This window comes from Ischnura elegans, chromosome 1, assembly GCF_921293095.1.
Source record: "Ischnura elegans chromosome 1, ioIscEleg1.1, whole genome shotgun sequence".
Classification (NCBI taxonomy): Eukaryota; Metazoa; Arthropoda; class Insecta; order Odonata; family Coenagrionidae; genus Ischnura; species Ischnura elegans.
Genome location: NC_060246.1, coordinates 134889469 through 135005792, shown reverse-complemented (window position 1 = coordinate 135005792; position 116324 = coordinate 134889469). Strand labels below are relative to the sequence as shown.

The 116324-nt window shown below is 39.3% G+C and overlaps 1 protein-coding gene across 1 annotated transcript; it reads right to left on the bottom strand.

The window, feature by feature from the left end:
• Positions 1 to 981: 981 nt before the first annotated feature.
• On the bottom strand, positions 982 to 111134 carry LOC124170515. Its single transcript, XM_046549288.1, has 19 exons — positions 111035 to 111134; positions 68538 to 68744; positions 65136 to 65357; positions 60722 to 60944; positions 55867 to 56075; positions 53926 to 54145; positions 49819 to 49984; positions 47847 to 48118; positions 45891 to 45972; positions 44588 to 44731; positions 34289 to 34532; positions 29378 to 29550; positions 27919 to 28182; positions 18367 to 18614; positions 9951 to 10384; positions 8865 to 9114; positions 5609 to 6681; positions 4704 to 4933; positions 982 to 3893 (listed from the first exon to the last, which is right to left on the bottom strand). The coding sequence occupies exons 2-19, from the start codon at positions 68549 to 68551 to the stop codon at positions 3664 to 3666; spliced, it is 4698 nt and encodes a 1565-aa protein (XP_046405244.1). The 5' UTR covers positions 68552 to 68744; positions 111035 to 111134; the 3' UTR covers positions 982 to 3663.
• Positions 111135 to 116324: the final 5190 nt, after the last annotated feature.

Here is a 116324-nt window from a genome sequence, read left to right as displayed (position 1 = left end):
TAAGATTTCATGAGGCTTTTGAGGAAAACTTTACAAAAGCCTCTTAATGGTCCATAATTTTTGTCAGGGTCCCTCCCCTCTATGTATTCCCATTCTACGGTTCGATTCCTGGTCAAGGGGAATTTTTTTCCATGGCAATTATTGTGAATTGATCCTTTCTTGGGTAGCCAGAATGCTGCATAAGGCTACCCTACCCCTCATAATACATGGGCTGTAGAACTTTGATCATCTGCCAGTATGGAGGGAATGCTTTTATGGGAAATATTATTTATAATGAGACAGATCATCCATTCATGATCATTTCCTACGAAATGTGTACTTTTGCTTCTGTATCATAATTTTTTCTGAATCTTCAGTGCCCTCTCCGTTGATAAATTTTTGTATTCTTTTTTATTTCTATGCTAATATATATTTTTTTTTTTTAACATTTTAGAGGGTAGGAAAGGGAGAGTGAGGTAGTGTTTGGAGGACTACCTACCTATAATATATATATGTATCGTATACGGTCAATGTTACCATATATGTATGGTGTGGATTATGCCTTGGTTCATCTTTTAGCCACTCCTAAAGGTGGCACAGGTCTTGGAAGCCTCCCTCCTATGGGATAGAGTGAGGGAAAGTGGAGGAACATGGAACAGCCATTAATTCGGTCCACGGATGAAGAGGACCCTTTATTGTGAAGCTCTCCAAGTACTATACCTTTAGAACGCATCACAACCCACCAGTGGGCTACACCACATATGTAGCAACAGTATGTACGTGGTATATCAAGTATTATGCCCCATATTTCATTTCATTAAATAGTTACATACATGAAATGAAGAAAAATTGTTGATTTGCCATTGAGTTAAGAGGAAGTCATGTGTGACCCACCACTACGTCAACCGGCAGTGAATATGCATTGACAATATTTTTGACAATGATACATGCAATAATCTAAATCTATATCAAATACTATGCCATGGGAAGAAAAAAATTCAGAACACTGAAATGCCCTTTATTATCCTTGAAGATATAAAACACTAAAAAAAATCATAGAGATACAAATGAGAACTTTATTTCCACATAAAAAAAACAAAAGAAAATTGGCATTGCACTTTGTAATGAAAAAATATTTTGTTCAACATTCTTCTCTTAGTATTTTCACATTTGGTCACATAGTACATACAATGCGTATCACAGAAACTTTGCACGATATTTCACGTACATGGCGGGATTTTACATCACCAATATGAGTATTGCCCTGCCATTAAAATTTTTCACATTTCTTGCCGGAGCATGCTTTAAAAAAAACAAAGCCTAAACGCAGTACTTTGCTTAAAAAAATGGATGGCTTGCTGGCAATGTTCATATTCTTATAAAAATTTGCAAGAATACGCTTTTCTCCGCACAACATTTAGAATATGGCATTTTCACAGGACTATTTTTGGAATTAATTGCATTTGTTGGAAATGTTTGGAAGAAAGAAAATTATTTTCACCATAGAGGGGTCAATGAGTCCTCTCCTGATTTATGTAGCATCTTTGTTAAAGTATCCAAATAAATCCATTTACTTCCATTATTTAGCACTGTGAATATGAACAATAAGGTTTGACACTTCTGGTTTCATGCATCATCAATATTTACTGTTCACTTTGGCCTCATTAAAACCAGTGCATCATGTCCGAAGTTGTGTTGAATAGACTTCTTCTTTCTAGTAGATGTTTCACTGTTTGTAATTTAGTGCTTCAGAAATGGATCTTGCAGTATTTCATATCAACTAATTTTCTTACTTAAAAGATTGCTAACTGTCTACCTTTTGTTATTTTCTCACTCTGAAATATATTTGTAATGAATTTCACTATTGAGATGCAAGCAGTTCTCATTTTATGTATTTTTGTTAATTTTTTAGAACTTAATGTTTTATCAAAAATGTTTTTGCAATTTTTGTATCATCCTATGTCTCATAATTCTGACATTTGTGTTACAATTAATTATTTAAATGGTCAATGAGCAGTTTGTTAGTTAATGTGGTCTTTCGATTTCAAATTTTTCATGATTTTATGGGGCATTATTGATGCACGATGTAGGTTTCTGGGAAAGTCACATAACTTACATTCCAAGTATCTCTATGTATTTAGAAGGACATTACCAAATTCAAATTTGAAGTGGACATTACATACATAGGATCTTCTATGAGGGTATAATGGTTGCCATTGTTTGTAGACGGGTCATTTAGGTGTTACTTTTTTAGCATCTCCGTGCTACAGCTCTCAAGTTCAACCTCTTTGAGAAAGGAGCAAGAAAATTTTGGGAAATGCTTCTATTTAATTATTTTTAACCAATAACATAGAACAGATTATTTTGCATTTAATTAAATAAAATGTTAATTGCTCAAATGCTATGGAATGAAAATTATTTAAAGCATGGCAGTGTGAATTATCTTCAATATGTAGTTCTGAAATTGCAATATTTTAATTTTGAATTTGAAGAGCAGATCCAAAACCTTGAAGAAATTTTCATGGTTAACAAGCATTTGCTAAGTTTTGTTATTCCTAAGAAATTATTGCAATGTTAAATCTTTTGCTACCGAAGTGAAACTAAGAGAAGGTGGATTATTAGAATTCATTAATAATTCAATGTGGTATACCATGACTTCCTGGGAGAGGCTTCTTTTAGAAAGCATAAATCATTTATATGATTATATTTATAGTTTGAAGATCTTTAATTCATTGTACCATGCAAACATCATTTGTAATTAATAAAAAAATTCAATAGTTGCAGTACCATGTAGTCTAAAGACAAAATAATAAGAGGCATTAAAAAAAAAACATTTGATTATAGCTCTTCAAGCAAAAAGTCAGATATGGAAAGCAAATTTAATTATTTATTTGATAGTTTTTAACTCAATGATTGACTTTTATATACAGGTAAAATATTTGTTAATCACAAAATAGTTCAATTTAACAATAGTTTGACCAGGTTTTTAGCAACGAAGTCACCCGGAAACCCTGTTATTCCCTTTAGAGTATCAATCTGAATCAAAATAAATATTTAGTCCATAGCAACAGCATATATGCAAGATATTTTTATAGATTCAGAAATATTCGGGATTTGCTTTGAAGTTGACAGTACATATTTCCAATTGGTAGTCAGTTCTTTGTCATGTAAATAGTTATTGAATAAGTTCAAGGGTTGAATTTTTTGCAGTCTTTGAAATTGTTTGAATTGAAGATGATAATGAAAAAAAAACATTTGTGAATGAAATATGACATATTTTGGTGATACACTGTTTGATGGCATTGGAAGCAATTTTGATACCCTGTGCCAATCTCATGCTTCAGATGTGTGTCACCCAATTAGAAAAGAAAAGCTTTAATGAGAGGTAAATAAGGTTTATAATTTCCATCTCCCTTCATAATCAGTCAAATATTTTTCTGAAAATACTCTGAACCAATAGGAAGGACATGTCAATACCCCAACTCACTCACTCAATGACCATTACTTTAAAAATTTAAAAATGCTCTTTAAAAAATTCTTCAGTCCTTGTAAAAAACTTTCGATGAAAAGGCCTTACTTTGAACATTTTTGTCATTTTCACAGAGTACAAGACATTTTACAAGTTTAACTCCATATTTATACGTACAATTAACATATATTTATTCCAAGAATATCTTACTAATCTCAGTCTCGTACAAGAGTCGTATCAGTTTGATTCCTTGACTTTTCCAATGGGTGAAGCGGAGTCAAGCCATTCCTCTTCATATTTGGGTTACCTTTGGGAGACCCTTCTTCTCTGCAACACCACTCTGATGCCATGGGTTGTAACATCATTATAAATCCTCCCAGAACCATACATGTGCCCATAAAGTAGAAGCATGCCTCATAACTTCCAGTAACATCACGCAAGAAACCTGTGAGGTAGTTAAAAAAAATAATGCTCAGTTTATACAAAGAAGTCCATACCCTTAATGCTTTTTAATACATATTGAATGCATTTCCTATAACACTGGTGTCGATCTTGTGGGGGATGCCTTCCCCCAAATATTAGTTATTTAGGATACGTCCCCAAGAGCATTTTGTGAGGTCATCATGAATACCTAAGCATAGTTAGCATTTTTTCTCCTGATGGGGTAAAAAATTAGATAAAAATTGGGTATAAAATGGGGTAAATATTGCTTTGACATCATAATTTCTATGGTGTTTTTAAAATTTCTGGGGGAGGGCTCCTGGGCTCCTCTTACACGGGAGGTATTCCGTACCCCCAGACCTCCGGGAAACCCGTCTCCCACAAAGTTTTACAGCAATTGATGCCAATGGCCCATAATGTACCCTAGCACCTCCTCACACTATAGTAGCCTATGCCATAAAGGGATGTAGCTGCATGTCATGCTGCATAGCCCCAAAAAATAATTTTTTGATGATATGTGTGTAGTTTCAGTTCAATATAGTTAATTTCGCCTTTACTTAATTTGGTATAGAATAAGTACTTCCCTCCAATTCATTTTCCCATTTTATAATATGTATTTCAAAAGAAAATGATGCTGCAAAAATTGTGTTCACAATAAGGCAGTCCACTGTGGGACCAATAACCAAACTGACCCCAATACGTTGCTAAAAGTGCTTGGTCTAATGAGATAAGTCTGAAGAATTTTCTGTGAAGTGAAATAAAAACTCTAAATGCCTTCATACAAAGAGAACTAAGGGTTTACCAACAGTCATACCTGCAAAAGGAGGCACTGATATAGCTGAAAAACTCTGGAACAACCTCACTAGTCCGTATGATGAGGAAATGTTGCGTGTGCCATGCTGATCAGCTAATAGTACTGGAACCAGGAGAAACCATGCTCCAAGGCAAAGACCATAAGCCCCTGACAACCATGCCGCTGCTCCAAAGCCTCCACTTGCAGTTGCCACCGGCAGCAGGAGAACAGACATCCCAGCACCAAAAATGCTGTAAATAGAAAATTTACAGTTTCAGAGAATGTCCTAAATGTAATTTACACCTTTTAAGATTATGGATAATATAAAGAAATTTTTTTATTCTTCGTGACAGATGTGATTGTCAAACTTGAAATATTAGAGATAAATATTGGCAATAGCAGACTATGAGGATAGGTTTGGGTTGGATAGATCACTACAGATTAATGGGCCACCTGTGGAGATATGTGATGCTTCTCAAGTGAACATGGGTTCGGAAGGTTCTCCCATAAAACATTAAAATAATCTGAAATGCATGCATGAGACCCATAAGCACTGAATATGTAATTGAACAAGTGAAATTTAGAACAATTTTTTCATTTTAGATCTATTCAGTTTGAAACCATTTTAGATACCTAATTTAGAACTTTACGCACTTAGTATATTTTTGTCTTTCTTCAGAGGAAGTAGGGATATCAAAAGGAGGATGAGATGAGTGGCCATTTGCTCTCACCTCTCTCTTATTCATCCCTGATGTAAATATCTGTACTTTTACTCTAAGCACTTAAAGCCCCCACAACTGCACTGACAAAGGCACACATACCAGTACATAAATTATAATACAATTCACTCACTTCAAGTTGCATAAGCACTTAATTTCCAGAGTTAGGTACCCTAAAGAGATCGAATTAGATTTCAAATCCCTCACCTTCCAATATATCCCTTCCTTCTTTCAAATAGGTGCAAGTCAGCCAGCACACCACAGCCCAATCTGCCCACGAGATCCAGCAGTGCCGAGATGGACACCAACCAGTTGCCCTCATTCCTTGACCTTCCCGAAGAGGCAGTGTGGGCCGGCAGGAAGTAGAGTGCGTACGGACATCCAGCGGACATGAGCGCCACCGACGTTCCCATGGCGAGGAACTTTGGGTCTCGCAGGAGAGTGAGGTCCAGGTATGCACAGCAACCATTCGTGGACTCGACTGAAGATGTGGCAGTCACCTCAGAAGAGGATGCGGTTGAAGAAGCCATGCTGACAAGGCTCTTCCTGCGGTAAATGTGATCAGCCCTCTGCTCCAGTTCTCGTATGCCTTCCTCGGCGACCCCTTGGGACTTCTGGGAAGCCTCCAAGGCTAACCCTGTGGCCTGGCTGGGTAGGAATCCATTGGGAGCACTGGTCTTCAAGGCGCTAGGGTCTGTGAAGCCCTTCTGATCCTTTTGTTTGCTGCCATCTTTTGAGCTATCCTCTTTCTCGGTCACTTTGAGTGGATGTGCTGCCACTTCCTGAGCCTGTCCCAAGGTTCCTGCATTAAGAATTTCTCTCCGAGCTATTTCTGGAACAGTTGACTGGTTATCAAGTGTTCCTGCCCTCCTTGCATTCGGCCTGTGGAAATCTATACTGATGACTGGCTCGCTCCCAAATTGTGTGAGGTAAGTGACCCCCTCCTTGATCTCCAATGCACCTGATGTTGTATCAGCAGCAGGCAGTTTTGGTTTGGTGGTATCTTGTGTGTTTGCGACCTCTCCTGCACCTTCCTTCATCGCCTCCTCTTTGCTTTCTTGGGGTTTGGTGGATGCTTTACAGGTTTGTTCCTCAGCCCCTCCTGCCTGACCATCCCCTTTGCTCTTCTTGACATGTTCCTCCTCATCCTCATCAGACCCTACCTCTTCTTCCTTAAGCTCATTGTCAATTGTGCTGTCCATGCTTTTTCTTGGGACTGTTGACTTCACTGGTTCCTCTGAGATAGATGTAATTGATGGTCTGCCTATTGACTTCTCTGCCTGTAATAAATAGTTGACAAAATTATCAAATTAGTAATTATGTAGTCAAATACTAATACAAAATCTGTTAATTTCTGTGCCATGAGATAATATAAAGTGTTGAACAAAGGTGTAGATTTAAGAGTTAAATTAAATAATTGTGTCTTGACTGTTAGGTAAATCAAGATTAATGGGTAAGACTTTTAAGTGGGACTATACCAAAGGAATAGAGTCAATTACGGAAATATTTTAAGAAAGAGTTTTATTCAAAGTTTGGCAAAGAGTATGATGGATATCGATACCTCCACTGCATAAACGCTCAACAATCACCCACCAAATCAAATTCGCTCTTCTAGATAGCCCTTATAGTGCTAGATGAGCAGATTCGATTTGGTGGGCAATTATTGAGCATTTATGCAATGGAGGTATCAATATGCATTCGTGATGGATGAAGCAAAAGTTCACATTGCCAAAGAAGAATAAGAGTAAAGAAGACATGCTTTGGGTGCGGGTATGAAGGTGGATGGAGAAAGTACAATCGACTGCAAGGAGAAAGAATCGTATAAAATTAAGAGTGGAAGAATGTTTATCGATCTCTAGGAAGAGATGTGAACTTGATTGATAGAATAGAGATCTATGGGAGTGAAGAGTGACAGAAGTGCCTCTGTGTGAAGCTATATTAGCTCTTGGTTTGTATTGTAACCGGTGCATTCTGCCCGCTTACATAGTGGCGCATGAGACGGGAGTGTGAGGTAAAGGAAGGCCGTTTTTTTTTTTCTTTTGATATGTGTCCATGTGAATATGTGCGTGAGTGTCATGAATCATTGAGTCCCCATTTGATGTTTCCCTATTTTCCTCCCCACAATGTGTAATGCTTCACCCCCCCCCCCTAAAGTGTGCAAGTCGAACTCTTAAGACGAAGAAGAGCGTGATTTCCCCCCCCCCCCCCCGTGTCCTTGGTGAAGTGACCGTCCAGCCCCAAGTGCATCATCCCTTTCTTTCCCCTGACCCCCCCCTCCCCGGTGTTTCCTCCCCTCAATGGCTATATAACGTGGTGCACCGGAGGAAAAAGGCTTCTATTTTTTTTTTTGGCGGTTCCAAGCAACAAAAAACGCTCCCAAGAGTAGGCGGAGTGTGGGGAGGCAGAGAAGACAAAGTTGGTGGAGAGATCCCGAGAGAGAGAGAGAGAGAGGGTGCCCAATGCGAGTAGGAGTTGCAAGGTAGACTCGTGGTGCCGATGAAAGGATCTCCCAACTGTCGCATAAGAGGCCATATCCCACTCGTGAACCTGCCGGAGTTGACGCAGAGCAGCCTACGCCGCGGAACCGAATCGCCACGATCAGCAGATCGAGAGCCCCGAAAATTCAACAAACTGTAAGAGAAAAAGCCACGAAATCCCATTCCCCCCCCCCTCTAGGAACAGAAGAAAATTCCCACTTCACCAAGTCAAGAAGAGAATTCATTAAAAACGTTTGTAAAATTTCCCCCCCCCCCCCGCACAAATAGAGAAGAGGACAGTACTTCCCCATTACCGTGTGAATTTCAGTGCAATATCTATTTCGTTGTTTCATATTTCCATTCCCCCGTTTCTTTTTGTTTTTTATTTATTGGTCCCCTTTTTTGTGGTTTTTGTATGGGTTATGAATGTGAAAACGTGTAGCGTGATTTTTTTTGGGTTTAGGTTAAGGACTGAAATTTTTCTGTTGTGCAGCATAGTGAATTATGCGTTGTATTTCATTGAATTCAAGGAGAAGAAGTTAATTGTTACTTTTGCCATTGATTTGCTTGTATTTGTAAATTATCATATTTAAACTCATTAAATTTATGTTGAGCGAACTACGCAGTCGAACGGCTTTCTTTATCCGAACGCTCCTGTCTCAGGTCTCATCACCCCTAAACTTCCCCCCCCCTACCCTTTCCCAAAATCCCATTCCCTCGCCCCAGGTGCACGGAATATCCCCGCTACACCTCTGCCCTCCCCTTTTGCCCTCCAATCTCCCCCTCCCCGAATGTGCCCCGCGCGGTGGGGGTTACAGTATTGATGTAATAACAACAGATTCAAAAAACCATTCATGCATAAAATTTGATGAATTGTGCATTAGATTTTGCTCACATTTAGAAATTAAGCTTGAGATGTTTTTGCAGAGGTGATATTTTCATTGCACAGAGGAAAGAAATTTGGGTTTTATCGTAGGCTTATTTACCTGTGATGTTCTCCTAGTTGGTGGTGCCCCATCATCAGTGCTGGTTTTCCTCGTGCCAGGTGCTGAGGCTGCAATTGCTCCATCTGCTGAGGTGTCTGCCTTTGTGGAGGAGGTGAGGACACAGTTGTCGGGCAGCGATACTCTTCCGTGGGCCCTGTCGCCCCTCTGTGCCTCCGCCCCTCCCCCCACACTGCCCACCCTGTCCGTGGGGTGGCCGGCCACTGTGCCATTTTGGAGTTGAGAGGTGCGACTGATGACGGGAGAGAAAAAGATAATGTCAGTGATAAATGATGGGAATTCAGAGAAGTAAATTCTCATAAATAAATATCTGAATAATAAATGGAAATGTCTGGACATGAAAAAATATGTAGTTTGCTCTTCATTGGGAGAAAATTTTCATGCTCATTTATGTAAATAGCTGTGAAGGCACAAAGGGAGTGAAGTAGAGCCCAAAGTCTTTCACAACCAGCCATGTTGATGCATAGCACCCAACTACTATCAAGCAGTGCTGGTCTGTAAGCAGGTTGATTGGGATGAGCTCTCATAGGTCTTGAAAAATTTTGAATGCAATTTTAGCCTAAATTTTGGTATATTTACACGCTAACATGGCTTTCAGCAATGTTTACATGGTAGCTAATTACCATAATTAATTATTAATTATTTACCATCAATACATGTTCATTGCAGAAAGCCCTGATGAAGGTGTATTAATGTACCAAAACGTTGGCAAGAATTGCACTTGAAATTTTTCAAGACCCATACTCCTAGATACAAATTTAACGTTAAATATACAGGACAAGATGGAGAGAAAAACTCCATTTATAGTATAGTATTTATGCCTCATATAAAAAACTGTAAAAAAACGAGGTACATCATAGTGAATCACTGAAATGCCTACTTCCGCAGTAAACACAGGGCTGAAGGCGGGAAAATGTACAAGTGGCTCCAGTGTTAGAAACAACGATCAAAGCGGACAAAAAGAGGATGTAGAGCCACTAATGAAGTGGTTGGAAGATTCTGGGGGGGCTGGTATAGGTCTAAGATATATCCCCCGTTCGCAAACTCCAGTTGACGTCTCCCGCTCACCTGGAGTCTCCCTCGGCGGCGGTCTGCTCTGCTCCCTTCTTGCCCCCGCCTCTGCTGCCGTGCAGTTTCCTCTTCTCGGGCAGCGCGGTGCGGAAGGAGCGCAGGATGGAGTCCCCTATGCCCCCGCCGCCGCCCGCCCCTTTCCGCCTCCAGCTGCCCCCTCTCTCGTGGAGGCCGTGGATGCTGCCCCGGCTGCTGTCCTTGTACACGCACGTCGAGTCCGTGGAGAGGTCCTCGACGGAGTGTAGCAGGGAGGAGGAGCGGACGGATGCGGGCCGCACCCGCCGCATCTCGCCGATGAAGTCGTCCCGCTCCCCTTCCTCGCCCTCCTCGCCCGGCGCCACCGCGCCCATCTCCTCGTCGTGCAAGCGGCGACGCTGGCGGTGGCCCTGGAACACGGCCGACAGGCTCAGCGCGGAGCTCACGGCCGTCCCCTGACGCACAGACAAAGAGGGAGGAAAACGTACGTGTTGAATAAAATCCTCACGAATTTGAAAATGTTATTCTCCTGTCGAACATCACCCACTGCACATTTGAAATTTTCACATAAAAGTTTTCGTATGCAAAGGTGAAAGAGAGGTGGTACTTAGCAGTCGTCGGGTCATACCTTGCATACGCGGCTATATTCCAGTGCAAAAAAACTTAGTGAAATACAAAGGAAAACTGCGCGATTGATCAAATAGTGCTGCGAGGGAACAGGATGCGTGACACAACTTTGACAGTAATTAAAGAAGGAGCTAGCCTTATAAGAATCGGAGGCTACATGCTAGACTTCGATTGCTTGAGCTGCTAAGAATAGATATCTTTCAGAGCGACGCAGATGACATCGCCTTGGAACCTCATCATATCTCCAGGTCCGGCAGATACGATAAATTAAGAGAGATCTTTTTCCGAGCGGAAGGGTATTCGTTTACCCCCCAAACAATTAAGGACTTTAATAAATGCTAGCTGGAACTCAGCATTCACCTATAGTCTCCATCATCCATATCTTTTCCTTTTCCCTCTTTTGTTTCGACGGCCGGTGTCCTAAAGAGGCATCTTGCGGGGCAGTACGTACGTTGGCACCACTTGGGGGGTAGGCTTTTAATTTCTCTACCTTTCCTATTTTGTAATTCCCTCTCTCTTCCTTTGGCGCAATCCGATCGTCTTTTGGTTATTTTGACAATGGAATTTCTCGGGATTTTTGGCTCTTCGGGACACATTTGTTTACGGTGAAGGAGAGACGAGTCTGAGTGCAATACGCCTTTGGCTGGGCAAGTCGTCCTCGGGCGAGCGCTTGCAGGCATCGCAACTGAAGTAAGGTAAGCGTCCATGTCCTTGTTTACCCTTACTGCCGTCATGAATTTTGCTCTCCCCATCACCTTACTTCCCGGTTTATTGCATTACGTACTTGACTTGTGTAGGCTTGTCTCCCATTTTATTTTTCGGTGTGTCAGTAAACGCCCCAAGTTCGCACAATGTAGGTGTAAATGAACTTACAAAAGTCGCCATTTGGCCCCGCTGACTGTAGAGCGATCAGAATTTTTTACGGGGAAATAAGCTATTAGTAGAACTGATAATAGAAGTTTATATCCGAGATGATATTATCTATCGGATTCATGACTTTTCTACGCTATTGGTCGAGAGTGTGTATGCTCGAATGGAAATATTAAGAGAATGGCTCTGTGCTTATGGCCTTGCTGAGGAGATTCTTGAAAGCCGATTGAAAAGCGAGCGATTGAACTTCTCCGGGACGGACTAAGGCCTTTATGTATTCCCATTGGCATTTCTATGAAAAATCTCCCAATTTCGCTCGCCCTAGCGATCCGGCAGATATGATGTAAGCCCACGAGTGTACTGGCCTACAGCCCTACGAATACCAAATATGGCTCTCCAGTGCCCAGACAAGAAATGAAGTGGAACAAGTACCCATTTATTCGCTAGAGTATTTGATTTACTACGCTATAAACTATTAACAGTTCTCGGGAAAGCTCCATAGATGGGCGGAATAAGGCAGAAAATGATTTGCGACATGGAGCCATGTTAGAGGAGGACTTTTTGTATGACGCGGCAATTTAATGTAGCCATGAGCTTTTAGGACACAAAAATAGTTTAAGATAGGTTGACTGCAATAGTCGTAATGAACTTAAAGTTTGAACTTTAGACTTTATAGTAATAGATGCCGAATGTAGGTACCAAAAAGTCGAAGGAACTCTCCTTAAAAACAAAATACGCCCACTTACGTAGATTAAGGTAAAATTTTATTCCGCGTAAACAGTGTGAATAAACGTAATTTCGTAAAGGTAATTTACTAATTAAGTCCATTGCATGCTACTTGGATTAATTATTTTGCCCAAATTTGACAAAAAAGCTGCCATAGCCAACGTTTCTATTTACTTGCATGTACTATATCGTCGTCTCAAAATATATCACACTGTCATTTTTATTTTGAGGTACTTTGAGGCTGATTTTCCTCTTTTAAAATAAACTCATAATGCAAAACAAAAACATCAATTCGGGCCAATACTCTTTCGCTCCGTCACCTCGGTTATTTTATCAGCAATATAACGTAGTTGAGGTAGTGTTTCGTTCATGCTATCTTCAGAGTGTTTACGCACACCACGCGAATCGGGTGGATTCCTATTTTTTTAATTGCCTAAATCGAAAGATTATAACTCCTGGAGTGTGTACTTCACGCTTTAAGATTTTTGAATAACAATATCTATTTTTCGAGATTAAATGAAAAGTGAAAATTTTCAAGCGCGCGAAAACGCGACGGCTAAGTATAAATGCTGGGAAAATCCCGATAGACGTCATTCTGGTTCCTGCTGTCGCCGTGTGAGGCCATTTTGGTTCGAGGCTATGAGCGCCGCTACGATGCAGGCCGTTCGCAGGTAGCAGAGTACCCTGCTAGCAGGTCGTGCTTGGCTTCAATAAGGATTATTAATACCCTATCAAGCGAAGGAAACTTTCCGACCATAGGCAATTTTAGTAGGTGATTATTAAGTTTCCCTGAACTCTGTGCCATATGCATGCATTGCTAATCTCAGACGATGTAATGCTCCTGACGAAAATTGGTAATCTCTTTTTCAAAAGAGATTAAAATTGACCATTAACATTCGTCTAAACTGGGATTTCTAAAAGCAAATAATTCATGGTATATTATGAATACACTAATGGTGGGTAACGAATCGCAATCGATGCCTTTCATTTTCTTTGACGATGGAAACGATCCTATTCTACAATTGACTTTTTAAAATGATCATTACTAGTAATGCGTAGAAGATCCACATTGTCATAATTTACAACTGGGAGCCAAAGCGTAATCCAAGAAGACATAGGCATATTGAACATTTTGTGCATATACATTGCATAGCCTCATTCGATGAGAGATCTCAGACAATTTGAGTGGCAAACATATAAGGTGTCATCATACTCTTGAATTAAATGTCCACTTGACATATCACCCCTGGTTGAGATGGTAAAAGTGCCACTATCATTGAAATCCTCCAGTAAAAATCCAAAATTAGTGTCACAGAGCAGACCTGGGTATCTATAAATATAAAGAAGGAGAGAATTGACCACCCAAGTGACGTTTGAACCCGTTCGGGTTACCTATGCCAACCCATAAGTATCCCGCGGATAGGCAAGGGGTGGAAACCGGGTAGAAACCTATGAAAATACTCAGGCTCTCTGATGGGGCGTTGAAATAGCGCATTTCACTGTCGCTCCAATTTTGAGAGAGCCTCACCCAGATTAGGAACCGCGTGACAAAGGAGGGCAGCGCCACGGTCGATGACTCCGTATCCCCCGTTCTAACTCCCTCCCACTCCTCTCCCGCTCCTTCCAATGCTTCGGTCAGATTCACACCCGGACCCATCGTCGATGGGAGCCTTTCGATCAATGAATTTTCTTCGCGTCCTCGATGTCGGGATGTCACTGCGAACCTTTCGAATCACCTCAGCTCAGCTCTTATTCCCAATCGCGGAAGTGTTTTCAAGTGAGTTTCCAAGGCAACTTCTTGACCTCGCGATGGAGTTGTCCACTTTCACCGAATTCAGTTGAAGATTCAGTTCTGCTTTCCTACATGAGAAAAAATCTAAACAGAAAAATCTCTTAAAGAGTCCATTTTTGGTTGTTTTAATGGGGTATCTAATATGAAAATGCCGCAATAAGAAGACAGATTTTCAAGGGGGACATGTATGTTTTTTATCTTCCTCAATTATAATAACTCCTTCTGAATACCATCACATGCCCAAGGATAAATATTTGCTTAGGTTATTTAGTAAAAAGCTATTTATTTTGCCAAATAAGCCATAATAATAAATTTTCTCATCTTGAGTGAGTAGCATGGGAGCGTTTATTGCGCAACGTTTTGTAAATTTATTAGTGAAGAATCTGTTTAGACTGTACCTGTGAAGAATCGAAGTTTAGACTTTACATCTGACAATAGTTTAATTTTTTATTTGAGCTGAAATTTTTTTCAAATATTGCAGAAAAAGACTCATTTATTTTGACGTGACCATGTAAATAGTTCTAATTATATTTGAAATTACTCAAAAATTGATATGAAATTTGCGTGAAGTTTCCCAATGCGAAATAATGACTCGAATGATTTTAGTTTGCGACAAAGGACACGCCAAATGTATTGATAGGCGTGAAATCCATTAGCTATCCTCTGCTTTTACCTCACACGAAAGTGGTATTTTTAGCTCAAAATATGTCAAAGCTAGTCCCGTCATTCCGAATAAAATCACCCCACACGCTTCCTACCTACCACTGCGCCATTCCACTGCGGAACATTTTGGATCCCAAATGATGAATGGAAATTTTCGAAGGGATGCAGCACTTATTGCAATTATCAAATTTATCAAGTCACGGAAGAATCTTATTTATCATTCGGACGACGTAAAATACAGCATTAAAAAATAATTGATAGGGCACCCGCTAACCCCAAACTTCAGAAATGAGCGCTTTCAAAATTTGATAAGGCCATTCCCTGAATCAATATTTGGTCAATATGTTCTTGATCAAGTATTCCATGAATGGTAGTTACCGCTCTCTTGGCAGCAATCATCGACTATTATAGCGGGAGAAAAGTTTCCGAGAAGTCCCCCGGTAATCATCGATTTTCCAAAAAGGGATGTGGTTGCTACAAATTTGAAGAAATAATGTTTTTGTCCTCTGGATAGTCTTGAAATTTTCAAAATTAGAAGTAGAAGCAATTTGTAATAATAGGTTTCTTTGCCTTTGTCATTGAAGCTGTCATTAGTATAAAAACACTTCCGAGTATTAGAATTATTTTTTAATTTCTCTTGCAATCGAAATTCACGGAAAAATATCTGGACGAGAGCTATCAGATGTTGTAAGTTGTCCGAAATTCATTGTGTTACACAATTTTAAATGTTAAAAGATTATACCTGGAAGTACTTTATTATCTTCTTCTATTATATTCTTCATCAGATTTTTTGGCTTTGTGCGCATTTTATTTCAACGACCTCTGTCATTGTGGACTAGGTTTCTGAACGCCCAGAAAAAGCGATATTATCCACAACTTTGGCGTACAAAATATGCATGCTTACATATGCTTACATGCTTACATGCTGATATAAATGGTTCAAATAGTGAGTTTTACGGCTTTCGGAGGGATATTTTATTAATCTTTACACTATTCTGTAGGTAATATTAATCCAATTAAGTAAAATGAATTTAAAAAACTATATGAAACCTAAATTTTCGTTAAGCTTAAAAAAACTTTCCGATGATTTGCAACAGTGACAAAGATAAAATCTAAAAATAATTTATTACGTAAAGAACAAAATAAATCTAAGGGAAATGGAGAAACAGCAAATGAAGAAAGACTCGGGGAAGAAGAGCATCAAAGGCAAATGAACAGTCTTGGGAAAGGAATAAACGGTCGGCTGTAGTATACCAATCTTAGGAACGAAATTCTATGAATGACTATGAGAAGGCTTCGGACATTTGGCTTGCCTCTCGTATATATCTTTTGGGGAGCGCTGCAGAGATACAATCGGCTGGGAGTACGTCGAGTTCGACCTGAAGAGAAAACACCGGGGCGTTTTATGTGGCTTCGCTCGGGACGTGGTAGATGAGGCAATCCCCTCGGGATGGGCTTTTATCGCTGTCCTCGGGCTTCCCTGGTGTCGAGAAAGTGTCGGGTCAAAGAGAACGGCCTGCAGAACCATGTGCATTTTGTAAGCGTCGATTTCAATTCTTTGAATTAGTGGGTCGCAGTGGGAAAATTGCCCACCGGACATTTTTGCCGTTCCTAATACAACTACACAGATTAAGACCCCAGTCAGTCCCGTAGAGGCTTGATTTATGCTCCATTTCACTCGTTTCTTAATCGGTTTTGCCCGCGTCGATGAGCGCAGGGCGATAAATTTATTCCTAATTTGTATAATAGATTAATTGATCTTGCGAGGAATAGCATTTAAGAGTTTAGATTTCGATAAGTAATATCGATTGAATTAAAATTAAACTATGTTTTTCCACATACAATTTCCACAATGATTTTATGTGGAAAAAAAACATAGTTTAATTTTCATACAACACGAATAAATTCCAAAAATTAACGCCATAAACCATCAATTTAAGTAATATCGAGTAGGACCTTGACGAGTATAAGGGGGGTTGCCTTATGGTTTAGGGAATCATCATTAACTTGTTTTCTGCCCAATGGCGAGTCCCAAATATCAGGGGCGCAGCTAGGAATAAAGGCTAGGTGGGGGGATTCAGGCGCAACTAATACTGGGAGGTCCGAAGTGTATGGAATAACCGCTATGGTAAGCGCGAGGTGGGGGGCCCTTCTTCAGAAAAATTTAAGATAAATGGTTCAAATAGTGCGTTTTACGGCTTTCGGAGGGATATTTTATTAACCTTTACACTATTCTGTAGGTAATATTAATCCAATTAAGTAAAATGAATTAAACTTAAAAATTTCTCTGAGCTCTGGGGGGGGGGGGGGGGGGGGGGGGGGGAGGGTTTCTCCCCCAAAACCACTGCGCCGCTGCCAAAAACCAGTTGTATCCGCCTCCTCCGGTCCCGCGCCTCCTCCTTGGTTTCCTTACATCTTCTTTCCGACCTCAAGCGTCTGGCATCTTCAGCCTTCTTCTTCCTCTCCTTTTTTCTTCTTCTTCAACTGTGCCCTCGACTGCAGTATCTAAAATCCCCTTCCCTCTTTAATTATGCCCGATCTAATTCCCCTTTCTCTTTCTTCTACTTCCTCCCCAACTCCCTCCAGCAGCTCCTCATTCCTCACTTTATCCACCCACTTCATTCTCTCTAGCCTTCTCCGCACCCACATCTCAAAAGCGTTGATCCCATCCCCATTTGGGAATGTTAACAGAAATTAAATCTTTTAGCCTTGATTAATTTAAGGAATCATGCGCGAGAGAATGACCGCGGAATTCAGTGATGCCTCTTCCTATTTTAAGTTAACAGCATCCATTTATATAAACTATTACGAGGCGAATGTAAGGGAGCTCCTCCTTCCAAAGGGATCGGGCGGGTGATGAGGCTAGTTTTTTGGCTTTCCACCATTAAGGTCCGCGTTCAAAGTCCTGGACTGGCGGAAATATTTCAAAGACTACCATAATTGAGTGACTGTGGACATCTTGATGCTGATTCGCGTCAATGGCAAAGTCCTCCTCACACCCTCTCAATTCAACCACGAGAGTTTAGCGTTTGCTTGCATCATCTTTCATTTACTGATTTCAAGATGGTATTATCTAATTACGAGGTTGTATACCGGATCATGTGCTAAATCAAGTATCGCTTAAAGTAAGATTATGGGGACGGGACACTCTATTTTGGCCGATCGCATTTTTAACGTCTTTATGACTAATCTCTCGTTTAAGACCTGCGTAGTCATCTTGAAAATTTCAGGGACACTTTGGAATCTGTCAACCTTTGCACGTATCTCAAGTATAAATACTTTACATCTGAGAACATACAGAAGTGAAATTTTCATACGTGAGATTCTTGCAAACGTTGACCGAGGCTCGCTTTGGATATACGGAAAATGTCTAGATGATAGCATAAAATTTAAACGAGTGATGCGCCAGCAAAAAAATAAAGGTCAAGTAGAAGTGATACGTCCTCCTAAATTTTGTGCCAGAGTACTTCGACTCGCGTTGGTTTGAAATGATATGGAGAAGGGACCCTTCCATCCACTAGGCTGCTGACATCCCAATTGTTATTTTAGCATTAATAAATTGGGTAACAAACTGGATGGTGGGTCAAAAGGACGACGAACATAATGACTTATAGCCGCTACGTCTGCTAATTACTTAACCGCCTTTTTCTTAATTTAACTTAACGAGATTAATAGGGTGGTACTAAGTTCTTTAGTTGTCAACTTGCTCCGAAGAAAAAAAGCTGTGTTGGGAGGGAGAGAGGATATTAGCGCTCTCACCTTGTTGGCTTTCCTCTTGAGCAGCACCACGGTGCTGGGATCCACGACGCCGTTCCTCGCGACGGAGCGGTGCAGGTTCCGGTGTCGGTGGTGGTGCTTGTGGTGGTGATGGTGGTGGTGGTGATGGTGGTGGTGATGGTGCTTCCGGTGGCTGTCGCCGGAAGTGGGCCGCGAGATGGAGTTGCCCACGTGCGGAGGCAGAGAGGAGGACAGCTGCCGGCTCGAGTCGCCCATCAGCTCGAGGCTCGCTTCAAGGCAGGTGCAAAAGTGGGAACAGAACAGCAAAGGTGAGGAGGCAGCTAATAAAAGCTTTGTAAAAACGAAACAATTTCCGCACACAACCACACCAGTCTCTCCAATGCAGTAGCTAAATATTATGGGGGTTCATTTGAAGCGGGGCCTTTATTTTGAGAATTTAAATCATAATATGCATTAATGAACTGCAAAATGTAACAAAATTAAATCAATTTCACTGCACCTATTGTTTGATAAAGGCAAGTATTCAACTTTCATTAAAACTGGCTGAAACAAGTACAGAAACACATTTCATTGCTCCCTTAAGTAAATATTGGCTATTTGCGATCATCAGGTTGCGTACATGATATGTAGTTCATCTAGGCTCAGTGCTGTAGTTGGGAAAAAATTTAAGCGGTACTCACCGAAAATTGCCAACAGCTGAACATATTTTATACATCCATCCACGATTGAAATTTCAAACTCAAACTCTTAGATTAGTTCCAAGTTGTGCCACGAGATAACTCTGAATAAGTAAATATTCATTTCCGATTTTTCTTTCTGAAATCCATTGGACAGTATACAGTAGAGCTATTTTTTTACAGATTTAAAAAGGGTAGTTTAACCAGTACGCTTATAACGTGTTTGGATTTTGGGGGATACACCGTACCGGCTTATACCGGCCCAACTACAGCACTGCCTGGGCTGATATCCATTACACTCGCGAATTAAATTAAAAACTGATTTACAATCAATTTACGAGTAGCTTGGATGCCTGTCTTCATAAATAAGCCACATTATACCATCATAGTAAATTGGACGTCAAGCACATTTAGGTGTGGAGTCAATTGAGGCGGGCTTCATTTGGGGGCTTCTGTGGAGGAAACTGATTTGCGGGGCACACAGATAGGGTACACGCCTGATTCATATTAATTTCAATGGAAAAATCTCGCATGGATAGGGAATCAAACCATGGACGCATGGGAAGGAATGATTTTCGGATTTAGTCAGATTCATTATCTCTCCCAACCAATGGCGTGACTATGGGGGGTTGAGGGGATATATCCTCCCCCCCCCCCAAGCCTCAGAGAAATAAAAAAAAATATTATAACTATTGTCTAGTTTTGAAATTCAATTACTGCATCTGCTTAAAGTTAAATTTTTAGTGCCAAAATGATGTAAAATGTATTCCCAGGCATTTCATTTTTCAAAAATTTCCCGGATGTTGCCTTTGGGGCGTGAGTCACCACTCCAGGCAATTCGGTCCCCAAAGGATAATCCTAGTTACGCCACCGCTGCCAAGATATATTAGAATGTTTGTGTTTTCCATTGCCGTCTGTCCGGCCGTGTGGTGCATGTTTGGCCTCTTGCAATTACACCAATTTTGGACGGTTGATCATGAAAACCAAGCAAGTGACCGCTTGACCGGTTAAAATTCATAAGTCAATCCGGATGTGCCAGCAGCGCTTCACCAGTAAAAATCGGCCAATGTTTTACTGGCCGTCCAAGATCGGTGTGTATCTATGCGATGAGCCTACTCTGATGACAGTAGTTCCCATTCGACGACACGGCTATCGAAACGTCGCGACGTTTCGATAGCCGTGTCGTCGAATTGTCGCCGTCGCCAGAAACGCCGGTGAGTTACCCGAAAAGCATTCCTCAACATAAATAAGCCGCGAAAGCCTCAGCTCTTTCTTTACACGGACTTTTCCCTTGTCGGCCCCTGCTCAAACTATTACGCCATCCAAGTTCCAGCAATCCTCTGACAATTTTACCTATGTTTATGTTGCTAGGCACTCGCTAGGCTCCCTAACGTTGGATGGACATATTGGATGGACCTCGAGGGCCTTAATTAAATTACCGAAGAAATCAAAGAACCTCGGGGTGGTATCTTTCAACGATCGTTCGAGATGTATACTCCTGAACGTAACCAAAGACCCACCTGAAAATGAATCAATACACGTTTGGGGTCATTCCATATGGGAATAAATCTCAAAAAAAAGTCAAGCGTAGTCCTCCCTGAATAGCACCTGGTATGCGAAGTGACCCGGAAAGTAGAAGTCCCTCGGTTCGATTTCCGGAATTATAGAATTTTTTCTCATTGCGACTCAGTTTTGAAGTATATCGTTTATACTCCTGTTTATATTCGTATATCAATTATACTCCTGTTTGACTTAACTTTAATTTTGTAGGAATTCGTAACTTTTGTCTTGTAATGAAATAAAGAATTTGTAAAATAGGCGGCTTGTAATAAAAAAATGAAAAAGTAGAAACCATGTTATATTTGTAGAATTCAGAGAAAAAACTATGCTTTTGCTTAAAACTCAGTTTTAAGAGCAAAAATTATGCAAAAACGACTCACTTTCATAACATTAGATAAATTTGTTTACCAGACATATTCGTGATTTATTGGCAGCATAATTAATTGCTCTGCGAATTCATTTAATAAGTAATAGGGAGTCTTTTTGCTTGAAAAACTTCATTAATGAACCGTAAAATGTAATTTAATTAAATTGATTTTAGTTCTATGGTTGTTTGCTGAACGCAAGTATTCAATTTTTCATTAAAAACTCGCTGAGGGAACAATAGAAACATATTTCATCACTCTCTTGAGTGAATATTGGACATTCGCGTTCATCAAGTTAGGCTTTCATGATATCTAATTCACCGGGCAGGAAATCTATTACATTTTCGGAATTAAATTTAAAATTGATTGACAATCAATAAACGAGTAGCTTGAATGCTCTGGCTTCATAATTAGGCCACATTATATCACCGCAGTGAATTGGACGTCAATCAATTTTCTCCTTCCCGAGATAATCAGAATTAAAGCTCAGGAGTCTATTGTCTCGGTGTCAGAGAAATAAAACCAACTAAATTATAAATAAATGCGTTAATAGGAAAAATAAAGAAGTATTCATTAAGTACTTTTGCAAAAAATACTATCCTCCAATAATTTTTCATTTTATAACTGTAGGGGAAATTTTGGTGCTAGCGTTTTTATTATGCTATCATAATTTTTGTAAATTTATTATGGAGATAATGGGTCAAACAAATTAGAATTAGTTTAAAACTAATCTCATTAAAAATCACTGAAATAATGCAGCCTAAAATAATGAAATAATTTAACATTAAGCTCAAACAAGCATAAATATTTCTAAAATCAATACTAAAACAACTTTTTCAATCACCTAATCCATTCATTTTCATTAAAATTATCAAGCGTTCAGTCGGTAACTCAAAATTTTCCTGCACAACAGCATGATTAAATAAATTTGCTCGCTAGTTATTTCTTAATGATTCTTTTTTAAATAAATATAAAAATGATATATTAACCATATCCGCCGATACCAAAAATGATACGAAATAGTGCCACGGAAAGCTATTGTTTTATAAAAAATGAGTTACGAACAGAATCAAGTCTTAACATCGAAGGTGATGACCAATAATCATTAAAATTATTCGGAATCGTCAAAATGGAATATTTGACTTCTTCATTAAAAAATGCTTAACACATGAATTAATCAGAAATGTAATCTTATTAAGAATGAGGCATGAACGGAATCAATCCTTAACATCGAAGGTGATGAGCAATAATCAGCTAAATTATTCGGAATCGACGGAACGGAATACTTGACTTATTCATTGAAAAAATCTTAACACACGAACTTCTCAAAAAATTAGGAATTTTAAGAACGTGAGAATGAAGGCTTTCAAAGGGCCTGTATGCTAACTCCATATTTCCAGGTTTTCTCCCAATTCGATTTTTTTCAGGTGACAACAGTTTTGCAAATATCTGAGTTAGGTAAATCAGCGTATTGCTCCTCAAGTAACGATTTTACCGCTAATAAATTGTTATACCAGTACATATATCCATTTATTTCATCAAAAGAAAAGGGTCAAGTTTCAAAACACATGTTCGTGACCACACCAAAACACAATTTTCTCTGTCCTTCGTTTTTCCAGCGAGCGAGTTAATCATCCTAACAGCGAGGACGGTCTCCTCCATTCAAACCAAATGACCTCGGTATCATACCCCACCTCAATATCGCTCATTGATCGATCGCCTAATGATTAATGAATAGAGGCATGGAGCATTCATGGGGACGTCAGTCCAATGAGAGGATTCCGGTGGAAGACATCGGAAAATGTATTTCGGAGTTCCATCTCCGGGAAATCAATACGTCCCCCGACCGTGGTTTATACCCTACGTCCTCTCACGCAGTGCTTCCTCCGTTAATTGGCTGCCGGTTTTGAGTGAATCGAGAATGACTCTGCTAGTTAGCTTCTGTGCTGCTTCGGTAATTGGCTCGGACAATGTAGAAAGAATCGAGGTCTAATCGGATAAAAAAATCACCGAAGGAAAATGTAGAGAGATAACCATATTTCAGATTTTTTTATTGATTGCTGCCGGATACAGGTCACTAGATTTTCATCGCGTCACTGTTTTTTTTTTCTTAAAGATGTTCGTTTCCTATAATTGAACGAATATTGGGAGTTTTTTTTTAACTCTTACAATAAATGTGTATCCTCTCTCCTATTCAGTACAATGCCAAATGAAATGATAATATCTCAAAGCCCTCATATTTTATTCGAATGTGAAGATTAGAGGAAAATGCATACATATTAGTAAGATGAGAGTTAGAATTGCATTGCGGGTACAAAAATAAGTGTTCTTACCTTAGTAATTTTCTTCACTTTATGAAAAGGATTATAATTTGGAGACTATGCTGTCGGAATTTTATAATCGAATTTTTGAAATGCGATGATAGCATGACGTATTCACTGCGCAATTACGGGATAAATAGAAAACTACTAGTACTTTAACTTGGAGTATAGTCTTTTGTCTAATACTGATTTAGCAAGTGATTTGATGTGCTTAGATGGTTTTGATGCTTTTAATCAACTTTCAAAACATTTGAAGAAACGATTAAGTTGATTTGATTAAAGCGTCCTGATATGCATTATTTTTATATATTTGAGTTGAAAATGAATCCTTAACGTAAACCACTCTTGGAGAATTACTTTTTTGACGAATTTCCGGCGCTTTTGAGTTATTATCAAGGCAATTTATTCAACCATGATGGTTTGTCATATTATAGATTTTTCTGCGAGGGTACTGCGTTCGCGAGGACGCACATACCTCCCTTTCGACTGGGCGTTTTTGCTGATGAATTATTAGCTTACAACTTGTGCTATCGTTCTGAAATTTTCAGTGCAAGCAGAGTAGGCCCTGTTAAAAATTTACATATATCTCAGATATTTAAAAAATGACACCTGAGAAAAAAATTAAAAGTCAGAATGAAAGTACATGAGATTATCAGGAAAATGTTTACAATGGTCAACTTTATACATCTTGAATATTTAGAGATTATAGCATGAGCTTTGAGAAAGTAATCCGTCAATTAATAGACCGGTCTGGTAGGAAGAGTACGTCCACATAGTAGAATGATAGTCTATTGACGCTACATGCTGGTATTATATTTTTTCAAAATATATTCAGCTGAATTCCGTTTCAATACTTGAAATCCTTGAGGGGATCTTCGAGTGCAAATAATCTTCCATGCACGACCTCTAGAACAAAAATGCTTATTCCCGAATCCGGAATGTAATTCAAAATTACATTAAAATGCTATCAAAACTTTTCTTCTACTCTTCATACTTAAATTGTCAAGGGAGACTTGATGCATTAAAACTGCGTTTGCCATTTGACATATTCGGAGCGGGGCAATACATTTATAATCTAACCTCTCGCTGCTTCTCTACGCGGAAAAATCTATTCTAGCCATGACCCTTTTATTCCATTTGCTTTGTACGTGTAGACAACCTTTCCTAAAGCATTCCTCAGCAGGACAAGTGAACACGGTCAACACAAACAACATGTTTGCGCAGGCTTCCGCGGTGTAGTGAAGATTCAGCGCAGAGGTTTACGGGAAATTTAGTCTTATTTATGAACTTCTTTTCATTGACCTGAAGAAGCCAACTGCATTGCAGGTGAAACTGTTGCCTGCAAAGGAGGAGGACAGACGTGGACAAAATCTCTCCGCTGAACAGACAATCTGCTGCGCTGCCAGCATCAGATACCGCTTGGCCATTGGACTCATCGATGTAAAGAACTAAGGTTTTGAGCTAGATTCCCTCACTTTCATTGAAAGCTATTGGCTCTATCTACAAGTGACAGACGATCGTCAAAATGACTTCGGCACGTAAACTATCTTAGGAGGACCCATTACTCCCGCTCGACCGCTCATATTTCGTCTTTTAACGTGGTGTACTACTTATTTTAAGCTTAAGCTGTTGTCTAAGAATTTTCAAGTTTAGTAGAGTCTAACATTTGCCTTTGACTTAATTATAAAAAAACATTCTCAGTCATTTCCACGTAGATTACATTCTGATGCTTGAGTTACATGAAAATGCAGACTAGGGCTTACTAGATATATCAGAAAATTAAAAAGTATTAGCTTAAGTTTTATGGAAGTAATACGTAACGGTGATAGACAAAATACGATCGGAATTGTTGCGTTCTCTTAGCCTTGAGTAAATCAGAAATTATAAGTGTTACGAAAAGTGCCCATGCCCATACACCAAATCTATTACTATGTTCAACCCTTTCGCTAAATGTAAATGTTCAACCCCTTCGCAAAATCACGCGACTACGATGACCAGCTACATACTCCTAATGGGTTATGTGTGCGACGACATACTCGACAGATTCAGTATGACACTTCAAATATAATGCTTAGTGAAGAATGAACCATAAATGCTGTGAGTTGCCATATTTAAAGCAATATAGTCATACATTTTCTCATGATATAATTTTTATGAGAAAGGTTAACTCCCGAGCACCCAAATGAAGGCAAATTCACGATAATTCCAATAAATTATCGCAGAACTTTGTGACGTATACCTTGATTTGACTTATTAGGACCTATCGGTTTCAACATATGATTTAGGTACCCAGGATCGATGATATATCATAACATGGGTATTGGCAACATCATGAGAGGTCGTAGTCAATTTGAAAAGGTATAACAATGGTGAATTATCTCTATCATCTCAGGCTCAACATTGCGAAAGTTGAAGGAAAATTTTTACATATAGGGCAAAAGTTAGTGCGAATTGAAGTGGGCGCCAAAGAGATATGCACCTAATAGATAAAGACACATATATACCTTCACTGCAAAAACGCTCAACAATGGCCCACCGAATCAAATCCGCTCATCTAGTCGCACAACAATACGAATCCGCTCAGCTGGCAGCAGCCGGAGCATAAACGCTCATCTCTTATTCTCCAAGCTTAGGAGGTGAGCGTGTATGCTCCGGATACTACCAGCTGAGCAGCATCGTATTGGGTGCTTTCCATTCATGCGATTCACGCGTCGACTAGTGTCGACTCACGGAAACTGTTTATAACTCTCCAATAGGGTAGTTTCCTTCATCAAAGAAAGCGAAAGGTATTGATTGCGATTCGTTACCCACCATTAGTATATTCATAAAATACAAATTATTTGGTTGTAGAAATCCCAGTTTAGACGAATGTTAATGGTTAATTTTAACCTCATTTGAAAAAGGCCAGATAGGCGGCCATACGATGCCACTCCACGTGACGTCACAAGGACCTAGATGCTATACGAGTAGTTTTTTTAAGGAGTTTTACGTCGTCTGAGATTACCATTGCATGCATGTGGCACAGAGTTCAGGGAAACATCTCTTAATAATCACCTACTGAAATTGCCTATGGTCGGAAAGTTTCCTTCGTTAGATAGGGTATCAATAATCCTTATTAAAGCCAAACTCTACCTGCTAGCAGCCTGCATCGTAGCGGCGCTCATAGCTTCGCACCAAGATAGCTTCACACGGCGGCAGCGGGAACCAGAATGACGTCACACGGGCTTTTCCCAGCATTCATACATAGTCGTCGCGTTTTTGCACGCTTGAAATTTTTCACTTTTCATTTAATCGCGAAAAATAGATATCGTCATTTAAAAATCTAAAAGAGCGAAATACGTACTCCAGGAGTTATCTTTCGATTTAGGCAATAAAAAAATAGGAAACCACCCTATTCCCGTGCGTAATCGGTGACAGTCACAACAGTCGGCGACACACACAGAATGGAACACGAAAACCGAGACACAAGTCGACTTGTGTCGACGTGTGTCGATGAATGGAGAGCACCCAGGTTGGGCAACTGTAGGAGCGGATTTGATTCGGTGGGCGATTGTTGAGCGTTTTTGCAGTGGAGGTATCGACATGTGCACTAGGGTGGGCCGAAAAAAGGTTTTTTCCCTAATCAAATTTGCCGTATGCCGGAAAGTTGCAAAATGATATAAGGATCTCGCACATAAAATTTTTTTCAAATCGGATGATATAAACCACTGCCCCCGAGCTCTAAAGTTTAAAATTTTGCGAAAAATCAGGCCGATTTCAGAATCAGACGGCTATGAAGACGAATTTTATGAAAATATGGGATAATGGATAATATTAAAGATTAGTGTTTATATTTTATAAAGATGAAATTTGAAGTTTATTTGATAAAATCTATGGTTCAAACAATGTCTATGAATTAACAACAAAATTAGAGTATAGACCACCCGCTAAAACACAACTTATTTTTGCCTACGTTTCTAAAATTCCATTTTGGGGGCAAAATTGCAGATAAAATAAGATGTATTTCGATTGAATTTAAGTTTTTAGCAAATAATTCATCATATGGTGGTAAATAATCCCACAAAAAGTAATAAAAAGTTAAATTATTTTAAATTAACATCAAACATAATCACGAATAACGTACCTGTGGAGCTATTTTCAACAAGAAATTCAGCCAAGGCTGAGAAAGAATGGAACGTGAACACCAAGCATTTCACTACTAGTTTCGTGAAGAAACTACCCAGAACTCACCACGAGGAAGTGGCTACCATCGAGTTCCACCCTTGTCCCCCCAGCCAACCTTACAAAGGACTCGATTGTGTAAGCACATCAATTACTCTGAAAATATTATATTATAGAGAAAATCTTACCAGGTGTGGAGTGAAGTGCGTGATATTTGTTGCACCCGAAAAGTTCAGGGGTAATGATTTGCCCACTTATGAAGAGATGATGAAAATGTTTTTGTAATCTCGGTACATTGAAGAAGAAAGTTAAAATACCATTATTTCTGTGCCGGGAATCGCGGAGACAGTGGCCTATGCCATTGAAGACATTTGGCATAGATCCTCTATCCCAGTGCACATCGTGTGCACCTCTTTACAGATTGGTAAGCACACTATCGGATTAAGCTCATGCCATTCGCCCCAATTGCATGGTGGGGTTCTGACTCACCGGTGACCTCGGCGAGGCTCTGCAGGTCCTTTTTGCCGTCGGAGGCGCCGAAGGGGTGCAGTCGGTGGGCGTCTGCGGCCGCGGACTCCGAGACGCTCCTCTTGGCGTCCGCCCTCCGCGCGATCGCCTTGGCTATCTCGCTCGCGCTGATGCTCTGCGGCGCGCTCCTCCTCAGCTCCACGAGCACGGGCGGCAGCGGACGATGCGGCGGCTGCGTCGAGGACGGCGGCGGGGCGGGTCGGATCCCCGCGGCTTCGAGCGGTCCTGCGTTTATATGACGCTCCCTTTAGCCAAGACAACTGACCCTTGCATTGCAACACACAAACCGAGTCGTCTCAAAGACATCGCCTCCGACTCTCCGCGGTAGAATCTTTTAGTTTTTCTTTTTTTTTTATTAATCCACATGTTATCCACGGGCTAAGCCAGCGTTTTTAAGTCACTCGGCGATCGGCTATTCGCTGAATCTGGACCTTACTTTCGTGCATCTGGCATGCTATTTTTTTCTCATATAGATTGGATTATCTTGTCCACGAATCTATTGGTAATTTTAATGTTCTGATAAATCGAGCATTTATGTGAAAAGAACTTTTTATCTCTCTCTCTTTATGAAGTCTAAAACTGGCAAGTTTCTAGGAACAGGCACGATTCTATCAACTTTTTTTTATCGGATAGCTCAAGTCACGAGTAAGGCAAAACCTGCTGCATGGGTGCTTTTTTAGACGAGATTTACAAAAGTTTGTCGTCCACTGATTGAGTTTATTTTAAATTCTCCAAAAGGAGATTTGTTGAAGATGTAAATTATGTAATACCATCAAGACTACTTTTTTGCGTAGCAGAATGGTCTAGGTACTAATAGACTGGAAGTGGCTAATGGCTTAATTTTTGGATTATTAACTAATCCATCCACTTGGGCGTCTTAGGTTGGGGGTGATAAGAGGCTTATCTTTACTCTTTCCTCTCAGGACGAGGTATCAACTTTCAAACAGAGGTAACATGAAAAAATAAAGCGAAATGTATGTCTCTGGTTCAGTCTCATCGTTCTACCTCTTCCCGGGATCTGCTGATTATAACCCTCTTCCACCCACCGGTAACCCTCCTCAGTCTCTCGCGAGTTTATCTCTCCACATTTGACAGAAACAAAAATCCCAAGAGAAAAAGGAAGGTTGGGCGCCATTCTCAAACAATGAGCCTGCTGTTTACGAGATCAAGTCATTTAAAAAAATATACTCTCGTATATTTTTTTTCGTCCTCTCAACGTCTCAGCATCCCCATGCAATCAAGTCCTTCCTCGGTCGCAGAGAATGAAAGATTTTGACGAGCACGGGCTGCATGGTTTTTTCGCGAATGAGACAGCCGTCCAACCCGCGCCTACTACCGCGCAGAGCTCCGCGGTCGGCGATGGTCTTTGTCGCGTGGGGAGGAGGCATGCTGGGTCTCCGTATGAGTGGGGGTGACGTGCCTTCCGAGTTCGCTGTGGCGCCGCCCATCATGAGCATCTCCGTCTTGGACGAGGTCCTTCGCAGGCTCTCGTCCAGGGCCGCCGCCGCAGCAGCCGCTTCCTCCGACCGCCGCGTCGCCTCCGCCGCGACCATCAGGGCTCGGTCTTTGGCATCCTTGGCTGCTTGGATTCGCCTTATGGTGGAGAAATTAAAAGATATCGTGAGGAAAATTATTTATTAACTCGAGGCCAACCAGAGGGATCGGCCGAAGCTCAAATTGATAGTACTATGAGTACCAACGTCGTAAATCCGTTAGGGAAATTATTTAGCAATCGTATTTAAATAAATAAAAGATCGTGGCACTTTTCCAAAACAATTTGTGGAAAAGTGCCACGATATTTTATTTATTTGAATATGTCTAACGTCCACCAATTGAAGCCTGAATCTGTTGACATTATTTAGCAATCAAGTGATAAGCTAATAAATCATGTCCATATGAAACGAAGAAAATTTTAAAATGAGTAATCTAAAAAATGTTCATAATCTAGGCTATGAGTATAAGCAATTGCAAGTTTTTATTTTGATTTAAAATATATAAAAGGGCATGAATTGATGATTGATTGGGACCCTTGATGTAGAATTTACCTTTATTCTATTTTACATTAAACCTTAGCATACATTTTACCTTATTTCTCGTTGCCCAGTCGTTTTCTGGATATGCAATTGAAATGCATGCAAGCAATGATGCGATGGTGAAATGATACAGCCAAATTTTTTAAATTAAATTTTTTAACCTTCATAGTTAGGAATTATATCAAACACAAAACGTTTATTCGCAATCATGCTGTGGGAAAATCTGCAATTTCTGTGTAGGTTTTGAGATTGGAGCTGCCTTTCTGGTTGATTACTTAATTTATTAAAAATTTTATGCAACAAGTTTTATTTATAGATAACACGTGCCATATATTTTATACGTAGAGTTCAAATTAATAATCTCTGATACCAACAAACCAACCCCAAGCATATATAGGCATGTGTACAAAATGGAAGTGAAAATTAGATTTGTTTTCTACTCGACATACGTCAAGCTTTATCTTCATTTTATGAGCACCATTAAAATATTTGATATTAAAATTTTACACTTGGACGAAATCTGTATTTCATTTCTCGCTTGCCAACCTATTAATTGAGGCATCGACCATGGGCGAGCAGGTTCATCATTCAGTCTCTTCAAGCAGCTCACGTATGTTCCATTTTCTAAAAATTATATTATCATATTGATAAAATAAAAGTCAAGTCTGGCGAATATCATTAATTACTACTGTCATCAATTACGTTGCAAAGTTAATCTGAAAAATTGTAAAATACGTTTCCCAGGAATGGAATCTCTTTTTTACAAAAACTTGATGATATGTGCTCATTAAAATCTATCGTCACTGATTGCTATTGATCCTCGAACCATAATTTTAGAGGTATCGTCAGGCAATATTTTTTAATATTTTCAGCTTTTGAATAGGTGCCAAGTATAATAAAGTCCAATCAATACATCCTTTTGCCATAGAATTTTGTTTCCACGCCACTGGAATCTAATTACGACGGAAAATTCTCACGGAAATATGCATCATGGGCCCAGGCAATACCTTGAGTGCTCTTTCAAGTAGTTCAATGCTGGTTGAATCCGTATTCCGTTATTTCTTCCAAAAGAAAGAGGAAAGAAAAATAAAAAGTGATTCCAACGACTCCGTTTCCACGTGTCACAACTTTTGTTTACGTCGAGATCAATATCAATACATTCGGGCACCATCGCACCATCCCCGTACACATATATGTACGCCTCGAATCTCTTGGGATCCATACAGTGGAGAGAAAGAGGATATAGGTATGGACGTTTGAACGGGCACTCCGTGGTGGAGGGAGTCATGTGAAGGATTCCAAACCGCACATAGAAGTAGAGGTGGGAAAAAATCAATCCAGGATCGCCTCGAATCGAATAATGGCGAACTATCTCTCGTCCACGTGTCACAAGGAATGACCACCGAAAAGAAAAAAATTCTTCTCGATGGACATCCGTCTTTTACCTTGGAGTGAGCATTTGTTATCTGTGAAATGTTTTCAAACGCATCCTGTTATGAGAAAACCTCCCTGGAGGGAAAGGGTGGCTCGATATCATGAGAGTGCTCGCTGAGATTTGGCAGGCGTCAGGGAGAACAATGGATGAGTTTGTGAACGTGGAAGCCGTGAGAGAAAAGTCTGCAACGTGAGGCGTTTTAAATGGAATGGAATCCTAGATTTTTGCCGAAAAACCGTTACAGACTCACGGGACCTGAAATAGTTCGATGGAAACAAAAGTATTTCTGAGTTGCGAACGGAGCATGAATCATTTTGCATGCCCTAAAAGGATATGTCACGTTCAGTTAATTATATAATACCAAAGTTTGAATTGATGGCACGACAAGTGCTAATATTATAATAATAATAGTTCTAATGTTAATCAATAAAGGAAAAAACTGTACAATCAGGGGCCTCACGGAAATGATGGTCTTTCATGAATCCGCTAAAGCAAAGCTTTTGCTATGAAGGCTAAGGGGTAAAAGTGCTATCTTGATTAACTGGACAGTAGAGTGTCGAAGGAGTAGCGTATTGTAATAATAGAAAACAAAGAATGACCATGAGAATGGTGAATGTAATCAGGGAGCATCTGAGGTGAATTACATTGAGCCCACGAAGGCCATGACGTCCACGACTTCTTTTCTCCCATTTGCGATCACGACGTCCCTCGACGTCATAGCCTTCGCAAATGGGAGAGAAGGAGAGTGCATATTGCGGATGGATTCCACCGCAACTGCTTTGTACGCAGGCACCCTGCCAGTCAAACGAGACAGTCTTAAGGGGCTAGCCTTTTGGGGCTAGATATAAAAGGGTCCCACGACCCTGCCCCCGAGCTGATTTGGAACAGACTAACAGTTGCCATAAATATAAAAGACGGAGTGGTCTCTTAAAATTTAGGCAAGCGTACCTAATAAGGGGTAAAAAGAAGTTTGACATTGTGAAAAATCGAATGTAACATCGATAAGCGCAAATAAAATCTGCTTGCAACACCGTCATATCCTTGGGCTGGACGTACTCCTTGTGTTAGGATGACGTGGAATCCGTTAAGAGAGAGAGAGAGAGAGAGACGGTTCGACGCTAGTTTCAGCAGACCTCGGGCCATTCGCTCAGGTACATCCCACACCTTCCCCAACCTTCCTAGTCATTTTCTCTTCTCCTTGGTCTCGATCGCCCGCATTATTTTCCTTTGATTATTCTTGAATAAAACTGGTGTCTTTTTCTTAGGAATTACTTTTTGATAAGTTTCTACCGACGACCCATATCCCCTAGCGCGTCTCAACATTCCTGAACATTTGCATAGTTGGAGAGATTAAAAGGAAAATATTTATCCCAGATTTTCCATCTCAAGGTCTTACGAACAAAGAAAAAGGTTTTCTGGGCGCCAGGTCACCACTTCTTTCAACCAGCTTCTATCAGTATTTGAAGTCAAATTTGTTCGAAGCGAATGCAGAGAGACGCAGGAGATATGCTGTGGGTATGAATTTTTCAATCCAAATAACTTTATCATCAGTGATTTCTCTTGGATGAGCCATTTTATGTAGGTATTTTAGGATTGTATGACAAAATAGGATAAAAATACCAGTTTTTTTTTCTTTTGCCGTCCCATTTTCTTGCTTGAAGATATTGCAGAATCATTTTGTTTTGTCGTTAATATGGTATTCAAGACAGGCTGTAATGAAAGCAGGTTCACTGGACGAAAAATGTTGATATAGCAGATCAAATTATATGAATAGAAATGTGGCATATCTCCCTTGTAAAACCATGAAAAACCCTGACGTAGTAAATAGTAATTTATAGTCTTCCACTGTGAGCCAAGGAAATTGAACTTCCAGACAGGGGACGCGAGCACCTAGATTTAAGTAGCTATGGATGGTAACCCATAGAAACTTAGTTCAAGCCGAGCAGTGCGTAAATTCGGTGACTTAGCGAGAATCGGTGTATCTGTTATGCCCTTGCTCACAAATTACTACCACTTGTAACACGAACGTAAATGTACGTAGTTCGAGGGAATATTTGAAAGGTGTTTAATGTTTACTATAGTAATCACTTTGTTTGCTTTTTTACTTGCAAGAGGACTCCATTAAAGGAGGCCCAAGAACATATCCGTTAACCGCTGACTCTGTTGCCGTTTCGCACGCATTTTATTCGACGGCGCCATTAGGCCATTAAATGTGTGGTTTATATGATTTATTGGCACAGTTACATATTACTGCCGCGTATTCACTCGTGAAAAGTGGGTGTAGAAGACTGGTAGCGCCACGAGTGGCGATTTTGAAATCTGATTTTAATGCGCGCCGAGCGACAACAGTTGTAGTGGTGGACTACGGAGTAGGTACTCGGATATGGTGTTCGTGGTTACTTGAATACTTGTTAATTTGGTAGTTATTTAAATACTCCAACGGATGAAGTTCGCCATGAAAAAATATTTGACTTGACCGGGATTCGAACCCGGTTCTCCTGATTGCCGATGATTGATCAGATATTCACCAGTTCCACCACCAAGCCATTTTTGGTGGTGGAACTGGTTAACACACCTGAACGGCAATCAGGAGATCCGGGCTCGAATCCCGGCTAAGTCAAATATTTTTTCATGGCGAACTTCATCCGTTGGAGTATTAAAATTTGCAATCGTTCGCGTGACTGCGTACAAAGTCACTTGTTCCTAAAGCGCTTTGGTAGTTATTGATTTGTTCTTCTGTTTATGGTCGAAGTGTGGTAAAAAATGGTGATATAATAGATCGGATATCGAGGGTATAGCGGTGGAGGGGTAATAATTATAAAAGGACGATTTCCTGAAAAAAAGAGGGCGTGTATGTACTCACATGTGCACGGAGAGGGGTCTGTAGAGTGCGGCGCCGACGCAGACGTGGAGCGTGCAGGCGCCGAGCAGGAGGAAGGCGCCCTGGAAGCCGTGCGCGTACACCAGGTGGTCGATGATCCAGGGGAAGAGGAGGCCGCCCGCCGCCGTGCCGCTCACCGTGATGCCGTTTGCGATGGCGCGGTGCCGGTCGAAGTAGCGGGACACCAGGATCACGCCCGGGGTCGTCGACAAACCGCCGCCGATGCCTGTAGAAAATAGTCGAGAGTTATTGCATTACTACCCCTTACCCCTTATACTACCACTTATTTAAATATACCGTAGTTACTCCCGGTATACTTTAATTAGTCAAGAGCGAACACCTCTAAGGGTACTCGCATGGTGAGGAGTTAGAGGTGGAGGTGGAGATAGAGGTAGAAGTAGTATCGCATAGTAAAGAGGTTTACGCTCGCAGACTTCCCTCAGCCTCGACCACGAGCAAGTCCCCCACTGTGTGGCGTCAAGTATAAAGGTTATTTGGTTAGTTGTGACATTTTTACAATGTTAAGCGATAGTAGTGATGATAGTGACGACATGCCGTCAGCATGTAAATGGTGGCTGATTGGTACATTAATTAATGGAAAATTCAGTGCTCATACCAAAACTCAAGTGCGACAGAAACTGGGAGAATATCAACATCTGTAATTACAACTAAAGGAATACCCAGACAAATTTCAAGAACACTTGAGGATGTCACCTGAAACGGGCCCTGAACGCACCAATTACGGAGTAGCCTCCCGACACACCTCGTGACGCAGCGTTCGAAAAGACAAACTCGTTTGTCTTTGAAAGCGGTCTCGCGCGACCTCCTGGTGAACCTTGAGGTAAACCTCTACCTCAACCTGCTCAATATGCGCGAGCCCATAACACACAATGCATTTGTGTTACCTCGAATTACCGCGACCTACACCTCCACCTCTATCTCCTCACTTAGCAACTACACTAAGTGTTCAAAGTTCGGGGCAAGGGGACTGCATAGAGGAGGTCCAAATCCATCCCATAAAAGGCTGACTTCTGTCGTCACTTCGGTCGCAATGTAATCGATTTCAAAAATGTCCTTAATTTGGCGATGAGAGCAATGTCCTTTTTGTTTTCCGATATTTTACAATATAATGTTTTTAATTGCGAGGCATAGCATTGAAAAGTTATGAATTTTATAAATCATATCGTCATACGTATAAATTTCGGTCAATATCCCTAATTATACCTCATTTCCCCGCGAAACTCGGATCACTTTGTTCGTCAGCGACGCGAGTGGCGACTTTTTTTTAAACCCATTTAAGTGCGTGGACGGTGACGACACATTAATAGGTCGACTTGAGGTTCCTCTTCTTATAGTATTCGTGGTTCTGGCTTCGCTCTCCGGCTATGGCGCATTGCGCATGACATGGACTGCTAGTCGTATAAAATTCTTAGCAGTCCACACCATCTAGTCCGTTATAGTACATATATTTCCTGGGAGGGGAATGATGCCTCGGTAGCTTAAATAGCTAAAGCAGTCCACCGGATGCGTGGGATGCGGGTTCGAATCTTGGCCAAGGCAAGTGATTTTTTTATCTATAGAATTGTCGTACATAAAACCCGTTAATAAACCTCAATAGACGTATGGCGGGAGGTGTTAGGACACAAACAAACTTGATTGAAGCTTTCGCGGCTCATGATGATTAAAAATAACTCACATTCGGGTGTATGCCGCGTGTCGTAGTGGAGATTGCCGCGACGTTTCGCGACCGACTGCTGGTCACCAGCAGTCGGTCGCGAAACGTCGGGGCAATCACCACTACGACACGCGGCATACACCCGAATGTGAGTTATTTTTAATCACAAACAAACTGCATGAGAACACAAAGATATTTAAGGGATCGTTAATGAGATTGATTGTTCGAGTTCGACCTTGATATTTTAAAAGAGCATTACCGCTTGGGGAAAAAACAAATTCCTATACCTAACCGGTTGGCAAAGTATCTATAATAGCTAATGGTTTCTATCGGACCTGTGTCGGATCATGTTATTGTTCCAGTGGTACTAAAAAGAGGATTTTATTGGGTTAATCCATGGTCATTTAAATTATTTTTCCCGTTTAAGGGAAAATATTTACTCTTCTCGACCCGATTCCGGTATCTTTATTTCTCATACTTTTTACAAATCCCTCTTCTTGTGGATGGAGAGTAATGGGGAACAGGGGCATTGGAGCGTCAGAGGTTTTAGGGGGTGCTAAATTGGTCAATGTCGCTCCAGTTCGTAGGGGAGATTCGTTCGGAGGTAAAATTGGAGTGCGATGGGATGGAAGAGGGTTCATCTACATCTACATAATACCCCGCAAGCCGCCTAAAAGGCGTGTGGCAGGGGTTGTTAGGACACCAGCCGTTTACAGCAAAAAAAAAAAAAAAAAAAATGAATGAAGTGCTCTAACGAGGTTGGGACTAGCGTTTATTAAAGTCCTTTATGGTTCGGGGGAAAAACGAATTCCCATATCTATCCGTTCGGTAAAACATCTCTCTTAATTTATCGCTTCTATCGGACCTGAAAATATAGTGTGGCTCTAATATTATGTTCTCTGTGTCGCTCTTAAAGATATCCATTCTCAATTGTTCAAACAATCTAAGCCTAGCGCGCAGCCTCCGAGTCTCCAATGGCTCCCAGCCTAACTCGCTTAACATCTGGGTAACACTGTCTGTACGCCCGTAGCCGTCTTTGACGAAACGCGCAGCCTTCCTTTGCATTTTATTCAGTTCGCGGATTAAGTCTTTCTGCGCCGGATCCCATACACTCGCTGCATATTCAAGGTGCGGTCGGACGAGAGCGAAATAGCACCTTCCTTTTACTTTCTCATCCGAAAATCTTCCCACAATACGCTTGACGAATCCTAATTTCTTCAGGGCTATGCCGCAAATATTCTTTATATGTCTTCACCACGTAGAGATGGTTCAAGGGAATGAGTCCTTTTTTTGGTATCAAGGTGACGGAGGTTTCGGGGTGTAGTGAGGGTTTCAGGATTAAGGAGAGATGAAAGGGTTAGAAATTGAGTAGGAGTCCCTAAAGTTCCCTCCTTTACCCTTATCCGGATCTTATTTCCCCCGCACTGTCCGACAAACGCAAGGGACGGCTAAAAAAAATCTTACAGAAAAGAGCTCAGTCTCAGAATTAGGTCACGCAAACTGGGTAATGCTCTAGAAAATCGGATTAGGAAAGTATCCCTTAAGATGACTCAAGCAGAGTTTATATCATGTTCTGGGTATGAAAAACGACCCATTTTATTCGTTTAAAATACATTCCATTTTTTCTAATTTGTTTTCATTGATCCGCACTCCACCTATTAGTAAATGGTACTCATAAAAAGTAACTATTTAAGTACTGGAGTAAATTCCGTTAAAAATTGGAGATAACAAGAAAATATTTGGTTCAAAAATTATATATATGTATATATCATATCCATTGGAATATATTTTTAAGAATTTATTTTGATTTGCTACGGTAACTGAAGTCTTATCGGAACGTATTATTTCAATGAAATGCTATGAAGACATACTGACTTTCTTTTTCAATAAATAAAAGCTCCGGAATTCCTGTGTGATTACCATCGCATTCGTGGTGTATTCCATGGTAATTTAAATTAGTACATATTTTAAAATTTTCCCATAATTGCTGGAGAAATATTCGTTGGCAAAGGGAATCTCAAATTTCAATAATCTCTTACGGAAATTTGGAATATTCTACTTCAATGTGAGTGTATGATTCCACCGATATATTTTTTATAGCAAATACGATACCAAATATGAATTTAATAATTTTTTCGCTGAAATGAGCTTAAGCTAGTTGGTTTTTAAATATAGATGAGCATCGAATTTCGAAAAATATGTCAAAATTCAAAACACACAGGAAGCCGTTGGGCAATATACCTATTTCGTGGCTTTTCCAGCTAACTGCATTAATCAAATCTAATGTATTTGAAATTTTTTTCTCTTGTGCATCTTATTAAGATGTGCTATTGAACTTTTGTATTCCAAATAATTTTTAATCCGCTCTGGAATATGCTAGAGGTATTTAGGATAAAATCTAATGGTAACATTATGCGTATGGCATCATTATCATTATTTATTATGTTTGTCCTTTTACACATTCAGAAGTATATATATTTTTTGTTTTGAATGTGACATAAGAAGCCCTTCCCTCTCGATATTTCGAACAATTTCACGTTAAAATACGGCTTTGGTGACATAGTAAGCATTGTCACTCATCTGTCGTGTGTCTATCACGAAATCTGGATGCGTGTCCAATATGGCAACCTGTTGCGCATTAGTAGCAGATAGCAGAGATTCTTTTGTGTATATAATGGTTAAATAGCTTAATAGACACAGAAGATAATTTAAAATCTGGGGTTTGGTTCTTCACAGAAAAAATATAAAGGCACAAGAGTGTTTTTCGAAGTTGATCTATGTTGTGGCAAGTCAGTTGCTACCATCTGTGGGAGGCAATTATTGTTTCAGAGTATATTAGGAACATAAACAAATATTTCAGGAGTGAAAATTATTTATTATGTTGGTATCTTACGAATTTCTGCAATGAAATTTTTGTAGATGGCCATGTTTTAAGTATGATTTATACGTATAATAAGAAGGCATAATGCATTTTCTGAAGGTGGAAGGCCACTTATCTCAGATTACGAAAAAACAGATACATTTCTTTTGTTTTAGTTGGACATTTTTTAAAAGAACATTTGGCATGGACAAATTTAGATCGATGCTATCGATAATTAGAACAGTTGAAGTGTTCGATATTGACCTCAGTAAATCCAGGTTCAGCGGTTCCGAGGTTAACACCGGATCTCGTGTTCCAACCTTGTTCGTGCTATCTTAATTCTATATCCAGACAGACACTTTTTTGTTACCCATTCTAAAAATATTATAAAAATATTTTATGTATCAGTTAAAGTTCTTTGAAGGTGTGCCGGTGAAACAGCAGAAGAATTCCAAATCCCGTCAATCGATTCTCGGGAAAAATATAGGTCATATATTGAAATGTATTCTATGCCGCTACATATCACCGAGGAGTGAACTTTTGTATTCAAAATGCTGAAGAGTCGGAGTATTTTTTTAGCCCCTATGCATAAGTGCTCCTGACCATTTTGGGTTAAGTTTCGTGCTTGTTTTTCCTCATATTTAGTAAAAATAATGTAACCGCATTGTATCATGTTGTAAAGTAAGTAAAGTTTTCACCATCCAAATCGTTTTCACATTTTATGTTTACTTCACGTCTCAGATATCTTTAAATTTTTAGATGAATATTCTTATGAACCCCTGTTCAAACACATAGCAAACTCCTCTGGTTCCAAAATTCCTCCTGTCCAAAATTCCTGTAATTCCTCCCCCACAAAAAACCGTAATCTGCAATTGGTTGATAATGTAGATGACCAGTGCATTATTTAAATATTTCCGCTTCCTAAGATTTAAGGGTAAGTATACATTAATTTAGGCGCGAGAACGGACAGGAGAAAAAAGTGAGAGAATAAAAGTCAGATTGAATATTTTAGCATTTAGTGAGAGTTGCAAAGGAATTGACTGTTAACGCCATTGTATCCGCCTAGGTGTTTAGCTGAGGCATTCATTGAAGGCATTCGAAAATTGCGAGCGTTGGAACACGACGCTATCCTTATTCTCGCATCTACTGGTTTGCAGAAAATATAACCTTTTTACTTCCAAAATGTTTTAACTGCACAGTGATTTTAGATTTTGGTAGACCTATAGAAACGAGAAAGGTTCTTAAGTGGTGAGAAACGCTAGGTTGACCTAACTGCGTTGCAAGGGACCGATGCATTAACAGTTTCCATTCAATGGGCAGAATTCTTGAAATGAATTGAATCGAAACTCGAATTGACCTCTCAATCCAAGTTATGACCCAGAAGACCTTCAACGTCTTCCTTTATTGATTTCCGTCCATTCGCAGTGAAAATCGGCTGCATTATTTTCACACTCCGTCTAATCTCTCTATTCCTGTAAAAAAATCTTATGGGAAAGAACCTCGCGTGCATCCGAGGGTTTTAGAGTGCTTGGGAATCACGCCATCCTAGGCGAAAGGCTTTTGTAGCCCAGGGTACGTTTTTTCTCCGAAAAGGTCGAATAAAGTGCTCGGTAAACTTGTTTCAGGGAAGCATGAATTGAATTTGCGAAACAAAAGTATACTCAAATATAGGCTATAGTATATACTTTTAACTTTTGATATATTCCAATTGTTTTTACAAATTTTCCACTTAGATCTGTCATTTAAAATTAATTTTATTCTAAATCAAATTACCATACTCAATAATGCAAGACTCTACTTGGTGGAAATCCATTTCCATTTACATAATAAATTACACCAATATTAATTACGCTGGCCGAGGCATCATTTCCAAAAGGGTTATATTCAAGGAAAACGACCTTGAATGTGACCTTGACAACCGGAGTCGATGATATTAATATTTTGCGGGAAATACTGGCTGAATTAATGTCATACGCATGACAAATATTTACGCGGAAATAATAGCTTAGATTTTATTGCGCAATGCATGCAATGATCGGTCATAAGAGTGCAATGGATGTACACAGTGTAATTCCAGATTTTTACGAAAGGTTTCGCATGAATGAGTATTGGAAATACTAACGGAATAACACACAAAAAGACTCAATAATAAGTGTTCAGTTTTTGGGTGGTCCTTGTATTTGGAGTACCCGCTGGCCCTCGCAAGTAGGGTTAAGAAATATTCTGCTCATTCCCAATGGTAGTCTAATAGTTTCTGATTGTTCAGAACTCGATGAAAAATTGCAAGCAGCCCAACTAAAAGAACAGAGACCTTTATCCTGCATAAGATTCCTTTACTCGGTAGGGAGTTAATCAGGAGTAAGTTATAGTGTCACTTTTCAAAACCAATATTCGGATTGATACCCGGAGCGAATCTTGCGTAACCATGGCCGTTCTGATATTCGAAAATACATATTAAATCGCGAAAAGTATTTTTTTCCCCCAAGTTTCGGATCCGAAGTGCCTTCAATTGTTTCGCCAATCTCTCCGATCTCCCTGTCACTCGGCGTGACTTCTTGAGAGGGCTCAGCAATTCTCCACGAAGTCCCAATGCCGCGCAGGAGAGATCACATCCTTTTCGCCCGCCCGAGCGAAGTTTGACGTGATCTTCAGAGGGAGAAGGCTCCATCAGAGATCGCGAGAAAATAAAAAGAGAGAGAGAGAGAGAGACTGCTTACTGCTCTTTCTTTCTCCAGCGTACAGGCCGAAAAGAAGATCGGAATGCGCTCCTCAATTTTTTTTTCGGTGAGGATCACTGAGCGAGCGAGAAGTAGGATGGAATTTGTGGATGCTTTCACGAAGCCTCCTTCCGTGAGCGGAGAGAACTACACAACATCTTCTTTCTTTCGAGATTGGCTCCGTGCCAAAAGCAGCAGCCGCGTGATCTTCCCCCTCTCTTTCCCTTCAGGCGACGTGGAGCCTCTCTCTTTACGGGGGCCACTACACCGCGCCTTCGTACATCCCATTCAGTTTCTCTCCCCACCCTTGTAGCTCCAGAGTCCTATCTCCTTCTTTTTCCCTCCCGCCCTGAAAAGCGGTTTTACAGCCAGCCTTTCCATTGTGACTCGCTCGCAGTTCAACCCCCTTTCCCCTCCGACTGACTGACTATGTAACTCCTCCCTCCTTACCTTCCCTCCCTCCCTCCCTCTCTTTCCCCCCCCCTTTTTTGACTTACCCCTCCCTTAGCCACAATGCCAAACCACCCCATTTTCCACACGCATAAGCCCATTCTAGGAATCGAACGTCGATAATCGCGACTGACGGTCGGGAGCACTTCTGAGAGGCCTCGGATCTGCGAAGCCGAATTCGAATCCTCCGTGTATTTTTTTTTGTGTTGCGGTGGCGTTTTTCGGTGAAGATTAATATGTGGGTCTTTTATCCTCGGCCCAGCCTTAGTTTTGTCAATAATACACTCTACCCAAAAGCACAGTGCGAGATGATGTTTCAGGACTGTAGTGAGAAAAAAATCATTTTCTTGCTCAAGCAAAATTTAAAATTTTCTGGGAGTTTTTAGTTTCATATTTCACGTATTCAGTAAGCTTATCAAAAGGCAATGCGAAATTTAGCCTCTTGATAGGTTAAATTAAGGGAGTAAATGTATGCTAACTACATTATTCGAATGTTAGACGATAGTACTCAGATAAGTGAACTGAGAGAAATTCTCATTGAATTCCAGTATTCCCTGTAACTTCTTCTTGGTCAGGATCGAAAGACATCTGTGAATGCATTATATGTGCAATTCTTTTGATCACTGGTGTGTAAAATTCAGTTAAAATCTGGAGTGAGAATATACTCATCAATTGCTTCTAAATTATTACCAATATTTCTTCAGAGAGAAATGAATGATGAATATCTCCATTCCCAATACAATTTTAAATGCATGTAAAATTCAAAAAAGCAATGTATATAAATGATTCTACCAGTTTTTTGCTTCCTTCAAAAAAAATAATTTAGCAGTAGTCATACATTTACGATAATTATGGAAAATTAGCTCCCGGAATGTGATCCCGGAACTGAAGTTTTCTTAAATATCTAATCTTTTGTTGTGATAAACTTGCAACTCCCTCTCTCTTGGATAATTTTGTTAACTCCCTTTCTGTAATGGTATTCCTCCCACGTACACACTCACCATCATGGCTATGACAGTTCGATACACAAAGTTGATCCGAGGCTCTAACCCTTCATTCTATACTTTGTGAGCGTGAAGGTGCTCGGAAGTTTCGAGAATGATCCTGGTCCGTCGCGTCTACTTCCCCTCGACACCCGACGTCCTGTCCGCCCATTCTACGCCTCCGTCGCCCGTCTCAATTTCCGAGCTATTTTTTGCATCGCGAAAGATGAATGGAGTTCACAAAGTGACACGCCACCCCCGGAGAAATGCTCACAGTACCTACTGATTCCACAGTCACATGAGACGTATTTTCCGAAATCATTTCGATTGAGACGGCTGTATCATCGAATAATGCTTCCTAATGGTAGCAAAAAATTGGTCACGTTTTTCTTTAGTTCAAGTTTGCTTTAGATAGAATACTCACAGGACGCTGTTATATCGGTTTTGTAGCAATGTAGCACGCTCATGTGCTTGGCTTTTGGAATACCGAAAGTCATCTTGTGTATAAGTAATCACATGGTAAATCTATGCCACACGTGTAGTAGGTCAACTCCGGTTTACGACTTTCGAAGTACGCTATTGATTTATTGGGTATTTATCAAAAATGTATACATTATTTCTCGTGGTTTCATATGCCAAAATTTCATATTTCTTAGATCATATTCACAGCTTGAAATTTTGTGGATCATTCTGAGGAGGTTAGCAGATCGGTACTGACGTATATATCATCATAAATGCTAATGATAAACGAGAAAACGGTAGATATACAGCTGATAAATGTTCTTTAATAATTTGAAGATTGAAAAAAGTATTGAATTTAAATTATAAGCGATCGGCAGTGGTGTGAATACACCGGATCAGCTATCCTCCGTCAAGTTGGAAAACAACCATGAAAGACAAAAATAACAAATTTCCATGAGTATTAGAATGATAATAAGCGGTGCCGGTCTCACCGTAGTGATTTTGTATCCTAATCTAATCTAGTTTGCCAAATTAAAGTATCCAAATGTTTCTTTTTTTACATCGTTACTTACGTTTTTGTAATTGTCTGCGAAAGTCTATATATTTATATAAATACGTTTTTTATACATCTTATACGTTGCCATTGCCAACCTGATCAACGAAAAGAATGTGGGAATGTTACCAAAGACTCACCTTTCTAATTACCTTGAGTTAGACGCAGAATTGTCAAACTCACAGCCAGAAATCATTATGGATTGAGCTAAAGAACTCATAACGCCGAGGCATTTTCGAGAAGGAGGTCTATTTCACGATTTAATTCTCTTTGATTGACGAGTTTGTGACTAAGTGTAGATTTATTCAGCGAGAAATGTTTTTCTCGTCCATATTTTGAATATATGAAATTAGCATGTATTTAGGAACGATATGAGCAATCCCATTCATGGATAAAACACTAGCGTTGGAGTCTATCCACACAAAATGCAAAGATGCATTTACTCTAAATATATCTGACAACCACGAGGGAGAGTACGAGGCTCACTTTGGTCATCTGCCTCGCGGCCCCTAGAAGAATAGCTGGGCAGTACGAGGTTGCAAATCCTCGATTGCGAAATGGAAAAGAGATGGAGTACTTACCAGTGAGGACCCCGAAGGAGAAGAGGAGGTGTAGAAGCGAGGTGGCGAAGTAGGATAGGATGAGGCCGGCGGAGCAGAAGAGGCCTCCGACGAAGACAACGCTGCGACACGTGAAGCGCTGACACAGGATACTCGTGAGTGGAGCTGCGTAGGGATAAAATAATATGCGCTTCAGTTATGAGGGACACTTTATAGCGAATTTTTCTGGAAATCATACTAATAAGGTAATGTTTCACTGCTTAGTGATAGCATAGATAGTATGGAGTATCCACTATGGCCTTGAGACCTTTAACTTAGGCACGTATATGACTCCCCCCACCGTGACTCTCGCGCCGACTAATCATAGACAATGCAGTGCAGAACTAATGGGACAAAACAGTTAAAGGCTTTTACTGAGCGTTTTATGTGTACTGCGTTGTCTGTTGAGTATGGAAGAGTTATGTTCATCAATTCTGCCCAGAGGGGAACGCACTCATAGGATGGAAATAATTAAGATGTCATTCATTCAAGGATATTTCCTTGATTTCAAACATCTTGAGTTTCTCCCAATTTGAATAAATGATTTTCTTTATCTTCGTCGCAGAAATCCTAATTTCATCTTCACTTTGCAAATATTTATTCCCTTTGATCCAGTTTATTTTTTTCATTCCGATTATTTTCGGGACTAACATGTTTTCTTTTAGTTTTGTAAAATTAGTAATGAGGGAGATGAATAATAATGTCTCTGAGTTGTGAGTAGCTACTCTGAGGCAAGGTTTATTATTTTGTAATTAACGTTCGTTTTCTGGAATTGATATGTGGAGCCGAGAAGCTTTCTAGTCCATTGGAAAAATGAAATTAGAGGATATATTTTTACCAGTAATTTTCTTCATTATTTTCCCCATTATTAACTCTTCCGCGAAATGCCCAATTATTTAAACTCAGTAGGAGTAGTCTCCCTCATGGGTACCAACTACAAAAACGTAGTTCATTCTTCATTGTTCTGATAACAGTTAATAGTGGCAAATGTTGGCTATGGTCCTCATGAAGAAATTCTCTCTTTTAACTTGATATATATTCTATAGTTTCATTAATGAATTCTTCTCGGGTTCTCATCAGGGTTAATTCTTTCGTATTGTATCGAATTAATCTGGCTGAGAACCCTGGAAGAGTTCATTAATAGAATTCATCAGGGGAAATTAAAATCGTTTATCATATTACGGAGGCTTATCATAGTTTATAATAATATAATCGTTTATCATAGTTTCATTATTTTACACAATAGCATTGCTATAAAATATGTAAATAAAATGGAATATCTTACCCAATGCGAGGCAAAGTGTAGAAAGTATTGCTGGAATCCAGGAAGCGAATGCTGCCGATGAATCTTTGAAAGCTGCCATGACCTGAAAACAAATGAAAAACGGGCATAATAAAATATATTTTTTCCAATTATTATTGGCAGATGAGCGTTTGAATATTATAGTAAAGTTGCTGATGGGGTTTTCATTGGTTCCTTTTATTTTCATTTACCATGTTTCTTTACGTGTTTTTTTTACTGCGGTGATGCAAATTGTTCATCATATTTAAAATTTTTGCATTAAATAGCTTCTCTTTATAGCTACATGTAGCTACATGGCTAAATGTAGCTATGAAGAGATTAGCGGATAGGAGAGAGAAATGGAGAGCTGCGTCAAACCAATCTTAGGATTGTTGACTAATGATGATGATGATGATGCATTAAATATTTTAATTCCGTTTAATCGAACCTGCACAGCTAATAAAAATATTCATTTATTACATATTATATCAAAATAGTTTTGCTTTCATGGATGACGTTGATTATTGCTGATGCAAAAACACAGAGTATGGGTACATAGAACGTGGAAAATACAATGCATAACTTTTGCAATGATGCTTTCTTAACCGACATGAACCCACTATAGCGTCGTTTTTCATGTAAATGGCATGATTTTAGTTACAGAATTTATTAGCTAATTACTAAATTTAGCACAGTGACGTACCGATGTCTTATTTTGATCGTAAATCTCATGGTATAGCAAAATTTAAATCACTATTCATAAAACATTACATTGTAACTGTAATAAACATAACTATTGTCTATCCTTCACGTGTTACTCCAGAGAAATCATGTTTTTATTAAAGTAATAAATCACTTCATTTCACTATTTTCTGAAGTTCGTGGTAAAGTAAAGTTATTGGAACAAATTCGATTTAAAATCGAACGTAATATCAGATTTTGACCTAAATATGAGGCAAAATTGCTAACTTTGAGGACGCCACACCGCTGAGTATTATAACGCAAATATTTATGAGCGTAGATGGTAAAAATTATGATGTCGACGCTATGAAAGGTCCCAGGTGGACCCATTGGGAAATAATAGGTTGGTAGAGATATATACCTGGGAAAATGTACGATAAAGACCCCAGGAGAAAAGGTAACGGCTTTGTGGAGACTAAGTGGAGGGTAGAGAGAATTCATAGTTTATGAGGAGTTTGATGGCTACTGAAACAACCATCGGAGAAGAAAGCAATGGCTACTTCCATGTTGACGAAATAATAAAATAGTGGCGACAATGATAGAACATAAAATTGATTTTTCGTTTTCCCGTATACAATTTATCCTATCCAGTTTATAGCTTCATTTTGAAGCGCAAATTGCTGCATGAATTTATATTTTTCCGCCATTGGGTGGTTTCTCGAGGTGAGCTGATTCAATTTGGAAGCTAGAAATAGTTGTTTTAGGCATCCAAATATCACCTAATTATGCAGGCTACTTATGTTGATGCTATTGGCGTTGTTAAATGAGGGATTAGGGAAGAAAATAAGCTAGGATTTACACATATTGGTATGGACTTTAAGGCAGGAGTAAAAAAAAATCACTAGCAGCTTTTATGGCTCATTAATAATTTCTTCGGTCACTTGAACGTTTTTCGTTAATCGCACACAAATGTTACCTATTGACTATTTTAAAGAATTAAGCTATGGGAACGCTTGTGCACAAAGTTCATTGCTTGTATTTATTATTGCACTTATGTATTTAAAAATATTTCGTATTTACACGCGTTTTTACGTCGATTTGGGGTCTACACAGCTATGACAAAAGTGGCCTGCATGGTAGGATTCCGACCACTGCATTAAGCTAGCATTGCCAAGTAATACCAGGGATTTGATCATTTTATAGTAGGTAGTTTTGGATTTTTTTCAAAGGGTATATCTCTTTCTTCCTCACTTGATTTACAAAATCAGTGCGTCTCACCTCGACGAAGAGCACTCCGTAGGATTTGAAGAGGCCGGCGACCCAGAACTGGACGAGGAAAGCGCCGAGCACGACGGCCCATCCGTATCCGCCGTCGGGCGCTTGGAATCCGTCCCAGTCGAGGTCCTCCTCCTCCTCCGCCTCCTCCTTCTTCCTCTTCTTCCGCTTCTTCTTCTTCCGCTTCCTCTTCATCTGCTGATTCGAACCCTTGCCCTCCCCGCCGCTCCCACCGCCCTCACCGCCATCCGCCTTCCGACGGAACCGCGCGAAAGCTACACCAATTGACGAAAATGAATTACCTGAGTTTTGTATGCATTACAGTCAATGTTGACGCACGTGCGTAAATTATAAATCAAATAGAAAACCCTCAATAACTTTCAGCATAAAAGTTGCCATGGAAAGAAACAATGGGTTGTTGTTGATTTTGACGAAAAATGGAGACCACGGAAGTTTCAGAACTATTGTGCGTCAAAAGATGAAGAGGAAAAATAAAGAAAGAAAGTAAATAAACCGTTAGTAGTGGTCAGAAAATTAATTCTATCGCTGCATTATGATAATGTTGATTAGTGACTGTGAGTGTAGATCTTTAAGAATTATGTGGACAATTTTGGCCAACGTTTCGATATATTTTTATGCCTTTACCAGGGCTTTCTTTTCAGTGAATATGATTTATAATGAACTCACCCCAATGATATGCAAATATGAGTAATAGTCAGCAAGTAATTTCCTTTGAACTTATGCATCGTGGAATATTTCATTGTAGGCCAATTGAAGACCTCAGAGATAATTTTTCAAGGTGCTGGCATCGCACAACCTACAGCGATAGACGAGGGGAATATGATTTAAATAAACAATAAACAAATCATATCATCGCAAAAAAGTCCCAAACGAAAGTATAAAAGTATACAAAAACGCTGGCCAAAACTTTTACACTTAATTCTTAAAGACGTACACTCCAAGACACTAGAAAACGTGAAAAATTGAGGTCAAGGGAAAGGAAATAAAAACTCAATTACAGTTAATATGAAAAACTATCTCATTCGTGAACCTTTTTTATGTATGGCTAACGTGATATATTCACGCTTGAATAATTAAGAGGACGTATCATCCTCTTTCAGCTAGTCTTCTTTCGCGACGTTTCACTTGTTTAAAAATTATACTATCATCTTTAAATTTTATGGGTATTTGCAACGAAGTCAATTATCCACTCTTGATTGTGTTTCAAATTTTAATCTTTTTTCAACACTTTCTATATTAAAAAGTTTTATGCTAACGATAAATTCATTTTAGATAGAAATTAAAAAAAAAGAATGTGTATTTATCCTGAAATAATAGCCTATGCATCATGAAATAAAAGCTTTGACGCGAAAAAAGACTAAAAAGACCAATGAAGAGGGGTAATTCGTCGTGTTAGGGAGCTCACTCCAGCGATCGGCGAATATCAATAATATTTCCCGTGAGCCAGTATTTCGTGGAGTTTTTCTCTGAACCGTAAATTCAAGGCTTAAGAGATTATTTGTCAACTTACTAGCATCGCACAGTCTAAGGTGATAGACGAGGGAAAAAAATATTTCACCCATATTCTAGGCGTGTAGGAATCAATATTGCCTGCTAGAACTTTCCTTTTTTTATGGTTTTGCAAAGGTTTTCGTGCTCGAATGTTAAAGGAGATTAGAAAGTGATCTGCGATGAATTTTACCTATGAATGAATTTATTTTAGCTGGATGTATTTCAGTAAAGTACGTCACACATGTCACGTGTCACGATTTTTGGAATAAAGTTCACATTTAGTACTATGAGGTATACCTTGTGAATTAATTGCAGCTGATCTGATATGAATTATACCTATGAATGAATTTATTTTAGCTGGATGTATTTCAGTAAAGTACGTCGCTTTTGTCACGCGTCACGATATTCGGAATAAAGTACACATTTAGTGCTATGGGGTAATATTCTCTGATGTAGTACAGACCTTTCATTTCCTTTTTCTTCTCTTTCCTCAGTTCCGCTGCTTTGGCGATCAGTGGCCGAGCCGTTACGCTGGAGAGTGTGAGCAGGTTGTCTTCGTCCTCCGGTGTCGTAGAACCTGCTTCGGGACTCACGCGCGGTCTAACATCCAGTTCGTCGCGGCCACTTTCCTGTGAAAGGCAAAGGTAAGAGTATCTTTTCCGTCCCTCAGAAGTGCTTTTGTGCCACCCACAATTCTAAATGTACTGCGTTGTTGAGAAGCGTTAATGTTTATAGAGTCATTAACGCTTTCAATTTGTTTCGCCTGTAACTTTATTTAATTTTTTAATATTTGTAATGAGCTCTGGAGCCCTTTCCAGTAACTACGTCTCCTCGTAATTTCTCGTTTTCGAAATTTCGGAATGGAACTTGCCGTTTCTGTCTCCGATTCCATTTCCGTCACTCGGAAGCGCTTTTATGTCATCCGTAATTCTAAATGTACTGCTTTGTTAATAAGCGTTAATGTTTATAAAATTAGTTACACTTTCAACTAGTTTCGCCGGTAACTTTAATTAATTCCCAACTCCGTGCATAATCATCCATTTTCCATACTTTTCAGTACACATAGCGCGACAGTATTGCAAATTACTTGTGAATTCTTACCAGCTTTTCCAGTAGAACTTTCGTGTTAAAAATATTCCATAACTAACCAGCTGGCATATCACTTTCCGATTCCGAGAAACGGAATGTCATTTTCAGAGTTCCTCCGTAATTTTGGCCGCTCTCGGACGAGTTTCCGTGACGGAAAGTTCGGATAAACCATAGTGGATAGCTACTTCCGAAATTATAACGCCTTTCCGAGAACCAACCACGAACTATCCGAGAGATTGTCTTTGAGGATAGGGCCCCCGAAGTTGTCGAAGGCTCTACATTTCTTCTATGAAGGACAGAAGTGTTGTTTTCCTATTGGAGTATTATTACAATATAATGTTTCCCGCGGCCCACAGCTCTTGTGCCATCCAAAAAACATTCAAAGTTAAGTCAATTGACTTTACTTCAAGCAAAATATTTTTTGTGCTATCTTCAAACATAGTATCAGGGAAAATATAAATAAGGCTTATTGAGTTTGTAAGGATCTTAACATAGTTTATTTATGACTTGACACCTGAAAAACCGTGGATAATGTTAACCCGAAGAAACATTCTCAGCTAATCTCCGCTTACCTCCCCATAATTTTCCACCCATTGTTTCAAATACTACATGATTCAAAATAGCAAGTTAAGTAATATTGCAGTCGAATTTATCTGAATAAATGATCATAAAAAAATCATTCCATTTTTATTTTTACTGTTTGCTAAGAAAAAGTCCTTATTAGTCGCTGGTTTTCTTTCAATTTACATACATAAAATAAATAAACGCTGGTATGCGGTCACTTTGTGACACATATCACTGAAAAAGATGATGTAAAACGAGTATAACAAGTACTTACTGTTGACAACTATTAATCAACGATTGACCGAAGTATAAGTTAGCCTTTTTTATTTTTGGACGAATTGGATTATTTTCGTTACCAATTGACATTATATGATTTCATATTAGAAAAATCATGTAGATAACATCAGGTCATCTCAAGAAACAAACCAGAATGACTTATATACCTATCGCCATTTTATTTATGAATGAGTTATTTTTAATGTGTATACAATAATGAGTATCAAGAATAGGTCGTGAAATTCTAGAAGAATAAAGTGAATTATCAAGAGCAACTTCAGCGTGGGCAAATTAATCTACTATCGCCATAGCCAGCTCGAAAACGAATATCGTCCTTTTTTAACTGTTTTTTTTTCTTGTTCCTCTGTTCCAACAGCATTTCCCACATCATCCTTTGCTAAGTCCCAACTTAATAACTTAACTGTCGAATTTACTTCTTAGGCTTTACTTGAACATTAGAAAACGGTGGGATACACGAAGCGCCTGGGTTATCTCTTAGCGCCTTACGTATATACAAAGTGTACGGCACTCCTGTAGAACAATACACCTTACTTTCAGGGGCTAAGGGTATTTATATCTCATTCGTAGACAGCAACTATCAAAATTCATTTCTCAGGAACACATCTAATTTTTTCCGTTAATACTTGCTCCTCAAAAATGGACGGCGTGAGACGTCATGTTCCAGGGAGATCACAACTTGGGATTAATACCGATGAATTGCCGGGTTTGTTGTCTTGACGGATTGTTGCCGACGTTTCGATGGTCGAATCGTTCATCGTCCTGAGGGACCAATCACAGGCCATTTGAGCTGACATTAGCCAGTATATACACCGGAAAATTCCAAGACATGACATTCCAGCCCTGAGAACGATGGACGACTCGGCCTCGACTTCGGCGAGGATGAAAATTCTAATCTAATCGACTCTAACGGGTAATTTGCATTCCCTTATCATTAAGGCTGTTTTAAACGGGACATTGCACAATGGGCTCCTTCACCATCTTTATAAAAATAATTTGGGTTGCGGTAGAGTTTGAAAAATATTTCACCAGTATTTTTCCGTATTTTGATCAGTCGCTTACTTCTTGATCTATTTTAGGCGAAAAACCAACGGGATACCTTACCCTGAAAAGTTTATGACGTCACTGACTCTTATCGAGCGGCTCACCGTTTCTTCGCTCTTTCTCACACTTGCGCATGCGACTCATGCTCCGTGATTTGTTGTCATAAACACTAATGAACGATTCTTTCCGTCATAGATTAGGTCTCTGCGAACGACTCAATGAACCAGAACTTTAATTACATCACAAACTCATGAGAAGTAGGGGGTGAACTTTAGCATATTTTCATTTTCATGTAATGAGAAAATGGTTGCATGAGGAAGATTTGTTATTTTTATAATTAATCTTTCCCAAGGATCCACCAAATCATCTTATGAAATCGGGAATTGGGTCTGAGTGAACGGCCTCATTTGGAACTGTATTTTTCTCAATCTGTCGTGTATCAGCGCGAATACCTGAATGAAATTAGAACAGAGGGCATTTTGCTATCTCGCGTTCATGAATTCGCCCTTTTTTCCATTATTATAATCACCTAGGGCTAATGAAAGGTAATTGATTTTTATTTTTTCACAACTCGTTATTAATCATGTTTGGCGAGCAAGATTGTTCTCCTCTAATTGATGAGTAAGGAATGTGAAGGATGAATTTGCATTTTTTTGTTGTTTGTTCAAATTTAAGCTTGTACACACCCAATTGTATCGTGAATATCTTCTCATTCGTTCCTCATTTGGCAAATGATTCGACTCTAATATACGTGATGTGCGGTGATATACCTCCATGAAATGTTGAGAGAGACATTCATTTATCGCTTACAGAATTTTGATGCTCGCATTACCTCACGGCAGAAGTTTTACTGCAGGCCATCGAAAGGGCATAGGGACCATTAACTGTGGTCCCTCATGCGGTATGAATCAATTTAATTTGTAGATGTGATTCCGAAGGTCAAGGATATACGGGATCAAAAATGGCCAGATAGATAGAAATATGTAATTACCTGTCACCTTGATTGCGCTATCACGGCGAAAGTAAACGTTTCGAAAGTACGTTTTGCCGTCCATCCGAATTATTTTGATGCATAAGGTATACATATTTCTCTTTTTTTATGAGCCTGTGATCCGTCTATTTTTCTTTTATTGGCCTTGACCTTTTCCTGAGCTCATCGTTTCCTTTCCCTCATGATCATTTTGGGATCACATTGGGCTTTTTCATTCTTTCCACTGGGTGAATAAGCAAAGGCAGAAAGCTATTAGGAACATAACAAAGTATGAACCTTTCGAAAAAGCTGGCATTGTGATGGAAAATGGAAGCATTTGGCAAATTTAAGCTTTAAAAGTAGATATTCTCGATTTCAAGTACCTCTCCTTATTTTTAGTTTTAAATATGATATAATACAAATTAAATATTCAATCCAAATAAAGAACACGTAAATATACTCTCCACTGATAGTAAATTAGCGATTTTCCTTGTTAAGGAAATATCGGAGGAAGTAGTTTTGAGTGGTTGGAGATCGAGTACATTTTTCGCTTTGAATGTGCGGAGGCCGAAAATCACTCAATCGAATCCTTTAGAAGTGAGATCTCACCTTGACCTTGAGGCTGTTTCCCAGGGGACCGTCCTTTAGGGAGATGGTTCTGATGTCGTGCTTGAAGCCCCTTGGCAGGGACTCCGTGTTGGAGAGGGCGAATCGCGCGCCTCTGTTATTTCCCAGGAGCAGCGCCCTCCCGCCCATGCTCGTCACCGTCAACTGGTTCTCTTCCTCGTCGTCCTCATCATCGTCCTCATCTTCCTCCTCGTCCGTTGGTCTAACAATTTACGAAAGACGGGCAATTTGAAGGAAGTCAAGAATTTCGACTGACATAATTGAATTTTCATATAAAATTTTCATCTTTATTCGTTCAGTTTGAAATTATCAATGGTAATTTGAACAAAATATAATGGATTATCATTGCTCAATTTCGAGCTAAGGATCAGGTATAGGTTGTTAAATGTATGGAGTGAGCAACTGATAGCTTTGGTTAATTTAAGAGTGAGGAAGGGTAGGGAAGGAATGGCGGATAGAAAACCGTCAAATTAAGTCCATGCCTCTTGCAAAACATCTGCCATAGCATTTCCTGACTATTGCTATCCAAGGTTAAACTTATAATCATCTGCTTTCATTGTCTTATTTTACTGAAGTATTTATATTTGCAAGTACTTTAATATATCAGCTTAATTTACGTTATTTATCATCAAGCTATCGTCGACTTGGCAAGTTGACTTAAGATAAATTTTGATTCGTCGCTCTCTTTCAGCTGACCAGATGGAAAAGTCAAATGGAAAGTTACGCAATTTATTGGATATATTTGATTAGAATTAATAGTATGGAATTAAATAAAAAAAATTTCCCGGAAAATATCAAAGGGTTGATTGGATTTTAATTCTCTGAATACATTTAGGGGATATATTTACAATCCTCATGCAAAGTGTTTTTCATCGTCAGAATTAACGAAAAGACAGTATCACGTTACATTGCGTGCGCCAGGCTATGCTATCAAATTAGAAAAAAAGCTTCCTTTCCGGATAATTACATTTCATCAGCGGAATTTTGCTTCCCAGCTACAAACATATTTGATAACTGGACCCGCCCCTATGCGTGCTTGTTGGTAAGCATAACATCAGGTGGATCTCATTTTCTCTTCCAGGAAACAACTGACAATAGATTTCTTTGACCACATAACTGCCTCGAAAATGGAAGTAATAACTGGGTCCAAAGAAACAATGGAATAGCTAAGCGCATTGTTTTCCTTTCCAGCTTAAGAGGACGCATGCCTCACACGAAAAATGGAATGGCACCTCAAGAAATCCCCTAGGAAGAGAACAGTCACAGCCAATAGCGGCATTTTATTGGGTCTACGCGTTAAGGGCATTTCGCTCCCGAATGATCCTCTATGAAAGCGAGGCTTGGACATTGATAGCAGAAGAGAAGTCAAGAATAGAAGCATTAGGAATGTGGTGCTAACGAAGAACGATGAAGATAAAATGGATTGACCGTGTAAGTAACGAGGAAGTGCTAAGAAGAGTTGGAGAAAAGAGAAGCGTCCTAAAATCCTTAAGCAGAAGACGGGACAACTTAGTTGGCCACATTTTGAGGCACGATGGCCTGATGAAGGACAAGTTGAAGGGAAAAAGGGCAAGGGACGGCCCCGAATGAGTTACATAGGATAGGTTATAAAGGATGTAAAAGAGAAGAAATGTGTAACTATGAAAAGGTTAGCAGATAGGAGAGAGAAATTTTTTTTGCGCTTCTGAAACTTTGCTATTTTTTAGATACGTGTTGTTAGAACTTAGCCATCGATATCCCAGTCTAAGATTCGCCTTGACGAAGAGGGTGACTTGGTGGGTAACTGTTAGCATACCTGACCGTAAATCGGGAGATCTGGGCTTCGAATCTCGGTTAAGTCGAATGACTTTTTCGTGGCGACTTTCATCTTTAGTGCAAACTCTAACAGTTTTTCTATCCATCCAGTCCGAGTGTACGACTCACCCGCTGTTTCCTCTGGCGTCCGTCACGATGGCCGACGCGGGCCTCCGCTGCAGTCCCTTGAGGCTAGAGGCCCCTGATAGGCCTCCGACGGCCACCGCCCTCGCCTCATTCGTATCGTGGAACATTGATAGGATGTCCAGCGCCACCGACTCCGAGCCGATCTTGAACACGTCCAGGTTGGTCAGAATGTCCGATTCCGACTCTGGGTTCTGAAAATAAAAGAGAATAGTTATTTTATCAGTTGTGAGTTGTGATAATCTACTGTGTTGTACACTACGGCCAAAAGACATGAGATTCACGTTTTCAGCGCCTTGATTTTTATATCATACCATAGTCACTCAATGGCATTATCTAACTAATCTATCGATCTAATTCAAATTAATTAACTTCCTTTTTTTAGCTGGGGAGTTATAAACTTCTATGCGCGTGCGTATTTCGCGTTTTCAAGCCAATTTACGTGCGAAAACTAAGCTTTTTTATTTCGAGACTCTCGGAGAAATATTGATCTCTTTCTTCTTTTTTTCTGAAAAATATTCATTTTTATTGCTTGAAGAAAAGTTTTATTTATTTCTTGTAATTTGGGTTTGTTTTCACCTGAGTTTTTTTTAACAAGTATAAATGGTAAGTTTTGAGGAAATGTTGCAGTATTTCCCTAAAAATGCTTGCCAATCAGAAAAACCTTTCATATCAACCCTTTGCGTCCAGCATCGAGGCTGGCTCAACAGGCCTAGTGAGAGACATCACGTCCAATGTCGAGTTGCGCTCGACATCACAAGGCACTGCCATTATACGGTGGCAATTTTTCAGGAGATGTCGCAAATTGAAAAATTTCAGAGTAGGCTCTATGATCGACACACATAATTTTACAACCAATATATTCTTAGTTTAAACAATAGAATGAGAGCATTTTAAGGATCAGCAATAAACCCTGTCAATTATTTCGTTTTTCTTAAAAATTAATTTGGACCACACTACCTGAATAAAAAAAATCGACCGCAAATGGCTTAGAGATGAATGATAGAGATCATCTCTAAAGCATTGCAGCGAGTCGTTCATCAAAAGCATTAAGGCACGAAGTTAGGAGAGCATTTCGGCAGATTTTCGATGAATTGCTCCGTAATGAAGCTTGAATGCGAACTCTTGAAGGGCAGAGTCTTTTTGGCGAAAAAAAAAATACGGGTAATCTTCCGCAAAGGGATAATGTGGTGTTCGATATCACGAGGCTTGGCTTTTGAAATATAGCTTCAGGGACATCACGTACTGGTCTAGAATCATCTGAAATGGGCCGCTCCCTACCTTCCCCAATCCTTCTTCAGAGGGAAAGATAAAAATGAGATTTTTAGAAGGAATTGCGACGAAAAATCAATATAGAAAATGACAAATAATGGTAGGAGTCTTAATATGTGTCACCAATTTGATCCAATCGCAAATAATTCAAAACTTACTATAGGCTGTTTTTCTTGATGAATTACGTGTTCGTTTATCTAAAGAAAATCTATTTTATTCATTTCCTAACTCTCCATGAAACGGAATGTCCATATTTTCACAGTGATTTGCAATTAAAGTAAAGTTTTCTCTGACTTGCCACATAACCTCAAATTGCCATCCAATTTGAAAAAATTACACATGTGTACAACTGTAACAATTGAAAACAAATTTTTATAAATAAATGGCCAGGACTTATTTGCATCGATATTCATAATATAGAACACGTCAAAAAAGGAAAGAGTTGTCTCTTGTGAATTTGAGGTGGATCAAACCTCACTGATATCAAAGAGAGCGAAAAAAAACCCTGACAAGAAAAAAATGTACGTGGTTTCCCCTGCTGTGACGGTCTCAAGTTTTGTATCTTCAATGATTTCATCAATTTTTCGCTACCATATCCAAATGGTGCTTCTTTTGCCAGCATATTCTTTAGCAAATGTGGCAAAACCTATGCAAACCTTCTGACAGCTAATTAAAACAGAAACTTCCAACTAGCCGTTTATAAAGTTGCCATAATCAACGCCCTTTACAGAAGTCTCGTTAAAGCAGCAATAAATAATATGCAAGCCAAGATTTTAGCTACATGCAAATTCTTCGAATTCCTTAAGCCTACATTTTTTTGGATCTTTATTCTCGAATTACATGTCAAAATTGCTCCGCTAATGTAAAAACTCTTCTCGGGATGCCGCGCGGGTAAGATTATATGAGAGCGCCAATGCATTGATGCATTACGCTCCGCTAATGCATTCAACCATTCGCTCTGGAACTTTGGAAGGGTTCAGATATCGATTTAATTCGCGACCATTATTCAACTGGGTTTTTCAGGTGGGATGTTTTTGTTTTCCCACCAATTTCCGCAGGGAAATGAGAATCCTCAATCCAATACCTATTTTTTTCAGCCAAACCGATTTTTATTCGAATCGAAACCACCATTCATTAATCAACGTCTCGTATCACTGGTTTCCATTCGCACACGTATTCGTGCGAGAGACATTCCATTCGTCAAGCATACGACGGATAGTCGTCAATTTTTTCTCCTCCGTCGCCTAGCACTCAACTGCCCTCTGCTGTTGCTGGTACAACTACTACTACTACTGCAGGGGCTTTCATCCCACTACTCTCCCCTCCAAAACCCCCATCCCTATCCTATGACTCTTCCCCTCCACGATCGTGAGTAATCAGCAGCGATGTGTCTGACGTGAGAGCCTGGAGTGGGGATAAAATGGATGACATGCGTCTCCTGTTCGCTTTTTATTCGGATCGCCGTCCGGTGCTCCGATAACTTATCACATTAGGGGACCCAATAAAGATGCGACCTTTCGTAAGTCTTTGCCCACGTGTGGGTACATTTTCGCTGCAATTCATGTCTCGATGCACGCATCGGAAATGTATTTCAAGGTCGAATGCAAAATAAAAAAGAAAAGCTTGGTCGGTGGGTTTTTTGCATAGGCAACCTATGTCTTGGGTTTTTTTTTGCCATTTGGAATGGTGGGGAAGCGTCGGTATTAGCAAGGTGGCGACCCCGGTTTAACATCACATCCGATATGCTGACCTTCTAATACTCTCCGCAGCTCAAGCAGGGGTCGGGTAGTATCTGAATTATCTCCACCTCCCCCAGGATTGAAACTCGGGCCAAGAGGGTGGGAAGTCAACGGTCTTGTTACCACGACAGCCCGATTCCCCAGCAAAGCTTTCAGGTGTTCGTAGCATCGTAAATTTTACTTTGCGTAATTTAGCTGTAAATTTAGCTCAATATAAATTCATAAGGAAAGCGTTGAAATTATGCTTGACTATCATGTTGCGTGACCCAATGTCTTCGAATGTCGAATGGAGGACCAAATTAAAAACAAAATTTGCTCCTTTAGGATATTAGTCAATTTTTTCTTTAGCACCATTGGCAAGATGGCCACTCCACACCATATTTTAAAACTGTTTTTTTCGTTCGTCTCATATTAGTACATAATTTTTCAACCCTAAATTATGCTGACTTTAAATATAAATAATAGCTTATAAATCACAAGCCTGGCGGCGCAAGGGGCTCATAGCACAAAAAATCTCCCTACTCAGGTCGTGAGTTCAATTTCACGTTTTTAGAAGCCTATAAGCTACTCATCCTTAAGACTAGATCTTGCTTCAATGATCAATTTCATTCTTTCTTTCAATGATGCCTGCTTTATTTCATACGAAAGTTATGAAGCATACATATGAATGATATGATTCATTGATTCATTTTTGCGATTCGTTTCGCCGGTTGACGGGGGACGTTTCGTGAGGTCATACACTTAAACTGGGATTTTTTTCAAGCAAAATAGGGCTTAGAGAAGCTACAGTTGCGATAAAGAAACCTTAGAGCTAAAATTTCACTTTTATTCTTAACAAAATGTGAAATTGAACGATTTTATACATTTGAGACGTTGAACAATGAAGAATCAATAATTAGCCAACTTGAAGTATAAAATTATCATAATATTTTCATATTTCAGGCAAAAACAAGATACAGGATACCAAAACTATTAACCTAATAATAAATTATATAAGTTGGGGGGAGGGTTAGAGGTTAAATCATCTTTCTTCATCTTCAATCATAAGGTTAGAGAGAAACTCTGCCGTCATTTCGAGCTCCGACTTGAAGATCATCCTCAGGGCAGCTGAATGTTGTTTCAACGATCGTGGAGTTATTTGTTTTTTGGTTTTATATGTCTCACTCTCACAATCAATTTGGTGAATCACCCTATAGTAAATTTACTAAAATGCATTATATCAGTTCCATTATCGCAGTTATTTGTGTTTTTGAAATTATCTATTCCTAAGCATAACCTTCTTGTTTCTTCGTCAACACTATGTATTGTTATAGTGATTATCTCAATTGTTTCTCTCAATGTTTTCATTCATAAGTAAGTTATGAAGCATACATATGAAATACATTTATTTATTAGGGAAAATGTCCACCATATCACCAAATGTGTTTTTACGGTTGACGGCAGTGGCGTAGCCAGGAATTTCGTTTCGAAGGGGGGTGCAAAACCAGGGGGGGGAATACAAAAAAACAGGGTACTAAGTAGAGGGTTTTAAACTAATTTTTAACACTTTTCATAATCGAAACAACTTAATTTGTCAAAAAAATCTTTTGTAATTCTTCATCATTTTTCAATATTTTGTTTTCTTTTATGAAGGAAAGTAATTGTGCTTTTACATTTCGGGGGGGTAGAGGGGTGCGGACCCCCCCGACGCCACTGGTTGACGGCAGGGGGAGGATTAAGTTTGTTGAGGTCAAAAACTTAAAAGGAGATTTTTTTCAGACAAAGTAAATATGTCAAAAACATTTTTCTAATCATGACCCCCGTGGATAGGGTTTGCCGGTGGTACTCACCTCTGCTTCGCCGGCTTCGTCGGGTGCGGGCGCGGGTGGTGCGGACTGCACGGAGAATCGGGATCCGTCGAGCATGGGGAACGGGAATGTGGCGGAGGAGACGGAGGAGGAGGAGGAGGCCACGTTGAGCGTCGAGGAGGACGAGTTGGTGGAGGAGGATGCGGACGAGAAGGACGAGTAGCAGGAGCCCTCCGCCGAGAACTCTAGCGGCAAGTCGGACGATCTGCGAAAAAGAAAAGAATGAAGGATAGGGATTTGAAAAGGAATTGATGCAGTGAATCAAGGAACACTATAACTCTCCATTCAGAAAATTATTTATCTATGTTACTCCATGTGACATCCATTCGTAGAAAAGAAATCAAAGTAGCGGCTTTAGTTACCCAAAAGATACGCACCAAAAAAATGTAATCAAAGTGGAATTATTTTGTTTTGGAATCCATGGATTTGATTATTGGTCTCGGCTTTTGGGCGTTTCTCCGCGTTGAGTTGTCCATAAGTGACGACAATTTCTCCAGCCATCCTGCCATCCTGGAGAAACTGTTGTCACCTATGGACAACTCAACGCGAAGGAACGCCCGAAAGCCGAGATCAATATGGAGAAACGCCGCAAACCTCATATCAGACATGGATTTGATTGTTTTTTTTTTGTTCTAAGCCAAAACGTCAGCCAAAGAGGGGTGGAAAAACGCTTTGAAAGAGAAGCGTGGGACGAGTTGGAAGCTGGAGAGAAAGTGGGAGGAATGATGTTTGAATCGGTAAGGTTCGCGAATGATCAGGCGCTGATTAGGCAGTCAGCGCGGGGACTGCAGGCTCTAGTGGAAGCGTTAGACGAGCGGTGCGAGGAGTGTGGGATGAGGATTAATCACAAGAAGACCAAGGTAATGCGGTTTTGTAAAGCCTCACGAGCGAGGAATGTTAGACTTAAGATAAAGGTGGGTGGTGAAAAACTTGAGCAGGTTTAGCAGTTCAACTATTTAGGCAGCACATTAAAGGAAAACGGACACAGTAGCAAAGGGGGCGCTCATGAACATAAAGGAGCTTCTGAGAGGATAGTTATGTAAGAGCTTAAAGAAAAGGTTGGTGAAGAGTTTGATCTGGAGTGTAGCTCTCTATGGTGCGGAAACTAGGACACTGAGGAAAGAAGACGAGAGAAGATTGAAGACATTCGAGATGTGGGTGTGGGGAAGAATGGAGAAGGTGAAATGGACGGAGAGGAAAAGGATCGACGTAGCGCTGGATATGGGTGGCCAGGAGAGGCAGCTTTTAGATGAGATACGGAGGAGTCAGAGGGTATGGATGGGAGGAATACTCAGCGGGGAGGGGATGTTGAAAACAGTGTTAGAGGGAAGAATTTTAGGTAAACGAGGGAGGGAAGGAAAAGAATAAAATTTTTAGATAGACTGAAAGGGAGTTGGCCTTACAGTGAATTGAATAAGGCAGTGCTGGAAGGAAAGGGAGGCTCCCAGATCACTTCTTTAGTCCTCCATGGAAACCTACCTTAATCGGTAGAATACTATAATAATAATAGCTATTTTCTTGTAATAATATGGATATTCTCTCCTATTGATCTCTGCATTTCTCCAGGGTTTTCTTCCGCGTCAGGTTGTTGGTTGATTGACAACAGTTTCGCTGGCTGTCCTGCCAGCGTCTTCAGGTCAAATGTCGACCTGAAGACGCTGGCAGGACAGCCAGCGAAACTGTTGTCAATCAACCAACAACCTGACGCGGAAGAAAACCCTGGAGAAATGCAGAGATCAGACCATCGCCGCGGAAACCTACGCACTAACATTCTCTCCTATTCTCCGCACACTCCGGGGCTCAAAGGAACAAACGTGAAGTGGATACCCTCAATCAGTCCGGTACCCTGGTATTGTGGCATTTTTCAAATGAACCAGGATATGAGGATAATGGCTGCTGAGCGGATGAAACTTAGGATTACTAATTATAGGATGCTATGATCCTATACCAATGAAGCTTTGCAATTCCCCAATCGATTACAGATCCTCAGAGTGAGAGGTGATCAAGAGGAAGAGATAAGAGATAACATATATGTCTGAGAAATTTCTCCCCATGAAAATGACCAAAGAAAAAAATAATAATTTCTCCCTTCTTTATGAGTTAAGTGCCAGGAATACCGTTTCTTTTCAATATTTGAATATGTTCAGGAATTATCTGTAAGCAGTTGCCGTAGAATGTATTTCAAGCAAATATTAGTCTTCAGACTATCGCATGGTTGGCGATATCATATCTTAGTTCTTTATGGTGAAAAACCTCGAAATTTTTCCTTATGTGAATGATATTGCTCAACCGAAGTTTTGAAGGTAAGATTATCAAGGAAATATCCTGACGCATATTCTCATTGGGCTCTATTCCTCTGGTCCTTCACATATGCGTTTGTGAGTACGATTCAATTCTTGAAATATGAGGAAACATACGAATTTCCAAATCTCATATGTTTATCAAGCTTACTGTTTCTTACAAGAATCAAGCACTTGTTATCGTTATTAATAGAAATGAAAGAATCAAATTCAGACGAAGTTCTTCGTAATAAGGAGAAAATCTACGCTGTATTTTTTTTGGATCTTTTAAATTATTCAATGATGTAATGTCATTATTTTGTTTGGAAATATCTCCTCGTGTCTAAGTGGAAACCTCTCTTCCTTTGGAATCTTTCGTTCACCTGTTGCTTTTCTCTTATCAGACCGTCTAGTTATCGCACGGAAAGGCGTGATTAAAAAATCATAAAAAATAGGTTTCCGTACAAATTCATTTGCCTTGTACCAAAGAACCGTAATTGATGATGAAAGTTGTGGATAATGAACGGGGATGAAGTTGAAATATCACGTAGCCTTGACAACATGCGAGGACCTCGTTAATGATGTAATGCATTCAAGGCGTGGCAAAGGGGAGTCCCTCCAAATACTCGCTTCTTAATAACAACGCCAGAATGAAGACGATCGATAAGACTTCCATTCAATCGATTTCCAATCATTTCTGCCGTGGTGAATGCTTTGCTCAAGAGAAGAACTTCCAAGGGTGAAGTTAAAATGATGCTGCGAGCACTTTTTTCTCCTATTTTTTTACTTTTACACGGAACTGGATACCTCGATTTGGCTAGAATTGACGCAAGCCACTCTCACCTCGATATATAAGGAATAATGAGTTGCAGAATTCCGATACGTGGCGTCAATTTCAGATAAATGCTCAACTTTGAAATTTATTTATATACATTGAAAGGCCAATGCGATGGAAATATTTAAATAAACACGCATATTTATGTGTCCCCTCGTTTATTGAAACTGTATTACTCCGTATTTAGGTACTTTTCCCGAATAATTTACCCATATTGCTCAATTCTCATTGTAATTGAATAATATAATAGCATAAATTATAAGGGGTAATGCCACACTAACCTCTATGGTGTGATTGTTATAATATGCATCCACTTATGCTTGCAACTAATGCATTTAAATGTAATTGATGCATACTTTTCCTAAAAATATTATGAGTAGGTATAGTTTTTTCTTTCTCCTATGAAAATTAAAAATTGGTCGGTAATATGCGTTATTAGGTGCATTGAGTTGTCAACAACCAGGTTGTACCATTACCAGAATGGAACAGCACAACATAGATCGAGCGTCGCAAGGCTCCATCCACGATGGGATTCATGAGAAAAAGTCCGGTATTATTTTCTCAGAGCGTAATATTGCATAATAGTTAACAGTATTGAAACATATTCATATACACTGTTTCACTTGAAGAAATACGTATTCGGATCATAGGGAAAACAAAACAGGAAAGAAGGGAGGCTTCAGAGATCAACTATTGGAAGAGGATACTGAAGATCAAATGTGCGGATACAGTGAGAAACCAGGAAATACAGAAATGCAGAAGAATAGGAAAAGAAAGGACACTGTTTTTACCTGTAACGTTTAACTTTTAAATACTCTTACTTCCTGTTATCAGAGAGGCCTTAGGAAAAAGGATGGGGGGATCGTTGGAAAGAAAGGGAAGGGAGAAAGTTGCTTGAAGAAGTGAGACAATAAAAAGCTGTAATTTGGATAAAATAAAGAGTTTTTTGGGAAAAACAATCATTTTACGTTACAATACTGTAGTCTTAAGAAGAACGCAGTAAAATGGGTATATCACGAAGTACAGCAATAATGCAATTATCCATTGAAGGAAAAATCCGTGAGGATGGTGAAATGGGTATGTTATTACATGCAGTAACGGGAACACACGGGAGACATAATTGAAAGATAAATTGAATTAAAAATCCTAGGAAATGAGCAAGAGATAAGCATCAGGGGAAGGGGAAAAAATGAGGAAAAGAACCACAGGGAAAGAAAGGAACTGGTTATGAATAGTGAGAAATCTTTCGAATAAGTTGGGGTGGCATACTATATGTACTCACCCTATGTGAGCACTACCGCTCCGACGGTGAACGAACGGCTTGTTCATGTTCTCGTCGAGGTGCGAGGACTGCGAGCCAGGCGCCGGAGTCCGGAGGCCGGCGGGCGCCGCTGGGAACGGAGATCCCCCCGCGACGCCCGCGAAGGAAGACTTGGCGGCCACCACAGGCGCCGAGCCGGCGACGGACGTCGCGGCCGACGAGGAGTAGTTGGGCGTCCACTCCCTAGATGGTGGAACGCAAAGCAAGTGCGTGAGAAAGCGTAGAGATCGATCCCTTATCCTTCGAATCGTCTGCGTCAGCCGTTTAAATATTTAAAACAATTCCCCCTTCGACGGAAATAATCGTTCATCGGCCACATTTCCGCTATGTCCACGGTTGCTATTCAAACCTTTTTGACATCAAAATGAGTACCTTTTGAGATGTTTTTGGGTGTGGCGCGAATCGTTCGATTGGTTGCATGAATAATGCAATTGAATCGTCAGAATCTTCTCGACTAAGATAGACCATGTAGTTTATGCCTCCTCAAGGATGAAGGGGCGGGGCTTTGTGTTGAGTAGCATACGGTAACCAAGCAAGTATTTAACAAATTTTTCTAAGAATTTTACTCACATCATGTTCATTGTAGTAATATTTTACTCATTTTCAACATATTTTAGGAATAATGCAAGACCATTTCATGCCGATTACAGGTTAACCCGTTAACGCCTAGCGGTACCAAATGGTACCAAGTGGTAGTGCAGTGTTAAACGTAACTTTTTTAATTATTTATCGTAATTGTTTAGGGTTTTTGAGAGTTTTAAATTGCTGAGAACATTTTTAATTACATTTTCCGAAAATTTTGCTATTTTGAAGCCGTAATTGACGCATTTAGAGCCGTTTGAAATTTGAGAATTATCAACTAGCCCAAAAAAAAACGGAATTTTTTAGAGCAAGCATTTCATTTTCTTTACTTACGCCCTATGTATTGCTAATTCAAAGGTTTTATTATGTAATTATGATTTTTGTAGCCTGTATATCTCGTATTAAGTATGATTATTTGATGTGAGCCTAATATTTGGGATGTTTAAATGCAAAATATGTTGGTGACACCATATGGTACCGCTAGGCGCTAGGCTAGGCTCTTAGTGGTAAAAGAATAAATTTTGCACCTAATGGCTCAGAGTTTCATTGACATTTAGATAAATGATTTCCACAAAAATCGCAGAAACTTTTTAATTCAGGCGTTACCGGGTTAAACCATTCCCGATAGACAGATATAACGGTCCTCGCCCTCATCCTATTCACGTTCTGAGGAGAATAATGAAATCAAGTATTCTAACCCCGAGATGATAACTATTTCAGAATTGTATGCTGTGAAATCATTCAAATAGATGCTTGAAAGATACGATCAACTCGTCCAAATATTTTTTACATAGATAAGCCATATACTAGAAGTAGTAATTTGCGCAAGGCTAGATTGCGACGCATGAAAATGGGAAAAAAGTTCCTGTGGGCGTTATAATTGATTATATCACTGTTATTAGGATTGGACGTTGGTATGGTCCAATTAAATAAAGGTGGTGATAAATTATACCAATTAAACATTACAACATTCCCCTTCGGCGAAAATGTTCCTCAGTCACATTTCCACCTCATGCCTGGGCAAATGTCATATTGCTCGGGAATTCTGACACCAAAGTAGATTTTAGTAGATGAATTTGTGGTGAAAATGGTTCAGTTGGAAACATGAAATATGTAGGCAACTCGTCCCAACCTTTTCGATGAAGGTAGACCGTACAGATACGGCCCAGTGTCAGTCGCTAAAGCCTTTACTGCCGAGGGTTTGCGTGAAATGCCTTTCAGAGCCTGAGATTAGGAAAAGGAGCGCCCCTTTGATGCTTCCGCATATATATTATTCGCATGCATAATATTTCAGCATTTTCTAGGTCTGCTGGTGATAAGGAAATTCTATCTCATGCTCAAAACGTATTGTAGATGACGAATTGCATACTTTTTCGCACTGGGTGAATTATTCTTTTCTAAAAATACTCTTAGTATTCAATTTTATGAAAACTAATTAATAACTCCAATATCCATTCCGTATATCAACTGTGAATTTGAATAAAAAGTAATTTAAGATAACTTATTGTACCCAGCTTGCATGTCCTTACTGATTCCGTGAGTTGCTTTTGAGTACCTCTATTGCGTTCACAAAAAGTAATGGACCCAAAAGCAATAACTGTCAATTATCATGTATCATCCGGGGTAACCGTTTCAAGTGATTTTTATCCATGATGAGGAAATTCATTAAAATAAGTGTGAAAAAGTGAGGGAGGAGGGGAAAACGACATCATTTTCGGTCAGTTTTAAGTATTTATGTCACTAGTGATGTTTTCAAAAGAACTCTGTGAAATATCCGCATCTATATTGCAGTGGATTTCAAAGAAATTAATTAACTTCAGTATTATTACCCAATTTTGCCTGTGGAAGTTATTATAAAAATAATCCATCATTTTAATTTTAAATGCACTTATAACTATCTATTTTGTTTTAAAGTGCACTATGAAGTATAGAGTTATAGATATTATATTCAGATAAATAATGCCTAATTAATAATTTGACGTGATTAAATTTGTCGGAATTGCCTCTGAGCTTTAAGCAGAATAATTTTAATTAATTCTCTTCCACTGCTATCGCTAAACATTTTTTGATATTGTTAAATATGCTGCTGTGATTGTAAAATAAATGGCTCTGGGGAATTTTGATTTTTGGGAGACTTGTTTGGGCCAAACTAACTTGAATGGGAAGAAACTTGTGAGAATACTGCAGCTTCAGCTTTACGGAGCTATGTTTGAAATAACATTGGAGATTTAAATAGTGGCCAAACGCCAAACTGCAAAAAATGAAGCTCGTTGAGTGAGTTTGCTATTACACCTCGAGTCCATCGTCAGCAAATTGACTAATGGCGGATAAGTAAGGCATCTTCCTTACTACCTCACTTAAGTTGTTCACTATGAATACCATTTTTGTCGCAATAGAAAAGGGTCACTGCCGGGTCAAACATTTTCCCTCCATAATGGATATCCAAAATGTAGGATTGTAATTTTATCCAAATACGTACTTACACGTTATCTAGTACAGGCGTCAAATCCCTTCATTTGTAAATAATTTATCAATTGGAAGTAACAAAACTGCAACAATGACAGCTTATGATATTACTAGTTTTCTCAGTAGCTATTGTAAATGATCTTAGTCAGGGAATAAATGACATTTATCTCACCATAAACTCCCTGCTTAGCGCTAGGGAATATATAATACTTTTTTATTTATGAATTAGTGTGTTTTGAAACAAACTCTTTTGATTCGGTTAATTAAATATTTCTTCTGCTGGTGGAAAAAAGCAATATACTCCGAGTGACTTACCTTGGCAAAGACATGGTGGTGGGTGGGCCTCCTCGTGGTCCCTATCGTAATTTCTTCTGTGCTCCGTGGTCGCTGTTATATCTGGCGGAGGTGGCAAAACCCCGGGTGACGTCCGGCAACGAGGTGTCGGAGCCAGTTTGGTGCTGATTAGCTGAGATTTAGTTGATTTTTCTTTCCAAAGGCCTGGTTATGAGGCAAATAAAACGGCTGAAAAAGATGAAGAAATTGGAATTAGCTAAACTGCTTTCGTTTTGCGATTGACTTAGAAAGAGAAAAGTAACTACATGCTCTACGTATTTCAAGTTGTTTTTGTAGGTATTGCTTGTCCTCGCAATTCATCATTTGCAAATATTCTTCGTTTTGGCACTGGAGGACATGCACTTTGAATGAAACTCATTGATATTTTCATTCAAATTTCAGTGTTTTTTGTCAGGCATGGAATTCTTCTTTTGATATGTCTGATGTGGGTAATACATACAGCTTTATGGGAGAAACTTAAAGCCGCAGCTAGCGGGTGCAGTTTACTTCGTGAGCCGTCTTGCACTCAGCAATTCGTCTTCGATGCCCAGCCTTCCCAACATCCCAGCTCTTGACCCAACATCAGTGCCCTCTGTAACACCAAGTCCATCACAACATACATGACGATCTTGCACTGTGCAAATCAATGGCCGTGCTTATGATGAATAATGAAATATGGATGGAGTGTGGATGGTGCAAATGAAAGACAGATGAAATAAAAGCCAAGTGATGCTCAAGTGAAGCTCAACTCAGTTTATTCCATAAAAATTGTGCATTTACAGCTGAAGCAAGTGTCTTTTCCTATGGATATTTATGGTGTGAGGTATGGACAATGGTCTCTTGGTAAAAAAATGAAGTAGAAAAGTCACATTATCATGTCAAAATATCCATTTTCTGCACTACTTCTTCATTGCGTATTGTTCAATTTTAAGTAAATCGTCACACAAGATAGGACACGGCATTATTTTCTTTTAATGTTCTCCCTCAGTTCAAGCCTTATTATCGGTGCACAAGTGTTTTTGATGACTTTCATGCTGTTTCCAAAAAAATTCACTTAAAATCAATGAACTGGAATCACCAACCAGGAGCGTCGCACAAAATTTTTGTCAGGAAAGAAAAAGGCAGAGTCACTTCCAGCGGAGCATGTTCGCCATGCACATTATAATTCTTACTAACGCAGTTGTGGAACCGAAAACATCTGTGATTTTTTCTTCCGCGTTTCTCTACAGTTTTTATACGAATTCCCTTAAAAAAATATTTCGTGGAGCGGAAAAACAAAATCCGCAGCTTCAATTTCCAAGGCCATAATTTTTTTTGCATCAAGTCTCCCTCCCATCGAAAAAAAAATGATTCTGACCTTCGCGATATTCCCCAAAACTTTTCTTCATTTTTTTCATCCCAGAGTTGGAGCAGATTTCTTTTTTTCCCTCTCTCCGTACTTGAAAATCCTCCACTCAACGCTCTCTATAACGTTGGGCGCTGTGCTAATTACATTCTCGCGCCCTCCCGTGGGTTTCTCGGCGCTGAAGATGAGGTGAGGGAGTTTCGCGACTGAGTATAATGGTGAAGTGTCGGTCGGCGGAACTGGGATTGGGAAAGAATTGCATTTGTAATTATTTTTCTCGTGAGAAGAGAGAGAGAGAACGAGCAGGGATATGAGGGATAAGAGCATGAATATACGGAGGGGCAGTGAGGATTTCCTCTTTTGCCTGGAGCTTAGAGAGAAGAACGCTTCGATCTTTCCCAGTTCTACGCCGCAACTTAAAGATATTTTCCCCTTCCTGCAAAGAAAAAATCTTGAGCAGAACAGAAAATATGAAAACCCAAGTCAATATCGCATGTGCCCTTTTCCTTATCTTATGAAGGAGGTTTCATCCTAGACCAAATTAAATGTCACCTTTGTATGATTCCTAGATATTCACCCCTATCTATGCTCATTCGATAAAAATTGGCCTATAATCTAAACATTTTATTTAATTGCATTTAAAAATCATTCAACCTCTGTGGGCTTTTATAATTATCCTTTTTGTCACTGCTAATTAGTAATGTAGTTTACAACTTTTATGAAACTGTTGTCTCGGTAGTTGAACTATTGCAAGAAATACTCTAGCATAAGGACCATCATGTGCATTAAGTATAGGGACAGTATAAGTCGAATGGAAGTCGTGCCGTAGTTGATGCAAAAAGGGTGAACTGAAAAATGTACTCATTGTATAACCTTTCTAAGTAATCTAACTTTGGATTTTAGAGACAAAGGGTGTTGAATATGAATATATACTTTTATTGAGAAATTCATTGAGTTGAAAACGATATTCATAAGATGCCCCTTGAATATGATGCATTGTGGTTGATATCAATTCGAGTAGTTGTAAAGCTGTGCGAAAAGAATAAAGAAGTCAAATGTAACATATTTAACGAACAGAAATTCCACTAAGTATCGACTTCATACATTAATTCGATATTCATGAAGTTTAGAAAAAGTGAGACACTTGTTTTGACGTGTAAATCACAGAAGAACCTCCTTGACCTCAAATTCACCTGATGTCTCCGAATATTTCTTTCCGAGCATCCAATGGCGTCTGGTCCTCGCTTTGCATGCTCTCCCACTCAAACACGCGTGTGAATTCGGATCCTTTAAAAGACCCGTGAAGGAAAGGGAAAAGCCTCGTTCTGTCTCCACCGGCGGCTTCCCCTACACTCCTCCCACCCCAGTCTCTCTCTCCTGCCCTATTTCGACCCTCCACGTGTGCTAATGACAAAGAAAGGTCGTCGTGGTAATAAAAAAAATTGCCATCTCCTATTACTCATTCTTAGTATGAGATTTTAAGAAAATCGGCTCATCACTTTTCTCCATTTTTTTGCCATCAAAAAATTCCTCTCAGTAAACATTACATCAAATTCTACCCCATCTATGGTATCCACCTTTAGGTTAATAATATAAATTACCCAACAGAGTAATAATTACCCCAGCTCAACACCTTGCTCCTTTAGTTAATGATTTAGCCTATTAAAATTTCGTTGCGGTAACTTATGATTTCAAAAGATTGTCAAAATTTATCACGCATTGGAGCTCGCAGATATGATGTGCTGTTCCAATAAGAATTAATGCATTGCCGCTGAAATATAATTTTCGCTAAGGTAATTAAAGTACATGAGAAAATTATCTGGGAGTGTTAACGTTGGATTCGCCGCCGGTATTACACTTTTGCCTCTCATAAAAATTTTGCACGTCCGTTTTATATCGTTTATGATTATTTGGAATCTTCTGAGAGCTGTGAGGAAGTCTTCTTCGCGGCCGCGTAAAGAATGGATATAGTGGGATCCCTTGGGTCGTAATGATCTAAATGATTAAGATTACCGCGGTGACCTTTCAATGCGCAACTTTTAATAAGTCTCTCGCACATCTTCAGCCATAATAGAAATATGAGGGGGCGTGGGAGAAGGGAGATGGTTGTAAGACGGGAGAAAATGGCGCTGCAAGGCGCGGGCGAGTAGCGCACTCAATCCTCTCATCTCGGTCTTTTTCTCGCACGAAAAGAGGCTCCTCAAACTGTAATTGCCCCATTATTCTCTCCCGTTACGTGAGCTAAGTACGCGCGAAGTTCCATCGCCTCAGAAAGCACCTCGCCTCACGCGTTGTATTTTTTCTCTCCTCTCTATGAGCAAGGAAACTAAGCAATTTACCTCCCTGACGAGCGATTTATTTGGCCCTTATTCTGCGCATACTATAAAGATAAATAATAGTTCTTATTTTTCACGATAACTTTGTGGACTTTTAGTTTTGAATGCATTACTTTGCTATTGTACTGAAAATTCTATTGATTGTGAATTTCGATAGTTATAGAATTTTAGACGTTTAGTGTTCCGTCATTCATATAATAAAAATTTGAATTTTGATTCGCTTTTTCTTTTAATGACTTGAAACAACATATTATCAGCTCAGCATATTTTTTAAATGTCAGAATTCTATCAGTATTTTTATGAAAATGCAGATAATATTTCCACGTCCTCTTTTAGGTTTTGGTCTCTTTATTCAGGAAAATGTTGTCAATTCTAAGTGATATTTCTTTTGAATGATAATACTTCCTTAAGGTGAAGTGAATTGAATTACGGGATTAGAGATTAATATCATGAATTCGTAGAAAACTAAACTGCTTTGATTACCATGGCTGAAAATTTACTTAAAATCATGAAAATAAGAATGAATAAGCTTTATGTGACTTACTTGAGTTTTATTCGCTTGGAGCTAATTCAGAAATTTTTTCCATTGTTCTGCTTAATTGAAATCCCACACTCTCTCAGAGCAAGCATTCGACGAATCTATTTGTGAGAGTGACACAGGACTCCATACTTAACTGTACCAAAGGATTGCGTGGGTTGATAAAGGGCTTACTTAGGAAGGAAACAGGACTTTTGACGACCAAAAATGGAGTAATTTTTAATTAATCGGATCAAAAACTTCTCACAATGCTATTTAAACACTTGATGTTTGAGGAAGCAAAGGCGTCATATCGACTTCGTGTCCAATTTCAGTCTACAAAAACGCTTAGGGTGTTGTTAAGACGACTCTGGGGCTGGAAGATCTGTTTTGCAAAAACGTTAAGTAGAGGCTGGATGGGTAGCACCAGTGAGTTAACGTTTACGATTTTCGCTACAAACCAAAATAATTAGTCGTTTATCCCGAATAAATTTGTTCACTCCGAGCTGTTCACCGCAGTGAATTATAGAAAGGGGAGTTTTTCCCTTACTTGAAGGATTTGGGCAAGAAAAATGGTGGGTTGAATTGCCCTTTATGGGTAAATAATCCGTTTCTACGCTTAGGGAAGGATAAACAAGGATGCAATGGAGGACATCAGAGGACATCTAAAGGAACTAGCTTTGGAAAGGGAGAAATGGAAGGCTGTAGTATACGAATTAGGATAGTAGCATTCAGTACGTGCGCATGCTAAAAATATAAGTTTTCTGTTCTACCTGTCATGAACTCACTTTCCTTTTCGCTCGTTCCACATTTTTACTTCGCCTCTTCTGCGCATCTAGAGGACGAAAGTTTCCACGAGGAGTTTATCTGCCATGATGAGATTCTCCTTTATATTATTGATGGTACTCTCAAGGTTTTTCATGCTTTATTTTTTCGAGCACATCAATTCTCCCTCTGCTTCTTTTTGCATGTCCTTCCTCGCCTCATAGTGTCGCTCCATCTCGACTCGCGACTCTAGAAACTACTCTCTCCGCTCACATAACAACGCGTTCAACTACTCAATCAAAGATTCCCTCTATCTCTATATTCCTTGAAACCTTGGAAAACTAAGCTAAATAATGCGTGAAGAGTTCTCGGGATCGCCGACTGGTCAAGAACTGCATTACTGCCGACGTTTCGATGTCCGACTCGGCCAACGTCTTCAGGGCTGTGGGTGAGTAGGACATCGAAACGTCGGCAGTAACGCAGTTCCTGACCAGGTCGCGATCTCGAGAACTCTACACGCAATCAATTCGCTGGGAAAGCGCTAAATCTTTCTTAAGCTAAATGATATTCCTTCACTAAAATACCTAAGGCCGTGAAAATTAGAAACATACGCTTTCTAGGCTACTATGGAGTTATAAATTGCTCGGATCTTACTCATATTAAGCAAGTTTTTCCTCAGAAGTCATCTTCTCAAACCAATTCAAATCCTCCATTTAGCTCCACCTCAGCAATAGCTTCCTCGTTAGATTTATTTCCACGGATGTCCCAAAATTTTCATTGCATTGATGCGAAATCGGTAGTGTGCTGGTGAAATCAGGCTTCACTGTAAGAAGCGATGGAAGTTTTGAGCCCCAAAAACGACCTAATTTTGAGCGATGACACAAAAAGTTCTAATGAAGTGATTTAAAAATTTGTGATGTTTTTAGAAGTGAAGACTTCATATTGACTAAACTTCCGAGTATATTCCACGTTGACATTCTTACGTAACGTCTCTCTTTCTCCCTCTCTTGACGATTCAATGCCATTTTTATATTTTTTCAAATGCATCCCACATGCCTTTTTGACGGTCGCTACCTCCTCAATGTGACTCCGTCTCGACATCCACGAAAATCTCAACCGCTCGCTCACTCGACCCACTCATCTACACGATCATGCACGGACGAAACATGAACTCCCCCTCATTTCTCGCCCGAATCTCCAGGAAAACCCCTTTTGCTTCCTCCACTCTCCTTGCTTTGCACGTCCGGGCCATTTCCGCGCGGTCAACTCCGGATTAAATGTCACCCTTTCTTTTACTTCCATGCAAGAGTGCCCCACATTCAGAGAAACCCGGGGGGTTATCTCTTTTATTTTTCTCTCCGCGATGAAACAAGATAGAAAAATAACACGTGAAGCGGAGAAAAAGTGTCTTCCACTTCTCCCCTCTCTCGTTTCGTTCGCTCCCTCCGTAGCTCCTGACTCCCTTATTCTTTAAAAAACATTCCTTCGCGTCTCACTTTTTTTGGTTCTCACGTCTCCTGCCATCTTCTTCTTCCTTGAGAAGAGTAAAAGAGAAAGTAAAAAGGAAGATGGGAGGGTAAAGAGAAAGGGAATGAAAGAGAGCGGAGGGTGAGAGAGACTGAAAGAGATTTTCTTCATTCTATCAGAACGTCATCCCTCAGAAAACGAGTAAATTTTTTTCCTTTCTCTCGTGTGATCGTGTCATGTAGTTGGAAGATGGAGATGAGAAAGTTAGAGATGAGAGAGAAAGGAAGGAAGGAAAGAGGGCAGTAGAGAGGGCAAAAAGAAAGAAAGATTGAAAAAGAACCAAAAGGGGGAATAATCTAAAAGAAAATTTTCTTTGGTAACTCCGTCTTCCCTCCAAACCCGGCTGGCTTGTCATGGAAATATAATATAACCATGACATTCCATTTATCTTCGTAAAAAATGTTAATTTAATGCTACTGTTCGATGGCGTTTTCGTCTTCGCACGCTGGTAGTTTAATGACGCTGTAGAAGGCTAGCTGTCTAAATGAAAGGTTTTCATATTTTTTCCTGTGCTTTCTCCCGTGAATATTTTATCGACGGCTATTTAAAATGGCGACTTGCAAAAAAGAAACGGAAGAACCAAGGTATGGTAGTTTTATTGATATCAATGGTTTTCATATTTTTTCCTGTGCTTTCTCCCGTGAATATTTTATCGACGGCTATTTAAAATGGCGACTTGCAAAAAAGAAACGGAAGAACCAAGGTATGGTAGTTTTATTGATATCAATGGTACGTTATTGCCTGTTGTACCTTTGCCATAATATTGAAAGAAATAGCCTCCATCTTCTTTGTACCTATGCTTGAAACCTTGAAATATAGAAAAACTAAGCTAAATAATGTTCCATCACGGGAGTACTTAATTCCGTGAAAATTAGATAAATAGGATTTCTAGTTTATCATGGAGTTCTTACTGACTGGGATCTTACTTGTATTTTGCAAGTATTTTCTTACGATCATCTCTTCTTCTTTTCTTCGATTTCACTTTTCTTCTTCTCTTCTTTGTAACTAATTGATAAAGTAAAAGATTTTACTATAGACTGACCTAAAACCCTGATAATTAATTAATCTTTAAGTTTTTCTGATATTAGCGGTAAAAAATTTATTGAATAGAGTTATCAAAATGATGAAAGAACTGTAACAGAACCGTAACCGTGACAGAAAAATGATAATTTTTCTCTAACAGACGAAAAATCTGAAACCGGAGAAATTCATTAGCTACCACTTCTTCAGTGAGTTGCATGAGAGAGAGGGTGGGTGGGCTGCCCACATCTTCCTTTCTTCGCCGAGAGTTGTAGCGTAGGCGATTTTGAGGGTTTGCAGCGGTGGAAAGGGGTTAGGGGAGGATGTGAGTGAAAGAGGGGAAGTGGAGGGTTAAGGGGGGGAGGTGGGGCTGGTTGGTTGTATGAAAGGGGTGAAAGGGATTCCTGCCTCTTAAAGGGGAGAGAGTCCTCTCTGGCGAGTGTGTCTCTCTCTCTGTATATATACATCCACGTGCAGGCGGATCCGCCTATGCGTTGAGGCAGAAGCTGCAGAATGAAATTTTCCTCTAAGGAGGAAGTCCTGAGCTTTTCCTCGCGTGTGAAAATTACGTGTGCACGTGTACCATGATAAAAACATTCTCACGGCAAAGCTTGTTACCTTGGATCACCACAGTTGAGCAAAAGGTCCAGTCGTCCACAAAGTGGCTAGTTTATTCAAGGTCCTCATTAACGTGCTATGCATAAGTCCAATTTTTTCAGGGGAGTAACAAACAATTTACTTCCAATATTTCATTAAAAAACCTCTTATATATATTTACTGGTATTAAACATGTTTGGCTATTATGCCCAGCTATTTATATTTACTTCAAATGACTGAATAAACTTTTAGCAGGCACATATATAGTTTATTCTGTGAGTTAATTTATAAAAAATTACGCCAAATATTTACGAATTGTGAACTTTATCCTTTCTTCTGAAATTGACTCGCGCACGCAATTATGAAAGGGAAGAGTGACCATTTGCTCTTGCAGTCTCCTCATACTTGCTCAGAATGCAATGATACTCCTACCTCACTGACGTTGCATTTCTTTTCATATCATTTTAATTGTATAGCTTCCATCAACCAACTATTTGTAACATATGCAAAAATACCTCACTGTCATGAAGTACGAAATTCCTCATTCTCCTCCCTACCCCTGACTAAGAGTTATTATTAACACAGATCCTTAAATTTGAGTTCCTCCTCAAGTCCAATTATAAACGAATGAGAATTTCACATGATAACTTCACTACATTTTCTATCCTAGCTTCTATGGTTATTTGCTCAGAAACAATGATGAGTAATACAATTTAAAAATCAAGTACCGTCATTTTAGAAGTTGAAATATCATAGTGCGTATATGTGCGCGAATACTCGGTAACTAAAACGACAGCAAATGATGATGACAGAAGTGATTCCTTGAAAATTTCTCGACTTTACGTGTAAAATGATTTGATTTCCCATCTGAAATTCAACATGAGGTATTAAATTCCTATATTTAATTTATTGAGGGAGCTAAAATTTAATCTTCTGTATGTTTTAAAGAGAAATAAATGAAGCTGTTGGCCGTTTGTCGAAATGTTCTTGAGAATCTATATAAATTTGCAATGCATCCAATCGGAACGAGAAGACTCGCACCCCATCACACCACACGTATTTTGACTGCACGAAAAATGTGAGCGAAACGTTTTTATGCCACCGAGTCATTTGATTAGGGATTTTTTCTCATCCTCGTGTATCCTATGAGGAAGTGTTGAGATTTTTCAATTTTTTTCCGTGCTTATTTTTCGCAGAACCTGAGTGATGTTGACATTCCCATTGTTGTCGTTGTTGCTCATTGGTGGCCTTTACTTCCTCCTCGCCCGCATTGAAATTCAGGTCTCTCTCCCTCAATGCCCACATCTCCACCATTTCTCTCTTTCTCTCTACGGAGATGTTTTTATTTTATTTTGAAGGTCTTCTCCCCCTCTCTACTCCCACCCTCCCTCTCGTCCCTCATTCCACCCTCAACTTCACACCCCTTTCCCACTCCTCTCATATTGATTCCCTCGACGCCCCACCGACTTACGCCACTCGCAAACTCCCCCCCCTCTCCTCCACACACCATCAGCGCTCTTCACCGGCAGTCCGAAACATCTTCATTTCTCTGCCTCTCACTCACAATCCCTTCCAGATTACTCCGCTCGGCGAAAAGAAGCCGGCCTACCCTACGCTACAATTCTTCCTCCCTCCCACTCCGAAGACCGATTTTACTTCTACGCACAGATCTTCTTTGGACCCTTTCTGTGCGAGTTCCTTCATTATATGTTAGTATATATAGTATAATAGTTTGTATATGTAATGTAGGTTTATTAAATTTTACTTCGCTGGCGTTATAAGTGAGAAATAATATAAATGTATTGGGATACTCGTATGAGGAAGTCCTGGGCTTATTCTCACGTAAGAAAATCACTTGTGCACGTGCATGATGATTCAACAAGCATTCTACAGCAAAGCTTATGCGTGTGGCTCGCCACATTTGAGCAAAAGGCCCAGTAGTCTACAAAGTGACTAATTAAACCAAGTACCTCATCAACGTGTTTTGCGTCAGTCCTGTTTTTTTGGGCGAGTAAAAAATAATTAACTTCCAATATTTACAAAAAATTCATATGTCTTTCTTTACTTTCACTTAACGGGTGTGGCTATCATGGCTATGTTATTATGTATTACTATTCTTTTATTCCTTCTCGTAGCCAAGGGGCTACGGCGTTTTGGCTTCCGTCTTTGACTCAAATACCGGGAAAAGACCTTGCAACATACCAACTAAAATATTCGCTGCGCGAGGTAGCCAAGGCAAAGGAATTGGCCCCTAGACCTGAATACGTGATATTCACACGCTCTTTGGTTAGCCCAACATGAGATCCCATAACCTAGCTATACCAATCCTCGGGTTGAAACTCTTGAGTAAAAACCCTAATAATTACTGACAAGGATGTTACCCGTGAAATGTACTCGAATGAAGTTAAAATGTGATACAAGAATAGATACAAGGATATTTAATATAGTTGAGCATATAATCTGGACATCAACATAACGTAGGCCCAAAATTTGTGAATATATGGGTACATATGATTTGTACGAGATTATACGAAACCATTATAGCCTCACTTCTAAAATTTAGTGAGAATAGTTAAATCAATACGATTTGCTAATTGGGGGTATACATAGTGGTGGAATGTCATTCACAAAAGACAAATGTTCATTCCGAAAGAATTTAAACAAAATTCTTTTGTTAAGATTCATGGGCTGAATAATGCGGGTTTCTGCCACAGCTGTAAACATTAAACAATTTTAACCTTAGAGGGAATGGCCCATAATATCCATTATTACTCAATGTCTTTGAGGTTGAGAAAGATGTCAACACTCTCTCTAATTCACTTCACATTTAGACGATTTTTTTAAACAAATACTCGTCGCCTTTCAGTTGAACATCAGCGCGAACTACTCTCAAGTACCTGGGCTGGCAAGAAATCATATGGTCATGATAGAAAATTGATACGAACATAGTCATATGCACCTCTGGTTTTTCTTTTTCATCTCAAACCCACTCTTGCTACAACCAAATTTATATTATAACCTTAGTCTTCATCCACAAACATTACCATGAAATATTTTTAAGAATATTTAAAAAGTTTTATACAAATTTCCAAGAGAAATTAAACTTGAAAAGTCCATTATTTAACGTCAAGTGACATTTTTAGAGCAACAGGAAATCTTTTTCTTAAAAATAATCATGACAGCAACGTGGAGACAGTGAGAGGCAGATAAGACGTTTATCTACTGCGTTCTGATGGTTAGGTCATAAAGCGAAACGGAAAAGGCGCAATTCGTTTCCTTTTTTTTCCACTCGCTCAAGAAAGAACCTTTCTCTTCTGGTCTATTTACGTCGCAACGGAATCCCCACTTTTCTACGCAAACGTCGTCACAAATCCCATCCAGAGGTGCCTTTGGATTTGTAGTGAGATTGGGTGTCACCTTGTATAGAGAGATCCCTTGTTATTGTTAAAAAACGTGAAAGCGTGCTGTTTTCGAATAAAAATCAGATTGGAAGTCTATATTACATTTGGAAACAAATAATTAAGTTGTTGCTAATTGTTCCGAATTGCTTTTATGGTATTTACTTTAAAAAATAAGGAAACAGTTTTATAAACGCGTATTCACACCTAAAAAATATTAAAATTTTTACGAGCGATGCGTTTTTATTCCTTAGCTTCCCACGTTCGTGCAAGCTACTAACCAATCGAGAGAATTAAAACGGTCTTTCCAAGCATGATAATCATCAAATAACAGTGGTATCCACGCGTATTATATGTTATGAAAATTTGAACATGGGCACACTATTCCTGTAGCTTGACAAAGGTCTGACGAATCTAGCAGCATCGACAGCGAAATTTTGTTATTCGCGGCCAATCGGAACGCGTTTCCGTAGTTTTAAAATGGTTCGTTTTCGAACTAAATATCATTGTTAATTTTTATTTATCGAGGGTAAAAATTTCGTGACACAATTTCTCTCCGCCACGCATAAAAATACTCGGGATAGACCCCGCAAATGAGAGCGTTTGAGTCCACCTGAAATATGCTTACGTCACTCCCTCAGTCTCGCTTGGCCTTTCGCCTTTTGTGAGTGAGTGGGATACGCTGGTGACTGAGTGCTCGCCCGGAGTGACCTCAAGCCCGTGAAAAATTCACGGATCCATCTCTCGCATGCTCCGACTCCCTTGCCCCCCTCTTTCTTTCGACTAACGACCGCGCCGAGTAACACTTGGTCCCCTCGTTTACCCCCCAGCTTCTGCATTATATTTCGTGAATGCCGAAGCAGGACAGAGAGGAATGCCTTCCCCTGAAGATGAACACCAGCCTCCTCTTGTAAATTACTCTCGTAGCCTCCTAAAATCCTCCCAACAATAGGCGATGTAATGAACGTTATTAAAACGGGATGGTATTCAAGGCCGAAGCCAGGACATAATTGAGGTGAATTTTAAGTGAGGGCTTTTTTTTGGAGGGGTACAATTAAAAACTTTTCTCCAAAATTTTTTGGCGGAGGTGGGGTGCCTTGACCCACCCGCTCGCTTCGGTCTTGATTGCGTAGGGTTGGTGTATACAAAAAAAATCTCAAACTAAATTTACGGTGGATGTATACCACACTATCTAATCGTGGAGGTTAACTTTAGCTGGATTTGTCAATTTAGAGTACTGATATTTTAAAAATAAACTTCTCAAACTCAATTTCTGGAGTAGGTACCAGCATGATTTGATAGCCTGAATGAATGAATAACTTGGTCTCTTTAAGGGTTTTATTTTAAGGCATAATTAATGCCAAAGCAAGCGTGCTCTTCACTTTGTCTTCCTTTTAAAAAAATCATCTCGCACTCACCTGCCTGAGGGTCCTCAGTGGTGCAAATTATCTCTGTTGCTGGAGGCCTTAAAGAAAAGACGCACTGCGTAACTCAAAAAATTCTGACGCCTGTTCTTATTGAGCTTCCCGTCAGGCAGCGCTATTACGCGTGCAGATACCTCGATCAATATTGCGGTAGACGATCGTAAGGGAGGTAATGATCACTGCCAATGATTTTGAGCTTAGATAAAGACTATCTCTGTAAAATTCTTTACTATCGCTATAAATTCTCTCGTGAAAACTTATTAGAATATTAAACAACGGGCATCTTTGCTTATCCCTCAAATTTGTCTTTGGAAGACAAATAATATCGGTTGAGAAAGTCGCAACGTAAATTTTAGGCAATGAATATTTGCATCAGCCTTCGGTCAAGATATAGAAGCATACTTAAAGCATTATTACGGCGGTTATTAATTAATAGTATTTCTTTCAGTAAAACTACAGATGGTAATCGTTAATAGCAGCGTGAAAAATTAAACCAAGAGAAATATTTTTTGTGCACAGTATGTAGTTTTTATTTACACTATTGCACGTTGAATTACTACGTCGTCACTCGCTAAAAAAACAAGCATCAGTAGAATTGTATCTTTTTTGTGGAACCCTCTTTGGTCTAGAAATGCTGGTTTCTGAGACCATTAAGATGAAAAATGACGAGCACCCCTACCGCTTCTTACCGTTCCTTTACGGCATCGCTCTTTGCGTGATGGGGAGAGATGGAGGGAGAGAGATAAAAAGAGGGGCGTAGAGGGAAAAAGCTCTCACTTAAAATTAGAGGAGTCCAAAATCGCCGGGGGAGGCGGAGAGGAAAATGTCGAACTGTAATGCCTACTTCCCTCTCTGGAAATGGTCTTTGCGCGTGGAATAGGTCCGTTCACATGGTGAGTTGCGCAATAAATAATTCTCGTTTGGACAGGAAGAAATTCTCCGAATAAGCTCACAATCCTGAGAAGGAGAACGTTCTTCTTTCCCTTGAACTCGACCTAAAATGCTCTTTAGGAACGGAAGAAAAAAAAACTTGACATGTAGGGTTTCTCGACGACTTGGAACATGCTTTCGGGATTTTCTCATGATAATATGACTGTCTCATTTGAAGAACGCCTGTTATGGCAATTTTTGAAATGCAGGAATTTGCTCGTATGTATTCATTCCTTAGAAATATGTCGAAAGCCTCTCTTTTGAAATCCTGAGTAATGGTACAAGCATTGCTGTGTCATACTTCAAAACATTCCTCTGCATCGTGTATATACATCTTAATGGAAGGGCTTGAGGAGTGGTGGAATTCTGTGATACAAGATAAATTTCTACTTCGAGGGGCATAGGTTTATATGTATTGGAATTGCAAAATTTGAAACTTTCAAAGAAGTTGCTAAAAATATTTTGAATGCATAAAAACATATTTATAGAAAAAAGAAAACATTTTTTTAAACTTCCATTTAATTTGCAGCATTCTAAGATCAAGTAAACTATCAAAATGATGAAATCAATTCAGTTTAAATGGACCAATTTTTACATATTCTTCCAATATGCGATTATATTTATGAAAATGTAAGCAGGTGAAATTAGGGAAAAGAACCATGATCTATGATAAATATTCATAAGTATACCGTCCTGATACAACTGTTCATGTTAAGTAAAATTAAATAGAACAAAATTATTATAAGAAATCAATAAACCGTATTTTTTCAAATAATATGTTGATTTTTAAGATAATATGTCCTTCTATTTTGCACGCTAATTAGGAAAAAATATTGAGGTAGAAAAAACTGGTCGAAATATGGTATTTTGAACAAAAAACTCATATGCCAAGGGAACAGAGATAGAGCTTTATATATAATACACGGTGACTACAAGTGTTGATAAAATTCGAGTATTATTGATGCGCTAATTAATGCAGTGCATACGTAAACAATAGTATGCCAAACTCTGAATATGAAAAATACGTATTGGGAGGTCTACCTTGATTTTCACTACGGCCTCATTGAAATGGTGAGAGATGATTATTGGTTTTGAAAGTTTCCTCCGCTCCATGTGCATCTAAAGCCCTCTCCACGACCGCTATTGCATTTGTTCATTCCCGGGTTTATTTCCCCGATGCGGACTCAATGAGGGATAGGAATGAGCTCCGAGAGTGGACGAATGTGCTGAAGGCACTTGTTCTTCCGTTGAGTCATCATAACGGCCGCCCATTCATATCCACATGCAAGTTTTGAGAGCGGGATCATCGTGCTGCCTGAAAATCTCAAAATTTTGGGCTTTATTTAATCCTGAATGCATTTCATATATACCAACTGAGCGGTCGGATATTGGTACAAATCATTCATAGGTTATTGTTGTGAGAATGATAACTCTCTCAGTTATTTTCAATTGAATAATTTCATTCAATTTAACTTAATATGCAGGACAAACTGAGGTATTTAATTTAAGAATTAGCGAGATAGTTATGAGTAGAAAAGTTTTCAGGAAGTTCGAATGACTCACTTAGAATTTTATTCCCACATCCAATAATAAGTATCACACTTACAATTATTTCGAAGACAGATTGCTCCAAGAATGTCAAGTATCCATATATTCCTTAATATTTTCCATGAATACGACAAATGCTGTCACACGTGGCTCATAAATGCTCAGTAAGATAAACTATATTCAAACTTTTTAAATATGATATAAAATTATCTTTATGAGTGAAAATGTTTTCTCTGGTTGTAGCTACACCTATACACTTTGAGGACCTAATCTAATTGTTAAGTTATCTTAAATTACTATCAAATGCATAGTAACACTCAATCCAAGCTATGAACTTGCGATTAATGATTTTAATTTTAAAAAAGACAAGCTTTGATCGTATTAAAATATTATAAAATGTTTAAAATTCATCCTGAGGCGTTCTCTCTCGTAAATATTTCCGCCTTTAGACATAAACGTCCACCATTTATCAGGTAAGAAATATTTTAACAGATTAAAAAAAATCATTCTGAGGCAGTACACGTGGCCCCTCGTAAAGATTTCCTCCTTAAGACATACATATCCGCTGGGTACTTCGCTCCCACATCCCGCCGCATCTATTTCCTAGTCTTGCGCGTACTATTTTTAAACCCGGCGGCTTACGTCTAGGTCAGCAATGAACAACTCAGGTCACGGTGTGTGCCAGGCCGAGATGTACTTCGTAGACACGGATCAATAGCCCGAGCGGACGAAGGTTGAAGGAGGAGCATGGGAGGGAAGGGTAGGGAGGCGACCACCTTAGGAGGTCCGCCAGGTAGCGGCGGAATTAATCATACAGCTTCCTTCTAGTCCCCTTCATCCCTCTTTGGCGTAGAGCGACGTTAAACTAATGGAATCCGGCGCAGGATAAGCTCTCGTATAAACTCAGCGCGCATTCTTGCCTCCGTGATAGCTGCCTTCGTCGCTGGAATCCTCTTACGGAAATGTTTCGGGAAATAAGTTCAAGGAAGTTTTCTGCCTGGGTCTTCTCTTTTATTGAATGAGCTTATCCGGCTATCAAGCATGGAAAAACAGGGATTTATTGCAGAATATCTGAGACATTCTTGACGGTTTCTTTTTTTTTATCTTATCAGAGTATTTCAGGTCGATTCGTTCCTCTAGATCTGCCGAAAAAATTACATTTCAATGAAAAACCTCAAGTCCTGTCACTTGAGTGATTAATGTCAGTAACGATTACACGATGAATTTATAAAGCACGAAATACGCTCTAGGTAGTATTCATATATCGTGGCAGCTTGGGTATCCGACGGACAGATAGGTGGAAAAAGTGATCTCAAGGGAAGAGGAACCTTTGAGACCTCGCACAGGAAGAGGATGGTGATTCCTACGGTCGGATGAAGTTGTACGCATGGGCGTATGCAGAAGAATAGGAGAAGAACTTTTAGTCTTTGGCACCTTACGTTGATAAGAACACCATGGGCTGGACACGCCATGAGGAAGCAGGAATGTGAGAACCATAATAGAGGGAGAACTTGAGAAAAAGTTCCCCTAGGAAGGAAAATAGAGACGTCATTTGGGAAAAGTAAATAAGAATGCTAGGAAAAAAATGTCGGGGAATAAAGGAACTCACATGAGATTGGGAGGAAGGAGGGGCTGCAATAATGCAATCCTAGGATCATAATAAATTGCATGTACAAAATAGCACTGGAGAATTGAAATCGCCATTTTCGCGCACATGTTTCCTCAAATATCATTAAAATCCACGTATTTTCCTAAAATATCAATATATATAGGCTGTGTATTAAGTTATATCAGTTTGGAATAGGTATTTACTATCTAAGTATTTTCCAAATCAATGACCTCGCTTTTTCTCCTCCAACGTATACCATTTCGTAGTATTTCAAAGCTCACACTCTTCATCATATACCAAATAGGTAAATTTGGGGATAATTTGTATCTTTCTTATAATGTTAATCTTTTTAATTCCTACAATCCTATTTCAAATATTTAACAATGATGCCAATGTAAATGTATTATTAGAAAACTTGCTTGTTCATCTCTTTGTTAGAGCTCACTTTAAAAGAATGAATATGTAATTTTATGAGAATCTTATTACTCAGAAAAGAAAAGTACTCTATGTTTAAAGTTGAGAAGTGAAGAACAAAGTCTATCGAATGCTTTTAAATGATAATATAATTATTAAATCCAACGCAGTGCAGCATGATAAAAAAATTAAATTCGATTGTAAAACTTGTCGCCTCATAAAATTTACTGTGTTATAATTAAAGACAAACTAGAAGAAAAATGGCATACTTTTAAGCTTTTTAATAAATAAAGGGAAGAAATGCTGTTAACACTGTTAATTAAGTACTTATATGAAACTCCTATGATGAAGTAGTATTTGCGATGTATTGGTCTTCAGAACGGAATGAACGGAGAAGCTTATGCTAGAAAAGTGGATAATTTCTGCATTGAGTTCTACGTTATTATTGCCAAATATTCCAAAATTCATCTTACAATTGACGGGATGGAAGTTTGAAACTGCTCTGGGGTGAATTTGTTTGGAAATTTGTAAACGTAATACTCTTTTGTAACTTAACACGGGTAAGTATTTTTGCCAATGAAAACGCGGATATATTTTAGACACATATTTATTTGATATAAAAATAATTTTAGAAAAAGCATAAGGCTATATTTCAAAGTAAAATTCCAACGATACATGGAGCTCGCTCTTTGGTATGTACGGAGCCATGCTAGCAGTGAAAATACTTTAATTCGTATCATTTAAACAGAAGAGAAGAAACGCATGATTAAAAAAAAATAGATCGTTCGAAAAATATAGCTTAATTCTCACTCCTTACTATATCAAACTTTTTCTTTACGGATTCCAAATTTCTCCCTTGGTGTGATGCAATGAAAAGATGCCCGCAATTTCGGAAAACCTATATGGCTTTCTCGATCGGATTCACACAAATCCGCTCACTTCTCTTTTGATGACAGCTGAGGAGAGATAATATTACGTTTTTCTATAGCTCCATGAAAATGGTAGAGTGAAGCCACGAAATTCTGTCCATCCCATTAGGACATCATTGCTGCTGAAAATGCTGCTAATTTCTTTCCAAGATATGAGGTGATCGGTAAGAAATATAATATTATAGCATTCGGAACATGCACTCTTTATACATTCTCTTCACTCTTTATACATTTCTCATCAAATTTGAAGGACTGTCGTAAAAAATAATGGATGCCTTTTTCAGCTCTATCAACGGAATGTCTGAACTAAGAGTTATATTTTGTCGTAAAATTGAACGGTCAAATAAGAGGTGCCGCGATATTTATGATTGAGTTGAATAAGCGCACGTTTTGAAATTTTAAACCTTAAATTTTTATTTTTATCTGAAGAAATTCTGGGTTATTCAGTGTTTCAATACCAATTTAAATGCTCCCATGGTCTGTGTAATCTCCATTGGCCGGGAATCAAAGCACGCGCCTTTGTCTTTCATTTGAAAAATTTATTTTGCAACTGAAGAATCTGGCGTAGCGTAGTGGTCTGCAAGGTGACCCGGAAATACCATGGTCCGTGTTTTGATTCCAAGTTCAGGAGAAATTTTATCCCGTCTTCTACCAAGTTTTAGAGTGCTCTTTCACCAAATATCGCCCTAGTCGATTGATTTTGGTCGTAATTGGAGTTCAATCAGAGCTTTGACGCCGTCTCCCTCCCTCTCAATTTCCTCCACTGGCACTCCCGGCTGCCTGCGTAAGAGTGTCCCCTTTCACCCGACACTGGCTGGTCTCGGTTTCTGTGAGCATGACCTATTTTCTCGCCCGCAGCATAAAAGTCGATTCTTGAAAGTTTACCAAGCTCAAATCCCACTCCTACCGTATGCATTTCTTCCCCGTCTTCATGTAGAAAAAAAGCCTTTTTTAATATTATTTTTTGCTAGGACAAGGGCCTTCGCTTGAAACTTGGAAAGCTTCCAAGTTACGCTTTTCCACTGCAAACTAAAAAAAGAAAAGCGTTGAAAAAAAAAGATATTTTCCGGGGTGTGTTGACCCCGTTGCAAATCAGGCCTCCATCTCTCTCTCTCCCTCCCGCCTCTTTTCGAGGCATCGTCATCCGGGTGAAGGATGACGCTCTCGTGGATGAGTGATTCGACGTCCTACGTGCATCGCGAGCACTTCCGTATCAGGGTCAGGGTACAACATTGATGGGAGTCTCATATCCCTGGCTCCCACGCTTCAGATGCTAGGGAAATATATTACTTTGACGGCGGTTACTCATTCGGATACATTGGTAAAAATGGAGCACTAGACTGCGAAAGCAATTGCTCGAGGAGAAATATCCCGAATATTTTTTTCTTCAAAGCTTTAGTGTAATCGTGTGTAAATGCAAACTAATCTTCCGTATTCTATAAAATATACACCGAAACTCATTCAGCTGTGCAATAAGAAAAAAATTGTTATCATATTTACTTGAAACTATGATGACCCTGAATCTTTCGCAAAGGAATATTAACCCTTAGTTATACGCTAAGCGGGGATTTTGCCGCATTTTTCGTAAATTCGGAATAGCGCGTTTAGTGCGTATGGATCACTGGTTGCACACTTTGGTAATTATTACTGTACTTTTTCCTTGACCAAGAACATTATATTCTGCAATTCCTTATTTCCTTATTAAAATTTAGGAAAATTATTCAAAGTATTTATCAAGAAATTTGCTTATTAATATGCTTTATTTTTGCTAATAAATGTAAGATAAAAATATCTAAAATGCTTTTAATTATTAGAAGGTATCCAAATGCGTTAAAATACCCAGAAATTTTAATGTATATTTAGGAAAAACAAAAATATTAAAGTGTGTCAAAAAAGCCACAAGCGTGCACTAATGCTGTCATCGCTGGCGTGTGTAGCTAAGAGTTAAAGGAAAAATACTTATTGGAGTAAGCATATTTATATGCGTGCCTGAAATCAAGCAGATATGCGTCCAAAATGAACTCGCAAAATTCATATAGTACTTTTGCTCTAAGTATGAGTTTTATTTTTATTTAGATATGCATCGATTTTCCATATTTAAGCGGAAATTTTATTAAATAGGTATCGTGACATTTTTCAATAAATAAGAAGTTTTTCCGAAGGCACGTTACGATTTCACTTCATGGGTAAACAGTTCGGCATGAACTGTATGGTCTTTGGTTGGAAGTCGGATGTTGCCTTTGGATGTCGCCGTCATAAACATGGTGATGCTTTTTCTACTTATGAGAATTACGCCTTCAATCATTAGTGGGCTCGGGAAACGAACTGGCCACTTTATCTTGACAGTGCGTTATTACTCACTAACGTATTTGTTCGTGGTGTGACCTTATTGTTCAAAGCAGACTCATGGCAAAGTTACAAATCAGAAATTCAAAATGTATGAGAGACGTTGGGACGCTTTCCACCTCCAGTTACTGTAGAGAGATTAACAGAATCTTAGATTTTTTTATTTATTTCTCGAAAATTTATCATTCTCTATGACTATCTACGCCAATATTATTTGAATTATCGCTCAGTTAATGAAATAAGGGGTGAATGGAGGAAAAATATTCGTTTTCGTAGTTTGAATAGGTTCCATTGCATTTTTTAATTGTACTAGTATTTCAATTATTCTGTACTCCGATATTTTATTTCATAATGGAACTTACGTGACCCTGACCTATATTGAAAGAATAATGAATGAAGAGAACAACGAGATATCACTTTATAAAATAGAGATAAAAAACAGAGAAATGGAACTCGTATAAAATGTCTGTGCCTAGCCGTACCACTCACATCACGTGCCTACATTATCCATATCGTCCTCAGTTTGCAGCTTATCTTACTTATCCATTCTTCATGTGGTGAGATAGTGATTGCTGTGAAATATTTCATCAGCAATGACACTCTACTATGATTTAATTTTTTCGCAAATATTTCTTTTCGTACGTATTTTTGTCACACATGTTGGTTTCAATGTCGTCGTACTTGATTTATTTTTCGAAGTTAATCCTCATAACATTTCATAGTGGCTATTAATGTGTTTATATATGCATATTACTGGAAAGAGACAATGGTATGGAAAATTTTAGCTTCATGTACTGACTACATTTCGTTACTCACACATATAACCGACAACGACGAATAAGGAAAATGGCAATGTTTGATTGCCTCATCCAAGAAATTATTGTGATGTTAATAAGTTAGTAAATACAATGAACTGTAATTTATGGTGCTAGAGAAGAATGTGCATTTAGAAAACTTTAGCGCCGACTTTTAATGTATGCGTATTGGTAAATATTTGTCGTATTTTAATTGTATTAAATGCCATTATGCCTCTGGGAAACATTAAAGTATTGAGAAATATTTTTAAAATGTATTAGGCGCAACAAAAGTGAATTAAGGCTGGTAAAATAAGTCAAGCCTTGGAATAAGCAAGTCTATACAAATATGGTTGAATAATACAATTCTAAGTCCAATTTCTTCTCTCTGATTGGGAGGATGACAGTAATTTTTTACTTCATTGGTTCAACCATTCTAAAAGTACCTAATTTACTACTTTATTATTTTTTATTGCCGCAAAAAGACACCTCTGTGAAATGTAAAAATGTGAAACGAGCTTAGAACGATAAATAAATTTGTCTTAAATTGAATGTTTTTGTTATCAAGAATAATTAGGAATCTTTGACTTGCGTTTTATTATTTTAAATGTTATTTAAGTTTTCAGTACATGTACTTTTTTTAACTGCTCTTAATGTGTAGATTATTTTTGTAATCTGCGCCAGGCATATGTTTTTAAATAGTTTTTCGTCTTACATTTTCTTCGAATGCTGAGAAAATATTTTGTATATTTTACTGCCATACAATGCAGAGAATGATTTTTTTCTATTTATTTGAGTGGGAAACTCTTTCGTATTAAAAAATCCTATTACTTATCGCTGAAAATGGAGATTTGACCCTTTCTTCTGGTATTTTGAATGTAAAATAAATACACATGGAAAATTAGAAAGATGCAACACTACATATTGACCTAACATTATCTGATAGAAATGTATTTGATTTAAACTATTAAGGTCCTCATTTGTTCAAGGTGCTACGTGATTTTTGTTTTGGCTATTTACCTAACGATCATTATTACGAACCATGTAGTGCTAATCCACCCTCGTGAGTTTTATTCCTGACAAGTATTCAAAACTATCCTAATCCCCCCAATTCTGCCATCCATAACGGGAGCAGGAAGTGTGGAGGATCATAAATTTGATTCCTTGAAGTGTTTTGCTCGGCACGAGAGAGTTTTCCACCTCAAATCGATACTGTTTACTCCGGAAGGGCAATCCGATTTGCAGCGGGGAAACCCTCAGAAACGTGCTCGAGCAATCAGACACCGCGAGGGTGTGCCTTCTCAACGCCACTGCTCACTTGACAACGGCACGACGACTGTTCGCTCCTTAGCATTTCCTCGATGCCGCCTGCCAGCACCAGCGCCAACGCTCCATGCTCAAGCAGAACCAAACCTTGAGAAACATCACTCAGCTGATTCTTATGCACTCAAACAATTTTGTCAGAGTGTATAAAATTTAGCTACTTTTGCCGTTTTTTTCCTGGGCTTAGATTTTGTTTATTTGTGATGTATGAAACCGACTAGAATGAAGTTAAGCATGATAAAAGTACTTGTCTACTTCCACAAAATGCCATTTTCAGAGCCTTGAAAACGGCGTTATGTGCCGGAACTTGGCTTGGTTGAAATAAATAAGTCGGGGATAGACAAATTCTCTCATTTTGTTAAATATCAAAGATTTCTACCGTATTACGCCAGAAACTGCATTTTATCCAACGAATTAACTGGTTCGTCGAAGAGGCTGAATATTAATTATGCGGATGTATTTTGCGCAAACGAAGTAGTTATGGTAATGCGATATTTATTTCCAGGAAACAGAAAAAAATATTCAGGGAGATATCATATGAAATTTGATATCATTTTCGAACAATTATTAGAAATTAGTAAAAATTTCCTTTATGTCCAAATTATTAAATTCCTTTGCATCAAACTTGCTTTCTGATTGAAAAACGTTGACAAACTCAACTGCTCACCCAGCATCATCGAATTTAGTTTTGACAATAATATATTGGTAAAGTCAATCAAATATTAAATGTTATTTCAAACAAATTTGTATTTTGCGTGAACACGATGACCCAAATTACTGGACTAGCCCGGGCAACTTGCCTGCAGGCTTCGATGAACCGTCTCCATGGGTCTCTTCGCTTTGAGAGGAACCGAGATTGAGGCGAGGCATAACCAGAAATTGTTTCCATGCATCGCTCCTCGAAAAGTAGCTGGTAGAAATGTTGGCAGGTCGCTTCATTACATCGAGCTACGTGATCTCAACTGTAATAACCACAACGAATAACTATAGCGGCCACGAGAAAGATCCCTCTTTCCTAAATACCATTGTCGACAATTGCAATCTGTAGAATTTTGAAGTTATATGAAGGTAATAAAATGAATTACTTCGTGATTTTCCACAGCTAGGTACTCATGATTCCCTATTAATATCAACTAAACGTTATTTCCGATCGGGAGCAGCTGCCGCACCGGGGCGGATTTTTGGGGGGGGGGGCGTTACAGGGTTCATTACCCCAATCCAGATTTCATCAAAACTTTTTAATTTTTTTACTTAGTTTAATAGTTTTTGTCTCTTTTAAATGAGTAGAGGAAGTTTTTTTTTCTATAAGACACGGTCTCAGGCGTTACTTTGTGGAACTGCTTCACCATAAAATAAATTAAAATAAATTACTTGGTTCTATTCCACGCTTCATTTCAAATAGCACGACCCGGGTTTCATCATCTTGATCTCTCACCTGATGATAGCACAAGATGCTGAAACCCGGGTCGTGCTATCATCAGGTGAGAGATCAAGATGCTGAAACCCGGGTCGTGCTATTTGAAATGAAGTGTAGAATAGAACCAAGTAATTTATTTTATGAGTAAAGGGAGTGTATATTCAAAGACATTGCTACGAGTCCCAAATGTGAGAGAAGTTTGAGTTGCATTTATCCTAGAGCACAGCACTCCCAACGGTCAAAACCCTTTCCAACGGGTATTCCATACTCTCCGGACCCAGGTCATGATCCTCCTCCGCCAATTTGATGCTGAATCCGCCCCTGCTGCCTCACCAGGTAACTTTATTCCAACAGTTTATAGTGATCGAAAGAGGTAGCGTAAGAACTAACTAAAAATAGGATTTATGCATCGGCGTGAGCAGGGGTTTTTTCTTCAAGAGTAGCTCAATTTTATGGAAGCCGCATATTGGGCGTAAAAATAATCAATTTGTTTCTATATTTTTGGATGGGTACCTACCTAAAGAAATTGTTACCATCGAATCCGAACATAAAGCGTGATATCAAAATACTATCCTCTAGGTCTCTCCAATCTCATCCCGTTTTAATGCTAGAAAATTTTAAGTGTAGCATTCTAATTCTGAGCCTCTCTGCAAGGGGGTTGCTCTCTACATCTAAGGTTAATATGGATTTTCGAACACTTCTCTTTTTTATTCGCCGTTAGTTTGATACTCCAAAATTTATTATCGGAAGGTAATCATCCACTAAAGGTATTTTTTCATTTCCGCCTATTTCCAGAGATCTATCTTCTTTTTCATCTTGTTAGAGAACTGATCGACCTTATTCTCAGACCCCGTTCATAAAATTTTGGTCCGTAGCAGCCGGGAAAAAAAAACTTATTTAGTAGTTGATTTCAATTTGAATGACCTAAACTTATTTTTATACTCTGCTCTCCTGTCCTGCTACATTTGATTGTCAAATTTCTATGTCTTATTATGTGCCTTTTTATATGTAATCGAGTTCATTCAAAATCCCATCTCGGCTTGTGCATCCGCGGTGCTATTTTAAAAATGAACTGTCACCTACGTCCTATTATTTATTTTACTCTAGTTTTCTTTATATAATCGTTATGGATGTAATTACACTTAACTACTATTATTAAACAAATTTTTATGGGAATCCTATCCACGCCATAGTAATTCATGAGTAGTTTTGTGTTAGATGTTTATTTCTTTACCTCTTGATATTTTCTTTTTATGTGGTCCAATTTCTATCCCTAATTGTTGCATTTTCAGAATCAGAAAATAATAACCAATTCGGTGAGGGTGAAAAATTGAAATTTTATTTAGTGATTTGACCACCACTTTGACCTCAGTCGCATCACGTGGCAGCTTCCCTCTGGAATTATCTTTCATGCGGGAGAACTACGGATGAGTAAAACTTTCACAGAGGAAAACAGTTGAGATCACAGAGTGCGCCGGGTATGGTTGACGCCAATTACTGCGGCTTCCAAGCGTTACCTCGCACGAACTGATCACGTGCTCTTGTCACGCCCTACCACCTCACGCGATGTCACTACAGGTCACGCCGGTTAGTGTTTAGTGGCAAGGAAAATCTTCACACGGGGGGCTCTTTCACGAGATCCAGATAAAATCGCTTTCATCAATGAACCCCACCGATCATGTCGAGCGAGCGTACTAATTAACAAAATGTTCCCATAAAACGTATAAAAATAATGTATCAGAGGTTCTTGACCCTTTTAGAGAAATGAGGTCACCAAAAGAAGATTCTTTTTCATCTGTAGTGCATTATTTTATCTTGCTTTATTCTCATTTAGTGAATTTTTTGCTAGCTATGAATTTTTTCTTGAATCCAAACCTTTTCCTGGGAAACTATTTCTTTCACATTAGTTAAGAGTGACTGTTAGAAAGCTCAATTTTACAAAATTGATCTTATTAATTATCCACTAGCTGTTTTTCGCATTCTTCGTTAAGGATTTCGTTCAAGGAAAGGATATCTAGAAGCAGTAAACACATCTTCGACGCTGGAGTATACTCGAGGAAACCAACTAGAACGCTGACGGTAAATTGTCCACAAATGTATACGGACTTTGAGGAACGCCCGTTAAATAAAATTGGCGGAATCTACGTTCTTTATTGTCAATAAATAGGTCTATTTAATCGAAATTTAGATGCCTCTATCTCCTTTTTTGCCTCCGTAATAATGACTGCCTGAATTGACAATTATGGTCCATGGTATTTGCAGGAGGCTACCAACACCTGAGGTCATTTTCGTTGACGGGGAAGGGTAAGGCAGAGAAGTATGTGTAGGGAAAGAAGGGTGTAGAGAAACTCGGCGTCGGCATTAGCCTACTCTTATGGAAAGGCGCAAAGTAGACCACGGCTTAACGTCCCATCCGACGGACGGAGTGCTGAACTTGAATTGCCTCCCACGAAGCACCCAAGTAGGGATCAGGCAGTCTCTGAAAGACCTCTGTCACCGCCGGTATTTGAACCCGGACCCACTATGTGGGAGGCTAACACTCTAACCACCACACCAAGATTAAAATCATGAATAGCATATGCTTGAGCGTCAACTCCGCTCTGGTGCCGAAACGTTTGGTCTATCACGGTCGACCATTATGCGATCACGTTACTTGAAGCAACTCCTTTCTTTTGAGGAGCTTAAATGACTCTTGCAGTTCTGACAGCTACATATTAAACTAGTAAAATGCTTTCTTTACCAGAAAAAGTGGTAATTTCATTTAAAAAATAGTTGCCACCATCATTTGATTTTTGGTCCATCACCACGATAATTATGAGGGTAAGAAATCGCTATGGAAGTTATAAATTAATGAATAAATAATACTTATCATTTATGAATATCCATTGTATTTACTAGGGATTACAATGGAATTGAGTTTTATATTCCATTTATACTTATATCGGACTCTTCATTCACTAATGCGTTCTGAACCACAATTGTAACTTATTTACATCATAAGATGGCCTATTCTTGTATATGAGTATAATTAGTTTAAATGAAACTTTCTTAAAAATTGCATGCGATTCCTTTATCATTCATTCTCTAATTTCCTCTGTATCCTAATGCATCATCGGCTAAAATTTATTCCTGATATTGCCCTAATCATCATCGTTATCATAGGTCAATAATCTCAAGATTGGTTTGACGATGCTCTACCCTTAAATCTCCTATCAGCTAACCTTACGTTATGTTTACGAACCTCTACTCTTATGCACCCTTGGTAGCTTGTCTATTCGGGGCTCTCCATTGCAGTTCTTTCCGTTCCCTTATCGTTCAACAATTGTTTTCATTGAACCATGTCGTCTCATAATGGGACCGAAAAAGTTAACAGAAGTTGTTGCTGTTGTCCCTAAAAAGTTGAGTAAATGAGAGCTATTTCGGGTGAGGTCATAAATGAGAGAAAAATGATTTCATCTGCTTATAAGTAGGTAACCAGTGGCGAATACAAATGGGGGGCGCGCGCCCCTCCTTACGGGGACCCCCGCATTGCCTAACGTTGAAGAACCACAATAGTAAGTTTTTATATCTTAAGATGGTATATGAGTATAATAAGTTCAAATAAAACTTTCTTAAAAATTGCATTCGACTTATTTTTCATTACGATAAAAGTAAAGATAGCGCAAGATATATTTTGCAACCCCCCTTGAGTTTTTCCTATATCAGCTAGTGTAAGTCACACGAAGGAACTCTGATGAGTTAGTACTGCGAACTTGTCCAGTATGCCAGCATTACTTTCGATCCACACCAAGTTTTGCTCGAAAGTATTCCGTGAGCGAAGTTACTGAGTTCATAAGGTGAAGCGTCGCGACACTGCGGCGTCTAAACGTTTCGTCCACCACGCCGGTACCACGAGGCGATCACGTGATCTCGCCTCCCGAGCTCCGGCTCTTGAAAAGCGCCGAACCGTAGTGTGCGAAGGGGATGCCCGCGCCCTCTTCCCCTCCCCCTTGCCTCCCTCTTCCATGATCGCTCTCCGAAAAATCTTCCTCCCAGCTGAGTCGAGTCCATTACGGGAGATCGATAACACGGCTTGCCTCCACGGGAGACTCGCAAGGCGGGCGGGCGCCCAGCTAACGGTGCTGCTGGTTTAGTGTCTCCATCGAATTCTGCCTGACCCCGAAGGAATCATCCTAAAAGGTGTGATAATCAATATTCATGCACTGAATCACTCGACTTCAGGTACTTAAGTCCCAGTATTTTCGGTTGGAAAAGATTGTGAGTAGCTATTTTAGCATTTTTGGCTGTATTACGAAAAATTTTTAGAATGAAATAAGAATTAAATTTGTTTTGTTTTAAGTTTTATCCGAAATGCAGACAATTCTACCAATTACAAGTCTAATTCCAAAGGATTAACGACTTCCGCTTCCGGTAAGACTAGTTGAGAGTAGATTTGTTTGCGCCGAGACTGGTTTGTTTTTAAATAATTAAGAGTGGCAGTGTACGTAGAGATATCTTTTTACAATATTATTTCGTTCTCTCCATAGAACTTTTTAATTATTGTTTAAGCTGTGATGCATGCAAATGGATATCATCCAAAGGATTTATTCTGAAAATCGCAAGACTTGACTCGTAAGCCAGCAATTGAACCAGAAAATTTTGGCCATGGCTCAAAACTCATCCATGGCACCCTGCCTATCAGTTCCGTAATTTTCATGTACGCTTCCAAATTCTGGTATATATCTCCTCTTCACCGCCATTTTATTTAATTTATTTGCGACGTAGTTCCATATTCTCTCACGTCTTTTGTATTGCCTTAACTGAACTGTAAATACTAAAGAAACAAGAACATCATCACTTAAGATCGCTCCGGCTTGGTAAATGGGTTAAGTACCAAATAGGATCGAGATTATCGTCACTAAAATTCTGAGATACGGTTTAATGATATTCGCACCAAAGGATCATTATGCATGAACGTGCTAAATGACCAGTCTTTTATAACATAGCAACACTTTTTTCATCCGTCCTGTTGATCTTTTGGGATGATACGATCGCAATCAACGGAATAGGGTAGTTTCCTTCATCAAAGAAAACAAAAGGCATTGATGGCGATTCGTTACCCACCATTAGTGTATTCATAATACACAAATTATTTGGTTTTTGAAATACCGGTTTAGACGAATGGCAAGGGTCAAATTTTATCCTCATTTGAAAAAGGCCAGATTGGCGCCCATGCGATTCCACTCCACGTGACGTCACAGGGACCTAGTTTCTACACGAGAGGATAGGAGTTATGCATCGTCAGAGGCTACCAATGCATGCATGAGTCACAGAGCTCAGGGAAACATGTCTTAATAATCACCTATTAAAACTGGCTAAGGTCGGAAAGTTTTCTTCGATTGATAAGGTATTAATAAACCTTTTTTAAGCCATGCGCTACCAGACAGGAAGGTACTCAGCTACCCGTTAGCATCCTGCGTCCTATCAGCGCTCAGAGCCTCGATCAAGGTCACCTACCAGGCGGGAGGGGGAACCAGAAATGCGTCGTACGGACTTTTTCCCTTCATTCCTACTTACGCGTCGCGTTTTCGCGCGCTTGAAATTTTTCACTTTTCATTTGATCGCGAAAAATAGATATCGTCATTTAAAAATCTAAAAGCGTGAAATACGTACTCCAGGAGTAATAATCTTTCGATTTAGGCGATAAAAAAATAATAGGAAACCACCCTATTGCATTCATTAACGGAAACAAAATAACAAATACGCTGGAGCAGGCAGACTTCCGGTGCTCGTCACGTAAACGAGCCGAGGCGTGAATGCTTTTTTTTATTCAAGTCCGGCTATCATCCCGATCATCCGCCATGCGCTAGGATCATATTGTTCCGACGTTTATACTTGCTTATTTGATATACAGTTGAATAATTGTCGTACCAAAGGACAACATGCAATAACATGCTAAATGGCCACTCTTCATTAATAGTACAAATCTTTTTTTATCCGAAATATTGTTCTTTTGGAGTGATAAGATTAGCTGAATGGAACAAGTTATTAACGATGTCATTCAAAAATGATTAACTCTAACAAAAAAAGAACAGCTCAAAGAAGAATGGAGCCAAATTATGTGTCAAACCAATCTTCATGCAGCTGAATAATATTAATTATTATAAATATATTTTTAAATATATTTCAATCAACTAAATTAATTGCAATAATGAGACTTAGCAACCGAAAATTAAATAAATCTACATTCAGCCCTGATGATGAGCGCCGAGACGGAGCTTGAAAGTTGGCCGTTATGAAAGAATTAACCCGGTGGGAATCCCGAGAACAGTTTACCCGCGTAATTCGCCGGGAAAGCATCAAATCATGTTTCAACGATTATGATACTTTGTGTGAATATTTTAACCATGGAATATTACCACAGTAAGCCCATGATGACAGAAGAAGTTTAAAAGTGTCCGATATAATTATAAATGGAATAAGAGGTTCAAGTCGGTTGTAATTTTGTATTGAGGGTATCGATGGAAACAGAGAGGGTTAGGGTTGCACGGCTTATGTGGCGAGAAATGCGGGTAGAGGCCCGAATCGGCGGCATTGGCCTACTCTTGACGATATGCGCCAAGGGGTCAGGGGGTTAACGCCCTGTCTCACGCCTGCAGCACTCCGGATCCGCATTAGGCGAGTGAGTGTCTGCCCTCTCCATCCACACTCGAAACGCCGGGCGCCAAGAGATAGAGGGTGGGCCACTTAAAAATAGATGCGACGATGCCCGGGCGCGAAAACTAGGATATTGTCGAGGCAACTGCATGCGATCAATTAAACATCATCACTTGAGGTAGCCTAAAAGCCGTGCTTGAACTATGTGGCAAACTTAATGGGGAATGGGATCGTAAAAACTTCTTCTGGTGTCATGGTAACAATGTGTAAATGTTCCATGATGAAAATATTCACGTTTAGTATCGTATTAGTTATTATCCAGTTTGATTTGACGGTTGATTTGACGCAGAATTTTGCTGCATTCACCGATCATCTATTATTTTTCTGTTTGCATATATCAATTTTAATTACCTCATTAGTTCCTTGATCAATAATCGAGGATTCCCCATAACATTAGTCCCATACTCTTATACTTCGATGACTGTCTTTATCGGAACATTTCTGTCTGGCGATTTCACTAGTTCGTCTTCTTCCCACGATTTAGTAGGTCCCTCTTTTCTCCTTCTTTCCATAGTATATTATACAGCTATATATGTTATACGCTCTAAAAATTTATTTTTAACACAGTTTCAGTAGAAAAGCACCTACGTCAGCTTTTTCAAAACTAAGGGAGTCACCTGAAACCCTAGCAAAGCAGGTGGCGAGATGTTAGCGGATAAAAATTGAACGTAGTTTTAATAATGCAATTAATGAAATTTCAGTTACGATTGAACAGCGGTATTATATCTAATCTTGCTACTTTATTTTTCTACCGTAAAACTCTGGCAAGAAAAAACTATTCAATGATTGAGAAAATATTTTTGAACTTAAAGTTTCATTTATAGGATCACCTTTATGAAGTGTTGTAGAAAGACGGCGTGGGTAAAAATGGTGAAGTATTCAACGAATGGGTCGGAGAGTAAATATGTCTCCGAAAACGGCATCGTAATTAATATACGAGCTCTTCAGCAAAAGCAACTTCAATTGCTCATTTCAATGGCAATGAAAAAAACATCACTTTATGAATATCCACGAGTAAAAATTATTTTCCTCAATATCCATTCACCAAAGCTAACCTGTACTTACAAATAGTGAGGTTCTAATATTTCCCCAGAGGCCAAAATTGTTGTTCTGTAAGTACCAACCGTCCATTTACAATCGCAAGTTTCTTATATATTTCGCTAACAATTTTTGATAAGAATTCAGACAATTTTAGCGGGGGTCGTCATAAGACTTTTTGTTGCATCTGGTCTCGTTCACCCCAAACATTTGTATGAATGGTCGGAATGGGTTTTATAGCATGTTGATAATTTCCTTTAAAAATGCACTGTAAACGAAATGTGGCTCACTTTGAGAAGGGTGAGAGGCTTATTAACTCGTAAATTGATGTAAATCAATATGTAAATTTTCAGTTATACTGTAACTAGGTCATTGAATAGATTTGAAAACAAATATGCCTGTCAATAACATTATCGTGGTGCTGAAACATCGCTTACCGATGGTTAAAAAACAAAAAAGCTCTAGTGTCGTTATTCATATGACTCCGGTTTGGTATTACGTGTTATTTCAAGAATTTGTGAAAATCTGTAAATGGAGGTAATTACCTTCACTCAACTAAAAGCTATCGTAATACGTCAAAAAATCTTACATCCTAATTAAAATCGGTTCGCTGGTGGAACACATTCATATGCAACGAGAAAAGGGTAATAAAAATCTGCATTCGAAAACTCAAATAGCTCTCTATCTTCGTATCTACCGATGGATTAAATTCTTTCAGGTATCGACTACTTCCTTATTTTTCGAAAACCTATATTTCATGTTAGCTCTATGTTTCCTAGTAATTATCATCTGACCAAGTAAAGCTAGTTCCATTAGCCTTCAGATGGATTTATCTCACAGGAACTCCTATGAAACAACAAGAACTTACATTAGGTGTACCCTTTTAATGGGCGAGTAGAAAACTTGTAAGCTCTAGGAACGGCAGTTTGTCACGTCGCATCCTGGATTCTTCAGAATGTGACCTATTTTCTACATGCAAGAGCAAACCGACTCGAATAACCACTATCCCATCTATAGGCGTTATAGATTTGAATTGTGTGAGTTCTCAGGTTCAGACGTGCGTGTCATCCAGTCACATCTACGCTGCCGCCCTTACAAACTATTTTGAGTGCCCAGTGAATGGAATGTTTGGATATAAGTCGTTTATCCTGCATTCACGATCGAAAAGTATGTCAAGATCACGCAACTTCATAGCTTCCATTCCATAACCTGGTTTATGGTTACCATGGTTATAACCTGGTTTATACCATTTTCCCCTGGAAAGTCTCATATTTCATCAGGATATCCTAAGTTTGAGATTCAAAGCAAGTTTTACATTTTTTCGTTCGGTTCAATAAGACTGATAGGTAAAGGACTCTGATCGTAGTCGAACTACCTCTGTAACCAAACAATTTTTCAATATTTCTGGAAGGCAGTTGAGTGGTCAAAATCAGTTTTACCACATAAAAAATGTCAGTGCAATCCATATACGTTTGCGCTTAACTTTAGTAATGAGCGATTCCTCATTTTGACAGAGTCCTGAATATTTATTTGCTTCATTAGAATTAAAAATAAACGAGTATACTGGGGTTTAGACAGAGATGAAAAAAGAGAGGAAATATTATAAACCTCATTGGAATCCACGAATGCTCAGGGCCTCTTTCATAAATGGAATTATAACAAAGTAATTTTGTAGTAACTCGGCTTTGTTTCGATCTTAATAATTACTACAAAGCCTTTAAGGTGAGCTCAATGGACTGATAAAAAATGTGACAAAAATATAAAAGAAGTTGAAAAGGAATCTTAGTAAAACCTTGAATTCATTTTTATCATCATTTTAATCGCAATTCCGTAATCAACCGTAAGAATAACAAGCAATGTGAAGGGGAGAGTTGTCAGAGAAAGGGGGGAAGAAATAAAAGAGATATGATAGCATGAGTCACGAAAGAAAGACGGAGCGAAAGAAAAGAGATGCAGAATGTGTCTCACAAAGGTCACGCACGGGGCCACGCGGAGGCACAGTGACCCCATTGTTGCCACCCTGCGTGAACAGCGGTGAACCCTTTTGCCTCTTGCCCCCTCCCTTCCTCTCACGGGGACGAGCAAATATACGAGCGTAGTGAGAGGACGATGAGGGGAGGGGGGAGTTGAGGGTGGGGGGACGTGAAAAGTAGGGGAGGGGATGGAGGTGAGTGAAAGGGCATACTATCAGAATGACGCCCCCCTCCCCGCTCCTCCTACCGCCACCGCTTCAGCATTGCCTCCCTTTCCTGGCCTTGCAACTCCTCTTCCCTGGGAACCACGCCGATGTCAAAACTCAACGCGCCCCCCTGTCATCCCCGCTACCTTCTTGCCTGCCACCCGCTCGGAGAGGACATTGACCTCGAATAACAGCAGCCCCTCCCTCTCCGCCCCAGCATCCCCCTTGTCCGATTCTCCTAAACGATACCTTGCGTGCGGCTTAGGCGGCACGCATCGTCCGCAGCGAAGAAGCCCGAACAGGGATAGCTAAGCGTTGGGACTCGCGATTTTGCAAGCTGGGGATTTTCCGCTCGCATAGAAGTTCGTTCTCGTACGGCCTCATCGACTATTTGCTCACCTACTCTCTTTTTTCCTATCGCTATCGTATGGAGAGCTTTCTCTTGCTCTATTTTTAAAAAACCTTTTCACTCTAGGTCAGACTTGGCTAGAAGTCGGTCGCAATCGGTAGATCGCTCGGCTGAGGTGTTGAATGTGATGAAAGCCAAAATGTAATACATCTCTCTGTAAAGCGTAAATTCGATAAACTTAATTCTTCGTAAAAACTTTCGTGGGTACTCGTCATGTTAAATAAAAACTTTTGTGCTATGTCGCCGCGTCAATTTTTAGGTGGCCCCAACGTTTTCCGACCGATGTTGGTCGTTTTCTCGAGGGAACCTGTCTGAATATTTGATAAACTTGTTTGCTATTTTGAACTCTGGAATTTATTGAAGATTAGGATTTAAAGTAAAGCTCAGTGGAGGATGCCTATTTTTTAAGTGGAACGCTACAGTTATTTTTTCATTATTCGATTTATTTGACACTGAAGACTCATGCTTCATGTGAAATGGGTGCCGAAGTTGCGATGGATCCCAAACACTTAAGAAGTCCAGGCAAACTGCACAAAAGACGATCAAAGAATTGACATGAAAAATATGCCGTAAATTCATAGAATTGTATCACATAAAATAGAAAAATAGCAATGCTTTATTACCTACTCTTATCGTCGAAATTTTCTGCTGGTGGTGGTTTGAGGAAATGATTGCCATTGCTAAGTTAGATCGAACAAGCGCAATCTATCTACGTTTGAAGTATATTCATTTCTGAGTAAAGGTGAATTGCTTTACCTTGCCATTATTCGATGATATTATCTTCTCCAGTTTATCACGACGTGGCTTTCGTGGATATTTTAACACCAAATGAAGTCATTATACCCGATAAAATTACTTGTCTTCACGAGAAAGTAGATGTAGAAAACTTTCACCATAAAAAATCTCCAGGAAATATATGTGACGGGCTTTTCGATGATTATTCCTATACGTCTCCAGCGTTTATCCCTCAAAAGGCCTTTTAAATTTCGCCGCATAAATCCTGAACCTATGTCGGTAATACGTAGTGGAAGTAATTTTTTTCGGGCAAAGAGTACTTTCCCAATGGGAATGTCTTAAATATATCAAAATGGTTCACGTAAAATTGACGGTCCATGTATTTCAGTATTACTCTTTCACGTATCCGTATTTCCATGGATTCTGACAGGAGTATTAGAAGAAAAGTTATAAGTACACCAAAGGACGCGGAGTTCCGAAATCTCTCACTTCGCATGCTAATGCTCGTGCAAAATTCATCCTTATTTTTGGCATGTTAGAGGCGATATAATTACCTACGTACATTTTTAAATTTCGCAATAAGGCAATAAGGCCCGTATGAAATAAATTTATATCAGCTCAGTAGGCGAAAGATAGTAGAGTTACGAAAAGAGATGAAATAAATTTTAAATAAAGAGAAAATTTATTTCGACCTTCATCGGGTTCCGGCATAATAATGCCTTGAAAATGATAGTATGTAGCTTAGTCGAAGCCTAAATTACAAATTAAGATTGCAAAGTAGGTATTAATTTCATCTTTACAGCCATGTGGTGACGGTCTTCTTCGGAGAAGAACCAGCCTAATATCATGAAACCAATCCTATGGAAAGAGTTCTTCCATCCAGGCGTCCTTTCTCAACACATTCACATGACCGGAGAACTGCCTCACGGAGTCCCTTGTTTTCTCGTACCTCAGCAGAACAGAAATTGGATTCTGTAGGTCATGCGATCACCTCTCCCTTGATCCCGCCCCTCCTCCACCCCCCCCCCTCCTCAACCCTTCTCTCCGTCACCCTGAAAACATCCCACTGCTAATGACCCCGCATCCATCATCTTAATTGAAATGATTCCCACCACCACCTTCTTGTGACCTTACCCCCACCCAGTTACGCGATCACGAAGGCTAAACACACAAATCCCGTGCGTCTCACCACCTAAATACCGCCCAATCCCGTGTGTGGTATGGACAACGGAACGAACCTGATTGGTTAGAGAGTTGCTCGGAGTGTGGTGACGAGGTTTCGTGTGTTTCGGAGACGAATTTCGGGGAAAGTGGGAATGTAGAGAGTAATGAGTAAGAGTACCTCTTTAGATCCATTTCGCAATATCACTCGTCGTAATAATCAGGATATCAAACAAGGAAATGGGATGCAATGTATCAAAACAAGGAAACTATGCATAAAATAAATTGAGATGCCAAAGGATGATCCACTTTTGGCACAGTTAATTATGTATGAATAATTTTTGAAATAATAAGGTAACTCCTTGATTGAAAGCAATTGATAGGATCCGTAATTTTCCCCAGTGATATCTCTCTGCAAGTAAAGTTATATTAATGGACAAGTACCATTCGAATGAAGTAAACTCGATTAAGTAAATAAACAACCCACTGTTTTCCCTTAAATTCCTGCACATTTAGTAACATATTTGCTCGGACTCCCAGTCTTAAGTAAGCAAGCCGCTGATGGGCACGTGGGTATAAAATTAGTGCGGAACCGGCCGAGCTTCAAGCTGACATGAGCGAGAAAAAATGTCAGGTATTCGGATTCATGTTTGATTCAATTTTTTGTCTTGCTGAAAAAATCAAGCATTTTTTACGAAGGCAATTTCTTTATAAGCAAAAAAACTAAGTAAAGGACATTAAGGGTATCACGTGAAGTTTTAATTTCTTTGTTTACAATTCGAAGTCGCGAATTTTACTGCATGTCACAATCGGTCAGGAAATGCTGTATGAGGAAAGGTCGGTATCATCGGACTTAAACAACGTTCATTTGTGGAGACAAGAGTGGGGACTTGAACTTAATCTGAGCAAATGCATATCGGCTCATTTCTTGCGGAATTCGTCCAACTATAGCCATGTTTATGCTGTGAATGGTATTAACATAAATGCAACAGACGAAGTGAAGTACCTGGGAGTTACGATATCCTCGAACCTCTCGTGAGGAACACATGTAAGGAATATTTTCGGCATAACCCTGAAGAAACTACGATTCGTCAAGCGTATTGTGGGAAGATTTTCGGATGAGAAAGAAAAAAAAGGTGCTATTTCGCACATGTCCGACCGCACCTTGAATATGCAGCGAGCGTATGGGATCCGGTGCAGAAAGACTCAATCCGTGAACTGAATAAAAAAACAAAGAAAGGCTGCGTGTTCCGTCAAAAAACTGCTACGGACGTACAGACACCCAGATTTTAAGTGAATTACGCTGAGAGCCGCTGGAGACTCGGAGGCTGCGCGCTAGGCTTAGATTGCTTGAACAATTGAGAATGGATATCTTCAAGAGCGACACGGAGAACATAATATTAGAGCCACGCTATATTTCCAGGTCCGATAGAAGCGATAAATTAATAGAGATTTTTTGCCGAACGGATAGTTATGGGAATTCGCTTTTCCTCCGAACCATAAAGGACTTTAATAAACGCTGGTCCCAACTTCGTTAGAGCACTTCATTTTTATGTGTAAATGGTTGGTGTCCTAACACCTTCTACCACACGCCTTTTAGGCAGCTTGCGGGGTATGTTGATGTAGATGTAGATCGCAGAGGAGATGTGAATGTCAAAGAACTAACAAGCAGTAACGAGGGACGTGAAAACCAATTTTAGCTCATGATATACCAACTAAGCTTCAAGCCTCCATAAGCGGAAAAAATACGAGGTACTCTGGATCATGTTTATTTTAGTTTGAATTTAGTGGAACAATACAAAAAAGTATCTTAGTTAAGGTTAAATTTTTGTTGAAAGCCCGTTATTTTGAGATAAAATTACTAGTACGAAATCGCATACCTCACCTCAGACTCTCTTCACGTGCCGAAATACTTCACTCATTTGGATTATTACACCCCATCCACGGCCGATTGACATCCGAGATCAAATTTCTCTACTGCATCATGAATGGGTCCTTCAGATGCATTGACCTCCTGAAATTCTTCTCACTCCGGATCCCAGCTCGCAAAACCCGCAATACTGAAGCTCTACATCAGTCCAATTTCCATCTGGCAATATCCCATAGATCCCTATTTTACCGCTTACCTTCTATTTTCTATTCCATCTCAAATACTTATTCTACCCTTGACCTCTGCCTCCCGCACAAATTTCAATAACCAATTGAAAAGACTTTCTTTTTGATACCTACCTTTTGTTGTGAATGGTTGTTATTTATATGATTATTTCTCTACTTATTTTTTAAACTTATATTTTGCATAATTTATTTTGTTTATAAAACCCAATGTAAAGGCCGTAGTGCTGTTTTTGGTGTTAAATAAATAAATCATGTGAGGCTCTAACATCGCAACCACAATTCCGCATGTCCATCGTGCATCCTACTGGATGTCACAATAGGTCGGGGAATGTTGCAAGAGGAAGGGAGATTGGCTAGCTGGGGGTTAGTGAATTAGGGTGCGTATCACTGCTCTTGTGACGCTCACGATGTCGACATTTCGTTTCATTTCCCCTTTTTTTCGTGGGGCTGCTCTGCTCTCGAACGCGTGGGGATGGCGGAAGCGAGGGAGGGCGGGGATCGATCTTGTTTTGTTTTTCCCCCGGCGCGACGATGCCGGTTGCTATCCGCTCGTCAGCCGCCCCTCTCGCTCGGCGATTGTTTTTCGCGGGATGAGCGCGCAGCCTGGGCCGCGAAAAACAATAATGATGATCCGGAGATAACAAGGGAATGAAATAAATTACAAGATTCGAGTTCCTACCAAAAAAAGAAGCCGTGAGAATTACTAATGGATGAAGATGAGGGGTATTTTTTGACTGAGAATCTGACCCGGAAACACCAAACCGTAATATCACATCGCGTCGTCGCTGACTTAAATTTTTCTAGAAGCATGATCATTAAAATGAAGGATAATTGACTAGTCATATATATAGCTCGCGACACGCTGCCAACGGGGCTTTCACAACTAATGCCAATTAGTTCCCACCCATCATTAGTCTCAGCGTTGATCATTACCCCCAGCAAGAGGCTTACAACTGTTAGACTTGAGCTCCTGGGAACTTTAACCGTTCCGTTGGATGCAGCGGATAAAGTAACTATTAAGTCAAGCTATTGAAGTATCTTTGACTCAAAGAGAGTCGCTTTTCTTGTGTCAATTAGCCCTTTTACCATGAAACTCAGCCAAATTTTTTCTCCTTCGACATCGTATTTCGAAAATGTTTAACCGTATGTTTTTGTAAGATCACCGGCTTCAGAAAAAATTTAAATTCTGATTTTATTAAAATTGATCATAGTAAGAAATGATCATCGGTGTTCCTCCTTTTAATATAAAACATAGATTTTCCCCCAGAGGTCTATAAATCCGCTTACCTTCTTGAGGGCTTAAAGTCTGTTTTGGATCTCTAGTGTTGGGACCAATTCAGGGATTTTGTAACAACAAGGCGATTCTTTTAAAAAGATAAGAATAGGTAACCTTGTTCAGGACACAAGTTTCAAAAACATGGTCGGTGATGATAAATTGTCAGTGAGAAACGTTAAAAGTGAATGTTTTTCATGCCGGCCTCGGTGGTGGCGGGGTCCTCGCCTGCCAAATGAGAGGTCGCGGGTTCGAGTCCCGCATGGGTAGACTTCACCTATACAGGGCATGGTTGTTTGTGTACGTGCAATTGTTAAATTTTATGAATATCCTGACATAAAATTGCCGATATGAGCTGTATTCGGAGGTTTGGGAATAAAATAAAAATAAAATATGTCGTGGTTCCACAAATCTTAGCCCGAAACGGAAAACATTATTTCGCGAAGTACTTGAAAATAATTTTATAAAGGATATATTAACCGCTATACTGAGCACCAGAGTTTGATTGTTTCAAGCAAAGGGATACCATGTCTGAATAAATTCTGGGTGCAATTAATGCTTAGAAAACAGGTCAGTTCTTAGAAGTCCACTTCCCTACCTCCTAATTGGAAGATTTGAATGTTTATAGTTCATGGATAGCTATGCCATCGTATTAGGCTGAGGAATCATATATTATTGAGATTTAATCACTATAACCTTTGGAAGTCTTTTATATTACTGATTAAAACGCGTTTCTTTCCTTTCATAGCTCACTGCAGTTGTGTTTCAGAGTCAATGTTTACGTTAATTCTCTCGCACCCATTCCAGGAACGATGGCAGAGACTATGTGAACTTGATTGAATCGAAAAGGCTGCTCCGAGGACAAATACCGAGTGGATGGTGTTGGGTCAGGGACAAACTCGAGGGAAGTAGAATGAGTGTTGCTCAGATTAGATCAGTTGCTCTATCGTAAATTCCTCGCAATAATCAGAGGGCTTAAATGCTCACATTAGGTGAATATCCTTTCACCGGAAATGACGGTCGGCGGAAAATTTCAGCTGAATCAAAGCGACCAGTTTGGACGAATGATCACACGTGACCCTAACGGTGATAAATATCCTCTCATTCCGGCAGCACAGGCTCACGTAAAAGTCTGCTAATCTCAGCCATCGCGTATCCTACGCAACCGCAGAGACGGATTTCATTAGCGGAAGCATGATGACACAGAAAACTCGAGTTCCGTGATTCTACTATTCCTCGACGAATGTCGAACGAGTGGTACGATTTGTATTTACTATTAGCATTCATCGTCATTATTCGTCAACGATCTTCCCGCTGGGTTGGTGGAACTAAAGTGAAGCTCTGAATTCTAAAACGCCCAATTACACTCAGAAACGTTTTAAAAGAACCCCTTTCTCTGCCCATGTTCAATGCCACCAAAGCTCTTTAAACTTTTTTTTCCATCACTCGTTATAGACCAATTAATCTAATCAAAAAATGAAAGCAACACTTCTGAGATTTACAAATAACTGCATATTCTGAATTTCTGCCAAACGGACCTTTGTCTTTCTATAAATTGTAGCTTCAACCCTTTGTTATCTAACCGTTTTTAAATGCAAGCATGCTTCTTATTTGTGTGATTTTCACTCGTGTCGTCTACCGACAAAAAATACTATCTACACACATAAATGACAGGATTGAACTGTTTGGCTATGAAACCTCGCCGAAAAGAAGGAAAACGTGATTCACTCATTCTCTTTCTAAATAATATAAGTTTAGCGCTTACTGAATTAAATTAAGCCGTTGAAATCCTCTTACGGGGATTTATTTCCCAAGGGAACAAAGGGGAGTAAGGGAAGGATATGTGCCGGTCCATGGAAACAAGGAGAAAGGAGTGGGGGTACCCGGTGCAGTAAAGGGGTCGCACCTGCATTAAAAAAAGACTACACGCCTTTGGCCGGCGCAAAACCTCTGTAGAATAAACCTACCCAATCATCATACATTCACAGGACGAATATTTGCAGAACTTGATGGCACACGAAAATGAATCGTTCATAGAGGTTGGGGAAGGTGATGAAACTTTCGTAGATAATCGCATAGATATCATAAAAATACGGCAGATACGGTAATACCGTATACATCTTCCAGTAAAACGACCTTATATGAACCAGTCCTTTTCTCTTAAACCTTAATTTCCAGAAAATGTCGATGGAACACGAAAAAAGATATTTAAAAGACAATTAAGATGTCAATAAAAATATAGTGAATCGTCAGAGTTAAGGATCTACAAACAGAAAAATTCTAGTGTGGACTTTTTGGCTCCCTTCTCGCTCACGAGCCTCTATCACCTGCCGTAATGCTGTGGCATTTTGCCACAAAGTTCTGCGACACCGGGGCCACGCCGCACCGGCACTACGGCAAGCCCCTACTCTCGGCCCGGCGACGACGCCGCTCTCGCCGTATGCCAAGAATCGATATGCATCGCAGTCAGACTCACTCACACACACACGAACACTCGCGAACACGAACGGTGAAGTGCAGTATACGGAACAAGGGAAGAGTTTTCACAGTGGGAGAATACTACAGGAAAAAATAAGACGGCTGGAATGCACGTCTCGACTCTATACGGAAGGGTACATGGGAAGTGGGACTCACCTTTAGTGGAAAAATGAGCGGTGCCTTCCCCTTCTGAAAAGCCTCTGTCTCGCGGGGCGTCTTGTCCCTTGCCTTCCCTCTCGACGTCTGCGAGATATCTGCCGAGCAGCAGCAGCAGGGGCGCCGCCTGGCGACCGGTGGCGCCCCCCCTCCTCCAAACAGGCGCATCCCCCACTCTTCCTCCCCTCTTTCGACGTAACTGCACCCCTTCTTCGTCCTCCACACCTCCCCTCCCCCGCCGTGTCGTCGCGAGCGCTCATTGGACGAGAGGTGGCGCCGGGTGAGGTGAAGGGTTCGTGGTGGGGTGGGTTGGTTACCCTGTCTCGCTCGCCCCCACCCCTGGAAGTGTTAGCGACCTCTCTCCACTTCTTCCCCCTGACCCAATCTCGCAGAACGCGGGCAGGGTCGCCTTGTCCGCCAGGCCTGGAAGGGACGAGGTGGCCGGTGTCGGTGTAGGCGAGATGCCTTCACCAAGGCCGGCACCGCTGAAACTCTCGTATCCGTTGCTCTTGATGATCTAATTGTTCGAAGCTTTGACTGAGGACTTAACGGAGTCGGTCAGAGAAAAGAATTGGTCGATTTTTATGGAAATTTTCAAAATAATATCCTCTAACTCTGATTTATCGACCGATGACTCCAAAAAATAGGTTTGATTGCTATATGATCTGGAAATTACATTTGATAAACCTCATGTTAACTGTATCTCGCGGCAATGCTAGTCTAAGGATGGAAAATTATCTTGGTGCCCAATTTTATGAGTTATTTTGACAAATAACTTATTTAATGTTCGGACGATTTGACGGATGACTTAAAGAAGCCAGTCATGGAAAAAATTGATCGATTTTGCTTCGATTTAAAAAAAAAATTCTTCTCATTGTTTATTGCTATATATTTTATTAAATCGGTCAATTTTTTTAAGTTTCAAAATAATCTCCTCTGATTGCATATTGCTTACCGAAAGGAATTGGTCGATTCTTCTTGAAAATTTCTAAATAATCTCCTACAGTTGGTTGTTGATTTATAGCTTTTTACTTACCGCCTCATTTTAACTCATTCGTGACATGAACAAAAATGTACATTTCTTATATATTTCCTTGATTGTTTGTTCTTAATTTTTATGCAACTTCAAGCTGTTCTTCATTGGTTCAGCTCTCTATTATTTATCGCTGGGTAAGTGATGTGCTGTAATGTTACTTATAGTTGCCATGATTGAACTAATGATAATATTTTGGAGGATTGCGTATGATGTGTTTTCTTTTTTGGACTCGGTATAATTGAACTCTTTCGTTGTTCTCTCTTGTTTCATTGGTTTATATCTCACAAAGAGTGAGTTGATGTGGAATGATTCTATTTTGGTACTGTAAATTATTTTTGTTCTTAGAGGACAAACGTCATCGAGGAATAAATACCTTTGTATTTAAATCTAGTTGCGATTAATTGATAGAGGGCTCCAAAAAATAGGTTTCATCGTTATATTTTATGGAAATTGCATTTGAAAACACGCATGTACACTAGCTCTTTTGGCAATACTTATCTATGAATGGAAAAAATTATGTTCATTTTAAATGTCACTTCCTTGAAAAAACTAATATAATTTTCGTCATACCCGAAGACTTCCTTTACAGGAAAAATTACTCCTGGCTCGGTTAAAAGGGCTGGAAATAATGTTAAATTACAAATACAAGGATAGAATCATCCACTTTATCAGAATTATCCATTTTCCATTTTTTCAAATGTTAATTTCCATCCTCAATAGCTGTGGTACATCGCTGTGTAGGAATACTTTACAAAATAATGTACGTGGAAAGTATTTTTATGAATCATGCAGGGGCGCGCCTCCTCTAGTGATAAGGTTTTCCAGAGAATAAATTACCTCATCAGCCACGAACCATGGAGCAATGCAATAGCCTCTGGAATAGAGAAGTATAAATGTATGTTTCTAAAATATGCCATGAACCCATGGTATGGAAAATGTATGCCCAAAAGATATGAGGATGAGTAAAGAAGAAAAGTAATCTCAGGTGGAATCTAATTTGAAAAAAGCATAGAAATTGTACAAGACATAGGGACGTATATCAAAAAATGTTTAGGAAAAGGCTAGTTAGATAATGATCACCATGGTGGAAAATGTTAGGACTGGAGCAGCCAGTATTTAGTTCAGCAATCATCACGGATAGTTAACAAATAATCTGCCCCACTATAAAATTCTTCTACGCTATTGTTTGGACACTTTTTCAGTGGCATTGTTGTATAGGAACGCCGGAAGCGATCTCATCACTCAGGCAGCTGAGTCAATAGTGACTCATTTTGTGAAAATATTTCGAAATATTTCAGGGTGTTTCGGTTTTACTCGGTATTTTTGTAGAAAAAATTAAGAACCGCCTCAAGTAAATGAAAAAAATACAAGAAATGCCAAAATAGTAACAGGTATTTAATATTTAATTGAACACTGCGTATTTCCAGACCATCACTCTTCCGACTCTGAATCAGGCCTGTTTTGTTTCTACCACACTTGATTGAATTAAACCTGGTAATACTTTCAATATATCTACATGGTGTAACAAATGGTAACGATCTATTTTTCATAGAACTTCCTAAAGTAATTTCAACGGCTACGACAATTTTTACAGTCCTTGTAGGCACTCCTCCACTGTTTCTTAATCTTGAACTCTGTCATTATTAATTTAATAATCAGTTTTCGAAAATATACCGCAAATCTGATCAAGAGAATGCTCCGAAAATTGTATCTTCGTATGCAATTTTACAAAAATCATAATATCAACCTCCGCTAATTCGTGTTACCACTTCATAACTTCTGTATCTTTCTAAATGCCTAACTGTCTGTCCCTTTGGCGAATTTCATTCTTGATTCTTACAGTGAGTAAGTATCGTACGTACCTCCGCGTTTGTAAATTTATCACACCATAGCTCCATAAACGTTCCAGAATGTTTAAATTTGTCCTAGAAAATCGATCTGAAACGCTTGTAAACCGTTTCATATGAAGGTATGCCTAAAAACGCCTAGGATAAAATTGCTGAATCCCTCTTTCTAAATGCCTCCATTTATGTCCAACGAGCGACTCACTGCCATCATGCTTAATGTTTTACTACGAGCATTATATCAATTGTTCGTTATAATTGACATGTTGCACCGCCGCTTATATATTTCAGGTCAAATAGGCTTTTCTGACTTGTTTGACCACTTGATGACAGGAATGTGCTGAAGTAAACGCATTTATTTTTATGTATTTTTTATTTATTTCCAAATTAATATTGCTTCTTTGACATGCCTTACAAAAATTTACTATCATAGGGGCATTTCCAAAGTCCACTTTTCCGAACAAAATGTTCTTTATTAGTATCTCTAGTTTTTTGTATCTTTTTAACATAAGTACTACCTTAAATTAATTACCTTAAATTACGAGGTGTGTTAGAAAAGTAATGAGACTGATTTTGTACTAACTAAGGTTTTTAATTTTTTCAAACAATAATGTTATCCCCTTCAAACTAGTTCCCATAGGCTTCCCATAGGTTCCCATAGGTAGTAGTGCTCCACTAAAACATAACAAAAACTCAACTTCACTGATGGAGCTGTCAAAAATTATGTGTTGGCAGTATGGAGTTGACACTCGCACTGAGAAAGTGGCCCTATACAGGTTGAGTCGTTTTTACCACTTTTGGTAGTAGTGCTGGAAGTTTTGAAATGGCATGGCTTTTAACTGGTCGGTCACAGTCTTTTGAATATTCTCCAGAGTTCTAAAATGTCCTTTGAGGGCATTTTTCAATTTCAGGAAAAAGGAAAAAGTCACAAGGACTCAAAGCAGGCGAATAGGGGGTTTAGGAAAAACAGCAATGCATTTAGAGGTAAAAAATTCACTTAGGGAAATGGCCGTGCGACACGGGGCATTGTCATTGTCATTGTGAAGCATCCACTTGTCTGAACATGAATGACTCTTGGAAGTAAAATTTCGCATGTTCAAATCGCCCATTAGAATTTGATGCACGGTTAAAGTGTTTCAATTAAACTGTTCACTCATCATTCTTAATGTCAAACGACGGTCTGAGATTACAAGAACCCTCACACTTTCAACATTTTCGTTAGTTTGTGAAGTTGAAGATCTTCCTGAGCGACGTTCATCTTCAACGTGTTCTCGGCCTTCCAAAAATGATTTGTGCAAGCGGAAAACTTGTGCTCTTGATAAGCTCTGTTCCCCGTAGGACAGTTTCAACTTTTCAATAGCCACTCTTGCGGATTCACCAAGTTAAACAGAATACTTGATCGCACAACATTGCTCTTAAGCTGCTCCGATGCTCCACTAAAACATAACAAAAACTCAACTTCACTGATGGAGCTGTCAAAAATAATGTGTTGGCAGTATGGAGTTGACACTCGCACTGAGAAAGTGGAAGAGATGAACAAATTGGTCTATTACAGGACGGTAGATACAACGTTGCCAGTTCGCCCGCAGTATTGCCAGTCTCTTTCTAACACACCTCGTACTCATCCTTCTCGCCCATACTTGTGTACCTCTGTATTTTTCTCTCCGTGCATTATAGTCTCATATTGAATTCCTTTTGAATATGAAATGAATAAATATTTTCCTTTAAAAATACCCTACGCAAGTTATATCACATAAATTTATTGGCTGTAATCAGAAAACGTGTTAGGGAAGCGAGTTGTCCCGTTTTTAGCCTTTGCCTAGAAGTTTCTCTGTAGCGTGTAAGCGGGGGATACAGTGCTTTTCCTCTGCTCGAATGGTCCCAGTTATGAATTGGGTGAAGCATTTGGCCACTTCTAAACAATAATCCTCGAAATGCGTGGTGGCAAGGAAAACAAACAGGCTCATCTGGCCACCCTGATTGTGTAAGAATGATACACCCAGGGCTTAGCCCGGGGTGAGCTTTTGTACTCATGTATCCAAATAAATCTTCAATTTGAATTACTGAGCGAGTGTTGCTGGTGGGGCCTAATTGAAATTAGCCTGAGATTGAAAAGCGTATAATAATAACTTCTAATAATGTAATAATGTGGTCAACAATAATGTTATTGACTGTAGTTTTATCTGTTTGCCGATCCAATCAGATAAAACTATAGTCAATAATAGGCCAGATATAATGTTGATTGAAAAGAAATTTACAACTTGTTATATAGCTGATATTCCTGCAACACTGTCGCATAACATCGGAAAGACAATAGTCGGAAAAATAAATGAGTACCAAGAATTGGCAATAGAAATAAAAAGAATGGAATATAGAACATGCTTTTATAGCTCCAATGTCATCTCCGCTA

Coding starts and splice junctions, on each gene's coding strand:
- LOC124170515 (XM_046549288.1), bottom strand. Junction 60,945..65,135: donor AGCGGTAGTGCTCACATAGG/GTGAGTACATAT, acceptor TCTTTTTCGCAG/ATCGTCCGACTTGCCGCTAG. Junction 3,894..4,703: donor ATCAGTGCCTCCTTTTGCAG/GTATGACTGTTG, acceptor ACTACCTCACAG/GTTTCTTGCGTGATGTTACT.